Genomic DNA, 105,487 nt, shown 5'->3' with positions numbered 1-105,487 from the left:
GATGGGCTTTTTTTTTTGTATATTATTTAGATGGTTTCTTAAGTCCAAATCTAAATGTAAGAAAGAAAAAATAATTATGAAAAAAAATTAAAATATTTATAAATTATATTTTAATAAATATTTTTATGTATAACATAATTTAAGAGTAGTATATTTATAATCGAGTCGGTTTGGATTCGGTTTGACTTTTTTTAGTTAAAACCAAACCAACCCTATAATGGTCGGGTTTTTTTTCCAAACACCAAACCAAGTCAAACCAAACCACTAGTCGGATTTTTTTTCCGGTTTGATTCGGTTTGTCGGTTTGGTGCGGTTTATCGGTTTGTCTTGTACAGCCCTACTTTATATGCTATTATGGACTTCGAAATCCTTGAACACCATCAAGAGCTTGAGGAGCCTTGAGAGATCCATTGAAGAAGATTTAAAAGCCTACAAGGTGGCTATCATGGATTTAGAAACCTTCCAACATCCATCAAGAGCTTAGGGAGCCTGGAAACAAGAAAGTTTGGTTGTGGTTATTTCTTTTTGTGACTAACAATCCGGTAATTGTTGGTTTTAATTAAACCTAGCATAAGTAGCTTTGTCTGTCTTCATTTGAGGTAGATTATTTTGGATGAATATTGTTCTCTTTGAGAGATTGAAGGTGGAATTCCAGTCCATACTTCTTTTTGTTAAGCATGTTGAATATAAGAATGTTCTTGCTAGATAGCCTAAATTTGATGATCCTTGTATTGAATTATCTTGTGTTGAGAGTCACAGTAGCAATAACATCCATTGCAAGGTTATGATAAACAATAAAGGAAACTAGAAAGCGATGAGAAGAAAGAGATAGAAGGTAGACTACAACGCGATTCATAGGAGGAGATCTGTAGCAACTAAACTAATTGACATTTGTTTGAAGTTTTGAAAACCTGAGTTTCCAAACTTAGGTTTGGAGTATTTTCTTGCAAAGAAATGTTTGTCTAAATTGTTCTTCATAAGTATCAAGTGCTAAAACTAATTTTATCTATAAATAATTACGTGTTTGGACAAAAATATCAAAATTAACAATAAGCTAAAACGGGCTTATAAACTAGTTTGATTAGCTTATAAAGTTGCTGAAACACATCCTCATTAGGTAAATATATTAACTTTCATTCAATCATTTCTCAAACTCTGCTGTTTTCAGAACTTTTTTCATTTATGAACTTTCCAACAGCCTGATGAAATGTGCTTATAACATGCTAAAAAAAAAGCATTAGAACATGGCAAGAATCTTTTGATACATCCCTTCTCCCCCCTGCAACTGAAGTCAGTATAAACCCATAAAAATGTTACAAGAAGGGGAAGAAGAATTAGAAAAGAGAAAGTTGAAACAGTGAATAAAATGTAGCTGTAAATTGCTATAAAACTGCAGGGAAGAAGAAGAGAAATCTGAAATATTTTAAGTATTCTTCTTATTTTTAGATTGTTAATTACATAGGCTACACACACATATATATAGTGTGTGTATGAGGACTACAAACCACAAGACAAGCAGAAAAAAAAACTCACACAATACATATGTGGCCAACTAACCACCACTTATTGTGGACAACTGACCACCATTATTTGTGGCCAACTAACCACCACTTAGTTTTAAATAAAAGGCTTGGTTACTACATAAAAATATCTACTAAGGGAGTTTCTTAGATAAATCTTAATTTTCTAACACTCATCCTTAAGATTTTTCATTGTAACTTCCTGCAACGACCTTTGAAACTCAAACTTATTGGTGGGAAGAGCCTTGGTTAGAATATCGGCTTGTTGTTCTTCACTTCTGTAATGCACCAGCTTAACTTCCCCATTTTTCTCGGCATCTCGCAAAGCATGGAATCTGATGTTGATATGCTTCGTCCTTCCATGTTGCACTGGATTTTTAGCCATAGCAATGGCTGATTTATTGTCTACATTGATCACTGTTGGTTCTTTTGGCAAAAGATCCAATTCAAACAAGATTTTTCTCAATCAAATTCCTTGATTTGTAGCAGATGCAGCGGCCACACACTCGGCTTTTGCCGAAGATTGAGCTACGATATCTTGCTTCTTTGTGCTCCAAGAAAAAATGCCTAAACCAAATGATTAGGAGTAACCAGATGTGCTTTTGTAATCATCCACACATCCACCCCAATCACTATCTGAATAGCCAATAAAATATCCATTCTCTACATTTCTATACCAAATGCCATAATCAGTTGTCCCTCTAATATACCTCAACACCCTTTTAGCAGCTCCAAGATGCTTGGTGCTGGGACATTGTATATATCGGGACAGTAGACTAGCTGCAAACATCACATCTGGCCTGGTAGCAGTCAGATATAACACGCTTCAATAAGGCTCCTATAAAGTTTTGAATCTGCCCGTTCTTCTCCATCATCCTTCATTAACTTTTCATTCACAACAAGTGAAGTTGCTACAGGTTTGCACTTATCAAGCTTGAACCTTTTTAAGAGATTCAGGGCATACCTCTTTTGGAATAAGAAAATTTCTTCAGAAGATTGAGAAATCCATTCCTAGGAAGAACTTCATCTCCCCTAGACCAGACATTTCAAAAACTTTTAGCATCGCATTTTTAACTTCTTGAACCGCAAGAGAATCTTCACCTGTGATCATCAAATCATCAACATAAACGGATATCACAATTAGCTTTCCATCAGCTTGCCTTTTGAAGTATAAAGTAGGCTTATTTAGGCTTCGGTTGAATCCTTGAGACAGCAAATGAGTATCCAGCCTACTGTACCAAGCTCTCAGAGCTTGTTTAAGACCGTAGAGAGCCTTTCTAAGCTTATATACCTTGTCTTCTTCACCTACAACTATAAAACATTCAGGTTGTTCAACATAAATATCTTTTTCAAGAAATTCATTTAAAAATGCAAATTTGACATCTAAATGATAGATTTTCCACTTGTACTGTGCTGCAAGAGCAATTAGAAATCTTACTGTCTCATGCCTCGCAACAGGTGCAAACGTATCTCCAAAGTCCACTTCAGACTGCTGGGAATAACTTTTAACTATGATCTTGGCTTTATGTTTGAAGATGGATCCATCTGGATTGAACTTCATTTTATAGACCCATTTAACATCAATAATGTTCTTTTGTTCGGGCCTATCAACCAACTCCCACGTATCATTTTTATTAATCATGGCAAGCTCCTCCTCCATTGTGGAAATACAAGACTCATGACTTGCTTCTTCTTCAAAGGAAGATGGTTCTACAAGAGTAAAATTGCATTGCTTATAAACTTCAGCTAGTGACTTGGTCTTCAAAACTGGAGAATCAGTTGTCAATTCAACATTTGAAAGGTGTCCTGCTCCTGTAATAGGACTGGAAGAAATATCACTCGTCTGCGTATTTTGAGATGCAATTGAAGTGCTCCCATCTTGGTTCTTCACAACAATATCTCGATCCCAATCATAGTGGTTAGACTCGTCCTCCGCAAGATCTCTACTGATAAGCACATTTCTTCGTACGAACATTATACACTTTGTACCATTTTGCAGCTGTGCTATAGCCCAACAAAATGCAGAGTTCTGCCTTGTTATCCAATTTTCCCCTTTTAGCATATGGAACATATGCATAGCAGACTGAACCAAAGACTTTTAAGTGTCTAGCAGGCGGTTTTATACCCCTTCATGCTTCAAATGGTGTCATGTCTTGGAGTGCTCTAGTTGGTAACCTGTTCAGCTAATAGATTGTAGTATTGACTACCTCAGCCCAAAAATATTTAGGCATTTTTTTTCCTGCCAGCATGAATCTTGCCATCTCCATCACTGTTCTGTTCTTCCTCTCAGAAACTCCATTTTTTTATGGAGTGTAGCTTACAGTGAATTGTTGTTGAATACCTAAGTCTTTACAATACTTGCTAAACTGATGTGAAGTATATTCAGTTCCATTATCTGATCGATATACTTCAACCGGCAACTACTCTCCCTTTGTACCATAGCCTTGAATTCTTTGAAAACAGAGAACACCTGAACTTTGCTACTTAGAAAAAAGACCCATGTCATTCGAGTAAGGTCATCTATAAAGAGAATAAAATATTTATTCCTACTCAAAGAAGACGTCCTCATTGGTCCAAAAATATCTGTATAAACCAACTCTAGCTTTTTCTTCTCCCTCCAAAGACTTCTTTTAGGAAAGGATTGTCTATGCAATTTACCAAATTGACATGACTCACAAACATCTCGGCACATGTCAATTTTGGGTACATCAAGCACCATATCCTTGGATTGCATATACACCGATGAACTAAGGTTGTAATGACCGAATCTTTTGTGCCAAAGCCAAGTATCACTCATTTCAACATTGAAAGAGCAACTTTCAGCAGAATAGCATGAAATTGGAAAGGAATTGCCAATCATGCTAATTTTAGCTACTTCACAACCTTTAGGATCTTAAATGACATATTTTTTATCCTTAAAAGTAAGTGAGTAATTATTATGAAGTAACTGAGCAACACTCAACAAGTTTTGAGTTAAGCTTAGCACATAAAGAACATCATTTGTGATTTTCATATCTTCATCCGTAGGAAATTTTACGGACCCTCTACCTTGAGCTTGCACCAGTGCACCATTTCCAAGCTTCACTTTGGTCCTATTAGACCTGTCCAAGCTAACAAACATATTTTCATCAATCGCTATGTGCCTTGTGCACGCACTATCAACATACCAATTGCATCGATCAACATGTGATATGTGCGAAGTCATGAATACCTCCTCCTCTATTTTTTTAACTTGGTGATCTTCCGCAAAATTTACTCGTTGGGAAGACTGACCACTTTGAGTTTGCTTTTGCCTGTAATACTTCTCAATGTGCCCATATTTCTTGAAATATTTGCATTGAATAGGGGACCTCTTGGACTTCTGTTCTCCAAGTGGTTTGTCTTCTTACAAATTCACAAGGTGGAAATTTACCTCTCCTCGACAATTCACCTTGGTATCCACCAGATTTCACCTCTCCAGAGTAGTCTAAAGAGACTTTTTTTCTTCCTTTTGTTGCCTGAATTTATATCTTACTTGAAAGGCATCTTCTACTGTCCCTTCGCTTCTCATGGTTACCCGTTGCTTTTGGATTTGCAATTTAGAGATTAGCTCAGCTATTGAAAGAGTACTCAAGTCACAAGACTCTTCAATAGCTGAGATTTTTTATTCAAACTTGTCCGGAAGGCTGACCATGATCTTCTCTGCAACCTTTTGGTCTGAAAAGTTTTCACCAACTATCCTTATTTGGTTCACAATATCCATCAGTTTAGAAGAGTATTCTTTCACACTATTCGAATCCTTCATCTTCAAAAGCTCAAACTCCCTCTTCAAAGCTAAGACCTTAACGGACTTAACTCTGCTGCTGCCTTCAAACTCCTCCTTTAGTTTATCCCAGGCTTCTTTGGCTGTCTCACAAGCCATACTCCTTGTAAACATCACTTTCGTAAGGTTGGAATGTATGCAAGTGAGAGCTCTTGGAGATTTAGTCACCAACTCATCATACTTTTTTATATCATTGAGAGTTGGGTTGTCTCTCAATGGCTAGACAACAAGTTCTCCTCTTTCAATGACATTCCACAAGTTGAGAGCCTTCAAATAGGCCTTCGTTTTAATGGCCCAAATACGATAATTATCGCCAGAAAAAATCGAAGGACCCATCGTTGGTTGATTTTTTGGTGCCATGTCTTCTAGCAAACAAATCCAAGAAAAAAAACTTTAAAAAAAGATGAGTCAATCAACAAAAAAACAAATTCAGATCCCGTAAGAAATGGGCTCTGATACCATGTTACAAGAAGGGGAAGAAGGATTAGAAAACAGAAAGTTGAAGCAGTGAATAAAATGTAGCTGTAAATTGCTACAAAACTGCAGGGAAGAAGAAGAGAAAGCTGGAATATTTTAAGTATTCTTCTTATTTCTAGATTGTTAATTACATATACTACACACACATATTTAGTGTGTGTGTATAAGGCTACAAACCACAAAACAAGCAGAAAAAAGCTCACACAATACATATGTGGCCAACTAACCACCACTCTTTGTGGCCAACTGACCATCACTATTTGTGGTCAACTAACCACCACTTAATTTTAAATAAAAGACTTGGTTACTACATAAAAATATCTACTAAGTAGGAGTTTCTTAGATAAATCTTAATTTCCTAACAAAAAATAATACTTGATCTTCGAATTACACCTCATGCTATATTGCAGTTTATCGATAAAGAAAATAAAGAGTTCGAAAATAAATACTATAAACTTGTATTTGTGACTTTGGCTAACAATTTGGTCCGAGTTTTCCATCTACATCTCCAGAAATGCCAATTTGGTACCAGTTCTCCCAGAAGGCAGGAGGAGGATAAAAATTAATCACCTGCCCTCTAACGGATGTTATGAAGAAACCTTCTGTGCCACAATTAGTTGATGTTGGTGAATCCTGTTTGAAAGGTGATATATACAATGTCTTTTTACGTAGAACTATATTCGATAGCCTATACATTTTTATTGCCTCATTCTTCTGAAGTCCAAGGACGAACCATCTTTGAGTGTTTCCCGGGCATCTGAGTCCATTCCCAGAGTGAAAAGTGCAGCTGCCTGAAGATAGAAAGCAGTGGGCCAATTGGAAAATTGTGCTTGTGCTTGCATTGCGTCTGCAAGAGCTTCTTGTGGCTTATTACTCATTAGGTAACATAAGGAGCGCCTTGCAAGCACTGTTGGGGACTTAACATTTCCACCCTCAAGAAACTGCAGTGCAAGCAAATAAGCTATTTGAGCAGTACTCAATTTTAGATGGCTGGTAGATCACTACATGACTTGCAAAAAAATGGCGCATCTTATGGATTAGACTTAATCTTGTTTCACTTCCAATTATGGAAAAACCATATTCTTTTTCTCTTAGAACTACTGCAATCATTTTAATAGTGAAAACGATACTAACTAATTGCACCAGATGCAAAATCATGTGCAGTTTCCAAATTGATTGCTTACCTGTGTGTAACATTTGATTGCAGTTGTAAAATCTTTATCTCGAAATGCAGAATCGCCGGATTTCCTAGTATTCAGGGTCTCTTGTATTTGATTAGCCCACATCTGAAACGAAAGCTGTGAAAGCAAAAGAATTTCACATAAGTTTTGTCCCTCAAAATCCAATGGAAGTTGCTGACGCAAAAATAGTCATGACTGGTATATTGCTAAGTCTGCTATTGCATTCAAATTGATATATGCATTTTTGCTATAATTGACATCCATGTTGCTTTTGATATGAGTGAATAAAGCTAAATATATTGTAACCAGTGATACTGTAACTATAAAGCATCCTAAGCTACTTGAGGAGGAAGGTGTCACGACTGGCGCTGCAATATCCTAAAGCTACTATCTGAAGCATGCAGTATTCATCTCCACGTTTATTGGTTGAAGACAGGTGCAATTCTGAAGCCATTGATTGCATAAGGGAAGATGAAAGCCTAGAAAAAACTCTTTAAAAACTAAGTGCTATTGGTGCTGCATCAGTTATACAATGAGTAGATTCTTTATGATTTGAGCCGTGAAGTGCAGTAAGTTCACTAAAGATGTCAAGGAAAATATCCTAAATTATGAACTTCAAATAAAATGTAAAACTTTGTATTAGCTGTCTAAAGTAATATGTGAAATTGCCAGTGCCAAGATCAGCTCGTAACCATAAGTCGATTACCATGAAAGAAATGGCAGAAGCAGATGAAAAATGGGTTGCTGGAGTGAAGAATTATATTTTAGAAATATCAGCAAATTTTGAGACACCATTAATCAAGATTTTAGAAAATTTAAATGGAGTCTTCCCCTCTTAGCTGTTCCAGTTAAGGGATTCTGAGCATACTAACCTCATTAGCAATCCCCTCATCTTCCTTGTATCCAGCCTTTTCTAATATCTCATGTATGGCAGTTAAATTGCATGTTGAACAAGCCTCACCAAGAGGTGTTAAAGATGCTTGGGCAGGTGAGGTGGTTTCATGAGCAATACTCATCAGCACGTTCGATGGAACCTGCAAGGTATATAGAGTCGAATAACATGTCAATTTTAGTAAAATAACTTCTATCTTCATTCAAAAATGCAAAGGAAGAAGTAACATGCATCAATTCTATAACAAAAGGAATAATTACATCTTTTTCCTTCTGAAGAGGTGTTATGGAGGTCAGAAGAGATTTCACATTTGGTCTGTCATGAGGTTCATACTGCAAACAACGTGAAGCAAGTTGAACTAACTCCGTCCCATCGTCATTTGAGAAATGACCTTCCAAGCATGAGTCAATAAGCATCAGAAAATTCTTTCCACGTATGAGATCAAGTGCCTGCATAAGAATACATATGAATTTGAATCAGAGATGGTTCGGTTGGAACTATTTAAGATGGAAAGAATGAGTGAATAAATAGGGCTATCCAAAAACATATTGTAGTTCAAAGATTCTTCTATTGACTAAGCCCACACAGTGCTTTAGAAGTCTGTCTATGCATCTCCAACTTGTTTTATGGGAGTCTTTTAGCCCTGTTAGAGATTTATATATGAGTAGAAAATATAAATATTTTTAGTACTTTTTACACTTTCATTTTTATTTTGTATAATATCAGCATGAGATGAGTTTAAATGGAGAAACACGATTACTGAGAGTTGATATAGACGATCCCATCTTGTTTGAGATTTGGCGTAATTGTCATAGAGGTCTTAGATGAACCCCTTAAATCTCTTCAAACTTTAGTTGATACTTGGGAATTTATTGTTACCACCCCAACAATATAGAAAGCTCAAGGTGAAGTAATTGAAATCGAAGATAATGGGCAATAACATATTTTCTTCACATCATTTCAAACCTTTGAATCTTCAATCGTAAGGCCTCGTGAAAATTACAAAACCAAACAAGCTCTAAAACTGAAGAAAACTCCACAGAAGCTGCTATTACATTTAGGTGAACTAGGTGCTTTAATTGAAGTACAATAGAGGAGAAACTGTTTAATAAAAGGGAGATCATCAAGCCATAACATCTGAGTGTTTACTATCATATCCTTGTGTGCATAAAAAACTGTTATTGAACTCAATGTCTTTTTTCTTCTTCTTATAATCTGGAACAGCTTTAAAAACAAACTCAGCACTTACGTGGCTTGGAGGAATATGTTTCCCGCTAAGAAGATCAAGCAACAGGGCACCAAAACTGTACACCACACTCTCGGGGGTCACCTTACCTGCCATTACAATCATGATAAAACATTGAATAAAATAACTAATCGGAAAAAGTAGATTATCTTCAATTGCTTTGATAAACACATGTTGAGTTTAGTCACTTGTTAGTCTTAGAAGAATCGGACTTGTTCACTATTAAACTTCTTCATGCTATAGTATTAGATAACGCTGATGTTAAGTCCACGAAAATGCTAGAATTTTTTCAGCCAGGGACGACCAATCATTCTCAAAACGATGTATATAAGAACCAATATATATAAACAGAAACCAAGAGAAAAGAAAGATTACTATCATATTAGGTGAACCAATTACATTTCAATCTTCTTTACGAACACCTCATTCTGCGAGCTGTTTGTCAATGATCAGCATTTAAGTTGTTCCACAATTTTAGCGATGACTTTCAAACATTTTGGTATATTGTCTTTGAATTTGAACGAACCTAGAATTAACAGGTGAAAGTTAAAATTTTGATAGCAGCTGATGTACCTGTCTTTAAATATTCTGGAGGGGTGAAGGCCAAGTTTGTACTATAACTCTTCCCATCCCTACTGTTCTTCATTAAGCCAAAACACGATAGCCTTGGTTCGCAATCCTGTCATGTGTTGATTCATAGTAAGAACAGGGACGTACAGATAGCTTGAACATTTATAGGAGCACAAATACATGCAGGGTAAAGATTAAACGAAAACTTAATTGATCGAACAAAACTCTGTAAGAATTTGATAAATACATGCAGGGTAAAGATTAAACGAAAACTTACTAGATCGAACAAAACTCTGTAAGAATTTAGGTCATGATATAGATCTCGCCCTTTATTACTGCAATAATCTAATGCTTGTGTTAGATACAAAGCAACTCTCAACCTCATCGCCCATTCCAATGGTCGGTTATCCCCTAAATCAATTGAATCAACATAAACTACAGTTAAGGCAAATTTATTGAAAGAAAATCTTGTTACATCACGATACTGCGAGTTTTAGGCCCCATCACACAAGACAGTAAAAGGGTTGGGTTAGATAAAGACTAGTTTACATAGAGATTGCTTAAGCTTCCAATTCAAACACATTAACCACACCACAATGAGAATGAATATGAAGGATATTCAATTGCTTTCTCTCTATCATATTGGTCTCAAAATCCGGCAAAAAAGAAAATGAGAAAAACTTACAGTGGAACAAATGCTTGGATAATGTTTCATGATGCATAAATTCAGCCACTAGCAGCCTCTCATCCCCTTCACAGCAACACCCTAGCAAATTAGCCAACCGCTTACTTCTTAGCTGTCCCACTGTTTTCGCTTCATCCTTATCAACGAACACAATTTCCAAATAAATACACAACATGTTCTTGTTTGTCGAAAATATAACATAATTAAATAATTAAAAGTACACTCCTCTTAACACTTAAAAACTTTTTAGATGAGATGGCCACTATCGTAAAAAGAGAATCACACAGACTGAGAACGGAAAGACGAATTACTGGGAAAAGAAAATCATCCCCATTTCCATTGTAGTATATAATATTGAATGAAGAATCTACATCTGTTCTCCCCCATATACATGAGCTAACCTATAACTAATTGACAGCAGTGATCCACTACTTCTATCTAAAAAACTATCAAAACTGTAACAAGTTTGTTATAACAACTAACTCCTACTTAGCTTGCCATAATCAGCAATTAGTTTGACTCTTTAATCAGCTAACTCACAGCTCCTCTCTCAGCAGTCACACAATTTAACATGTTATCAGAGTAGGCAAAAGGTTTTGAGTTCATATCTCTTAGCAACTCAAAAAGCAAAACATATTTTCACATGTTAGACTCATAAAAAAAGAAAAAGGCCCACACGCAGAGGCGGAACAATATTTAAAGTTTATGAGGTTTTGAACTTGTCACCGAACTTATAGCTTGTCTTATTTAATGGATTTTCTGATGCTGTAGCTCCACCCCTGCCCACGCGTGAAGGGACGTGTTGAAGACATAATCATAATACTGCGAAAAATGCTAATTGGAGCTCAATTAAACAAGACATAAAAAATGAGTACTGACAAGAAATTGGCGAGAATCAGGCCATGCTGACGACTGGAAGCGCTTTATAGCTATCCAACGGCCATTGCCATCAAGCCGACCTTTAAACACAACATTAGGGGCTTTCTTTCCATGTTCAGAGACAATATTATCAATGGAGAAATTTGAGGTGGCAGCTTTCAACTCCTCCAAGCCGTATTCTTTAAAAGCTGGCAAATTCAACTGTTCATTCTCTGCCCATTTTTCTGAACAAGAAAATTAAATATTAGTCATTTACATACATGCAAAATTGATTCTTGAAACTCCCATTTAATTTTAAAAAAAAACGAAAAATCTTACCAATATCTGAGGAATATAAAGCGTGGGATTTGATATTTGAAGGCCATAAACAGAAACATAAATTGGAACAACGACCACCCATTATACAAATTCACACACAAAAAAAATAAAAATAAAACCTTTAGGGAGAGACAAAAGGGTCACAAATTGGTGACTACTTTTCTCCCCTAAAAGTCCTGTTTGGAGAAGAATCAACAGAATAGCTAATAGCATAAAAACAGATCCAAGTAAAGTATTCTCTCTGAAAAATAGAATATTGCTCAAAGAAGGTGATTTTAAATTTCAATATTCAAACATGTTCTCAAAATGACCAAAAATGAAAAATACCCCCTTTGGAGAAAGCCCAGAAATTCCTACAGAAAGGGAAAATGTTAATAATGGGGTTATTTCTGCCTTGCTGCTGTCATTTATTTCGCAATGATCAAGAATTAAACAGCTACATAATATCGATCCCAAAGGAAAGAGGGGGAAAAAAAGAATTACAGTCTCTGTTTCTTTCGTTTGGGGACAGAGGAGGAACATGGAAGAAAGAACAAAAAAGTTTTTGACCCAAGCTACGTTTTCTACATCCTCTATTCTTTCGGAAGAATTAATGTTGTCTCTCGTATCCTAATGTATAGAAATCATAATTGCGACTAGATAATTTGACAGCAACATGCACTAATATATTATTTATCCACCTTATTAAATTTAAATCAATTTTAATTAAAATAAAAATATATTTATTTAGGCATTATATATGACGCTATAGAGTATAATAAGAGTGGTAATATGAGACTTAACAATCAAAAAGTAAATATGTGCCTAAAATTAGACGACAAAAATAAATATATCAAAAAATTATGTCGAAGGGTAGCACAAGGGCAAATGTGATTTTCTTATGTTGAAAATATTTGTCCCAAGTTATTTGTTGATCTATAAAAAAAAAATTAAAATTATCTCATTTTGCCCTTAAAATTATTCTTTTTTGAAAGTATAAATATTGTAAAGCTCAAAAAAAGTTCCCCTTATTAATTTAAAAGTTTCCCTTATTAATTTGTTTTGACTTGATGAATAAGACACGTAAATAAAGTGTACTAAAAAGAGTTAAATGACAAATTAGTAAATGTCTTTCTTATTTATAATTTTTTAAGAGATTACTTCTTTTATACTCTTTGCGATAGAGTGAAACTCTATATGATCTTCTTCTAACTCTTCGCTATGCACATTTACAACATCATGCCTCACAGTGATATCTAGCGAAAAGAAAAAATCGACAAGCAATATAAAAAAAGGAAGTATATATCTATCTTTTATCATATCTCATAAGAAATAAAAATTATTTTTTAAAACACATCTCTTATTCATTTTTTCTTCCAAATATTAAGTGTAAAGGAAATTTTCCTACAATGTGTATAGCGGGTATAGTTACTTTAATTTTTAGAAAAATGAATGAAGTTTTCTTCGTTTATTCCTTCTTTATTAACTTCTTCTTTTTCTATAAATTTTAGATTTTATTTTCATAATTTTGTAATTTTTTTAGCATTTTTAATTAAGAACTGAGTTGTGCTGCTATTATATATTTGAATAAATAATGTCCAAGAATAAGTATATATCTATCTATCTATATATATATATATATTAGATGACATTCATTCATTTGATTTCACACATTAATGTATAACATATACATTTTGTTATACATTTAAATAGTAGGATTTTTATAAGAATTGACACGTACGTGTTCGAAATGAGTTCATTTTTTAACATAAAATTAATTCATTTTGAGGGTAGATATAGATATTTGTCCACCATCAGCATTTAGGGTACATGGCGTTTCACTGGAGTAAAAGCATAAACATTTATATGCTCCAACACACACTGCATCAATGAAATAAGGTCCATTTTTTTTTCTGGCAGTCATCCATACAAAATGGTTTTTCTTTATGACAACTAGGAATTACAGCTTCTGTCTTACAAACGTCAAACTCGGCATTTGTTGAGACAACCTGAGTCATTACGAATATTCCTGCAAAAATAATTAAAAAGTTTTAATAGAGAGAAAAGTATTGTACAATTTGAAAAGCAAATAACATTTGTATAGTGTATATAAATACCACAAATACAAGCAATGGAAAAAATGGAATAGAGGGAAATTAATGCACTAGAGTGTTCCATTGATGAAGAATTTTTATTTAGTGAATAAACTAGTCATGTCTCTCATCTTTTATTTATACTAGCTATTGTGTAATTTTTAACTTGACTAATGTACAATTAAACAAGGATTTACTTGCCAAATCAATCTGAAGAACAAGGAAAATTGGATCTACTTAATAATTATTAACTTGACCAGTATATGTGCTTTATTGACCATCAATAAAAATTGTAGAGCAGAAAATCTAATCAATATCACATAATCATTCTAGATTGAAATTTGTCTTGAAAAATAGATTGATAGCAATTAAAACTAATTAGAGCCGATGCAAACAACAGAAAAATTTGATGATGAACATGTCCTAATTCACCTTTGGATACATTATTTATACATAGTTATACACTAGTTATACATGATTATATATTAGATACTATATAATGTATAACAGTGTAGTGTATATACAATTGTTATACATTACATATTTTTAATACGTAGTTGATGTCCAAATTATTTGTTAAAAGAAAAATGAGAAGAAACTATTGCTATGTTAGAAAAGTACTGGACCAATGTGATAGGGTGCATTAGGTAGGATGAAAATAATAACAATCCAGTAAATTAATTTTGATTTTTAAAACCTTTTGTGATTGATTTGGCCGGTAATTTAATTACTTGTTCTGCTATATATCATTACTAACAAGGCTAACAAAAATTTGTTACAACTATGTAATTTAATGTAATAGAGACCAAAATCAATATATTGTTATGTTATTGTTATAACCTATATATATGACACAGACTACTTTCAATTAAATAGTCTCTATCTACAAACTAAATAAAGGTGTATACGTGCTTTCTTTTGTATAAGAATTGAAGGAGAAAAAATACACACAAAAAAATGAAGATTAATTTTTCTCTCTTAATAGTTTCATCATTTTTATTTGTACACCAAATGAATGCGCTTGAAAAAATTGTTGTTCATATAGTTGATGGTATTGAAAAAAAAAACTCATCCATTAAAATTTTATTGTGCGTCTGGCAATGACGATCTTGGATGGCATTATCCTCATCTAGGAAGTAATTTCAAATTTTCGTTCAGGTCAAGTGTTTTTACCGAGACAATATTTTTTTTTGTCATTTTTATTGGGCACTAGAAAATTTGGGTGGTAAAATGCATTTTATTTGTTTGTTATCTAATTATTATAGAATGAAATGGAACGACAATTATTATGAATAAATAAAACCTGAAGTTATGGTCCCTTTCTCTCCTCCCTTATACAATACACGGATTGATTATTGGTCAAAATCAAAATCAAATAAATCGATTTTTATATTATTAATATCAAATAAAATTAAACTAAATCAAATATAACATACATTTATTAGTTTGATTGTTATTGGTTTCGGTTCGATTTGTTTAAAATGCATGTGTCTACTTGTTCAGCTTTATAATTTATATGACTATTTATGCACATTCAAAATTAAAGACATAGATATCATGTAAAACCAATTTAAATGACATGTTTATTTATTATGCCACTAAAATTTGACACGATTTTTCCATTATATAATTAACTATTTTGTAGTTCTAGCTAGTATGCAAATAATGTTGTTCTTAGCTAGTATGCATAGTGTGCGTGAAAGGTTTTCTTTTAGAGTCCACCCCCCCCCCCCTTGTTTTTTCCACTTAATACATTGACTAACCTTAAATTGTGGATTGTTCGATTAAGTATCTGAGTATATTATAAAATGTCACGTGCTCCCAAATGTTCATTATGTAAATAATTTAATCATTTTTAAAAAATATCTTCAATGCAATCGAACGTTTCCATCTTGAGAAACAACCTCTGAATCCGTTTTAGCCATCGGGATAGGAGGGGAGGTCATTAGAATAGGATGAAAATAAGCAGCTCGACAAAGAGAATGCCCGGCCTTTCAGTTGCACCTAAAATCTCTGTTTTTGCTAATATTTCATTAAAGCTACATTGCTCCGAGTCTTCTTTTTCTACAACATTACTTGTATGATCTTGGGAGTATTGGCCGCCATGGCCCTAAAAAAAGTGTAAAAAGACTCCTATCTCATAGTTCAATTGGGGACTTTTAGGTTATATTCATCCTGATTTCTCATGCCATGTCATGGACGAGTGTAATACACACTTTATATTTTTAACGGACTATCAGAGTGAAAGACGGGGACAAGTTGGAGACCGTTTATGACTTCAGTCTTTATTAAATGTACATATAATAATAAGATCACATATTTAAATTCATGACATGTCAATTTATCAATCATGGACTGATATTCTACAAGCTTAGCTATAGTTTAAAAAAAGAACTATAGAGCCTTGGTTTGATGTTTCACCATGTTTAGTAGCAAGCTTAGACCTTTCCAACAGACAAATTTAGCAGGAAACTCCACCTGGGTTCCCTCTTGATCTTCTGGCAATATATTGCTTTTACTTGAGAAGAATATTTCAGCAATCAAGTTTTCATCTGGAAGATTTCTTGATTTCTACCATTTAGAACTGCTATACAAATGGAGAATGCCTGCAGAAGCTTCAGCGATGAACTGAATTCAACTGAAAAGATCCCATCCTTAAACCAGGACAAGCAGAAGACTGGCGTGCTGTCCTGTTCTCCCCCCTACCAAAAACAAGAACAAAAAGATCATTATGGTGTATTAAACATTGGATAAAATTTGTAAGAATGGAGTTACATATTTTGTAGTTATGTAGATCATACCTGAGATAAAAGTTCAAATCTTTCAGCAGTAAGTTCGGGTTTGAGACAACTGGATATCGTTCGATGATTGACAAGGAATCTTATTTGGCAACCCAAATCCCATCCACCACAATCACATGATCCACCTGACTTCCATCTCTCAATCAGTGAAGAAGGCTCCCCTTTGCTAGGTAGGCTATGTGCACCACCAGGAAGTATAGCTGTCATGCTAAGATCTTCAAAAGGATTTGTTAAACCTGAGGCTGAAATATTATTGCAGCCACGATCCTGATGGTTACTTCCATTAGGACAAGTAGTGCTTCTATTGGGTGATTTGACAACAATAGCTGCAAGCTCGTCATTTGGCTGATGTCTTGCATCTGTTGCAAACAAAACAAACTCCCTAGTCCTAAACTGTGAGTCAAGATTCTGTCTGTTCGATTCGGAGTATGGAACATCAGAAACCTTCATCTTGCCAACGACGTTAGGCATAATTCCACCACCTGTGTTTTTTCCGGCTTGATTTAACCAACTTCCACTCTTTTTCTTTGTCTCATGAATGGTGAAGAAAGTGTAAATCCAGCAACTATTGTCCTTCAAAGTCGAACTAAATTTCTTCATTGTGGCTGCTAAAATGTTAACTTCATTGTCAACTGCAAATGTGAACAGAGGAAGACCATTCTTCACAGCTACTTGGAGGAGAGCTTGCAATGTTGAGGGTCCATGTGTACTTTTAGAATGCGGATTATCAATATCAATAGATCTACAACCCTTCAAATCCAGTTTGACTTTCAATGAGCGTTTTGTAGGAGATTCACCGCGTTTAAAGGATGATCCAGTAACGTTATCACAGTTGCCTGTCTTTGGCTTCAGCAGTGGGTCGAGCAACCTCCTCAAAGGACTAGTCCTGGCTCGTCCAGTGGTGTCTGATTTATCGCAGCCTGTCAAAAGCGAGGACGAAGTTTGAGCGTTATCTGAACCAGATTGTTCTGCAGGATGTTTGACCCCGTGAGATACAGTCATCATATCTCTTATACCAGAAATCTGGCCAATCCTTCCTATTGCCATGCTTAACCGACGCGTTGGAGAGGGATTTCTGACTTTTGTAGTTTCTGAAGAATTAGGGACAATTGGATTCTTAAACATGGCAGTTGACTTCTTCTCTAGATTGCAATTGACTCTGGGTGGACTGGGAACCTTTTTTCCAGAATATTCTGAAGCCTGAATTGTCTTAGATGAAGAGCTAGTATCCTTTGCATCTATTGAACTCGCTTGTCCCATCTTCGACTCACCAGCTACATGAGCGAGTGGGCAGGAATTAGGGGTATCAGGAGAGAACTGTCCATGGTAGAATGCAGAAATAAATCCACAAGAAAAGCTCTGTCTGCTCGGTTTCACTGCTTCCTGATTTCTCGCTACTGAATCAGGTGGGAAATAAGTAGAGCAGCTGTTAGTTTCTTGGCCAGGTTCTGATACTTGAAGGGCATCTGATTTATGTTTCTCTATGAAATCAAAATCATCAACCCTATGACATAATTCTACTAACCCATTCTCTCCTTTTGGAAAACATCCTCTATCTTGGATCTTCATATTCCCCTCAGAACCTGATATTCTCTTGTGTGTCTCTACATCAAGTGATCTCCTAACACGTGAAGTCCTCCGTGGGTGTTGATCTTTGTTGAGATCTAGAAGATTTATTTGTTGATTCTCGTGAAGAAATTTACCTGCTCCAGGTTTTACATTCTTCAAGTGTCCACAACTTCCTGATTTGACATCAGGATGAGTGCCTTTAGGCGGAGATGCATAATGTGAGTGTGACGTAGGACGATGAATCCTCCGACGAGCAGGGGAGCAGCTTCGGGCTCTACTAGAATTGGACGAAGATCCCTCCATTGAGGAAACTGACAAAGTATTGCTGCTTGATGGTGAACACACACTACTTCTACAAGGTACATTTACATGTTCGTGTCGCCATTTTTCAAGAAAACGCCAATCTAGGACGCCGAGACTGAAAGCTTTGTCCTGTAGATTTTCCCCCTTTTCCAGATAACTAGGCAACCTTGACATGTATTTGACAAGCTCCTCATTCTCGATTCTCTTTCTTTCACCATTCTGCCTAGCCTGTCTTTCCATTTGCTACACCTCGCATGAATTCTCGAACCCCTGGAAGAGGTTAAAAAAAAAGCAAACACGAGAGATCAGTCACATGTGTAGCCCCTTTTGATGAAAGTTGCAGTAGATTATAGTGTAATCAGAAACATTAAGTAAAAAAGGCAGAAACAATTACACATGATGAGTTTTAAAGATGCAGTGTTCCCCTTCATGGAATTGTTTCAGTAATAAGAATTATATAATTAGATTTATACAATGAACATAGGACTGATGGTTCCACTCATTACAAAGATAAAAAGCTGAAAGCGATAGGCATAAAGGTTATTTTATGAACTACAACAACTCAAAAAGTTTGTTGTTTGTATCTCTCAACATGGGTTGTCTCTTATATCTGCAGACAAGGAAATTTTAGATTCCTTGCTTACATCATTTTTTGCCTTCTTTTTTTTTCTTTCTTTAAAATAACGGTAGTATCTGTGTCAGAATGTGCACACCTCGACTATTATCTTCTACCTACCACCAACACAAATACCCGATAACTCCCCTGGGTACTTACCGCTCTCCTCAACACAAATACCGGATAACTCTACCTGACAAAGAGACAAGAATTAGGCAGATAAATGATCACTTGGCCACACCCTTGCTGCCTTCATGTCCCTATTCTCACTTGGCTAATTATGAATACATGACCCTGACAACCAAGCATTATAAGAAAGCTCAACACAGTATTCCTTAAAAACAGGACTTGATTTACTTTATACCTATAACATTTACTCCACCCATTTCCCTCAAAAGTTATGACACACTTTTGGAAATTGAAAATTCTTTATTTCAGTGCTATCAAGTCGGCTTGATTCAATAATGTGTGTGCTTCATTGATCCTATTCCTTACTTTTTTCTGATGGATTTGTTTCAACAAATATTTTTTAATTAATCTGTAGATTACAATTATAGTTTCCTATATTTAAAAAAAAAATCCCAATCCACACACATAATAAATTTAATTCAAATTATCTTCAAGGCTGGAAGTATTGTTAATGAGAGAAACATGACTAACCCCACATCGCCCAACACTCCATTTTTTAAAGCATAAACATTGATCAATTTTAGTTGATTCTGAAAAAGTAAAATTGGGAAAAAGATGGAACAAAGAAGAGCACTGTCGGTGGAGTTTGTTTTGCCATAAACTACTCACCTTTACAGTTGCTCCAAGCTCCCCTGCACTAGTTCTTCTTATGAAATCGCATATAAATTGTCATCATGCATCTATAAATGAGAGATTGCAGAAGTTATGGTATAAAAAGTGAACAATAATTTATAAAACATGACAAGAATTAACAAATGAAAAGGACAGGAAACCAAACAGTCATATCCAACAGAGAAACATTAAAAGAAGAGATGAGAGTACATACCTAACTCAACAACCGCTCGAAAATTAGGAGCAGATCAAACAAGTCATAACAAAATGAAGAAGCAGTAAATAACTTCTGTCGATCGATGGCCAGTATAAGAGAGCAGAGAATTAGCCAGAGAAAGAAAGAAATGACAAAATCATCTTATAATTCAGACCCAAATTGATGAATTAGACAGAGAAAAAGAGGCAAATAAGGTGAAAAGATAGTAGCGAGAGTTGCACTTTTTTCCTTTATGGAGCTATGCCAGGCGGAGGAAGAAAGAATGCGTGGGTCACGGGCTCGTAGGGGCGCTCTCTGGACTCAACATAGTTAATGACTGACTGCTTATTTATTGGGATGCCTTTTTTTCTTTTTATAATAAAAAATATTTTCGTCATTCAGAATTCATTCACCCAATTAACCCCGATGAGTTATTTTTTTCATTTTAAAATAAATAATATTTTAATTTTATTTTTAAAAAAAAATTAATTTTATTGTTTTAAAATTATTTTTATTTACTTAACCAATAACCATTAAATATTTTTTTTGATAGAATAAATTAGTAAAAATATTGTTTATTTTCTACGAATGATTAATTTTATAGGAGATGTGCTCACGCTAAAAAATAATTTATTTTGAAATAAAGAAAATATTAGTTAACTTAATCCTTTTAAAAAACATGATATTATAATTAAATTTGTCCCAATTCATGATTCACCTAATGTTAAGTACGTATCTTTCTCTCATATATTATTGATTCTTGATATTCAGTCTTAAATATTTGATGTATTGAGTTTTACATTCGTAGAAACGTCAAATTATTTCTCTCTTGGTACTATCTTGCACAATCCTCATCATGACTAATTTTTAAAATAAGGGAGAAGTATTTTTTTTTTTAACTTAAAATTTGTCTATTTTCAGAATTAAATATGAAATTTCTAATTATAAATTTATTTCTCCACGCTCTTTCGTGGTGTTTTTATTGGGATAATGATGTAGGACAGGCAGATTGCAAATCTTTTAGTGAAATCAAGGGAATTTATTGTTTTCTATTTGGATTATATATGTGTATATTTATATAAAAAATAATCTAAATGTATACACTACAAGAATACACCATGAAGATCACAAAAATATTCTTTCAAATCTATTTCTTAGTCCTTGCAGAATACTGGGAACAGAAACTGTAACCCCACCTCAACCACTCCCCACCCCTTCATAAAGGCCAAATGCCAACTCTGCGGTGGAGCCTACTTAATTTGCCATGAAAATGAATTTAAGGAAAACAGAAAACGTAAAAGTGGGAATTAATATACAATTAAACAATGGTAAACTGATCTTTAAGCATAAGTTGATGTTCTGATTAAATTGTTTGAGTGAAGTAACAGCCCGTTTGGATTGGCTTAAAGTTGGTCAAAACCAACTTAAAGCCCCTTTTTAGCTTTTGGACGTGTTTGTCTAATGTTGACTTTAAGCCATAAAGTTCTTAAAGTCAGTCAAAAATGAAAAGTTAGGATTTCTAACTTTTTTTCCAAAGTGCTTAAAGTCATTTTCTTTGACCATGGAAATTACTTTTATATCCTTTATATTTTAATTAAATTCTCAAACTACCTTTTTTTATTCTTTTAACCTTAAAATTCACATCATAAGCACTTTTATCCAAACACTCAACTGCTTATTTATAAAAATAACTTTCAGCATTTCAAAGTTCTAAAAACACTTTATACATAAAAGTTACTTTTTTTAAGCCCATCCAAACGGGCTCTAAAACAGCAACACTCCATTTGCTTTTAATGTCAGATTTGTCTCTTAATAAGTTATGGTCTTTAAACGTAAGATGATATTCAAAAAATGTCTTAAAGTTGTTTTCAATTTTAAAAGCACCGAAGGAAATTCTTATTTATATATATATAAAAAAAATGAATTAAGCTTAACTGGAGCTCAAGAAATCATAATCCATCAATGTGGGACTTAAGCACCTTTGCACGCCTAGGCCTAGACATCTAAGAGCGTGAACAATCAAGGACAAATTTACATGTTAAAAATGGGACACATGAATTCATAGTTTTTCTGTAAAACTAGATATTTTATGAATATATTGGTACTTTAATATTATATGATGACTCCTATGCTATAAAAAGACTAAATGATGCAATATTAAGTATATATAATCAAAGGATTAGAGATCAATTTCCACTCAATGCATTTTTTTTCCTTCTAAAGGGCATCATGTTCTAAAAATTCTAAATTCTACTCTGTTAACAATATAAGAACACTCCTCCGCTAGTAAGAGATGGCACACCTCCGGATCAACTAATACCATGATAAAAATTAAATAAACTTTAGATCTAATTTAACCCAAAACTAATGGGACTCAACATTTCATGTTTTAGTAGTAAAAATTTATAAACACTATTTAAACAAACATTATGCTAAAAGCAAACTTGCAATATCACGTGGCGTTCACAGTGGAACAGTTCAGTATTGGTGCTGCAATTATCTTGTTTCTGTAATCTTTGATCTTATGATGAACAAATCTAAGTTAAAAAAGGCTCATCACGAAGAATATTGAAGGAATGAGCACCTGGTCAACGGGTACATGATTGAAACTATAATGGTATATTGAAAAGCAGAATAGTAAAAGGTGTTGCACAATGAATTGTTGGGGTGACTTAATTTCACTGAATCTCACAAGATTTGCTTAAATCTGCTTCTTAAATATTACCTAGGGATGGCAATGAGGTGGGTTGCTCAACCCGCAAATTTTTTAAATTGTTCCGCCCTGCGTAACATTTTTTCCATTTTCAATCCGCCCTACCTCATATTGACCTGCCCCGCATAAATTTTCATATTTTTTTTAAATTAAGTTTAATATGAAAAATAAAATTCATAATTTTTTATTTATTTTTCGCTAATTAACATCTCAACAACTAATTAATTGTTTCTAATTAACATTTCAATAATTGTTTCTTAATCGCTAATTAACTTTAATTAATATTTGTCTAGTTTAAATTTTTTTTAAAAGAAAAAGTTAAAATTTAATATAAAAAATTTATATCTTTGATTTTTACTAATTACAAAGATTTAATTTTCTTCGAATTTCTATTAAATACCTTAAACTCGCAATCCGCCCCGCATTAATTTTGATAATAATTACTTCAACCAGCCTCTAATAATTACTTCAATCAGCCCCGCATAACTCTAAACCCGTTCCGCCCCGCCCGTTTACCATCCCTAATATTACCTCCTCCATTATACTTCACAACCTCTAATTCAATGTTCATTTGTTGTACTTTTAGGCAATGCTTGATGACTAGTTTGATTATTTACTTCCCCTATAATGATTGCCTTTGCTTTTTTTTGGGTGCTCTCATTATATTGTCGTCCTCAATAATGAGTCCATAACTCATTCGATCATATATAGAGTTGTCGACTTACAGCGCCAGTTTGTTTTCTTATAATATGCATGTTTGATTACCTTATAAAATTTATTTCTATTTATAATGACGATATATAACATATACAATTTTTAGTCAAAATCGATATCTTTTAAATGAATCAAATTGAACGAATCAGAATAGATTGAGTTATAATTGAACGGATTAGACTAATCATGTTTATGTGTACCTATTTTAGTTGTGTGTACAAAGAAAAAAAAAATAGAGCATAAGTTCATGCTTAAGAATGCCCTTGTTGTTATTAGAAGTGTGTTTCTAATAATTAGCTTGCGCTATAGCTAATGAAGAATAGCTCATTTAGAGGTAGATTTTGTTGGTTGATATGAATACTCACTTTAATAGTGATGCTCTTGAAGAGTTAGGATTAGGACAATTGTTGCTTGACAATTCTCACATTTATATTATGAGACAAACTTAAAGTACTAAAAGTGAAAAAAAAAAAAATTATTTATGTCAAAAATTATAATATTCGCATTTGTACATTATATGGATGAATCCGTAGCTAATATTAAGGCCAAATTCATCGGTGACCCTCTAAAGTTGGCACCAACTTTCACTTAGACACCTAAACTAGGAGATGTTCATTTTAGACACCTCAAGTAAGGTTCTGATGTGTCATTTTGACACTTTGTGCTGACTTGGTATATTGCGTGTGTTGCACCCATTTTGAGCGCGTGAAGAGCTTTTTTTTTAAAAAAAAATTAAATTTTTTTTTCTTGTTCTTCTTCTTCTCCATTTTCTAAACGTTTTCCTCCATAGCTTTGGACCTTGATTTTGTAATCTCATTGTCATTGCCTAGATTTAATTTTTATTTTTCTTCCATTGTTAATTAGTAATTGATTTTTTAAAAGTAACAATTCACATCCAATATTTACTCTCAACATTCTCAAATTTCATTTGCAATAATTAAATTTTCTGAAAATGGACATGATTTTCGATAAGATTTGTGTTGAAACACCCAAATATGAATTGATTCAATCTACAGCTGATTACGAAATCCAAAAATACCCAACAACTGTTATAGCTCAAATCACATACGATCCAATCCAGTTCAAAGGCAACAAAGACGTCAAATTCGAAATACTAGTCAATTACATCGGCCTTCTAGGTACTCCCCAAAACGCTAAACTTGAAAAAATCGCCATAACAACCCTTGTAATCACCAAATAGTCGGAGAAAATCGCGATGACTATACCGGTGGTGACTAAGAGTGGTGACAGAGAAAACAAAAATGCAATCTCCAACACTTAATTTCAACATTTAAATCTGAAAATTGGCAACATAAACTAACATAACAGTTAGTACTAACTAAGAATTGAATGAAAATCAAGAAAAAATGAACTTTCATATTCTTACCTAGGATTTTGATCGGTGAAATGAAAAAGAGAAAATGAGGTTTTGAGCTGAAGAAGAGAAAATAGAGTTGAAGATCAACTTTTGATCCTTTAAATCTTAAAGTTATATGATGTGTAAAGAAGACAGTGCTGGCATAATATAATTGGTGTTGGCATAATATAATTGATCAACTAATCCATGTGGACGAAAGTGTAATACACGCTTTTGACTCCAATTTTAGATTATTTAAAAAGTGTCAAAATGACACATCAGGACCTTACTTAAAATGTCTAAAATGAACATCTCCTAATTTACGTGTCTAAATAAAAATCGATGCCAACTTTAGAGCCACCGATGGATTTGGCCTAATATTAAAGCTCCGCCCAAAAGTCACCATGTGAACTTTGATGGGTATGTATAATAGTTCCTTTTTAAGCTAAGCAAAGCTGGTCCGTGCATCTGCTTGTGTTTAGGAGCACTACAGCCACGCAATAAATGGGGATCTCTCATAACAAATATTTGGATTATTTGGCATGGGGTAGATAGAAATCACGTGAAGTGAACAAAGTAGTACAAGATAGATGACCATTTCATTCATATGATGATGGTGCTCATCAGTTTCCAGACCCAACGGATGTGGAATTTTTCAACCCACTCTGCCCTTCCAAAGATGTACAAACTACACTAATGAAGCACCAATTCAAGTGATAAGGACACCAAGACCCTTGTGATAAATGATTCATTCAGGGAGTCGAGAAAAATTAAGGACAAAGAACACATGGAAGATTTGAACAGAATAAAAGGATAATACAACACCACTATTACATTGTCAACATGGAATTTTGAAGGAAGTACATCAATCAACTACAAAATTAGGCAAGAAACAGAGTCGACTCAAAACTTGGATAGAAAAACAGAGCAACTTCAAACAAGTAAACGACGGATTCAATTTATTTTTTCCTATTACATCATATAGTACTAGTTAATCCACAAGTGATTTTTTTTTCCAGATACAGCGCCTAACCAGAGATCTCAATGGACTTGACCTCGGGCTTCTTCACTTGTTCCTTGGGAACAGTAACAGTAAGCACTCCATTCTCCATAGAAGCCTTAACGTGATCCATCTTTGCATTCTCCGGAAGTCTAAATCTTCTCATGAATTTCCCGCTGCTTCGCTCCACACGATGCCAAGTATCATTCTTATCTTCTTTCTCCACATTCTTCTCTCCGCTGATTTGAAGAACCCTGTCTTCTTCGATCTCCACTTTCACTTCCTCCTTCTTAAGCCCAGGGAGATCCGCCTTGAACACATGAGCCTCCGGAGTTTCCTTCCAGTCTATTCGAGTGTTAGCAAATGCAGAGGTCTCCCCTGAATTGGTACCAGGGAAGCCTAATTCCCTGAAAGGATCAAACACGTCCACTGAGAATGGATCGAACATGCTTCTGCTTCGTCGATTGCCGAAGATTCGTGGGATCAGTGACATTTTCAGTGAGCTTTTGAGAATTTTCTGTGCTTGCTGAAGGGTGTTTGCTTTACAATTTTGATGGTTGATGGAGGAGGACCTGGTAGTTATTTATAGCTTCTTAGAGGAGTGTGTAGCAATTTCTCCATACTTCTAAGTTCTATCCACTCAGATATTTCTAGAGCCAAGTAGAATAGTAGATACTTCCGGAAGCAGATGTCGAGAACCTTCTGGACAAATCCCCGCTACTAGGCCCATTACAGATCACACATGTGAACTATAAAATTGGGCTTCATCAGGCCCGAATCTACAAGTCCTCTTAACTTTCTACGGACTTTGTTCTTTATAGCGGCCCATTACTTTTAAAATCTCAATTGATTTTCCTACATCATGAATTAAATTAAAAATATAAAAACTATCTAATAATAAAAACACTTCCTTTTATATTTAGTAATTCTCCTCATAATTTGAAATAATTACATATTACTTGACTAATTAATAATTTCATACCAAATTTTTAGTCAGTTACACCTAAATAAAGGTATTTTTGTTACTAGATATACTGAAATAAGAAGTGAGGCGAGCGAGATAAGAGAGAGATGAATGAGAGAGTTTGATATACGCAGATTAACTTGGATACAGTATATCAAAAATAAATTATACCTAATTTTGATCTCATGCATTTGAGATATATGTAGTTGGACGTGCCACATACATGAATCCAAAGTCCAAATTATGGTAAGGTTTGTAATATTGAAAACTAATGTGAAAGAAAGTAATTTGCTCCTAAATTAATGAAATTTGTATTGTTTCCCATTAAAAATCAAAAAGACTATACATTACTAATAAATTCATTACTAATTATATCATACCAATTATGAACTAAAATTTAAGAAACATATACATTAAAAAATATAGATATATTGAATCTTATGTAAGAATTCTATAATTATAAGTTATTTCATAAATTTTAGTCTCTTCATAAGAATATATCACTTTTTATTGTCGAAGAATTTTGTCTAAACTTTTAGCAAAAAAATGTATTTGTTGACCAATGTAACAAAATAATCAAAACTTATAATTTATTTAATTTAATAATGATTATCATAAATATATTTATATTTTATTTTATAAATAATGTATTTCTTATAAAATATTATTATTATAGAAGGATAATTGTAACAAAATTGTGCTATTGGAATAAATGTTATTGTTGTCACGAGTAGAAAAATGTTACGAAGAGTAAAATATAACATCAAAAGTTATGAAATGTCGTTACAAGAGAGGATTAGAAGCCATACGTGGAAGAGATAATCCTACTTAGTACAACTAAAGCATTTGCCTAACTGATATTTGGATTATCTATTGTGGTAAAATTTAAGACGATAATAACTTTTTTATCCCAACTAAGTTAGAAGATCACGAAGAACAAACTCCATTCAAATCGAAAATTTTCTTGATTAACCACTCTGTTGTTTTTAGTGTTGTTTTTTTGAACATATTCTGTTGTCAAACTTAAGATGTCTTTAATTAGTTTCTTTTATATTTGAGTATCAATTTTTCAAATTACGGATCATTTGATTCGCGAACTAAATTATTTTGAGTTTAATCTTGATAATTGAAGTTGACATAATGTTACATTCATGTATATATGCTTAATGTAATTGTAAACAACAAATTTTCGAGCCGAGAAAAATAAATAATCAAGACCGGAAAATTGGAGTAACAAAGTGTAATATTTGATTTTAAAATGTAGTGCGGTTACAATCTCTATAATAATCCTTTGATTCTTCAAATAATATGAAACACGTTGAACTTGAATTTGAATTTGATTTAGAGTCAAGGGCTTGAATAGTTTGATCTTGAATCTTCGTCTTCGAATTTGGATTTGAATTATTCGTCACGAACACTTGTATGGTTATGACGAACGATAAATATGAACAAGCAACTTGATCTCGAACTTTTTGATAGTTGTCTTCGTTCTTGATCTTGAACTTGAGCTTGAATTTGATTGCTTGAACTTTGTAACTTAGTAGAGAATTTGCGGCCTTTGATCCACGAGCTCTCTTCTTGCTTCTTTTTCTTCAAAAAACCTCACTCTCGGAATAATGAGGACCCCTATTTATAGTTGTAGGGAGTGGTATGAGGGTGTGATTTGATTGGTTGGTTTGAACTGACCAATCAGATTTCTTTGTTGAAGAGTTTTAATTTGATTGGTTAGAACATGTCACATAGACACGTGACATTATTCTAGTGGCTCATTTAATTTGACTTAGATTGCCACATAACTTTGACATGTGGCATGATTTTAGTGGCTTATTTAATTTGACCTGGATTGCCACCTAACTTTGACATGTGGCATGATTTTAGTGGCTTATTTAATTTGACTTTGATTGCCACCTAATTTTGACCATGTGACATGATTTTAGTGGCTTATTTAATTTGACTTGGATTGCCACCTAACTTTGACATGTGGCATGAAAATGAGTCTCTAGGATGAGATGATATTGGGCTTAACAAAGTGGAGTCATCTTTATAGCCCAAATCAATGGATTTATGTTCTTAATTAAATCCACATTTATTGGGCTTAAATAATTGACCCAATTATTGGCATGATTTTAGTGGCTTATTTAATTTGACTTGGATTGCCACCTAACTTTGACATGTGGCATGAAAATGAGCCTCTAGGATGAGATGATATTGGGCTTAACAAAGCGGAGTCATCTTTATAGCCCAAATCAATGGATTTATGTTCTTAATTAAATCCACATTTATTGGGCTTAAATAATTGACCCAATTTTATTAATCCAAAATATTTATTTGGACTAATATATCTTGAATTTAATATAAATTGAACCATTCTACAGATTTATATTTAATAAATTGTAAATGATTACAGTAATTTTGAAGCATTCAAATAATATTCAATAGCTTAACATTTCTTCAGATTTGAGGAAATTAAAAAGGCAGGAACTGGATGAAAAACTTAAAGCTCTTTAGACGTAGGGGATGCATTCAAGGAGTCGAGAAGAATAAGAAGAAAGACGATAAATCAACCTATGATAAAAATTAATTAATTTAGGGAAATTTTTGCATATAACCACTTAAATATATCTTAATTATGCTCCATAACTATAGCTTGCTAATTACAATTCGTAGCTATAGTTACAGCAGTATTCGTATAATTCGTACAACATTTGTATACGATTGTATAATTTTCTATATAATTCGCAGTTTTTGTATAACATTTGTATATTTCACTATACAATTCATGCACAACGTTTGTATAATTCGCTATACAATTTGTACTGTTTGTATATTTCGCTATACAATTCGATTTTTTGTATAAATTGCGCGAATTATACAAAACTCAAACTATAATTATAGTTAGATGTTTGCAGCGAGCCATAATTAATTCAAATTATAGCTATGCTAGCTAATTAACTAGTATATGTTTGTTTATACGTGTAATTTTCCCATTAATTTATAATTCAAAATCTAAAAAACACCATGAGATGCCTTTTTGGATAGAAAAGGATACATGCTTCCAGAAAATATACAATACGTACTTGACCTATAAATATTTATATAAATATTACTTCTTCCATCAAAACATGAGGCAATTCAATTTTAGTTTGATAGAATTTTCTGCACTTAAAGAATAAAAAATATAAATATTCAAATATAAAATTTGTATGATCTGAACGTATATACTAGTTGGAGTAATATTTTAGCTCTCCCATACAAAACTCTACTCGCAATAAATTTATTAATAATCTTTAACTTAAAATATTATATGTAACTGAAAAATGATATTTAAAAATTAATATATTTAATAGCAAGATGTGTAGTTTACAAGAAAATAATTAAAAAATACTGTCAAAGAAAGATGGTGCCGACAGAGCATTGTAAGTAGAATATTTCAACTCTGAAGTTATATACTTCAAATATTTTCGTCTTAGTATATTCCATATAATGTCAAGAAAAGGCCATTATAATTTTTCATTAAAGCAAATTTGGTTACAAATAGTTCAAAATAAAGGAGGTGAGTATCTATACTATATTAAAAGCACGAAAACTCTTAAAATGTTAATTGAATTTTTTACTATTTATTAAAAGACTCTGTTTTAGACAAAATTATTTTTTCATCAATTTCTTTCCATTATTATATTATTACTTTAATAATATTATATATTGAATATAATTTAAATTCCTTCACTAAGAATTTTTTTCCAACTAAAATAGACTTGATTAAAAAAAATCAAAAAACTTTTAAAATAATCTATAATTTATATCTATACTATATTAAAAGCATAAAGACTCTTAAAATGTTGATTGAATTTTTTATCCTTCATTAAAAGACTTTTTTTAGACAATATCGTCTTTTCACCCTTTTTTTCAAATTACTATTTAATTATTTTTATAATATTAATTATAATATTAATTCCTAAAATATTTGTGGAGTCTTTTTTAGTTTATATATCATATATGTCCTAACAAATTTGTGGAAAAAAAGAAAAACTCACGTAGGAATTTTTCTTTTTTCTTTTTATCATATAGAAGTATTCTAGGAGTTGTCGGTGTCCTTTAAGGTGAAGGAGTTCAATTTTTTCTTTATTGCAGTAACTCTATATTACATAGGACTTGTTATGAAGGTGGAAGGAGAAAGGTGGATTGTCCACCTTATAAGTGGATTGCCCACTAAACAAGTTGCCAATAACTTACCATTTCACTTGGTATTTGTTCTACTTTCCATGCCTATATAAAGGCAAGATACAAGGAAGGAAATAGACACACAGATACAAAAACAATACTACACGGTAACAAAAGTGAAAATACGGAAATGCCTCAAATTTTATTTGGATCAATGACCAATCACGAGGATATTTGTGTAATTGATAGTGGAACAACCCATGCTATATTTAAAGACGAGAAATATTTTTCTTATTTGCTAAGAAGAAAAGCAAATATTACTACAATTTCTGGTAATTCAAAAATGATAGAAGGCTCTGGAAGAGCTACTATAATTCTGCCTAAGGGGACAAAAATTGTTATAGAAGATGCACTATTTTCTTCTAAATCCCTAAGAAACTTGTTAAGTTTTAAAGATATCCGCAGAAATGGATATCATGTTGAGACACTAAATGAAATGAATATTGAATATCTTGGTATAACCAAGAGTGTCTCAGGCCAGAAATATATTTTGGAAAAATTACCAAATTTATTTTCTGGCCTATATTATGCAAAAATTAGTGCAATTGAAGCACATATGATCGTAAACCAGAAGTTTATCGATCCAAATACATTTGTGTTATGGCATGATCGAATAGGTCATCCTGAATCAATAATGATGAGACGAATTTTTAAAAATTCAACTGGACATCCGTTAAAGAACCAGAAGATTCTTACAAATGATGAATTTTCATGTGTTGCTTGTTATCAAGGCAAATTAATTACCAGGCCATCGACCCTGAAGGTTGGCATCGAATCTTCTGACTTTTTAAAGCGTATTCATGGAGATATATGTGTACCTATTCATCCACCTAGTAGATTGTTTAGATATTTTATGGTCCTAATAGATGCATCATCTAGATGGTCTCATGTGTATCTGCTTTCATCTTGCAACTTGGCGTTTGCAAAGTTGTTAGCACAAATAATAAGATTGAGAGCGCAATTCTCAGATTATCCAATTAAGACCATTCGCTTGGATAATGCTGGAGAATTTACATTCCAAGCATTTAATGATTATTGCTTATCAATTGGAATAAAAATTGAACATACTATTGCTCATGTTCATACTCAAAATGGCCTTGCGGAGTTATTTATAAAATGCCTAGAATTGATAGCAAGACCTCTACTAATGAAAACAAAATTGTCAATTACTGTTTGGGGTCATGCTGTCATACATGCAGCAGCACTTGTACGTCTCATACCGACGCATTATAATAAATACTCTCCATCACAATTAGTATTTGGTCATGAACCAAATATAGCCCATTTAAGAATTTTTGATTGTGCGGTATACGTGTCTGTCGCACCACCAAAACGTACAAAAATGGGCCCTCAACGAAGCTTGGGCATATATGTTGGGTTTGACTCACCCTCCATAATTCGATACCTTGAACCGTTGACTAGAAACTTATTTACTGCTCGATTTGCAGATTGTCGGTTTGATGAAACACTTTTTCCGCCATTAGGGGGAGAGAAAAAGGAACCCGAAAAAGAAAAAAAATTGCGTGAAAAATTTCATCACTATCACATTTTGATCCACGTACCTCTATATTACATAGGACTTATAAGTGGATTGCCCATTTCACATGGTATTTGTTCTACTTTTCATGCCTATATAAAGGCAAGATACAAGGAAGAAAATAGACACATAGATACAGAAACAATACTACACGGCAATTTCTTTCTGCCTTTCTTCTGTCTCTCTTTTCTTCTTTCAATATAAGTCCTTTTAATTATTTTGCTATTTGCTAAGTTAAGTTATTTCATAACAGGACTTTAAATATACTAATAATATTTTCTTTATTTTTGGGTTTCTTATTTTTTCATTTTCTTTTTTTTATAGTATAATAATTTATTAGAGTTCTATATAAACACACTCATTAATTAGTCCAAACCCTAAATTGGACTATGTAAGTTTTTTTTTCTCTTTCAATTTTGTTTCTTCTTTTAGCTTGGAACGCGTTTTCGTAGTGTGATTGTAAATTGATGATATATGGAAAGCTAACTACTCTATTTTATGTTATAGTAATTATAGTTTGCTTTGCATATTAATCATACATAATCAACGATTGATATTGAATTGATAATTTTTCGTGTTTCTTTTTCAGTCATGTTTGCTGAAAAAGAACGCAATAACTATAATTGCTTTCAGAGCACTGTGGCAACAAACACACCAATAAATGCAACAAACCACAACTACTGATATTCAAGGTAACTCGCAAACTTAATTTATTACTTTTAATATTCATTCAGAGAGATATGAATACCTACTGGTGAGATTCATAATGAAATATTTTAACATTAAATTGATATAATAATATTATTTTATTATTATTATTATTATTATTATTATGAAAAACGGCCAAAACTATCTTTCAACTATTTGAAATAAAGCACATATACCCTTAAACTATATTCTAGCTCAAAAATACCCTTCATGTCATACTATTGGCTCACTTCTACCCCTCCGTTTTGACGGAATGAAATGTGACATCTCATTTGTATTAATTTACGCCACATAGGATCTCCACATACGCACCCCACCACACTCCATCAATTAAAAGACTCAAACTCATCCTTGACTTCCGTAGTTATGGTTTCCTTGACTCATGTAGTTATGGCTGCCACAATTAATTTGCAGCAGTTTTTAAACAACTTCTGCAATATTTTGCGGCAGTCAGACACCCTTGCTTGTTAGCCTAACTTTAGGAAGAACACTTCAGCTACTTCTCAAGCATCTATTGATCACGTTGAATGTACAATTATGTTGTTCTACAGCTCACTCCAGTCCCGACTGCACCCATCTTCTTCCTAGAAAAGCACTTGCTTGATCAGATAAAACATCTGCTTAATTGCAATTTTGGATAATTAAACCTATCACCCTTTGTTAGCTATGTCTAATGGATGAAAACTATAATTTAGCAAACTAAATAGTCAATTAATAGTTTGCTTAAAAACTGTTGCAAATTAATTGTGACAGTCATAATTACGGGAGTCAAGAAAACCATAACTGTCAAGAATGAATTTGGGTCTTTTAATTGATGGGGTGGGGTGGGATGCTTATGTGGAGATCTTATATGGCGTAAATTAATACACATGAAATGTCACATTTAATTCCGTCAAACAGAAGGGTAGAAGTGAGCCAATAGTATGATGTGAAGGATATTTTTAAGGCATTAGTATGAAGAGAATGTATTTTTAAGCCAGAATATAGTTTAAATGTATGTATTCTATTTCAAATATTTGAAGGATAATTTTGTCCCTTTTTCGTTGTTGTTGTTGTTGTTGTTATTATTATTATTGTTGTTATTATTATTATTATTGTTATTAAGCCTTACCGTTAGAGAACAGGTTCATATATACCATTATTTTTTAATTTCGATTTTGCAAAACCACTCAAACAACTTTTAACACTTTTTAATTGAATTTTTGAATCAAATATTTTCTATTTGCTCCTTCTTCTTCAACAACATCAAGAACACATGAAGAACACCAACACCTCCAAATTTTTAATTTCTTTATTTTTTTACAAAATCACCTCAAATTTCAATAGTAGCATCCCTCCGAACTAGATATCAAAACTCAATATCTTTTAAGCACGAATTCAACATAACCTAGCACGACACACTTAAAATTTCTTCAAAGTTTCAATAATGATAGAATTTTCTTCAAAACTCCAAATTGCTTGAAATTTTGAACATAGACATAATAAACTTTAACATAATATTTTTGAGTCTATTTTCAAAATTTCAAGTAATTTGGAGTTATGACGAAAATTCTATCATTAAAAATGGATAAAATTTGAAACTTTAAAGAAATTTTAAGTGTGTCTTGTTGGGTTAGATTGAATTCAAACTCAAAAGATATTAAATTTTGATATCTAGCTCGGATGAATATTACTATTGAAATTTAAAGTAATTTCGTAAAAAATTGAAGAACTTGAAAATTTGAAATTTTTGATGTTCTTCATGCATTCTTGATATTCTTGAAAATGAAAAAGCAAAAAGAGTACATTTAATTCAAAAATTCAATTGAAAAGTGTTAAAAGTTGATAATAGCATAGATGCTACTTCTTATTGCACTTGAAGGAGGAATAAGACCAAAAAGAAGGAGAACTAACGACGGAAAAAGAAGATAGTTAGTTTCTAAAGGCTGGACCAATCAAACCATATCGTATCGAATCATAGCTGGAGCGAGGAGGACATATATTTTTTATTACTGACTTTTCGTGGTTGACTACCTTTCACATCCAAACTGACGCCCCTCCTTCCGCATCATTGGAAAAAAATAATAACATAGATGAACTTTTTCTCAAAGAATAATGACATAGATGAGCCAAACTTTTAACCGATGACATAAATGAGTCTTTTTTTAAAATTCGATGACATATTTGAACCTTTTTTTCTATTTAAAATCATAAAAAAGAGTATTATAAAAAAAAGTGAGTGTTATAAAATTAAATTTGAGGAAAGATTTCTGAAATTATCTCTAACAAATAACAAAAATAAATATGTAGTTTATATAAAATATAGTCAGTTCGACTTCAGTTGTGCAATCTTTGCAATCTTTTATAATGATTCTAAAATTACAGTCGATCATAAATATTGATATCATTTCTAAGTTGGAAAGACTATAATAATTGGTAATTTGTTTATATATAGAAGAGGAATGAGAAAGTTTATTATCAAAAATAACATACAACAATTTGAGACAGAATCAAAAGACTACATGGAATTTCAAAGAAAGTACAACTATGCCATTAGGCGAGAAACAAAGCCGACTCAAGACTTTAATACAGAAACACAGCAACTACAAATCTTCAACAGACACAACAGATTCACTTCTTTATTTTGCCATACATCATGTATATAATACTACTTAATTCACAAATGTATGTATTTTTAATTAAAGCGTCTAACCAGAAATCTTAATGGACTTGACATCAGGCTTCTTCACTTATTCCTTGGGAACACTAACAGTAAGCACCCCATTCTCCATAGAAGCCTTAACTTGATCCATTTTTGCATTCTCCGGAAGTCTAAATCTTCTCATGAATTTCCCGCTGCTTCGCTCCACGCGATGCCACTTATCATTCTTATCTTCTTTCTCCACGTTCCTCTCTCCGCTGATTTGAAGGACTCTATCTTCTTCGATCTCCACTTTCACTTCCTCCTTCTTAAGCCCAGGGAGATCGGCCTTGAACACATGAGCTTCTGGAGTTTCCTTCCAATCGACCTGAGTGTGGGCAAATGCAGAGGTTTCCCCTAAATTGGAACCCGGAAAGCCTAATTCCCTGAAGGAATCGAACACGTCCATTGAGAATGGATCAAACTTGCTGCTGCTTCGTCGATCGCCGAAGATTCTTGGAATTAGTGACATTTTTTTCAGTAAAGCTTTTTTAACTCTTGCACTCACAATGTTCTTTCAAGTTTCAACTACATTGGTTTTGGGAAGAGTCTATATGTATTTATAAGGTGTCAAGTACTTTCTCGATATTTCGTCTTTCTATTCTTCCGAAACTTTCCCGATATTTCTTGATCATCAAGGTATATATGCAGAATGTCGAGATGTTTCCGGAGAAATCTCGTTGTCCCATTACAAAATTTTACGATGAGCCATGGACTTGATACATGGGCTTTCATTTAGCGACCCAACTCTATTATTGGTCCAAATTATGAGGGAGGATTCACACTGGCCAAGCACTATGTAGCATTGGTCCAATAAACAACCGAAAAAAAGGTCAAAAATATCACTGAATTATAGGAAAATATTTTAAAATATCCCCCATTCACTTTTTGATTTAAAAATACACTTCTATATCTTGGTCTAAAAATATCTTTTCATTCACTTTTTTGATTCACTATAATTCTTGAAACTAACAACACTTTTTTTACTTTTTATTTTTAAAAAATATTTATCATGTGTCATTTTCTTATTGGATAAAATAAAAATCTCACCTCCACTAAATTTTTTTCATAATTTATCTAAGCAAAAAACAACATACCTCTTCAAGACCTCAATTTTTTTAAAAAAATCTTAAAGTTTTTTGTTGATGTAGCTTTTTATTCTTATTTTTTTAAAAGTTTGTTTTGGGATCATGAAGAAGTATATTGTTTGGATTTATCTCGTACATATTCCGACGATTGGCTGAGCGAATAAATCAACTTCAAAGTGAATTTGTTTTGTTTGGGGATCATGAAGAAGTATATTGTTTTGATTTTGATAAATTATGGGGAAAATATATTTAAAAAGTTTTTTATTTGTTGTAGTTTTTTTTAAAATTTAGTTTTTTATGGTCATCAAACATGTATATTTTTTTGGTTTGGATAAATTATGAGAAAAAAATTTAAAAACTTTTTAAAAATATCTTTTAGTTATATGTATTATTACAAGATAGTTTTACGGTAACTATCTAAAAACTATTTTATAATAATTAAAAAAATTATTTTTTATTTTTAACTATCTTGTAATAACTAATTTAGTTTAAAATAATTTTAACTATCTTGTAATAACTAAAAAATAATTTAGTTATAAGTAAAACAAAATTTTTTTAGTTATTTTATTATACGTATTGTAAAAAAAATCAATATTATTAAGAAAAGAAAAAATCAAGCCAAGAACTAAAAAAATCTAGTCTTTTTTTTTCTAGTTAACCGGATAAAAAAAATTCTAATCTTGTTCATCAATGTAGCTTTTTTAAATTAAAAAAAAATTGGAAGGAGGGCACAGAGGTGGGGGGTCTTGAAGAGGTATATTATTTTTGGTTTAGATAAATTATGAAAAAAACTTAGTGGGGGTGAAATTTTTATTTCATTCAATAAGAAAATGACACATGCTAAATATTTTTAAAAAATAAAAAATAAAGAGAGAGTTGTTAGTTTCAAGAGTTATAGTGAGCCAAAAAGTGAATGAAAGGGTAATTTTAGACCAAAAGATGAGTAAAGAGGTATTTTTAGACAAAAAGGTGGATAGAGGATATTTTTAAAAAAAAATTCTATAGTTCAAAGATATTTTTGGCCCTTTTCCGAATAAACAAAAGAGAAAATAAACTATGTCTTGATTGGATAAGCTTATAAAAAATAACTTATAAATCAAAAGTTAAAAGTCAGGAAAACTTATATAAATATATTATATTAAGAAAACATTTATCATTTATAGCAATAATATTTAAAAGTCAGGAAAACTTACATAAATATATTATATTAATGAAATATTTATCATTTATAGCAATAATATTTTTTTTCACTGGACACTTATAATACAGTTTAAATACATATTATAGAAAAATTTAAAAAACACCTATAATACAAATTTTATTTATCTATAATATATTTATCACACACTTTAATATACTTATAATATATTATGTCAATTTCTTATCAATCAAGCTTAATATATTTTAAAACACTTATAATACATTTATATTAATTGCATAATTCACTTTTAATTTAGCAGATTTATCATAATATTATTATATATTACTATAAATGATAATAAATAAAAAACATCGCTAAAATTAATAATTATTTATTAAAAAGTACTCCCGCTCTAATTTCTCCTATCAATCATAAGTAAGGGAGTCATAAGTAATTTTACCTAAAAGTCAAGGGTTCCAAACCCTTCTTGTCGTTTCAACCTTTCCTCATATCTAATTTGCTTACTTACTCAAAAGCTTTGAATATTCTACTAGAAATCTTGGTAGCTAAGCGAGAGTGCTTGCGGTGATGAAGAATCTTTTTATTTTGGCTTATTTTTAAACTTTTTTGTTATAAAGATAAATGCTTAAAATCACTTTGAACTTTTTCAAACATCTCCAAAATCAAAAAAATGTTTAAAAACCAAAAGCACCTAAAAATCAAGCTAATCCAAACACCCCAAATATCTAGTAATAAAGCAGTAATTAAGCCATTTTTTGTTATAACAGTGACCGAAGGGTCATTTTGTGTAATTGGCCCGGCGCCACAATATTAATTATTATCATTAAGAGCTAGCAATAATGCTATTAAATTAGAAGAAGAGGCTTGAACTTGAGAGAAACAAGGATGATTTGATGGATTTGGAAAGTTGAATTGGGTGTGAGCAATTGTGATAGAAGAGCCCTGTGAGTAAAGAAGTCAGGATAATTCAAGCATTAGATTTACATGACCTTGGAACTAGTTGTTGGATATCTCACGAAATTATATGAATTTTATTTGTCCACGACCTAAATATTATCCTCGACAAGAGTTTTTTTTTTTTAAAGCCTTAATTGTCATATTATGGTGAGAAAACGTTTATTTTCCAACACCTATAGTGACTAGGAGGTGAATAAACTAATGGATTAATGGAACTATTTATGAGTGGATCGACCCAATAGCTATTTGCAACACTTTTAAATAAAAATATATGACAAGATTCGCAGAAACTAGTGAACTAAGAAAACTAGTACTCCTAGATAATTAAACATCAAGATCCAAATCCTCAACGATTAAAAATACTTACTATGTTTTACTACTACTTTAGCTGAACCTTAATTATAAATGTTAACAGTGTTAAGGTTACTTATCATGTCCAAATTTGTCCTTGTGATTTGCAAAAAGGGCTTATCTTTTTGCATTTCGTCTAAAGTTGATATCAACTGGCAACTATAGTGCTATCATCGTTTACCTTTACTTTTTCACCTCCATCTTTTAAAATGTTGTCCATGATATGCCTGTGTGATAGTGCTACTTGTGTAATATCTAACTCTCCTTGTAAAGCAAACAAAAGTAATGGGCCGTTGTAAAGAACCAAGTCCATAGAAAGTTAAGACCATTAGTAGAATTGGGCTGAAAATGAAGGCTATTGCCCAATTTCAAATAGTTCACTTGTGTGATCTGTAATGGGCCTAGAGGGATTTGTCCAGAAAGTTCTGGACATCTGCTTACTTGGCTCTAGAAATGTCCCAGTGGATAGAACTTAGAAGTATGGAGAAAGTGCTAAACACTCCTCTAAGAATCTATAAGTAACTAGCAAGCCCTCCTCCATCAACCATCAAAATTGAAAGCAAGTAAACACGAGCAGACACAGAAAATTCTCAAAAAAGCTCACTGAAAATGTCACTGATCCCAAGAATCTTCTGCGATCGACGAAGCAGCAGCATGTTCGATCCATTTTCAATAGACGTGTTTGATCCCTTGAAGGAATTAGGCCTCCCTGGTGCCCATTCAGCTGCATTTGCTAACACACGAGTCGACTGGAAGGAAACTCCAGAAGCTCATGTGTTCAAGGCCGATCTTCCAGGGCTTAAGAAGGAGGAAGTGAAAGTAGAGATCGAAGAGGATAGGGTTCTTCAAATCAGCGGAGAGAGGAATGTGGATAAGGAAGATAAGAATGATAAATGGCATCGCGTGGAGCGAAGCAGCGGGAAATTCATGAGAAGATTCAGACTTCCAGAGAATGCAAAGATGGATCAAGTTAGGGCTTCTATGGACAATGGAGTGCTTACTGTTACGGTTCCAAAGGAACAAGTGAAGAAGCCTGATGTTAAGTCCATTGAGATCTCTGGTTAAAATGTTTTGGCTGGAAAAAGTATATATGCAGTATCAAGTATGGTGTTTATTGTTGAAGATTTGGAGTTTTTTTTTTTTCCTTTTCTGCATGTGTCTTTTGCTGAGTCGTCTTCCTAGTTGGCTGTTACCTATTTGATGTATTTCTCTTGAGAACTCTATATGTGGGAAAAAATGTAGTAATAATAGTATTTCTGGTGCCATTCTGCTATCTGTTCAAGTATGTTATGCTATTTTTTCCTCCTTTTTCAAGATGAGTACTCTGTTAGTCTTTTTCATACCAAAAAATAAAAAAGAAACGATGCAAAACGAGGGCCTAGCTTCCAATCAATATGAACCTTCAGTTTCTGAGATCAGGTATTTTTATGGTACCTTATGAAGTGACCGTAAGACAGAAATTTAAAGCTGCATAAGCCCCGAAAAACAAATACAGATGAAAGAGTGAAGATGCAATATAGCATATTACACCAATGAATTAATCAAGTCCTTAAAATTAAACACCAACCAATCAGCTTTAGCTGCAACTGATTCTCGTAGTTGAACTCCGCCATAGCAAATAAACAAGTCCGCACCACCTGGCATACGAGCCTGCAACAAAAAATGGAGAGCAAAGAGTTTGTAACAACAAAGAAGAAACTGAAAAACTGATTTGCAGACTTCGCGTTTGCGAATTTCAAACAAAGACTAGAGTTATCGTCCTTTTTTCATTCATTTGGGCGATCAGAGTTGGTGGTTAAACAGGAGACGAGGATGTTGGTTACTTACCTCAAGATCAGTAGCACCATCACCAATCATCACTAGTGACTTGTATCCATGAACCTGGAACATTGCTTAGCTTTGTGAGCATCTTTAAAAAGTAAACAACTATATCGGCAACAGTTCCAACCCCAACCTTTCTTATTTGTTGAACTACAGTAGCTTTCCCGCCTCTTCTTGAAGTTGGCTCATTTTTATCAAACCCAGCATATTCTCCGTTGCTCCCAAAGAGTACTTGATTGGCAAAGATATTTTCAAGCGGTATACCAAGTATTGATGCAACAGGCTTTAAGAAAGAATCATAGTTAGGATATATATATAGAGAGAGAAAACGCGCCAAGTTGCAGGATAAGCACAATTAAAAGGTTACACATACGAAATGAAGGTATGATGATGACTAACACTAGCCAAGAATAGAAGAATTTTCAGCACTACCCAAGAATAGAAGAATCTTCAGAATGAAGCTCCAAGTTCACCTGGAATAGTTCGGAATTATTCCTCTCCTTCCACTTGTTTGTTTGTTTTGATTTTTCATGAAGTTTAAGTAAGTAAAAAAGATATTTGAATCATGTGGTCTTAAATTAAACATATATAGAATGTATCAAAATGTTTTTATGTCATATGGAAAATTAGAATTAAAAAGTTGTCAGAAAGGAAAGAGATGTTTTTTTTTAAATAGGTTAAAAAGGAAAGTAAGTCAAATAAATTAAAACGGAAGGAGTAATATTTTAGGAGAATTAAAGAGTTGTCAGAAAGGAAAGAGATATTCTTTTTTAAATAGGCTAAAAAGGAAAGTAAGTTAAATAAATTGAAAAGGAAGGAGTAAAATTTTAGGAGAGGTGTAAATGTCTAAGCACCTTATCCTTGACATGTTGATATGGATGCAAGATAGACAAATAAAACTAACCGTAAACTAAACAGTTCAACAAGGGAAGTACATTGATCATTTGACGAAATCCTCCAGACACCAGATAAACGTCTTTATTTTTATCCTTCAGCTTCTTGACCAATAGATCAATGCCAGGAGAGAGTCTGCACCAGAAAAGATTTCAACAACTTAAGCTGGCTAAAATAAACAATCAGCTAGCCTCAAAGGAACACCAGATGAAAGTTGATTTGTTTGGAAATTTCAAGGATATAGACGGATATAGGCAAGATACCTTTGAATCCTTTAGCTATCTAAAAGAAATTGTCTTTTCAGTAGAAAATTTATAAATTCTCAGGAATTTCCATTAGCATTTTCTATATTACGAGATCATAGGATAACAAGTAGAGGCACGGGCTTGCTAAGTGAACATGCTGAAAGTTAATTACACAAAACTGTATGTCTTTGTTATTTTCGCAAACTATCAGATGGTTCAAGGAATACAAGTAATGAAGTTTGGAGGAACCAATTAACTGTAAAATTTATTTGCTTTCGACTTTGACATACACTCGGGACTTCTGAGCTGATGAGCTCCTTCATCTGTTGACTAACATGGGCAAACTTTTATAACAAAAGCCTAGTCCAGGCTCGAGCTTATGTGGCTTCCAATAAAAACTGCCTATGACACTTTCTTCAACAATCAACAGTTTTAAACTGATCAAAAGTTAAGTGGCTCTTTTATTCAAGCCACCTCTTTCCCTTTGTAATGTACAGGGGCAGAGGAAGAGTGTCGTCCTGACTATGAGTTCAGCCAAACCTAGTAAATTTGGTTCAAACTCTGAATTTGTCTTTAAAATCTATTGAATATTTACAGATTATTAATTTAGAATCCAGTAACTTAAGAATATCAGAATTCATAACCTATAAACTTTAAATTTTGGCTCAGCCTCGGGTTCCAAAGGTTATGAAAGAATCACTGGCATTTTAAATTTTGTCTAACTGCTTCCAAATGTATTGGTTGCTTCGAAGAAATTATTAACTGCTAGTTTTGGTACCAATTATGACATGACTTCTCAAGTACATGAATCATGATTCATTCAACCAGAGAGCTATGACATCTGAACATCAGTGCAGAAAGGTTTTTAAGAATTCAAATGGGAGAAAGAAATTGATATCCGTGACCATATAGCCTGACTAATCAAAAGTTTTAAATCAAATAGATTGGCAAGTTATGATCACGGCCCCTAAATGAAAGGCCAATAGCAGATAATAGTCTATACCTATAAAGTATATAACCCTCAAATGTAACTGTAAGACAAGCAGATTCATCTTTATAACTAACCTCAATTAGCCATAAAAGGTTCAAATTTGAGTGACATCATACTTCTTTGTCTTTAGTAAACTTGTAATAATAATTCACAGAAATGGAAACTCTATATGCGTAGATGATCAACGGCACATTGTTACCGTGGAGGTCTCTTTAGAAAATCCTGGAGTTGGGATACTGAAGGGTTAATAAGAGACAGACGAGCTGCCAATGCTTCTTCAAACGGAACAGAGCCAGTCATTGCCCTGTCAAAGACAAGATAAATAGGACATGACATCCAAAGGCATTTAACATTACATTTGAACCATTATTCAGAAAAGCAGCTAACCTAGCAGTCCATTCCGCTACAGCCTTTCCAGCACCACAAAACTCTGCAAATTCATCAATGCCCTCGTCTATGCACACAGTGCTATCCACATCAAAGCATACAGCATTCGCATTTTGCCAAACATCAAGAACCTCTAATATAATTCAAAAAAACATCAGCCAGACACAGAATTACAATCAATTCCATCTATATTTCAGCCTATTCCGTGTAACATTTTACAAGAATCAATCGATCAACATCGTCAAAATCCCAAATTAGTTGGGGTCAGCTACATGAATCCTCTATATAAGTTCAGCTCTACTCAGGTTCATTTCATTTTACAAGCATGATTAGAGATATTCACAAAATACCCAATCCATTACAAAACACGACAGATCAGCCATCTAGTTTTGAAAACAAGATTCACACATACAGATTGGCACTACCCAAGAATAATCTCAGATCCTGATCTTTACCTTTAGATGGCAATGTGTTGTCAAAAGGGGTTACAGAAGAGGCTTCAAGAGGCTGAACTGAAGTAACAAAGGAATTAAACAATTTGGAAATCCTCACCATTCCAATTGATTGAACAGAAACTCTTGTATTAGTATTTTTTGGAGAAAATATAGGAACTAGTACCGAGCTTTGCTGTCTAGATACAGCATGAACAGAATTCGCCTGAAAACTCATTAGCCCCTCCATTGAAACCTTAAAATTCTTGAATTTCAGAAAACTAGGAGATGGGTGTCGTTCAAAATCAAATCTTTCTACGTAAAAGTTAAGGTTGTCTTTGCTATAAATGCTTTTGTGCGATCGAGCAGTTGGTAGGAATATCAGAGTACAGCTCTTAGAACAGTGGGCCGGATCCGAAATTATTTAGGCCTGGCCTTTTTAAGAAGAAAGGGCCTGTTTAATTTGATGTGGACACTTATGGGCTAAGCCCATGGGACTTTCTAAAGCAGGTCCATGTGATGTAGTATTTGGTACTTTGGGTTTCTTGTTCAAGTAATTGTGCAAAAATAGGTTGACGGGTATAACTTGTTTAAAATTATGCTAAACGGTAGGGCTGTACAAGGCAAATCGATAAACCGCACCAAATCGACAAATTGAACCAAACCGGAAAAAAAACCCGACTAGTGGTTTGATTTGACTTGATTTGGTGTTTGGAAAAAAAAAACCATTATAAGGTTGGTTTGGTTTTAACTAAGAAAAGTCAAACCGAACCCAAACCGACCCGATTATAGATATACTACTTTTAAATTATGTTATACATAAAAATATTTATTAAAATGTAATTTATAAATATTTTTTAAATTTTTTTCATAATTTTTGTTTTCTTTCTTACATTTAGATTTGGACTTGAGAAGTCCATCTAAATAATATATAAAAAAAGCCCATCTTATAAAGTTATATTATAAAGTTAAAACTTCAAATAATGTTTTGCCTCCATCTTATATGTTGATATTTTGTACTAGAACTCTTTTTAAGAAGCACTGCTCTGTGCTTTTCATTAGATACTATGAAAAAACTAAGAAACCCGAAAAAACCCGAAAAACCCGAGAAATCCGAAAAACCCAAAAAAACCCGAAAAATCCGAGAAAAAATGATATCGAAAAACCCGACTTTTATTGGTTTGGTTTGGTTTATAGATTTAATAACCCGACACAAATGGTTTGGTTTGGTTTGTAAAAAATCCGAACCAACCCGGTCCATATACACCCAAATTAAACGGGATCATGGGGGGAGATAAGGTATATTCATTGTTGAGAAATTACATGTCTATACAAGGCTAAACTTATTAATTACGTCTATAAGCTAGCAGTTCTTCATATATTTGCATTTTTATATTTTGAATTTTCTTTATGAAAAAAAGTGATTTCGTCACTAAGCAGGATGACATAACTTCGAACAATTTAAGTCTGCCCCCGTGAAGAAGTTATGACAGTGCCTTCTCTTTTTCTTTTTTTCCCATAATGGTGATATATCGGACAAACTTATACGCACCCTCAACTAATTTTGTGGAGTATTTGCTATCTAAGGTAGCTCGTTATAAGCTAAAGTTTTATGACTTTTAAAACGTTTCTGGCTGCTAAATTTATGTGTTTGGTTTGAAGATAAACATTTTGCATAATAAAGTCATTTTTATTAGTTGGTTATCCAAAAACACTTTCTACTTTCTATCGATAAGAACTAAAAAACTTCTTTATCACTTATGTATAGACAACATTTTCCTTTGCAGATATTTCTAAATCTTACCCCATATTATCAATTTTTAACAAACAATAAAAAATCATCCAGTTTGCAATGCAAAATATCATCCATATGTTGTTGACAGTACTATCAATTCTTAATGCTTCAGAAAAAATAATTCATTTGTTCTCTTTTGGAAAAGTTCTTTAAAAATTATTTTTTTATGCCTAACTCAAATTAATGATCAGCTTAATTAATTATAACTGAGTTGATTGATTGTTACATGCACGGTGTACAAATAGCACATCATGTAGTTTACCCAATTTGTCAGGCATCTAATTATAGTAGTAATTGTTGGCCTTTAATTGTCAATTACCACATGCAAGATTATAATTCAATTATATGTTTGTAGAAACTAAACTTATTATTAGTTCGGAGCGGCATACCGGAAAAAGAAGCTAACTCGAATGAAGAATCTTTTCATTCGCGCTTTTTTATTTTTGGCTCAAGCAGTAGCATGTTACACGAAAGCGATCCAACTAAAGATTTTGATTTCAGTGGGGATTTTTTGGTTACATATGTGATGTCAAATTCAGTGCATCCAAAAATTCGAGAAGAGTACTGCTCGGCCTATATTCTAGTAGGTGTTGAATCTTTTATCTTCTTCGTATATTTACCTTTTTATATTTTTAATTCTCTTAATGAAAATTACGGGTTTGCCATTGACAATGTTGTAGCCACATGTAGTAATGTGTGGTTAGTCGAATATTCTTGATCGAATAATGATACTATGTGTATAAAAAATTATACGAAGTATATAAATTAAAAAATATTTTTCATCTATATATATTAAATTTTGAACTCCTTTAACTAAATTTCTAACTCCGTCATTATCCGGGCAGGATAACATAACTTTGAACAAGTAATGCTTGGACCCGGGAAGAAGTTATGCCACTTTGCCTTAATTAATTTTGTGAAGTATCTGCCATCTAAAGTAGCTTATTGTAACCTTAAAGTTTTATGACTTTTAAAACGTTTTTGGCTGCAAAAAATTATGTGTTTGGTTTAAAAAACATTTTGCATAATAAAGTCATTTTTTTTGTCGTTGGTTATCCAAAAACACTTTGTAGTTTCCATCAATAAGAACAAATCACTTATGTGTGGATAACATTAGCCATATGATATCCTTTCCAGTTTGCAATGTAAAACATCATCCATATGTTGTTGATAGTACTATCAATTCTTAATGCTTCAGAAAAATAATTCATTTGTTCTCTTTTGGAAAAGTTCTTTAAAAAATATTTTATTTATGCCTAACACAAATTAATGATCAGTTTAATTAATTAATTAGCTGAGTTGATTGATTGTTACATGCATGGTCTACAAGTAACACATCATTTAGTTTACCCATTTTCTCAGGCTTCTAATTATAGTAGTAATTGTTGGCCTTTAATTGTCAATTACCACATGCAAGATTATAATTTAATTCTTAGGGTGGTTAAGTTAAGCTTGTAACAATAGTATTTAAACAGACTGTATTAATAATGTTCATATTATTTATGTGATTAATTTTACTAAGATTATATTTGATGTTTACTGAGTAGATCTAGAACAACAATAACAATAGCATGTATCTAGTGAAATTTCATTTAGTGGGGTTTGGAATAATATTTGTGTATTAAAATAGAAATAGTAACTCATATTATTAACATCATGATTTACTATGAATAAAAATAATAACAATGAATAGGGCGTTAATATCATAGGTTAAAAACACTACCAAATACGAAATTTAATAATACCGAAATTGATAGTAATACCTACCAAACGAACCTTAAAATTGGTCAAAAATGAAATTAGATAGTACTACGTAGTTTACAGCAAAAGAACTATTCCCGCAGGTGTATTGTGCTGTTTTTTTTGTAATTATTATTGTTAGTTTATTTTTGTGGTGTAGTTTTCTTCATATGCCAGGAATAATGCAGAAAGTCCAAATTAAAAGAGAATAAATAAATTAGGGAATATCGACGCTTATCATTGACCACAACCATCATGTGATGAAATCTAATGGCGAGTGAAAACTTTAATTAATTTTATACACTTTGTATACAAAATAATAAAGCAAAAAGAGAAACTGCCGACAATTTTTCGACACGTCATTTAAATTAGCCAACCTCTAGAGTCTAGATAAGATTGAATTAACTCATATTTTAATATTTATTCATTTTAAACTGGCACATTTCGCTTTATAAGTGTTAAAAATACATTTGAGCTATTTTTTTATTTTGAGTTTTATAGTTAAATTATTGAGAGTGTGAATTTCATACATAAACTATCATTTATTAGTTTGAGAAGTACACATCTTTTTTTTATTCCACTCTCATCATAATATATGTAATACATTCTTTCTTTCATTTAAAATTTTTTGTCACACATAGACAAAATATTTCATCTTAATAAAAATTATATATATTATTAAAATTAGTTAAAATTAAAAATTAAAATATTATTATCTTTCAGCCAAAAAAATTATAAAATAAAATATAAAATATTTCTTTTACTTCACTTCACCACTTTCTCTCACCATACCCCCTCCCAATTCTTTAGTTTTATTTTTATTTATTAAATTTTTTTTATAAAAATTTTAATAGAAATTCTTACTTCATCCCCTCCTCCCCGCTTTCAAATAATAATTAAGATATATTTATTTCTCTAAAAAAAAATTCTATCCCGCTTCATCTAACTCTCCGCTTTTAATTTTTTTTATTTTGTGTTAAATATATATATATAATTTTAGGAAAGTATTTTTATTTGCCGCAAGACTTTTCTTAAAATAAAAATTGTATTTCAGTTATATTCGGTATGCAAGTAAGAACAAATATTTTCCTAAAAATATATGTACATATATAACACAAAATGAAAAAAATAAAATAAATAATATATATATATATATATATATATATATATATAAATTAAGAGCGGAGGATTAGATGGGGCGGGTATAATTTTAGAAAGAAGCAGGGGAGGGGATGAAGTATGATTTTTTAAAAAATATTTTATAAAAGAAATTGAATTTTTTTTAGAAAAATAAAAGGATGAGGATTGGGGGGTTAGGGGGGGGGGGGGGAGTTGGTGGTGGAGTGCGTGAGGAAAAAATATTTTAAATTTTATTTTTTAAAAAATAATTTCTTTTTAAAAAGTAATTTCTTTTATAAAAAAATAGTTTCTTTTTTGGGATATAAATATTTTAATCTTTAACTTTTAACTAATATTAATATTTTATTTAATTTTTGTTAAAGTGGAATATTTTATTCATGTGGAATGACATGTGACAAGATTTTTTCAAAAAATAGAAATAGTAGAGATAGTGTATTACACACACCACTGATGCGTGTTTCTTAAGTAATAGTTTAGGTATGAAACTCACACTTCCAATAGTTTATGTATGAAATTCAAAAAAAAATGATAGTTTAGATATGTTTCTTGATAATTATCTCAAAATAATTGATATGAGAAAATTTGTGACTTATAATATTAATCCTTAAAACATATTTTTTCATTATATTAATATGAGAAAAAATGTGATTTATAATATTTTTCATATAATTTTTGAATATTTTAAATATATTTAAATTTAAAATTTAAAATATTATTATTTTATAATTTGATTTAGTTCTAATTTTTAGTCAAATTAACTATCATGAAGCAAAACTTGAGTTTAATTTAGACGTCACCCTTGTTAATCACACTTCCAATTGAAAAATTACAGGGATAATTACGATTTTATGTTTCAGAAAATCTAATTTAAAAAATACCCAGTATATGTTGACTCTCTAAGAATTCACATCCTATGAATCTTATAATGGTGTCTATTCCATTTTGGACTGATTTTTCAAATCCTTCAATGACACTAATTTTAAAGATTTTCTGAAATTCCTTTGATAAACCTTTAAATCAGTTATTTACTTTTCTTGAAAAAGTGTCTATAACAATCATATATTTTTCTTCATGGTTAAAATTATGTATATTTCAATTATATATTAATAAATAAATTTGACCAAACGTACATAATATTGGTAAGATTTCCAAAATTATAGTATTTAGTTTTCGTAAAATCGGACCGTCTATAGGAGTAAATTTGCGAAAGAGAAAAACTACAGCACGTTTATATTATTAAATTTAGTTTGTTAAAATGGGTATTGGTTTATATGTGATTGAACACATTTTTTAATATTTCTAATTAATTTTTATTTTGGTTTCATATTCGATATTCGGTATTTATATTAAAGCTCAACTAAATTTGATTTGCACCGAAAAATTTCACATTAGAAGCTAAAACGCTCCCTAACAAAAGTGACAATTCAGTATTCAAGAAAATTCAAATTTGAAATATCTGATTAAGAATGAAGAAATACTTATCACTCTGCTATAATTGTTATTGTTTGTATTGATGGACAATATTAGCTTGAGAGTTTGAGCAGACCACTTGATGGGTTGCAACTTGCAAGTTGTCTAGGATTCCATCAATAGAAACGTATCAATCATAGTTTGCTACAAATATATAGTAAAAGTGTTTGCGAAGTAAATATTCAAAGAAGGAAAGACTTGGTTGTTAAATGATAACTAATATTATCATGTAAAATGAAAAAAAATATTACGTAAAAAATTATTTCATGTAAATTTATATAGGAAACTTGAGATTTGGATCCACAAAAGGTCTTGAAAATCAAGATTTGTCCCAAATTTTAACTCTGTACAATAGCTACAAATTAGATCTCATCAGATTTGTCCAGAGAAAGGAGCTGACATTCGTCAATTACCCTGTCGGCAGTTCTAATAGGACTATGTGTTCGAGTCCAAGTCGGTGGAAATAGGGTTGATTGTTTCGATTTCGAGTACTTCTATAAGTTAGTTTTAAGGGAAAGTCTTTTTTTGATATACTTATTTTAAATGTTTCCGCTTTTAAATTTTTTGCATATATACCTACTTCGAAAATGTCTGGAGTTACTTATGCGTAAAGTTCATGCATTTTTTAGTAGGACTTCAGTTATTTTTGTCTGAACGTCAGTTTATATAATTGAAAACTTCAATCATTTTTGTTCGAGGGTTAAGGACATGTATATGATCAATGAAGTTCAAGCAAAAATAATTAAACATCAGTCATCTATAATTGAAGTTCAAACAAAAATGACTGAATTGTCAAAGTTTAAACAAAAATGGTTGAACTTCAGATAATGTCTCAAGTTAAACTTTGTCAGGATTATCTGAAATGGCATACACGAGTAATTTTTTTTATAAATTATGACAACATCAAAATCAAATATCCATGCACTTTTATCAGTTTTAGATTTAACAAATTAAGCCGATATCTATTTATTAATCAAGATTATCTCAATTCTTTTGTTTACTGGATGTTAGACCCATCTTCTATTGTAAAATTCTATAAAATGTTGAGTCTCACATTTATAGGAATAGGATTGTATCTCTTTATATGAGAATTGTGTAGAACTAGTTTCTTGTCCTTGGTTTCTTAGGGCCAAAACTCAATGCACACACTTATACACCAATAATAAGAACAAGTTTTATTTGCACTTGGCTTTTTACATTCTTGAATTGGATACATCACACCTCCAATCAATTTTTATTACTACAAGGCATCATAAATAAGACATTTACCCCTCCCTTATATCATCCTAAGTAACAAGCCCATTTTGTATGATACAAGTACTGTACCTACAACTTGTTATTTGTCATCTATCTTGACCACTTCCACAGTGAAATTGAAAGCCACATCACTTTCAACATCATTACGTAATATTACTAATATCTACACCAAGATTCCATTATTATTTGATATTAGAATATTCTTCACATGCACCTTTGTCCTTATTAGTTGCTTCCCAATAATAAATATGACAATTATTGGTACCCATCAATCAATAATATAATCAATATGTTCAATAAGTCCATTCTTGAGGTAGTTGCACCTCTTGGTCATTTACCACAATTGTTTGGTCTTCTGAATGTTGATTTTCTTTGTAAACCAATTCCTCTGCTTCATTCTCTGCGTCTGCAAAACAAATCAATTACCATAAATGATTTATTTTAAATTAAGATTTAAAATCTTGAGTGCATCAATATTTTAATTAACCAAATCTAAGAGATCATGTACAATCATGCATCAATATTTTTGTTTACTATGTTGTAATTTTCACTCAAAATCCTGAATACAGCAACAATTTAATGATTCAAACCAAACAGATCAGCTAACCTTTTATAATTCTGTCATCAAATCTCGAAAATATCAATATTAATGATCCAAACGTGCACAACACTTAAGTTCTAATCCACAGATCATTCAATATCTTCAATTCTATTTACTGGAAAACGTAGCCAAAGATGCTACGAAAAATTGAATTTCGTGTAATGAATTCTTACATTATTGTCCGCTTTAAGGAAACTATTCCCTCGTTCATATTTTACCATCAGTGTTAATTACATGTTCTTCAAATCAATTCCTAACATCTAAGATATCATTCTTTCTTAAGGAACGTGCAAAGTCTAACGTGGACTAGTAAAAGTGAACGAAGAGAGTATTTTCACTTTTTTACGAATAATTACACGTACTTTATCTTTTAAGTGATTTAATAGTATAAAAATTCTTTTAGCCAGGAGTGCATAAAGATATCAAGCCTGTTTTTTGGTTACCATTTTTGGGAAAGTGAGAAGGAGAGACAGCACATGTGTTTGATTGAGACAAAGCATCCATATGGTTGAAGTGTTGTTGCAGAGCTTGTAGTACTCTTGCTGGTATTAGAACCGTTGAACTTCCTGTCCATTTGTCATCAATAAAGTATTTTTCCCATGTTAGCTCTTGGATTGTTAAACTAAACTAGTAATAAGTAATTCTTTTGCATATTCTGCAAACAATAAACCTAACTATCATCTACTTTTTAATTAATTAAAAAGTACATGTTTGATATTTTGCTTGTTATCATTATTATTATCTGTTCCACCACTTAATTATTTATATATTAAGTAATGACGACATATTCAATTTGATCCTACAAATGAGATATGAGAAGAGTAGAATCTACGTAGACCTTATCCTTATTGTGTAAGACAGAGAAACTATTTCTGATAGATCCTAGTCTCAAAAAAACATTTCAAAATAAGTTAGAAAAACATAGTAGTAGGATAACCAAAAAAAAAATCAATAATTTGAAGGTTTATAACAACAACAAACCCAGTATAATCCCATAATGTGGGATCTGGGGAGGGTAGAGTGTACGCAGACCTAACCCCCACTTTGAAAGGTAGGACAATTTGAAGGTTTATAAATAAGTTTTAAATCAAATATCATTGGGACCAAAACTTACAATTTACGAATACTTAAAAGGATTAAAAGTAATATTGTCCCAATTGTTTTCGAAAAGCTTCCTTAGAGAACGGACTAGAAGCCATATTTACAAATAAAACGTACGACAAATATTTAATGATACCTTTTTCTTCCTACTATATGGACCTCCAACTACCACCCACTCATATTGATAGCTTACCCAAAACTAGAGAAGGCAATTTTATTTGGACAAAATGAAAAGGTGCTAAACCAAGAAGAGGCTAAGAGTATGAATAAAAATCCCTTGAAAAGAACAACATACTAATCTCACGCACCAAGTGGATATGGAGAAGTCGGTCCAACATACATAAATCTTATCTCTATTTTTATTAAATAAATAATATTATTTTTGATAAATTCCTAATTAAAAAAATAACCAAAATAGTATGTAAGAAAAATATGACAATCAAATAATATCTTGAAAAGGAAACAGTAAAAAGATATCTCAAATCATTATTTAGTCATGATAAGCGTTAGGAGCACTATGTGGTATGAAATACTCAAAAACAAATCAGATAAGAGTTATCATGTTCTGACGTACTTATTATAAAATGTCTCTATCATAATACTTATTCATAAAAAAAGAAAACATAAATTGACAATAGTGGTGGGGTAGTAATGTTGATAACATATTATACGACTTAATATAAGGTAAGTTGTTGTCTAGCGTGGATGCCTTAAACTAGCAACTAATTCAGATTCAAATACAGATTCCATGGACAATAAAATTAATCATTTCATTTAATAGAATCAATTAGAATCTATAAATGGGGTTACTTACAGAGTGTGTCATTTTCACTTATCCATTTAATGTGAATTATATGTAACTTATAAAGTAACTCCCTTATATTTCATTTTATATGACATCGACTTGACACGATATTTAAAATAAAAAGAATAATTTTTGAAATTCATAATCCAAAATAATTTTTAATTATATAATTTTATAGTTATAAATTATTTTATTAAAGTAAAAAAAAAAATTACTTAATTATTGCTAGTTATAGTAAAATAACAAACTAAAAAGAAAATAACTTATAATTATGCAATGCTATATTCGCAGTATCTGTCACAAAAGAACAGCGAATGTAATAGTACCTCGCATCAATCATCATTGACTTATATTCTAAATTCACTTTTGGTGTCCAATTTAATGATGATTCCGACACTCATGACGTAGTTAAATAAATTTATAAATTTAATTTTTAGTATTTTGAAAATAATGAATTTATATTTATTATGTTGTTGGGTTACTTAAATTCAGTATTTTTAATATACAACATAATTTTATGTATAAGGATTAATCAAAATTGTAACAAATATTAACTAATCGAAAAAAAAAGGATACAGTAAACTTTTTATTTCACTCTTGACGACTTTTTATAGTCACAGTGCTCTAGTTTTAATATATTCAAGATCATAAGATTTTAAAAAAAAATTCCTCTTAAATTTTGTATTCAATCAAATACTACCACATAAATTAAAATGGGAGGAATACTCATTACTTAAGGTTAATTTGATCATTTCATATCTAAACCAGGCATAAACTTGATTTGTTTCTTAAAATAAAAATTGTTTTTTACAGACTACAAGTTTCGTTACAAGTTATGCATTTTATATAGAGTTTATTTAAATTCTAAGATAAACAAAATGTTATGCTTTACTGTTAAAATAGTTATAGATTAAAAAAAATTGTTTAACTATACTAATAAGAATATCTCTATGTTAGCAATATGAAAAGGTGAAATAATATTGAACGAACGTTATAAAATCCTGCCAAAGCTTTCTAATTATGTGCATAGCGAGAGCTTTAGTGCACCGAGTTGCCATATATATATATATATAAAATTTATGTATAAAATGAAATAACTAAATCCAGTATACCTCTTACCAAAAAAAAATAAAAAATCCTCCATACCTAATAGCTAAATAAAATAAATTCTCTTATAACTAACTTCTACATTTTAAAACCTGCATAATTCTAACTTGCTATAAAACAACCCAAAAGGTGTGATGGAATAGTAAGTTACCTTTCATTTTTAATATGAATTTTAGGTTCGAATTCTAAAATCGCATTTAATAAAAAGCGTTTTATAAGTTTTACTTTCAAGTAATTTTACATGAATTTGAGTTAGCTTCAACAATATATACTGGAATCTAACCAGCAAATGGAGGCAATCCATGTGGGCAACCTGAAAAATTCATTTCTGAAAGTGACAGGTTACTTGATCCCAGTAAATATTGTAGGCGGACAAAGTCTTAACGCAACTCAACTGATTGAACCAAAAATGGGGTCCTTTTTAGCCCCATTTTGGTGAACTGTTTAATCACAATTTTTTTTAATTGAATTTAACAATTAAACAAAAGAAAAAGATTGAAAAAGTTTCAGATAATTGATTCATTGGAGTAACAGTAAACATACCAGATTTCTTCTTCTTTTTTGATTCTGTTGTTGCAGTAGGAGGAGGATTGGGATTATTAATTGTGCGAGGCAAGAAAACCCCAGTTCCAGATGACCCCTTTTTCAAACCGGATCCTCCGAGAAATATGGCCCTCATGGCTGCTCCACTACCCTGTACTGGATGTTGAGGATGAAGTTGATGAATTTTATCTCCACTTTGGCCATGCCTACCAACTGTTTGTTTTTTTGTCAAACTACTCTCTGTGTTGTTTTTTTCAGTTTTGAGTTTCCGAACTGAAGCTGTCCCCTTCATTCTTTTTTTCAGTTTTGCTGTTGTTGGTTGGTCTTTCAAGTGGTACACCTACACATAATTAAGTCAGTTAGATGGTATAGACTTATCAAGAAACAACCCACAAAAGCTTGTTTAGTTTTTGAATTCTTACTTGAATTGGTCTCTTCAAATCATCACTAGAGTAAAATACACTATTAGAATTCTTTATTTGATGATTCACAGAGTCTTCTACAGGCTTAACATATGTGCCTAAAGATTCTTGATTATAGCAACATATCTCCTTGGAATTTAAATTTGACCAATTCCCAGCCAACCCATATGTGTTTGGTGTCTGAAAAAGAAAACCAAATTCAGTAAAAATTAAAGAAAAGGTAAAACGTTGCAATCTTTGAGAAGATAAATTAACCTGGAGATTATTAAGAGTAGAACTTGGGGCTCTGTTTTCATCAGCATCATTTTCATCAACAGAGACATCTTCTTCTTCGTCGTCATCATCTTTAAGCATATAATCAGCCATTTGTCGAGTCAATTGAGCAATGAAATCTTCATCCTCTTCGCTTTCAGTTTCATCAGTTTCTGTTGAGCCAAGTTCAGACCCAAAAGGGCTACTTAAACCAGAGGAGGATGAGTGTTCTGATAACCCATATGTACCAAAAATCGAATCATTCCCCCAATTAGCTTTCACTTTTCTCAACCCATCAGTGCTCTGTTCCTCATAGCCAGATGCCCCAGTGCCTTTCAAGTTAAAATCTTGAACTTTCTTCTTCTGTTTCTGTTCTTCCATGGCAAAACCATGACTTGGAAACAACTTGTGAGGAGGAGGGAAACCTTTCTCTTCTTTCCCACGTAATACAGAAGAATAAGATGCCATCATTAAAACCTTAGTTGCACACTATGTGAAGTTCTTGAATTTTGCCGTTACAGAGGAAAGACAGCAAAAAAGATGCAATTTTTAGGAAAGGACGAGTTTGGGGGCTGTCAGGTTGAAGTTGGTCTTAATATAAGGGCTAAAAGAAGAGGCGCGAGTGTTAGGGTTTAGCGGTTGGACAGAACATTTGTCTGCCCCCGTCATTCAACTGCCACTTGTTGGGCACTAGTAACATCAAAGATTGATTTTTAAATTAAGAGTGGAACTAAAGTTCTAATTAAGAATTCTGCGATAAGTTAGACTTAATTAAGTGGGTGAGCACTCGACGGGTTGAGGGTTATAAGCTAAAATACTATTGATGCACATGAAAAAAATTGTTAATTTATACTTCAATTAATATATAAATAATTTATTTAAAACTCAATGAATGATTTTTCTAAAATTTAAAAATTATAAATTTGAAAAATTTGAAATACTGAATCCATCGACATTTAGAATGGTCGATGCTCTTGTGAGGCTTTCGTAAAAGGGCTTCATCTTATGGTTGTATTATTGTTGTAGTTTGTTATCCTAACACAAATATGGCTACTATAGAATTACAGATGGTTATGGTTGGAGTGGTTTGTAGTGTCATACCTGTATGGTTGACTAATTGAGTTGGTAACCAATTCCCACTCTCCTAATGTTTTAAACCCAAAGGTCAAGAAAAGAGGAAAAGACAGAGAAACAAATGTTTATTCATCTTTTTTGTTTGGTTTTGTTTGGCATGAGGGCTAACTTTTGACTTAGACCATGTGTAATGAGAGGAAAAACTATGAAACACATGTTTCAACAATGAGTTCATGTTCCATGCATGTACTTGGTAGAAATCAAAAAAAAAAAAGGAAGGTAACGTAATATCATAAATGATATGAAAAATCATTATTACAAAAATAAAATTTGATGGGAGCTCCATCAAACTATTCCTTAATAATATAGATTAGTAATCTAAAAAATGACGAGTGACCTTAAACCCTTAAATTTTTAAGGATTCCTGTTCAATGATTCTTGGAATCTTAGTGGTCCAATACAATCCCTAAGTTCTAACTATCTTTTCTAAATTAGCGCAACATACGGCACTTCATGAATTCGGTAATTTTGCTCAAACCTTCTTTAAAAAGTTTTAAATATTTAAATGTGAATTAAATTATTATAAAATATTAATTTAAATTATTATAAAAATTTATAAATTTCAAATCTTAAATATGCGAAGGCTTCTAAGTGATATATCTTTTGAATGTCGCGTTAACAAAAGTTAATGGTGGGAATCACAAACTTTAAAAGCTAAAATCCACTATCATTTGGTGCCCTGGCTAATCAACAGCTGTTGTACTGTCAACAAAGGATTAGTTCAAGCTTTGTTTTATGAATTAAAAGGATTAGCTCAATAATCAAAACTAACCCCCAAAACTAGTCATGCGTTTTAAAAAATCTAATTCTTGTACGCACCCACAAGGGTCACAACATAAGTTAAAAGAGAATTAATGGAAGTTAGTGAAAGCCAAATTATTTAAACATATTTTAGTAATAACATGATCATAGATATAAAAAGGAAGCAGAGTAAACAACTTGTCTCGTGGAGAAACAAAACAGAGAACCAACCGACAAAAAAAAATGTCTCCATTAGATGGAAAATGAAACACTTGCCGACGTTGGCCCAATGATTATAAGACTGAATCAAGATTTTAAGTTTATATGTTCTGAAGGATAAGAAGGTCGAAAATTAGGATAAATAACTCATAAATAATCAAATATTGCTTAATTTTTCTTTTCAGTAATTTTATCATATACTTCCCTAATATCTTATTCTTTGATTGGTATAATTATTTGTCGTTCAATTTTTTTATTATTGTATTACTTATAATTGTTATTTATTTCTGTATTATAGTATTTTCTTTTCAAATTTATTTTAAAATATTTTATTTGAGTAAGTCTACCTTTACATAGTAAAAATAAGATTTTGTATACCCATTCTACCTTCATCGAATTCCACATATGAAATTATATTAAAAATATTATTATTGTATTAGATTTTGAATAAACTATATATATCTATATAAAATAAATTTTTAAATATAATAAATTTAGTGAGTCCTGCGGATCCATAACTCAAATGGTGGCTCTGCCTCTATAATTACTATAACAATACTATGAGGCTTCAATCAATCTAGATAAAAAGTTATGGGGTCAACGTCAAGTCTTTAAGTCAATAAATACAAAATACAAGTTTGTACATACTTTTTTTTAGTATTTAACTATGATTACTTAACATATATTCTCACTTCATAAAATACTTAATAATAGAAAATTTACATGTTTTGATGTAAATTCTTTATTAGAATTAAAACACATATTTTAAGATCAATTCAGCGATTTCAATTAAATTCCTTGCTTCTTCGATATACATACATATTTGGTGAGAAAATTAAAACAATATCTATAAAATAAGGTCATATTTATTAATATACAAAGAATTTTATCTATTTAGTATAGACTTACGTGTTAAAATCATTAAGCTTTTAACCTAAAGTAGGGTTACTTCATATTTTTTTTAAAAAATCATATAAATTTCTCATGTTATGGTTCTTGTAATTTATTGTTCTTTTTAGCAAATTATCAGGCTTGTCCTTTTCCAATTTATGTTCGTGCATTTATCTAATATCTTGATTCCTGGGTGTAGTAAACAAATTTTAAACCTTTCTTAACGTCAGCTTACTTTTACATGTCAATTCATGTTTATTAATGATTTTGGATAAAGTAGTACTACAACTTGTGACAACAGCTTTTAATTTCCTGTTATTGCAAAGAGATTACATCTCAACCTGTAGTTCTCCTAATATTTCATGCCAACATTATAATATATAGTTTTACACCCCCAATTAGGAGCTGACCAGGATTGAACGGTTCCTTCAAATATTTTTTGATGAAAAATTATATTATTTATATATGATTAAAATTATTTTAAATATATATAGTTGATATTGTATCCTTTGAATTCTTCGTGTTTAATTTATTTTTTCATATTTTAAACACAGTGAAAATTCTGAGTTTGGCATTGTCCCAAACTATATACTCATGATATACTCCTACTTCTTATTTAATTGCAATATCTGACTGGGTATTCAAGGTATTAGTTTAACTTATACATATTTTATATGTGTCTTGGACTCTTATAGCGATAGAAAAAAAAATAGTTAAGTCATTGTAATTGATCAAAAAGAATAGTATATATTGGTAAAATAAACTATTACTATTTTCATTCACTTAATTCAGTTTTTGCTCTAAATTTGTTTGTTCTATCAAAGCTAGAATAACGTGCAAGGAAACATCGTAATATATATATATATATATACACACTACACAGAAAAGTATTTTCACAATATATATGATACACACATAGATGTACTTATCAACTCTGTCATTGCATTTGTCGTGATGACATGACCAAATTAATTATAGAGTTTTATCTGTTTAAAAAACAAGTTGCTATCATAACATGCATTAATGTGTTGCGTAAATAATTGGCAAGAGCAGCTTCTAGGCTGAGATTTTCTTGCCCTATTCATTCCGAAAAGGGGAACCAGGGGCGGAGCTAGAAGGATGAAAATGATTTATTTAAAAAAAATTATTGAAAGATTATTTTATATATTGTATATATATAAAATTAAAATTATTTTATGGTATTGAAACAAATGTTGAATACTTTGGTGAAATCTTTGCCTCTAACACTAAGTGGACCGCCTGTTTGCCAAGAATATAAATATAGAATCCATTAAATTTAAATCGATCATAAATTAATCTCTCGTGTGACATAAATATATATATATATATATATATATATATATATATATATTACTAATTGCCTTTTTTTTAAAAGGAAAAAAATTTAAATATGTCATCAAACTATGAAAAAAATACTTATTTATGTTATTTGTTAAAAATTTGACTCATTTATGCCATTGTTATTTGAGAAAAGTCTCATTCATGCTATTATTTGTTAACTGAAATGACATAGATGAACCAAACTTTTAACGGATGGCATAGCTGAGCCTTTTCTCAAAGTTCGATGCATATTTGAACCTTTTTTATTTTAAAAAATAATTTAGTTAATAACGTGGCCGAATTATAATTGACCACGTGTATAAAATAGTTTTGCAAAACGAAAAATATTTTAATTTATAAATAATGACATAGATGAGTCTTTTCTCAAATAAAACTGACATAAATGAGCCAAACTTTTAACGGATGACATAAATAAGTTTTTTCTCAAAATTTAATGGCATATTTGAGCCTTTTCCTTTTTTTTTTTTTTTTTTAAAAATGAATTTTTCTCTAATGCAATACAAGACGAAAGTAGTAAAGATGAAGCAACAGTATACCTGATATATGCTGCAAAATAGCGACGTGTTAGATGATAACCTGAACATTTTATTTAGTCATAAATGTACATTTTAATTAAGAGTAATGATTATATTTTTGCTAGCTCCTGTAAATTAATGAAGATGAGATTAAGTTCTTGAAACAACACTTAGCTATTCACAGTAAGCATAATTTGGTAATTTAGAAGAAAAAACTAATTATTAATTAAAGTACACTGATAAGTTAATTTGAGCAAACTTTACTCCTACCTTGTTGAGTCAGAATTATTATTTCTACAAGGCCGTCAGTTCCCAAAAATAATATTTTAAAAATAAAATTAAGTATGTATAATATAAACCAATTCAGATACGGGGAACTTTCTAAATAACATATCCAACTAATACGTGGAAACATTTTGCTTTTGAAAACAAAAATATTGGATCGTTTTGTTTTGTTTAAATTAGAAAGGATAGCCACGTGCACAAAACATTCTATATTAATAGGGTCAGAAACGGTCAGTGCTTAAGAGATGTGATATAGACAACTTATCCTAATAAAACAGACATATTTTCACAATTTTGTATATCATACAATGTATAATTGTATACGTATTATAATCTTCACTAATAAAGAAATAAGTCGTTGTAGTATAGTGTTAAGAACTCCCCGCCTGTCACCAGGGCGACCCGGGTTCGGTCCGTAGCAACGGCGTAAACTTTTTCCCGAACTTTCTCTATTCTCCTTTTTTTTTTTTTTTTGAAGATTATCACAAACAAAATGCCCTAGAAAAAACTGACTCATCAAGAAATGGCAATTCTCAGCTTCTGCTTGTGTTGTTCCAAACTCCCCCCAAATCCTAAAATTCAGAATGTCCATCTCTCCCCACAAATCCATCAATCTACTTCACAAGTTTCTATAAAATCAGCTGAATCTTCGAGAAATGGTTTCATCTCATTAGGTGAAACAATTTCAAGAGCAAGCTTTGTAGCACTTCTCTCTGCTTCACTCTTCTTTGTTTCCGATCCTGCTTTAGCCTTTAAAGGCGGAGGCCCTTACGGAGCTGGAGTAACAAGGGGCCAAGATCTAACAGGGAAGGATTTTAGTGGGAAAACTTTAATCAGACAAGATTTTAAAACTTCAATACTCAGACAAGCTAATTTTAAAGGTGCGAAGTTACTCGGTGCTAGCTTTTTCGATGCCGATTTAACTGGGGCTGATCTATCTGATGCGGATCTTAGAGGTGCTGATTTCTCCTTAGCTAATGTGACTAAGGCCAATTTAAGCAATGCTAACTTGGAAGGAGCACTTGCAACGGGGAATACATCTTTCAAGGGTTCCGTTATACAAGGGGCAGACTTCACGGATGTTCCTCTAAGAGAAGATCAACGGGTATACCTTTGCAAAATTGCTGATGGAGTGAATCCAGTAACTGGTAATGCAACACGAGAGACATTGCTTTGCGAATAGCTTTATGTAGTGTAAGCTGTTAATCATTGCTGGCCTCATCAATTTGTACCTATTTTTTCCTGTATATGATTTGAACCTGTACCACATCACGAGGTTCCATGTAAACATCAACAGTTGGAGCTCGTATTAGGTTCGATTATATTTGATCAAATTGCCACATAGCTTGTATTTGCATTAATATGGTTCACTTGCAAGGCAGAAAGATCGATTTGGATGACTTGTCACGGTAGCTTGATGTCTCTTTCGTCTTTGATAGTAAAAGATTTGTTAAAATGATGATTTGGAGTGCTTTAGCATTGCGGCACTTACCCCAATGTAATGCAATCTCTAATGATTCATTTAAGTTACTTTGCTGCTCAAACTAATGCTTCAATTCCTGACATTATAGTTAAGCTTTGGAATCTTGTACCTTTGGTGATAAGTAAGTTTCAGAGGTGATGCTCAACTTAACCATCTTCAAAAGAGAAGTAGGTAATATCACTTCTCCACTTAAGCCTTATCACAAAAGGTTCAAGATTCCAAAGCTTAGCTATAAAGGAGGGAATTGAACTAGCATTAGTTCAAGCAGCAAAATACCTTGTATGATCTAGAGATTGTATTTCACCGGGGAAAGTATCCAAATCCAACAATTTAACAAGTTTGAACCTGTCAAAGATGAAGGAGATATCACACTGCCATAACTAGCTATCCTGATCGATCTCATTGAATAGTAAAGACCACACTTCGAGTGAGATGGCCGCCACACATCAATCTGATCCTGGTAAGAATGAAACAAAATAGAATTTGTTGATTGTTTTTGAATTATGCTCGTCTGATTCTCTTATCGTTTAGTGATCCAAAAAGTATTCCATGATCACGGTTTGATGTTGAGATACAATCAATCCTCAACATTTCCTATTCAGAAGAATATTGGAGATTCCCACATGCCTCCATTAGCATGCTTCCCAGGTCCTTATTCAATCACCGAGCAATTAAACTGGTCAAAGTGTTGTTAACTTCTCCCTGTCCTTCATTTTGCTAAGTCACAAGTTTTCAGTAAACTACTTCTGAAATGCTAATGGGGTCTTCAGTTTTCGGTTTTTCACTTTTTACATGATTAAAAACTAGAAGAAAGATGATAACTAGTCTTGGCCTTCATTCACTGCTAGAGACTGGTGGGAGAAGTGCAAAATTGAGCTCAACCAGCATCTGCATACTAGCTTTAGATGATATAGTAATATGAACTCACTCTTTACCATGGCACTCTATCTCGGTCTGCCCTTAAATCCCACCAACCCAAGTGCTGCAACAAAGCTCTGCAGTGATGGTCCAACAGTATCTATGGATCTTGTGACCTTCAACACGTCATCTGTCAGCATTCTTCTTTTCCTGTGTACTTGAGTTACCCCAGAAACAGGATATTAGGCGTAAAGGATAAAAGCAGCAGTGGTAGTGAATAAAAGAGCTGTGTTTTGTCTGCCATATAATCACAGAGATCCTGCAACCCGGGATTTCACTAATTTGCAGTCGGATCAGCCTTGTGTTGCATATTCTTGTTTCTGGAATTTGTGACCTTTTTTCAGCTGAAGTTTGGGACTTTGAATTGTCCTAAATGGTGCAAGTCAGGAGTCATTATACCAGTTGATATTAGCTGCTGGATCTCTAGCTTTATATACATCTATAGTTCTTCTGCATGCCTTTATTTGGTTGAATATTTATCACTCAATGGATTTTCTTTCCTCTTTGGAGAAGGTATTATGTCTTCAGAAAAGAAAGTTTATTACTTCATTGCCAATTGTGTTGTTTTTATATTTTGTAGCTCGATCATTGCCAAATTCTTATTACCTGGCCTTGAATGCAGAAGTCCAATAAAGCATCCTATTTCGTATAGGATCAAGGCAGTTTGTAAGCTTCCAAATTTGACCACCGTCTTTTGAACTAGTGCTTGGTTTTGGGTTCTTGAGAAAAGATTTCAGGTGATTGAGCTCCAAAATTTTTAAGACAGACTCGTGTGAAAGCTTGGCAGGACGGAAGGAAAATTATGTAGCAGAAAGATCTGCTAATGCTTGTTTGAAAATATCCCTTTTGTTATTTTACTTATTTCTCTGTGTTGACACCAAAAGCTGGAAACATGTGTTTTTTTTTTTTTTTTGGAAAAGGCTCAAATATGCCTTCGAACTTTGAGAAAAGACTCAAAGCGATTCCCTCAATATAGCTTAACTCCGTCAAGCCTGTACGAGTAGTGAAGAAGTCTAGATTTAGTTGGTTGTTGACCAACAGAAAGAGTGGGAGAAAAAAAGGCAATTTATGTGATCCGTTAAAAATTTGGCTCATTTATGCCATTGCCGTTTGAGAAAAGGTTCATTTATGCCCTTATTTTTTAACTCCGATTTTGCAAAATTACCTAAATAACTTTTAATATTTTTCTATTGGAGTTTTGAATCAAATGTACTTTTTTTGCTTCTTCTATTCTTGAAGAACACCAAATGAGGTTAAATGTCTTCATAGTTCCTATGTGGTCGTGTACAACAACATTAACCTTAAATAAAAGCTTTACCAATCTACTACTATACTTCGACTGCAGCAGCTTGTCTGTTTCTCTAGCAAATTACAGTTATTCTTTGCTGCTTTGGGTTGTGGGACTTTCCTAGTTCCAGTGGTAGTAGTAACGCATAATAAATAAATACATAGAATTCCAAGCCATCAGAAGCATACATAATGTTCTGTCAGGCATCAATCTTATTCAGAAAGGGCAATGCAAGTTCATTTCACAGTAGATTTCCAAAGAACTAGTTCCATGCAAGTCTTGACAAGAACTTATTCAAAGATTTACATCGTTTAATTGCATACGAAGAGTAGAAAGGAGTATAGAGATGCAGTTCCTAAATCCCTGCTTTGTAAGGCACGGAGCCAAAAAGATTAAAAAGGCCCATGTCACATAAGGTTCAAATAACCATCAAGAGAACCCAGAATAAAAACTTTTTGAGTCTGTCAACACATGGCCGTACTAGTAGTCTTCACCAAATCTATAGCAACCTGATTCCAAGACTTCCGGAACTCCTGCAAATTAATCAAGAAGTTACTAAACGAAAAATCATTTGTAGCACAACAAACTAACATCACGGTGTTACAGGAAGTAGTAAAAATAAGAATATATTTTAGGAGAAGACATGTCTCTTTCTTTACGGAAATGCCCCCACCCCTTTAAGAAAGAGCAAGTTTTAGCGTGGATCTGTTACAGTTCTGTGGGTAAAAGAGTAAGCAATAAGGAAGTAGACAACCATCATCAAAAATTTCTATGGCTATAATACTGTTCAATATAAGTTCACAAGATCAAAAACTATGACAAGAAGTTCAGAATTTGCATTATCATTAAATTTGAACATTTAAAGATAAAAGGTACCAACATCAGAGACACATATTTGATCCACGGAATAGTTTTTGATGTCCCTCAATAACTTACCTCTACTAAATAAATGGGAATTCATGTCTTGGGGGCTCGGAGACCATGTTTCTAGTAATAAAGTGACCCTGAAGAATACAAGAATTTGCAAATACTTAGCTTCCACTCATGAGCACTTGCAACCATTGCAATATAATTAACAACATGCATACCTTGCCACCAATTTCCTCTAGATGCAGTGTGTTGGTTGTTTCCGCTAGGATCATATTCTCCTCCTTCCTTCTTGTACTTAATTATTTGTAAGTACATCAAAAGGAGTTAGTAACATCACATTGCTTTTTTTAAAATTATGAAGATGATTTTAAGAAAACGAACTCACAGAAGGATATGATAAAGATTTCTGAGCATCGGATGACTTGATGTACATGTCCTCTTGACCACCATAGAAGAGAGAAGAACTAAGTGGACATGGTTCCCCTCTATCTTGAAAAAGATATTCATGTGGCTTACTGGATCTGCAATGCCCTGCACCTTGTTTATTTTTCGTTATGTCAGCTGCTAAAGGATGTATGTTTTAGACACTACTTTATCATATATCTCACAATAAAAGTATTGCTATCTCAGTATGAATGCAGAATATACAAGCAAAAACATCAAGTTACCACAAGTTATAACCTAGGATTGAAAGAAATTATTCATGATTATGGAACTGGTAAAAAGAAACAGATTGTAGTGGTAAACCACCACAGTGATTTTCCATTGTATAAAAGCTTATCATAATTACACGGAGGCATATGTCTTTCATTTATTGCCTATTTATCAATCGTAGTACAAGTTACAGAGTTAAGGCTTTGTTTGGATTTATACCACGAGAAATACAGATCAAGTGTGACCAATTGATTGGAAGGAGAATGGAAAGAGGTGCACAAGAATCTCTTGTATGTTATAGGTTATCTTATGTTTGTAGAATCAAGTACATGAAGTACCGCAATGATTCTCCAAGTCGAAGAGTCAGGTGTTAAGACAGATTGGAGAATAACACAGATTAAATGTGGTGAAACAAAGAGAGACGAATTAGAATGAGGAAAATAGAGAGATCACAAGTGACAAGACACCTGGAGCTGATTTGTTCCATGCCCTACAACCAGAGGACTGCTTCTCCAGAGATTGTATGAGTTCAGCTGCCGAAGCTTTCCTTCCCATAACCTACAGGAATATGGAAGATGAGATAGTACAATAGTTTTTTACTTTATTTTCACGGAAAGAAAGAGAACACAAGAAGATCAATCCAATGCTATTTCAAAATTTGATTGTAGATTTGCAATTATGGAAGTCACAATCCCTTATGTACGTGCTATGTCAAAACACAAACAATATATTTCAGAAGAGAATGTAATGGCAAAAAACAGAAGTAGAAAACATAGGATGTCATAAACCACCACTAATGTGCTATCTTGAGAGTAAAGAAAAAGGATGTCATACACCTCTTTAAATGTTACCTTTATCCAAACAACCAAATTCGCTAGTTGACCACCAAAATTAATTTTTTCGGCTAAAACTTCGATATTGTTACAACTACCACAATTCTTTAAGGAGAGTTGTTATGACAGAATCATAGAAATTAAGAAGCAGAGTTGCTGGGGTTGACATGAGTAACTGAATTGTCTGATTTAGGTCAGGAAATCAAGATAAAGTCTGTTTTGCTTACCACAACCTCCCAACAAAGAAAAAGTAAGAAACTTTTTACCTCTCTTACATGGGAAGAGATCAAAGCAATGATATTTCAATTTTTATTTTTTTTGTAGATTTGAAATGATTCAAAGATAAATATGAACAGAGAAACAGATCAATGCAATGCTATTTCAAAATTTGATTGTAAATCTGCAATGATTGAAATCACAATCCCTTAACTACAACTTTAATGGAAAGGGTCATCCACATGAAAGAAAAAAATGAATCCTTTCTTATCTTCACTTGGGAAAGAGAAAAATTTGATAGTAAACTTGCAATGATCAAAATAGCAATCCCTTAACTACAAGTTGTATCAAACACAAAGGTTACACGTTAACAAGGTCCATGCTATCTTCCACCATCACAAGTACCAATTAACTCTGCTCACCAAGACTTAACCAGATGAGAAGCAATTGCCTAATGTTTTTGAGGAGAAAGTAATGGCACTAGAAAACATAAGATGCCATAAACCACCACTAACATGCTATTTTTTAGAGACTTGAGAGTAAAGAAAGAGGATGCCATACAACACTCGAACTGTTACTGATACCCACACAACCAAATTCCTATTCGTTGAGTTTCGTCTGAATTCACAGAACAGAAATTGATGGATTTAACATATTCTTATTAGTAAATTCAAACTAGTTAAAGTCAGATTCTTTTTTTGCTTGTCAAAACCTCTTATATAATAAAGAAAAAGGTAAGAAATTTTCTATTTCTCCAAAAACCCATATGGCAAATTGCATCTTATTTCCACTTGTATTTTCAGTTTGACACATAACAAAAACTTGCAATCATATCAAACCCTTGTCCCACTTTAGGGATTAATCCATTAAATTTTAAGTTAAATCAGATAAACTACTCTCTAATTTCGGTGGAAATGAATAAATAAATAAATACCTTAGATGGTGGTGGGAAAATTGAAGAGAAAATACCGGTGGAAGATTGTTTGGTGGAAGCACGACCCACTTGCTTCTTTTCACTACTTTCCATTGGAATATTGCCACGAGACAAAGCTAATTGGAAATGCAGTTTTTTGATACACAAGAATTTTGGGGAAAAAAGATGACTACTGAATTGTGAAATCTTGAAAGCTCTATATAAAGCATAATAAATGTCTTACCATATATATTGAGAAATTACTCGCGCTTGCAATAGAAAAAACTAACATATGACTAAATAGCTAGACTATTAAGGCCACCTTCCAAGGACCTATCAGATTGTTGATTTTACTTAAGCACTTCACCTTATAAATAATTTTTGCTTCGTCTGATCATTGGTTATTGAAAGGTTAAAAGTATATTTGTTTTAATTTTAATAAATAAAAATCAATTACTTATCGCATGGGATGACTTTATTTTATCCATCCCTGTACCAAATAATATTTTAGTATTAAATAATCACATAAAATAGTGATGATTAATTTAAAATTATAAAACATTATTAATAAAATTATTTAGTAACGTGATACTAGTAGCTTTGTTGGGAAATTTCTCTACTTTTAATTAAAGTTTTTTTAAAAGAAATGTGTTGGTCAATACGATTAAGTAATAGAAAACGGAGGCAATTTTTAACTTTGACTTCAAACTTAAATATTCATTTTTTTTACTACCAACTAAATATTGTCCAAATAGGCAAATATTTTTTTCTTATTTTGTTAATTTAAATTTCTCTTTCATGCCTTCTTTTTCATATTCTAAAATATCCAAATCTTGAATTATTTTTGGTATCATGTAACTTTATTTTATTATGTCAATTTGCGGAGTGTCACGCATTTTGCGAAAAAATCTTTATCGATCTAATAAATAGCAATATGACTCATTTATCTCTTTTAGAATATAACAATTTAATAATGTTATATAACTCAAATAATCTTTGAATTAGTTGAAGAATTCAAAGCTCCAAAAAAAAATACCTTCTTTCAATATAAAATCTCTCTTTTGTATGACAAATAAGTTGGAGACTTAAAAGATTTTTTTTATCTCAAATTCTCTCTTTCACAATTTCAACATCACTGCACACTAAAATATTTTCTCATAATTTTTATATACTAACACAAAGATAGAAACGCCACTATTTATAGGTATAAAATTCTTTCACAAATTAAATAACAAAAATAGTTGGATAGTAATATTGTAGAACATAAAATTGGTAGAAAATTAGTAGTAGATTACAGCATTGGTTGTCACGTGAGTTACACCAAAAAATAATGACTATCTTTATATCAATTTATATCCACTAACTAAAAAGATAATACACTTTAATATTATAGTTCACATGCTCCATCAACCATTTTAAGGAGATTCATTTTTTTACCGTTTGAAAAATTGCAATGGAGCATTACCTTATCTGAACATAGATGCATGAGAAGAAATAGATTTTCCTATGCTTCCAAAATTTGATTCCCATACTTTTCTCATCCCTCTCACACACATAGATACAGTAATATCTATACATAATAATATACATGTATATCTACCGACATGAATTATGGTGCAATAGTGACACTACTTTATCCTTAATCATAGGTCTCGGATTTAAATTCTTGATATGGAGAAAATTCTGTTGAAAGCGTTACTTCCGAATGGACTATGTAGTATGCGAATCAGAGTTAATTATGACTTCAATACGGACTCTCGATATCGAATGGAATATTTAAAAAAATACATGCATATATCTGACAGTTTGCATATTCTATTAGCAGTGGCTGTGGCTGGCTCTCGTGTCTTGCTAGAGTCAGTTTTCATTAAAAATAAAAAAATAAAAACTTGTTCACAAAAGAGCACATATAAGATAAATCATAAGTAGTATTAAAAGCGACATTATTATAATTGTTGGGCAGTTGCTATAATATTGGAGTTTTTTTTTTATGATTATTATTTTTAAATCACTTAACTAAAATATTAATTCAGTGATTTTTTCTTATCTGTCTTAATTTTGAGGAACAGACTCACCTGATAAATGGTATATATTTATTGCTGATAAAAAAGTATTGAACAGACTGACCTGATAAGTGGTACGTACTTATTGCTGATAAAAACATTATGAAGAAAAGAATCATAGATCAGAGGTTAATTATATTCTAGTATGTTAGACTAAAGTTTGATTTTCTTTTTATAGATTTTAATGGGTGATCATAGCAAGAAGATGTGATGTTTAATGGATTAGTATTTTTAATTTATATAGTAATATTCCCTTTAGTCCAACGAGAGTTAAAAAGATAAGGTTGATAACTGGCTTTTGGTTTTCTCCACTCGATAACTACTTTATTCGTATATATATATATAGTCCTTTTCCTCTTTCTTTCTCTAGTGCTGAGTGCTGACCCCATTTTCTCTTTCATGTTTTCAATTTATATACAATATCTGTTTTTTGAAAAATATGTCATTTTTTCAAAATTGGATCCACAGTGCTACACATTTGTCAAGTTGGATTCAGAATCTTCTCCAAAAATGGCACTATCCGTCATCGAATCAACACAAACTAACAAAAAGTCCTCCTCCACCCCACCCACACCATCAAAGATATCTCGAAAAATCTACTCGAAGATATAATTAAACAGATGTAGAATTTAAATTTTATGAATTTGAATTCATAATTGTATCATAATTTATTTAAACTGAATTCAAAATTAAATATTTGATCAATTTTTAATAAATAAACATCAGATCATCAATATTATACCTCCTGTAGCAGATTTCATGGAAAAATGATTATATCCGATCTTGATTTGCTTTTCAATTCTAGCCACAATTAGTGATCTTGATTGGCTTTTCGATTCTAGCCACAATTAGTCTTCCCCGTATTTTGTCACATACATGGATTCGATCCTTCAAGGCGAACATATTAGAGCTCTGTTCAACCTGCTTTGGCTGAATTGAGATAAATCACAACATACACTAATTTGTTCCTGTCCAACAAGCTAGCTAGCTACTCTTCAAAATTATGTGAAAAGACAAAATGAGCTCCGGCAGTCTATATTAACAGAGAAGAAGAAGAAAAAGTTGAAGAATACAATTAACAACTACGTCTCATGCCAAGTTGAAGAATACAATTAACAACTACGTCTCATGCCCTGACAAATTGAGATTAATTAGCCATGTGATTTTGTAATGACAAATAACCCTGATATACTTATTTAAATAAGATTGAAATGATAATTATGCATTTTATCTACTCGCGAAATGTATGTATTGTTCACAAAAACTATTAATTATTACTTCCCAAACTATTGCTATCTTTTCACAAAAGATAAATATGGAATTTGTATGCTTTAACTGTGATGCCTTACTTGTAAGGCAGGAGAATCTGATAAAGTGCAAATTCTATCATTTCCGAATTCCGACTAGTAATTTTCTAACCTTTTTATCCTTATTGTACCTGATGCAACAATTATAAAATAGTATTGAAACAAAGTATAAAAATCTAAGTAAATTAAAATAGAAAACGTGGACGGCAGGATTCGAACCTGCGCGGGCAGAGCCCACATGATTTCTAGTCATGCCCGATAACCACTCCGGCACGTCCACTTTTTGCATTTTGTTGCCACAATTAAATTTACATTATACTTTTTCAGTAAAGCCTAACCTTATAGTTTATGATTTTTAATTTATTTTTGTTATTATAACTTTAAAATAAGTATTTAAAATATTTTTTTACTTAGTCAATCACTATAAAAGTGTTTAAAAGTCGTTTTAACTTAAAAAAAACACCTACAATTCAAACAGACAACAAAAGAAAAAAAAAATGTAAAATGTAAGGGGTGTGACCTAGCAGTGAATGAAGCAGTTGAGATTCATAAGATCTCATATTCTAGCTAAGATAAAATCATTAGCTGATTTCTTTTCATTTGCCAAGCCTTGATGGGCTTGATACCTGTTCAAGTAGAAGATAACAATTATCTCATAAAATTAACCAAGATATGCGTAAGTTGACTTGGACATCACATTTGTTCAAAAACAAAAACTTATAAGACTTGTTGATATGTTTTATTTCGAGGAGCACCAATCCGTAAATTTACAGTTCTTGTGGGTTTTGTGTGTGTGTGTGTTGGGGGGAGGGGGGCACAAAGGACGTCCTCTACATATATCAAACAAAAGAAAAGGAGAAAATCTTAAAACTTGTAGATGTGTTTTATTTTGAGAATCATAATCCTCACATCAGGTTCGCTTGAAGACAACTATCTTAAATAAGGTAAAATTGTTTCCATATGTTACTTCAAGATTATGGATTTGAACCATGAAAACGGCCATTGATGTTTGTGGCCCTTTCACTTCTTTTTTCGCATTAGAGTAAGAAATGGAAGTTTTGAGATTGAGAGAGTATAAGTGTCATAAACATCTAGTTGTATAAGAAAGGTTTAAAAGAGGATCTCAAGAAACCCTTCAAGCATATAAACACATCGAGTATTAGGTACCTTAAAAATTCAAGTACCACATGATACATGAACATCCATCCACATGGGGATAAATTCAACAGCTAAAATGGGTTAAGCATGGATCAGATAGAACTGAGGCCCCAAAATGTCTTAATACTATTACATTCTCCAGCAGGAGACAGACAACATATGTACCAAAAGTTACAGTACCAACTTCAGAAACAACTAAAAATATCCACATCCTACCCGCTCCAATGGCAATTCGATGCTAGAAACAGCATTTTTTCCAAACTTCTATACCTTAGGGCCTCAAAATACTATTGTTCCTGGAAAAAGTTCACTCAGTTAGGAACAAACTAAATGAAACACAAAGCAGTTATAAATGACAACAGAAAAGATTCAATTGCACATAAGAAAATAAAGATGATAAGTCAGATATCTGAATATTTGGCTCGTAATGTATTACCAAGAAAGAATAAGGAAACACAGTACAATCAGGAATTTCGCCGAGGACAAGAAGTAATACCTCAGGTGTGCAAATAATTGGCAGCCATCATCAATTCCAAAGTGATCTCAGGCTCAATATGGAATTCCGTTTCCTTGCCACTGCAGAAGAAATAAAAATCCATATAAGTTCAACCAAACAAAATCAACAGCATATAAGAAGGGGAAGGAGTTGCTTCATAAGATCAAAAGGATAGGAATATCAAGACCCAATAATAGCTCATGTTTGAGGCTTCTAGTTTGTGATCGACAACAAAAAGGGGAACACTAAGATTTATTAGCAGCTATCTCACTAACTAACTCATAGAGATGTTGCATCAGAGACAAAAAAGCAGCAAGTTACTGAAAAAACCTATATGTGTTACTAGAGCATAAAGCACTATCTCTGCGAAAATCTCTATTTGACAACAAATTATCATACCATGTCGACCAAACAAATGCTTTCACCCCAACATTGTAGATGAAGCAAAATTCGATTCAGTGAAGCATCATCTTAGATTAAATTTTGAAGCGATAACCGCCTTTTATGAAAAATCCAATGCCCTTCCCATCAATGCTACAAGGAATCAGGTAGTTGTACCACAATAGATTCTAACACCACAAAGTCCCAAAAACTGTAAATTTTCAGTAAGAAAAACATCATAATAAGAAGTTGAAGAGGACATACATCTCATAATTCACACTGTTCTTTTAATTGCAAGCTGTAGGGCTATTTGTTTATTTCGAGCCTACTTGGAAAAAAAGGAAGTCGTAGTGGTTGACAGTCTCTTGATTTTGCATTGTTGTTTTGATCATACACTGCAACCCTAATCATTCATTTCTTTGAGTTTGTTTGTCGAATGCTACCCTACTTATTCATTTCTTTGAGACTACTTGCTGAAAAATGAAGTGAAGAGGTGAAAGGCCTGTTGAGTTTGCATTGTTCCATTGGTTCTAGACTGCAACCCTACTCATTCATTTCTTTCAGCCTACTGAATAAAATCTGAGCCTCTTATTGATGAAGTTGCATAATCCTGCATACTTCCCAAATTAACATGATAAATAAACCTAGAAATGGCTTATGCCGTCATTTCACCCAGTAAGTAAATTCAAGACTACACTTCAGCAACTTAGAATTTCTAACCCCAACTGTGTAAAGCCAAATGCAAGCAAAACTTAGGACCACCATTAAGGACCAAAAAAGAAACAACAATCTAGTTAACCGCATGTTGGAACCTAGCGAAGACAAAAATATATATCATGGTCTATATGAGGGCAACCTAATCTAAATGAAGACCTCCTTAAAGGTGCTTTAAGGAAACCTGATATAATTATAAATCGAGCGATATATGACAATAATACATATTCAGTGCAATAATCAAAGTGATCGGATATTAAGACTTTATTTACCAAGAAAAGCTTGGTATTTACATAGATCAATATAGTCATGAGCAATGCCTAGTTTATAGTTGGGTCATATAACTGTGGGGAGTTCTCAGAATTAAAACTATGTACTGTGAGGAGTTCTCAGAATTAAAACTATGTATGCTAGGTAAATATTGAACACAATAATGCAAATGATCCTCTTAGGGCTCACAAACTACTAAACCAGAAACACCTGAAAAGCCTAAAACAAGGATGCAACATACAAATATCATGGTACGTTTTCTTTTGGATAACTGAGGTGTCCAATTGGCTTGCGCGCACCTCGACTAATTCCATGGGACACTTCTCGCTCCCACCAGCAATAGGTACCAGGTAACTTTGTCCACCAAGGTTAAGACAGAACAAATGGAAAGAAATCACCTTATCTTTTTATCACCTGACCTCGTGGTTTTCAACCTACTTCATTGACCACTTGGCCACACCCTTACGTGCCCATGGCTTCTCCACTATTTTCAGTTAGGCTCCTTGCTCATACATCATATTACAACAACATATCCAGTGTAGTCCTATAAAGTGACTTTGGAGAGGATAGAGTGTACTCAGATACCTCAAAGGTAGAGAGGGATTTCCAATAGACCCTCCGCTCAAGAAAAAACAGTCCAATCATACATATGAAAATGAAGCCCAATGTAGTCATAAGTCCTTCAGAATTAAAGGGGTAAACCTGAATTCTAATAACTACGAAATCAACACAGGAAAAACATAGTAGTAATTTATGGTGTTTGAAATAAATGTAAGATACGACCTTGCATATTGAAGGGACCAGTAGAAGTACTGGCAGATCTTCTCAAGAATGACGGTGCTAATCTCTGGAAAAGTCACTTCCCCATGCTCTGTCTCAGCAAAACTCCCTGTAATAAACAAATTACCCAATTGCCATCAAACAACAAATAGAAATTGACAATCGCTCCAATCAAATAAATCACATTTCTGCTCCAACTACAGCGATTATTGAATTAAATCGAAATGAGCCCCAAAAAATCCCTAATCGAAATTGAAAAAAAGGAGATTGACCTGGAGAAGTGAGCATGTTACGAATGGTCTGTGAAACCATTGCAGCCTTCTTATCAATGACGAATTCGAAACCTTCGGCGCTGATTAGCTTCACGGTTTCCTCCTTCTTCATCTTCGCCGATGGGGTTAATGCCGGCAATTCAATTGATCAGTTTGCTTGTAAAAATGATAAACGAAAAAGATACACTCGTGTGTAGATGATAAAGGAAAAAGGGAAAAGCTTGTTGGAAACGTTTCGGTCAATGATAGATCCGAACCAATGGACCGGTTTGGAAGTTGGTGAGGAGTTACTGGGCCATTTGTACTTGGGCCGCATGTCCATATCATTAGTGGTTTTTGATGGAGGAGTTTTCATAAGATGATAGTTAAGACTTGTGCCATTTGGCCCAAATAGCTCCCCAAAATTAGTGTTTGGTGACATAATTTATTATTACTTGATAAATATATTTGAAAAATATCCCAAGTTTTAGAAAAATTGGAACTTGGAAACGTGGAAAGTTTTAAAAATTTAAAAATTATCTCAAAATTTTATATTTAATAAAATCACCCATCATTTATTAATTCCAACTAATATTTATCTACCAACTTACTCCATTAACGTGATCAACCAACACCGTTAAATAACATATTTATCTATTAATAAAAGAATAGTTTGTTACTACTTCCTCCGAAAAAGAATCGTTTGAATGGCAAGATTGTAAAAAAAAAAATTATTTTTAATGCGATTAATGTATTGCTCTTGTCCATATTGTTATTTTGTTGTTGTTGATTGTTATCAATTATGTTATAAGTTTTTTTTAACGGAACATGTTCATAATAAATGATAATACAAACTTATAGGTATTTTTAAAACTTACGGGGACAAAATAATATTTTTCGACATAGTCAAATATTCTTGGGAAAATTTGTGGTCAAACACATGATGAAATTTCACCAAAACTTCACCCAAAAATAACTTAGCCAGAATATTTAGAAATTTGAGGTCAAGCGCTAGCTGAAAACACTGTAGTTTAAAATTGGTCATCTACTTAATTATACGCATCAATCTCAAGTAGAAAATGCCTGTAGTTTTACGATTTATAGATGCAAATGCATATAATTTTAAAAAATTGTCATAATTCTTGTGGTTAACTTAAATGTCTAATAAATGAATGAGAACACGTGCAAAAAAAAAAGGAAGAATAAAGAAAGAACGAAAAAACTCAATTTGAATAAAAAATGACTAATGGTAAAAATCTATTAGGAGTTGAAGTGTTCAAATGGAACGGTGTTTAGTTCAAGTATACAAATAAAATATCCTGACAATTTTAAGGAAGTAATTGTATATTAAGTTTAAATGAAATATAATAGGTTGGATATTGATATGTACATACAACGTCTACACAAACTTGATATGTTTTTAATCAAATATTTTTATTTAATAAATTAAGCCTAAAAAACATTTAGTAGCTATTTCTTTAAATTTATCTATATTTCTATCAAAATATGCGTCATATTTCTGTTAGTAAATGTTTATTGTATCATGTTTTATTATTTAATTATAGTTATATGAATACACATTTTAATTTATAACTTTCATGAGTAAGTTGAAATTTTCGACGTAAACACTAAATGAAGTAAAATATTTTTCATTTTATCACATTATATTTCAAAGTAAGAGTAGACTTGAAGAAATTGAAAATAGTTTAACGAACAACAAAAATAATTCAAGGCTAGAAAAGTTGAAGTTCAAATTTATACTCCTAGAACAATAGAACCAAAACGTTATAAGCTAATAATAGCCCATAAATAGGAGTAATCGAGTTTAATTCTTTGTGAAGTAATAATATATTTTCTGTCATTTCATGATGAGATCATATATAATGTTTACGTTTTGTCATTTCATGATGAGACAATAATAATGTTTGTAGTTGACACACACAAAGAGAAAGTAAACGTATGCTTTATTTATTATTTTAATTTAAGTATCCTTATTTCACTCTTATTGACATGACTTGTGTTTGTCTTACAAGGAAAGAAATAATGAAAAGAGTTGAATAACTTTCGTATTACTCATTTAAAAGAAGAGTTTGGATACTTTTACATCCATTTAGCTTACATACCAAAAGATTTTTTTTCTCTTTCTAATTTCGAATTTAATCAAATATCTTCATAAAATATGGTTATAGCTAGGGGTGTTCATCGGTTATTAGTTAAAATTAAAATCAAACCAATTTAATCGATTTTCAAATTTCTAAAACTAAACCAAACCAAAAAAATAACCGTCGGTTTGGTTCAATTTTTTTATTTATTTTTTCGGTTTGAAAATAGTAAATTTGTTGAAGGTATTCATATCTCGATGGACACGAACACCTAATACATGAACAATCCACAAGAAAACTACTGTGGATTCAATTAAATAATTAAGCAATATTAGGGTTATTATTACACAAAAAAAGTAATTTAGTTAATCAATACTAAAGTCATTATATACCAAAGATCAAATTTTTATAGCAAAAAATAACCCCAAGCTCAACAATTGAGAAACTATCCGCTGGAGCGGTACAAGAAAATTATATACTAAAATTTAAGTGTTGAGCTTGCGAAAATGGTAAAGTTAAAAGACATAAGTTAATTAAAATTTTCATAAAATATTTATATTTTATTTATGAATAATATATAAATAATTATGAAATTTATATATATAATTTTCAGTTCGGTTTGGTTATTTTTGCAGTTTATTTTTAGTAAAATCAAAACAAAACCAAATAGTATCGATTTTCAAAATTTAAAACCAAATCTAACCAAATCAAATCAAATATCAATTTTTTTTAATCAATTTGATTCGAATTGCCGTTTGATTTGATTTTTTAACTATAACGATGAAAGAACCTTCTTATAGCATATGAATAGGTCTAATCCATGAATTCCAATTAGTAATCTTAGCAGATGATTAAAAAAGTGTTAAAAAATCATAGAGATTATGAGTATACAACAACCTTTCCTCGAAATGAAAAAGGTGTGAAATTGGGGGATTTAGTCGGGCTTTAATACAGATATTGGATTTTGGATGGGAAATTAAAAAAATAAATGAAAAAGGTATGATTGCTATTAAAATTTGTGGTGGAGTAGTTAATCGTAAGTATTGATTTCTTTTAGGGTCTGTTTGAAAAGTTATTTGGTAATTGAAATTAGTGTTAGTGTAATTACTCGGGTGTAATTATGAGTCTAATAATTACACAACATAGTAATTATAATGATCTTTTTGTTAGTCACGGTGTAATTAAAATATAACTATAAGTATATTACTATTTGATTGCACAATTGCAAACATAAGGTTATATTAAACTTCAAAAATATAAGTTAATTATCTAAAATAAAATTTTATATTGGACGACAAATAAAGATCTTTATAATGACACTAAATTAAATATTTAAGATATATATTGTCCTTTGAAATATATTAATTAATAAATATATGTTCTTAATTAATATTATAAAAATAATTCATTTATATTTTTCAAATTAGTATATTTGAATTAAATTAATCATAAAAACTAAAGTGTAAAATATATAGGAATATAATGAAAGGCATGTTTGACAAAAATGTTAATATTATAAATATAACGTCGTAATATTTTTTAATCAGTCATAAAATTATTAAAATATTTGAAAAATAGATAATCTATCAAGTCTAACTAAAAAAATAAGAATGACTTGCAATATGAAATATCAAGTCAATACTACTAAAATAAATTAAATCAAAAATATATAATAAGTTCTATATTATAAACAAAAAAAATTAACATAATACTTTTATGTCAATTTTTAACATAACGTACATAAATATGATTTAAAAGAAAAAGAAAAAGTGAGTTTATAACATCATTCAATAACGAATTCTACCTTAATTTAAAAATTAGAATACTAACAAAATTATGCTTATGAAAAAAATTGAATAAATAAATAAATAGATAATATGAAAAATTGAATGAAATCACATTAAAAAGCAAAGGTTGAGAATGAAAAGGAAATGAAATATAAAAAATAAAAATAAAATACATATTTTTATAAAATATTAGAATAACGAAAATAATAAATAATGAAACTTTTAAAAATTCTTTTCTTCCTTTTATTTGTTTTTGTATTTTTTTTGTTTTAATTTTTTTATTTTATTAAATGGTGTAATTACATCAATTTCTAACCCTTTCTTGGAAATTGGGGAGTGTAATTACTCCCCTTTAATTACACCAATTTCTCTCTCGTCAAGTAATTATTTGATATACCAAATATGTTAAAGAGTGTAAATTGTATTCGATTACTTCAAATTGTAATTATATTATGGCTTTTCAAATAGGCTCTTAATATTTTAATTAAAGAAATTAAAATTCGAGTTTTGTAAATAAAATCACTCTTAATAAAAAATGTTTTACTCAAAATGATCTTTTTTTATATTAATTTAAGCAAAGCAAATATTAGAATGACATGGTGAATTATTAATTCATTAAATTTTGAAGGAATACTTGAACATTAATGATTTGGTCCCACCAAAACGTCACCGTTTTCATTAAAGCCTGAAAAAAACTGTTTGATTCTTTCTTTTTTCAATAAATAAATAATTAATTAATATACTATAGTAGTTACAATACAACTTTTCTTTTTTAGACCCGAGTATATATACAAAAAATATGAATGATAAAATGAGCAAAAATAGTTGTGCGCACATTGGCCGTTTCAAAACTACAACATTTCTCTTTTTCTCCAATCATCCATTTTCTTCCTCAATCCTCTCCAATTTCTCCTCCGTCCGACGCCGACGCCGTTCCGATCTCTCCTTCCGGTAAGCTTTACATCGGCATACATACATATAATTACATTTATCTCTATTTGAATATCAGCATACCTACTTGTGCGAAAATATCCTCTGTTTGTGTTTATGTTGCAGTTAGGTTTTAGTCTGGATCCGATTAGATCGGGAATTTGCCGATCTGAAGAAAGTTTGTTCGTTTGTGTAGGTTTTGGGAGAGAAGAGAGAAGAGATCAAAGTGATCATGGCAAATAAATTGGATCATGAGTACGATTATCTGTTTAAGATCGTCGTGATTGGGGATTCTGGAGTGGGAAAATCAAACATTTTATCCAGGTTCACGAGAAATGAGTTCTGTTTGGAGTCAAAGTCCACTATTGGCGTTGAGTTTGCCACCAGAACTCTTCAGGTCTGTATCAATCTCATGAATCATGATGTAATGTTACTTGCGGTGATTTTCTGGTTTCTATTTGTTCAACCTTCAAGTTTTTATTTCTGTAATTGCTTATGAAATAAATTGTTAAATGATTAATTTTAAGCTATTGGAATTACGCGTTTGTGTGGTTTTGTAATGTGAATGTCATAGAGAGAGTTTTTGGCTAAAATCATTCCTAAACTATGGCCTAAACATAAGGTATATCCTTGTATTATCACACTGAACAAAAAACATCCCTGTACTATTTCAAAAGTTGCGAGATTCATCCTTCCATCCATTTCTGTCAAAAATCTCACGGCACAAAAACAAAAATTCCAAAGCACGTGGCTTTACCCTAAACAAGGCTTCAAAAACTTACAGTATCTTTTGATCTGAACATCAAAGAATACCAAATTCACCCTAACACCAAAGAATAATAAGTGTTATTAGTCCTAGGTTTACGGCACCACTCCCAGAAAATATAAAAGAGTTAATTAATACTTCGACTTTCTCTTAACTTCAAATAGAAAATTATTACTCATCATAATTAGTCCTTTTTTCTCTTTTTCCATTGTAAACAAAAAACAAACACCTTAGTCATGGTCATCGTCTACTGAATGAACGCCAACGAAGTTTGATTCTTTGATAGTCTACAGAGTCAGTCACAATTCAAGGTATGCACAAGGTACAATTACATATATGAAGTTGAACGACATGCTTGTTAGGAGTAAGGAAATTTTGGTAACTGTGGTTTGCGCCTAAGTCATCTTAGTTACGGATTGATCTGTCTCTGTGAGAAAAGTAGTACAATACTCTTACTTCTTCTCTGTTAAAATGAAGATGTCTATATCTGAAGGGAATTTGAGCGTTCTAGTGGCGTTTATTGTGTCCTACAGGTCAAAAAGATTTTATACTGTGAAGTTCAAGAACTTTGTAAGCCTTGTGGACTAATGAGGCAAATTGCTTCTGCCATCCGGAAGATTCATTTCTCCTCATTATTAAGGCATGGAAATGTGGGATGATACAAAATTATTGTTCTTTTGACATCTCTCACTATTTCTACTTTATGATGCAGGTGGAGGGGAAAACAGTGAAGGCCCAGATATGGGACACTGCAGGGCAAGAAAGGTACCGAGCCATTACCAGTGCTTATTATCGAGGAGCAGTTGGTGCCCTCCTTGTCTATGACATAACAAAGAGGCAAACATTTGACAATGTTCTGAGGTGGCTACGGGAATTGAGAGACCATGCAGACTCTAATATTGTAATCATAATGGCTGGAAACAAGTCTGACCTTAGGCATCTTAGAGCAGTTTCTGAGCAGGATGGTCAAGCTTTAGCTGAGAAGGAAGGGCTGTCATTTCTTGAGACGTCAGCATTGGAAGCTTTTAACGTTGATAAGGCGTTTCAGACTATATTGACAGATATATACCAGATCATTAGCAAGAAGGCATTGGCAGCCCAGGAAGCAGATACGAGCGCTACACTTCCTGGTCAGGGTACAACCATCAACGTTAGTGATACCTCTGCAAATGTGAAGAGAGGCTGCTGTTCCACTTGAGTTGAGGTTTCAAAAAGGAAATAGAATTTGTAGCAAGGCATAAACTTTTGTATTTTCCCTTGTTTCTTTTCTTTTCTTCTATTTCCTTCATTCAGAGCAAGAGAGGCTCGTAGATTACTTTCTTGATTGATAAAGAGAAGAGCTTGTTCATGTTAATATTGCCTAGTGGTTTAGGACAATCTATACTTCATATGATACACACTTTACCCATTTACTTAAGAAAATTGCGGATACTGGTGATGTTGGCAAAACCAAATTAATCTGATCTCTAGGACTCGGTGGTACACGAGTTGTTAATTCAATTGCAGCATTTTATTTTGCAGCATATCTCCGTTTGTTTCAGTTAATAAAGTAATGTTGCTATTCTGTCAGTGTTTCTTATCAATGTGTTATTTTTTCACAAATGGTTTTGCCGAAATCTGGCTTTCAGTACAATATTCTGTGTCAGTATTTAAAGTAAGGAAAAATGAATAACATTAAAGAGATGCTTAGGTGGGGATGATGTACTGGAAAAGGAATAAGAAAGAACAATATCGCAAAGAAAAGTGTGTTTAGTTTACTACATTTACTTGCTACAAGTTTTTCACATAATGTTAGAGCTATTTTGATTCAAAGTCCTATAATTGTTCGTTGTTCCACTCTCGAACCTTTCTATCTCCTCATTATTTTGTTGGTTCGACCTATTTCAGCTACGGGGCATTTCTACATTTCTTTTAATAGATTTAACCAGTAATATTTTTTGAATTTAGAAAGGCTTTGCAAGACAGAAAGTTCAAATTAGTTATTTTAGAGAATAGTGAAAAATAGCACGCCCGTATACTTTGTAAGACATTATTGGAAAATGACAACAAGAACGTCAAAGTTGTTGAAAATGGGAAATTTGAAAATTTCTAATCACATGAGAGTTGAAATAAATTAGCCTTTGATGCAAACATATCATGTACTAATAAACAACTTTTAAATTTGATTCTTTTGGATGTCTTCATCTCTTTAGTTGTTTTGACTTGCAAGTTGCAAAGGAACAAAAATATCCCCGTATGTGGGAGTAGACGAAGTGAAATATGTACCCAAAAAAAGAGTAGACGAAGTCACATAGTAGACGGCTGACCACTTGGTTAAAAGGTGGCCGCTCAAAATTGCAAAAGGCACAAGTTGGGAAATCCAGTTGGTGATTAGTGCCTACTGCAAATAAATTTAGAAACTATTCCAGATATAATCACTATTTGACTTAACTTATTTAAAGCAGCTTATAAGTCAAAAAAATAAGTTGGATAACAGACCCAATTATTTTTTTGGGCTTATAAGTTGTTTTAGATAAACTAAGTCAAATAGACCCAAGTATTTTTTGGGGCTTATTTTAATCACAAAATGACTTTAAGTTGGCTGACCAAACACTCAAAAAAGCTGAAAACAACTTATAAGCCAATCCATACGGGCTCATCGTCCTTATAATGGAAGAGAGATGGGGAAAAAATAAGAACTTTTTATAGATGCCAATGTCAAACTTGATAAACATAGTAGAAATTTTGGGTAACAGAAAATCTAAATTCTCAAATTATGTTGGCAGTCATCTCTCTAGCCAAAGGTTAAGTAAATTAATTATGCTATCAAGGAAACAGAGACCTTAAAGTACATACACATCTATGCTATATTCAACAAAAGAGATAGAGAGAAAAGGAGATGAAGTAAGCACTATATACAATCTACAATGAACCTGGTTCGACTTGTATGGTTACATGATGAATTCTGTATGTCGTGTCACAATATTCCCTAACATTCTGAATAATTTCATATTGGTCGACTCCTGGCTCAGTTACAACGTGACAGGACAAAACAATTTTCCCTATGGTGATGGCCCAAACATGCAGGTCATGAACATCTTTTACTCCTGCTAAAGATTTTAGGCCATTCTCAAGTTGAAAAATATCAACTTCCTTTGGTGTCCTCTCCATCAATAAGGAGAAGATAGTCCTGAGCATGGGTACAGTAGTACTAAGAGCAAAGATTGAGAAAAAAATAGTACAGAGAAGATCAACCACCAACCATTCTGGTTTGTACCACATGATAGCTCCAGCAATCATCACCCCAACAGATTGTATCAAATCAGATATAACATGCAGGTAAGCCCCTTCAATATTTATGTTTGATAGTTTGCTGCAACTATGGGGTGCTGCTACCAGTTTCGAGATCTCTTCTTCATTTCTTGGATGCAATTCTTGCATTTCATGATCATGATCGTGATTGTGATCATGATCATGACCATGATCTTTGCAAGGACTAAATGAATGGCTATGGAAAGAATGATCATGGCCAAGCCACACAACTGAAATGAAGTTTATTATGAGACCAAATGCAGCAATAGCAAACATAAGCTTCCCATTCACTTTGGCGTTAGGATGAAACATTCTCTCAGTTGCTTCATAAATCAGAAAACCAGAGATGAGCCATATCAGCTGTACAGAAATAAGGGCTCCTAAAACTTCAAGTCGGTGGTATCCAAAAGAGTGTTCTTTGGTAGCATCCCAGCCGGACACCCAAACAGCAAAAAGAGAAATAGAAAACCCAACAACATCACTGAGCAAGTGAGCTGCATCAGTTAGAACCGCGAGGCTGTGGGCTTTCACCCCTCCAATGGTTTCCACTGCCATGACCATTACATAAAAGATTATGAGCCCACAAAGTTTCATACTTGACTTTGACCTTTGTCTTGAATCCAAAAGACTATGCTCTTGCTCTGAAAATGAGCATATAGGATTGCAAGAAAAATGAGTTCGATTACAGTTGCCATTGCATTTAGCTCCCAGCAACTTCTTTATTTCAGACTCGGAATCCTCCAGTTGCTCCATCTGTATCAATATGGATTATTGTTAGGCGGCTGTTCAAAGGAACTACAAATAAGTAGAATTGCAGCATTTGAGTTTAGAGTGAACTGACGGGTACACTCCCAAGGCTTCCTCAGTGACATATATTAAAGTGGTGGTGGGGAAAGATTCAGTAGACTTCAGTATACCGTTTGAGATGTCAACACCAAGAATAAGTAAACAAAGCCCTAGATGGTAATACCTAGTTAAGTTGTAAGTCAACCCGATGATCTGTAAATCTAAACAGTGAATTTTAGCTTGAAATGTACTCAAGAAAAGTTAATGCAGCATTATGGATTAGACAATTCATTGTATAGGTTCTATGCTATACATGTTTCAGCACTATTTCTGAAGTGTATAGCACATCATTATTAAGCTTATAATAGCTAAATTCACGACTTTTTTTCCATCAATATCAGATTCACATCATGCACCCAAGGATATGGCCTAGTGGTCAATGAAGTGGATTGAACATCTTGAGCTCTCGAGTTCAAATTCCAGCAGAAGACAAAATACTATAGGTAATTTCTTCCTATATGTTCTAGCATTGGTGGAGATGACAGGTATCTCGTGAGGTACGCTCAAGCTAGCCCGGACACCACGCTAATCAAGAAAGAAATATCAGATTCACATCCCTCCCAACTTGAAGTTAAATCTGCCATCCGAAAACTGACATAAAGGGAGTCAAAATGCTGTCACTCTAAAAACTAAACTTGTTTAAAAGTCTTTTAATCTGATCTTCAACTCCTATTGATATAACTAATCTTTTAATCTGACCTTCAACTCATATTGATATAACTAATCATTAGAACTCGATTTCTTCTACACTTTAATCCCAGAACACGGGGAATTAAAAAAAAAACGACTTTCGTGTTCAATTATAGATCAACACAACAAAACCCATAAAAAGCATTATTCCAATCACGGGTGAATAAAAATATGGTTGAAACTCCAAATACCCAAAACTTCGATCACAGAAAATCGAAACAACAACTAACAAAACTAACAATGGCAAGCGCAAATTTGCAACACATTTTTTTTTTACCTTGATTCAGAAGCAATATAGAGGCCGGCAGGCGAAGCTAGGGCTTCTAGCTGAAAAAGATTAAATTGAGGAAAAATTGAAGAAACATTGTTGTATATATGATTTGCAGAGGCGGCGTCAGAGGCCAATCATTATAGAATGAATGGAGGCACTAAATGGGCACGCCAGAATTGATTCTCCTGGGGTGGCCGGAAAGGCAACGTAAGAGGCCACCAACATTTGTCTTTTCATATTCTTTAAGGATTAAATTTATACTACCAATTCTCAAAATGTATGCTATCAATGATTGTTTTTTCTATTATTAGTATTTGTTTTGTATTTTATTTTTTAAAAAAATGTTTTATATGTATTATTTGGGCATAGAGTTTTTGAAAATACCATATCTATCTTCTCAAGATATTAATAAGGGCGACATACATTATATTTTTTCTCAATTTTATCTTATGAAATTACACCACATACATTATAATTTGAATATTTAGTTTTACTTCAAATTAATGAGCATAGATTTTAATGAAATTATAACTAATAATTACTATATTCATGTAATTAAAAATATTTTTTCGAATGATATTAAAAGGCAAGACGAATACATAGATTTTGGGTGAAAAAAATTTATATACTATAAGGAGAATGTTTTTGATAGATTTTTCATCACTCATATTTACCGTAAAATTAAAATTAAAGACACTATCCTCGATAGATTCTTCATTATCCACATCTACTGTAATAACTTTGTTGACTAGAAGGTATGGTTAGTCAAGCTAATGGTAGTTAAGCTAACAAGATTAGTTAGTTTGTTGTTAGAAGTTAACTAACTAGTTAACAGAATTAGTTACAAATACTGTTAGAATGTGTATGTGTACAAATATACACAATACACTATATATGCACATATACATGTATTTGGAATGAATGAATCAGAAGATATTTTCTTCTCTTTCTCTTCCTACTTCTCTCTAACCTTTGAACTCTCCTCATCCCTCTCTCTGAATCGTCTCTCATTTCTCCATTAATGGAGTTCTGAGAACCTCCATTAATGGAGTTTTAGCATGGTATCAGAGCCACACGACGATCTACGAAGTGCTACGAAGTGCGACAAAACTCCTGCTGAGATTCAAAGCTGAGAAGCACTAGAATCGCAAGTCAGCGGCAAAAACAAACAAAGGAAATGGTGGTTACAACCGGATTTGAAGCTGGATCTACAGAAACCAGCAACCAAAATACAAACGAGGCAACTCGATTCAACATTCCAGTGATAGATCATAACCATCCGCTCTATCTTCAACCGAGTGATACTCCAGGTAGCTCACTGATCTCCGTGCAGCTCACCGGTTCAGAAAACTACGCAATATGGAGTAGGTCCATGCGTATTGGACTGCTAGGTAAGAGTAAGTTAGGGTTTGTGGATGGTAGATATCCTAAGTCGAAATTTCCATCTGAATACTTTGATATTTGGGAAAAATGCAACGCAGTAGTGTTGTCCTGGATTATGAACTCTGTAAGGTCAGACCTACTTAGTAGTGTAGTATACAGTGAAGATGCTCACAAGGTATGGTGTGAGTTAAAAGAGAGATTTGATAAAATCAATGGAGTACACGTATTTCATCTTCACAAAGAGATTCACAGTCTAAATCAAGGAACAATGTCAGTGACAGATTACTACACCACACTTAAAAGTCTGTGGAATGAGTTCGATTCCATCATGCCTTGTCCTGGATGTTCATGTGATGAGTCCAGAAAGTTTAAGGAGCACTGTGAGTATCAAAGGTTACTCCAGTTCTTAATGAGGTTGAATGAATCATACTCAGCTGCACGAGGTCATATTTTACTTCAGACTCCTATCCCAAATCTAAACAAAGCTTTCTCACTCATTCTAGATCATGAGAGCCAGAGAAGCCTAACCAATTCAGAGGCTACTCTTCACAGGAGTATTGAAAGTGCAGCCATGTTCAGCCAGAAAGCACATACTCATGGGAATGGAAACTTTGGAAGTGGTGATGGTAATCCAAACAGAGGTCACTATGACTCTCAATACAAGCCACAGGTTCAGAAAACTCAGAAAGTTGTATGTGAAGTGTGTGGATACAGGGGACACACAAAAGAGCAGTGCTTCAAGGTTAAAGGGTATCCTGTGGGGTGGAGATCAAAGAAGAAAGGTGGAGGCCAGAGCTCCTATGCTAATCAAGTTGAAGTATCTCAATCCACTAACAATGGCCTGCTCTCTCTGAGTCCTTCAACTTCATCACCTGCCACTTTTTTCACACAAGATCAATATCAACAAATCATTCAGATGCTGGCAAAAGGAAGTGAGAATGCAGGGGAACATGTATCTAAAGCAGCCTCAGCAGGTAGTACCTTATCTGCCTTAGTATCCAAATATGTGCCTTTGGACTGGATAATAGATACTGGAGCTACAGATCATATGACAGCTAGTCTTGATGTGCTTGATGCAGTTCAACCTGTGCCTAACCCTGAGAGAAAAGAAGTTCACCTCCCGACTGGTAATGTAGTATCAGTCTCACACACTGGGAGCAAGACAAGGTCTGCAAACTCCTCAAGTCACTCTATGGCCTCAAGCAGGCTCCCAGACAGTGGAACCTAAAATTGACAGAAGCCTTGGTACAATTGGGCTTCACCCAGAGCCATTATGATTACTCACTTTTTACTAGAAAAGCTGAAGATGGTATTGTGATTGTCCTAGTGTATGTAGATGATCTCTTGATCACTGGCAGTGAACAACATCTGATAGACTGCACAAGGAGTGATCTGCAGAAGAAGTTCAAGATGAAGGACCTTGGAGAACTTAAATTTTTCCTTGGGATTGAAGTTGCCAGATCCAGCAAAGGCATACATCTATCTCAAAGGAAATATGCAATGGAATTGATAGCTGAAACTGGTCTAGGGGGAGCCAAGCCTGCAGCTACACCACTTGAACAAAATCTAAAACTGACCTCAGTCAAATATGATGAAGCAATTGCTCCAAAAGGAGAACATGAAGACCCTGCTCTAAAGGATCCTGACAGGTACCAAAGGCTAGTAGGAAGACTCCTATATCTTACTATGACCAGACCTGATCTTGCATTTTCAGTCCAGAAGTTGAGTCAATATATGCATTGTCCCAAGGAATCACATATGGATGCAGCACTTAGAATAGTCAGATACATCAAAGAAGCTCCAGGACTTGGGTTATTCATGCCATCAGAAGCATCAGAACAACTTCTTGCCTACTGTGACTCTGACTGGGGTGCATGCTTAGAGACCAGGAGATCAGTTACTGGATATGTAATCAAATATGGTGAAAGTCTCATATCCTGGAAGTCTAAGAAACAAGAAACAGTATCCAGAAGTTCAGCAGAAGCAGAATTCAGAAGTATGGCAAATTGTGCAGCTGAGGTAACTTGGTTAATTGGTCTATTCAAAGAACTTGGCATTCATATTGAACTTCCAGTCAGAATGATTTGTGACAGCAAATCAGCCATACAAATTGCTGCAAATCCAATATTCCATGAAAGAACCAAACACATTGACATAGATTGTCACTTTGTAAGGGAAAAAATATGTCAAGGAGTCTTGAAGACTGAATTCACACCCACTGGAAATCAACTAGCTGATCTATTCACAAAGAGTCTCGGCAAAGCCCAACATCAATTACTGCTGAATGGTCTAGGAGTACTGGACTTGTTTAAGCCATGAGCTTGAGGGGGAGTGTTGACTAGAAGGTATGGTTAGTCAAGCTAATGGTAGTTAAGCTAACAAGATTAGTTAGTTTGTTGTTAGAAGTTAACTAACTAGTTAACAGAATTAGTTACAAATACTGTTAGAATGTGTATGTGTACAAATATACACAATACACTATATATGCACATATACATGTATTTGGAATGAATGAATCAGAAGATATTTTCTTCTCTTTCTCTTCCTACTTCTCTCTAACCTCTGAACTCTCCTCATCCCTCTCTCTGAATCGTCTCTCATTTCTCCATTAATGGAGTTCTGAGAACCTCCATTAATGGAGTTTTAGCAAACTTCTCAATCATTTGCTACACAGTGCTATTCAGCTAATGTAGTCTTTATGTTTCTATCATGTGTTGAAATTAAATTCATTCTTCATATATCAATAATGTTACAATAATCTGATTTAAAGTCTCGAAATTTTTGAGAAAAATTCCATTTTAATTGTTTTCAACTTTATTTCCTCTCTCAATTGATAGTAATGTTTTTCACGAGGGGAAGGGCGAGGGGGAGGGGGAAGGGGGGAGGAATATATGAATATATTTAAGTAAAGGAAAAAAATATTACTTAACTTTTAATGGATAATATGATGATCTAATTTTTTTCATTTTAAAGTTTTCAACTTTTGATATTATACTACATATGATATAATGATGAGTATAAAACAAACTTGCTGACTAATGATTTTATCAATCATCAGTAATAGGACTACAAAATCACAAGTAAGTTATACACAACTAGTTAACCAAAGAAAACAAAGTTTACGCCCATAGAACAAGGTCTATATTTAGAACATGAGTTTCTTCAATGCTAGTCTAATTTCAAAAGGTGTGCTTACAAACATACTTACCACCTACATACTCTCCTCCACCATCTCCATCTGCATACTTACCACCGCCACCATCACCAATTTACTCGCCTCCACCACCATCGTCCCCTCCTCAACCTACATACTCACCACCACCACCAATGTCTCCTCCTCCTCCACTAACACATTCGCCTCCTCCCTATGCATACTCTCTACCACCATCACCGACTACATATTCACCTCCTTCTCCTCCTTACGGGCTTTCACTAAGCATTCCATAAATTTCACCATCCACCCCACCAACAAGTCCGCCACCTTCTACGTACCATGGCCTATCGCCATCATGTTTCTCAAATACATCATAAGAGTTGCATTTTGTTGCTAGATGTTTTTAGATTAATAAGAATGGTCTGCCATGTTTCTTAATGTTGTCTTACCAGAATGACGAGTTATATAGCTTTTAATAGTTTTTTTTTTCTTATTGTACGAACACAACTTTAAATATCAATATCCAGTTATAAACTTCAAGTTTTGTTTAATCTTGATTAAGTACTATATATTGTCCAGTGCTTTGGTCATGAATGAATAAATCATATAACCACTTAATTCCGCACAAGTATTATCATCATTATGTGTATAACAAAAAGTGGATGAAAGTGAAAATTATGATATGTTGTATAATTTTTCTTGAAACTATCAATACAAGGTATATGGAGAAAATGATGAAAATGGTAATTAATGTATGGGTAATGCTTTTCTTCTTTATATTGATCTTTAATATATTTAATTTGATTGAAATGTTATAACAAAGATGTTCATTTTGGTCCTTAATATATTTCACTTGATCGAAATGGTCCTTAATGTATAACAAAGATCATTTTGGTCCTTTATCCTAAAATTAACAAAATTATCAAAATGTTAAATTTAATTGTGAACCCCACGTGACTAATAAATTTTTTCATTATTGGCGTTTTTGTTATCTTCAAAGAAAAACTCCATGAAATTTAATACCATTATCTCAATTTTTTCTAACAAAATTTACTTTTTTTCTCTTGCTTAAAACAGAAACGGGTATTAGGTATGTATTATTGGTTAGTTCAATTTTATTTGGTAAAATACAAAACTAATTGAGACTTTTAGCAATTTTTCAGAGATAAGTAGTCAAACACATATTGATTTGATTCCATTTCCGTTTTGTTTGCATTTTCTGATTTTTCTTGAGCACTCCTATTTAAAAATTTGTGTAAGCTGGCGATTATAACAGTTGATTTACACTTTCTTTTTTTAACGTCTCGTTTAGATTTAGTGCCTATTTTTAAAAGTTGCACAAATATAACTTTTCGAAAATTATCCTCTTGAATAACATAAGATTCCAATCTAATGTTTGCACATATATTTTTCAACCTTATAACAAACATTGATGTTTCTTATAAAATTTTCAATTTAAGAAAAGTGATCTCCAGAAGGAAGTCTAACAGATTCATATATTGCAAAAAAAATAAAAGATGAAATCCTTAACCAGCACTACATAGAACCATCAATGAAAGGTGAAATCCTTAGCTTAATCTCTTGTATTTAATTTGCATCTAACAATTTTTACTAGAATAGTTGTAGACATGTAGCCTTCTATTAGCCCTCTTAGGTTTATTCTTCTTTGAAAAAATTACATAATAAGACAAACATGTAATATATATTTTAATGGATTAAAAAAATTTCAATTCATAAATATAGTTAGAATTGCTAAAAGAATTTCAATTCATAAATATAGTTAGAATTTTATAGTAATTTTTTCTCTTCTCTTTCTGTACTCTTGCTCGTCTCTCTTCTCTCTCTGCCCTCTCTTGCTCTCCTCGCTATCTCTCTCTGTATTATAAATACAAACTTTAACAGTCAATGATAGCTCAAATACAAATAGTAACAGTCAATGATACAAATATAAATGGGAATTGTCAACTACACAAATCTTTTTCAGTGATACAAAATACAAAAAATGAGATATTTCAATGATGCATACACTTGTCTATTTCAATATACCAATGTTATATGTCAATGATACAAATACAAAAGACAACTTTTTCAGGGCAACAAATGGTAACAAATACAAATATAAATAAAAACATACATGACAACAAATACAAATACAAACACGCATGGTAACACATAGATACAAATACAATTTGTTACTAAATACAATATTTGATACAGTTGTATACATTGATACAAATTGGATTTCATTGATATATTTGAACATGATACAATTGTATTCATTGATACAAATCAATTGTATCAATCGTATCCGTGATACAATTATCGATTAGATATACAAATCAATTGTATCTCTCTCTTCTCTCCTGTCTCTCCCACATCTCGTCCGTCTCTCTTCCTAGATCTTCTAATCTCGATCGCTTCTCTCTTCCTTTTAAAATATAGCTACAAATCGTAATTAAGCAAATTATAATTATAAATCTTTAATTAAGCACAAATTATAGCTAATTTAAAAATTAGTAAATTTATTGAAAGCTTCTTTTTTTCCCTTACTAAATTCTCAGTGCTACAAATCGTAATTAAGCAAACTATAATTATAAATCTTTAATTAAGCTCAAATTATAGTTATTTTTAAAAATTAGTAAATTTATTGAAAGGTTCTTTTTCCCCTTATTAAATACTCAGTGCTCCTGCATAGACCAACGTGTGTCTAACATCAATATTACAAAAAGGTTCATTATTGAGAATCATACTTGTTTAATTTATTTAGCAGAATTATTACTAAAAAAAATGTAATGCTATAAAGCTAATAAAATGTTGAGTGTATGATAACTCTTCATATGATGTACATTTATTTTGAGGAATGAAGTCATTGAATTTCTAAAATTTGTATTTGCAATGGAATTTATTAATTTAAATAACATTAATTCTCGATATACTTCCTTTAACTAGGAATATTTTTTAATGAATAAGATTCTATCATAATGAGAGATTTTGAAATTAGGAATATTTTTTAATGAATAAGATTCTATATTTTGAAAATAAAAAAAAATTCTATATAAAATAATCAGAGGAGGAAATTGGATGAGTGGCTGAATTGATAGCATCGTGTGTATATAAAGTAGAAGGTAGGCACATGTGTTTGTCTGTGCATCAAGGAGTTGGCCTTCGAGCAAATATTCGCTGACAGTCTGTCTCATCTTCGTGGAACCCGCTTTTCTCTCCCTATTGCGCCTCTTCAAACACCTCCCCTATATACTCTCTCTCCTACTTTCTACTTCCACCACCTCCCCTCTCTCTCTCTCTCTCTCTCTCTCTCTCTTTCCGGCTGGCCGGCGATTGGGTCAAACCTCATTGTTTGGCCATGGCTTCCGTGATCGAATCTGCTTGGGCGGTAAAACTTTTCTACTTCTTTCAATGTTTATTAGCCCTAAATTGGACTGTTTCTGCTTTTATTTTAACTGCATTTTGAGATTGGCGTTTTTATTTTGTGGATCTACCTGATTTGTATACCTAGAGATTAGTTCACAATCTGTATGTTTGTGCATGCAGATTTGTATTAGTTTGCTGCATGTGTGACACTACATTGATGGGGCCGATTGGCACAGCATTGTTTCTATCGTTAACTTTTTCTTTTTCTATAATTGGGGAACATATAGCTTTGACTATGATTTATAAGTTCATCTCTCCATGCATGATTTGGTTGTTAGGTTGTTAGACGGAAGCTCCTCTGTATTTTCCTTTTGTTTTTTGAGAAATATATATTTTAAATTAAGGGTTTTGATTCTACTGAAGTTGATTGTTGAAGGTATAACTGAGAAGGTGGTTGAGATTTTGTGACTTTCAGGCATTTCTGGAATTTACTGATATTTTATGCGGCAGTAGTCATTCATTTATTTCCTATCCTCTCTCTGTCTGTCAGATAGCTATGTGTCTTTCCTTACAAGTATTAATAAAAAAATTAGGCACTATAAATTTAGGGGAGAAAGCTAGTAAAGGTTAATTTGGATTAGGAAGCCAAAAGGACACATGCTGGATTAGTAACAGGCATAATAAATAACTGAACAGTGTGCAGCACCATCAGAAAGCGAGTGCTCTAAAGCACACAGAAGATATGTATCAGTAGCTAATTTGGAGATCAAACTGTGGCCATTTGTTGTTTCATAGTTGTAATAGGTTCGTAAACGTGCTGAAGTGGGATCAAAGATAGCTGGAGTGTTGTAGTTCTGTTTGTTTAGAAATTGTGGAAATGGGAGCTAGATCGGGCGTAACAGCATGAAATAGTAGCTTGATGATCCCCCTGGATGAGGTTGGGTCAGTTAGAATATAGCTTGTGAAACATACGTAGAAAGTTAATGATAAGCCATCTCATGGGGTTTAAGTTTATGGAACTTAGTAATTTACCATGAAGGCTTTGGTGGGAAATAACTAAGCATGATAGTTTTGAAGGTTGGAGACGGATAATCAAATTTTGGTCTGACCATTGACCAGGACATATCCCACTTATTGAAGAATTCCCAAACTTCTTGTTTGCATTAAGGAGGCTGTGAAATGATTGAAAGCTCGACAAGGCTCAAGCTTGGAACTAGAACTTAGGAGGCTGTGTAATGATTGTGAGATTAACAACACAAATTGAATCCTAGAAGGTTAAATGGCTTCCAGTTCTGATGTTCGAAAGCTGATTCTCTATCTTGAAAGTGTACGAAGTATGGAACATGGCATCCATGTCTTACTGTCAAACTCTTACAACCAATAAAGAATTGAAAAGAAGATCCCCTGGATTTCTGGAAGGCCATTTATAGAACTATACTCTTTTCCAAATGAACTGGGAGAGCACTATATGAAGCAATTATGATCAATACAACATTGGAGGAAGACCTTGGTTAACAAATATTTCATGCATGGAAAGTTATGAAGATTCAGTTACCCACCTGCTGATGCATTCACTGAAACAAAAGAAAATGGATCATGCTCCAGGTTCTGTATGGAACAATTTGGATTGTACGTTGCATAGTGGTTGAGCGCTCAGCTTCTTAAATAGGCCCCATAGTCTGGGAAGTCTGCTCGAAATTTCGGGGGAACTGCTCTGTTATGGTCTGTTTAGCTGTCTTATCAAATAATATTTTTTTGTGGGATAACTGAGAATTTGCTGGGTATTTGGCCACGTTCAAAACTCATGGTAGTATGGGTCCACCCTTGAACATGCGCCCACTTATATACCAGGCTCTAGTCAGTGGCAGAGTTCAGTGACATGCACATACGTCGCATCCCATGTTGTACTTCATTATCACTTAACAAAAGCCTTGGGTTGGGTTGGGGATTTGGGTGAAGATGTTGTGGAATTTGATAGATTTATGGATTCTTTTTTGAGATCTATGGAGCTGATAATCATTTTACAGATTTGTTGCATTCACTTGGTGCTCTTTCACGAATAAAATACCCCTATTTATAAAGAGAGCTAATAGTAATCTAGAATGACATGTACTGTTATGGCATGGTATGACTTGTCTGTTTTCCATGCTATTTGCACTCCATGTGAGTGCACACCAGTCTCTACGCAGAAATCTGGACTAGTTCTTAGTTCTATTAGTCATTGTGGTGTTTGAAGCTCGTCATGAGCTGCCTTGAGGTCAGGAGAGACAGAGAGATAATTATTTTTGTGACTAGAAACACTGGCTTGAAGTTTGAGACACGAAAAATCAGGGTGAAGCAATGGGGTGTTAAAGCTACAACTATCTAAGCCTTGTGAGGTGTTTTCCTTTACTCGTTCCATTTCAAGGACTACTTCTCGCAGTAATGTTTGATTCTAACACAGCCTAATGCCCTAACATGAAAACACCTCTTGAAAGTTAAAATTTGTTTTTTCTTGGTTGTCAAATCACTGTTAATTTTACTTGCAGCTGTCTGCTTCCATATTTGCTTGTTATGTAGTGCTGAATTCGACAACAAATGCCATAGTCAATTTTGGCAGTTTGATATTGTTCTTTTCCAATTAAATGAAATTCATGTGTCCATATTGCATCATTATGAGTAGTTACAAAGTATGAAATACCTGAGCCTCTTGTTTTTCTTTGTGATGTTTCAGTATCTGATTACAAATTTCAACGACTTTCAATTGGCGTGTCTTGGAAGTTTCTTTCTTCATGAAAGCGTCTTCTTCTTGTCTGGACTTCCTTTCATTCTTCTTGAAAGGGCAGGATGGTTGAGCAAATACAAAATTCAGGTATCACTTTTTTACTCTATAAAAGAAATTACTAGGATTTATCAGCTGTCTTCATTAAACATTCTCAAACTGTCTCTGTGTCGATTTTGTGCTATCTGCACATAAACATTTTTGGTTTTTCTTTTAACATCCATTAAGCTCTTTAGTTGAACTGTTTTCTTCTGTCCCCTTTTTCAGATATCTTAGTCTATTAAAATTCTTTGAGCAGGACAGATCTTAAATAAGAAGGAATCTTCTCTTAAAATTGATTCATTTTTAAAGTGAAACATATCTTGCATGTTCATGCATCGTAATGTGTCTGCATAAAGAGATTGTCCTTTTTCTTTGCCAAAGGCCAAGTGGATAGCGGCAAAGCACTTCAGAAAGGAGATTATTGATTTTACCTAGAAATTTCCTACTTCCTATATGTTGTATGACAAGGATTTTTTCATCTGTTTTTTGCTATTCTTTCTGCTTAAAAATTTATCAAGCACTTCATATTTTGCATCAACTATTAAATTTAGAGTATTCAATGAATCACTTATAAGTCTAACTTCATTTTGAAAGCAAATAATTCTGACAAAAATCCAAATTCTTCCTACACCTGATTTTTTCTAACATTTGACACTGTTTTATCTTTTCTAATCCCTTCATGTTATAACCTGTTTTTTCCCCCAAAGCTGATAGTTAATGTCCTCTTCTGATGGATTTTTGACCTTGTCTTACTGAATCTCAATAATAGAATTTCTGACCTCTCATTTGTTGCAGACAAAAAATAATAGTCCTGCAGCTCAGGAGAAGTGTATCACTCGCCTGTTGCTGTATCATTTTTGTGTTAATCTCCCAATTATGATGGCATCCTATCCAGTCTTCAAATTAATGGGGATGCGAAATACTCTCCCGTTGCCGTCCTGGTACTTTCAGGTTCTTTATATACTAAAGCTTAGCAGTGACATACCTGTGTATGATTATCTTAAATTTTGGTGATGGTGACAGATTCGCACAATTGTGTGAGCTGCAAAAAATTGTTTCTTTTGTCTTCTTATCTTTTGACTTATTCTATTTGTTTTTGTTGGGTTTGGTTTGGGGTATCAAAGGTGTTTTTTGGTTGTTAATTGATGTCTCGGGAGTGAATTGCGAATATTTTGCTTCCGCAGGAAAGTGATCTCAACGCAAGTATTATTCTACTTTGTCCTGGAGGATTTTATATTCTATTGGGGACACAGGATTTTACATACTAAATGGCTCTACAAGCATGTCCACAGTGTCCATCACGAGTCAGTGAAGAGTATTTTGTTTTCAAATCAATATTTCATTTCTGTTTTCCTCGTCCATTCATTCACATCTGATGCTTGTTATATCCACAGGTATGCAACACCTTTTGGATTGACCTCTGAATATGCTCACCCTGCTGAAATTCTTTTTCTTGGATTTGCTACAATAGTGGGTCCAGCCATCACTGGGCCCCATTTGATAACATTATGGTTGTGGATGGTACTTAGAGTCCTTGAGACAGTTGAAGCACATTGTGGTTACCATTTCCCCTGGAGCCTCTCAAACTTCTTGCCATTATATGGGGGGTCTGTACACATATTTACTCTTAGAAAACTGTTAGTTCATTTTTCTACATCAACTATATGTCTGAAACTGCTACGTTTGTTTCCCAGGGCTGATTTTCATGACTATCATCACCGACTGCTCTATACAAAGTCTGGAAACTATTCTTCAACATTTGTTTACATGGACTGGTAATTCTCTACTATAAACTAGCAATGAGAAAGCCAATTTTGTGTTTGAAATGCTACTAAATGCTGAAGATCATTTTGTGTGGTAGTGTTGATTATATAGACAAAATTCAATTTCTGTGTTTTACCAGAATCAAGAACATTTACCTCATCTTGGGAGTTGATCCTTGCTGTCTCACAACCCCTGCGGAAAAAGAAATAATGAAGAAAAGAATATATTAAAAAATGGAAGAATAGCAAAATATGGTGAAGGTCTGAATTTTCTGAGGTTTGATTCTCCTTTCTTACAAGTTCTACTTGATGCTGCTCCATATGGAACAAGCCCTTTAAGAAAAGCCATGATTGTTTCTGTACAATCATACAGCCTCTGAGAGCATGGTAATGCCTCAAATTTGATTGGCCCTTCAATATTCATTTTTCTAAAGTTCTAAAATCAGATTTTTTAAAGTGGAATTGGTATGCAAATATTACTTGGGTTCATAACTTGAATTATGCAAAACCAAAAAATCAGAGAGGCAGTTTACCATCAAAACAAGTCAGGAGCCTTTGCATTTATTATTAACACAGTTGATTAAATTGTGTAGAAACATAGATCTGTGAAAATGTAAATCTTGTGCGCCCATAAGCAAAGATAATGTAACTGTAAATAAAATGGCCGAGTTGGGTCCTCGAAATGTAGTAGTCAGGCTTGGCAGTTGTGAAGCAGCACTTGATTACCTTGTGTATTTGCAGAAAAATGAAAACTTGTTATGCAGTTTCAGTTTCTTGATACTAAAAGAGAGCATAGTGTTGACAGAAATGTGTCTCACCAGGCTAACAGAAGAGTATCGTAGAGCCACTAAATTCTATTAGGAGTTGGCATGAATATGTTAACACTATTCTGATGTACCAAATGTTGACTGCTAATCTCAATCTCAGTAATGTATCTGATAAATTTTTGGAAGTTCTCATTTTCTATTTCACTGGCGGATTGAATAAAAAGTATTTGAGGTTTCATGCTGTGTGTGAATGATTTGATGGATCTTTCTTTTGTTAGGTTATTTGGTACTGACAAGGGTTACAGAAGATTGAAGGTGCTGAAGAGCGATGCATGTGAAGCTGAGAGGAAAGAAATGTAGAGATGTGAAAGGGTATGTTTTGGCTGGTCTGGCATCACAAGACGGGCTTCTGTACAAGAGCTTATTGGTGAAGGTTTCTGTTATATGCGCTTGTGTTCAATTGTTTGTTTTGACATGAACATCGTGTATTTTGTAGTGTCATCTTAGAAATTAGAAGCATGTCTTAGAGAATTTTCTCCTTGCAAATATGTCTGCCATTGTTTTGGCCCTTTTACATTATTTATGTTTCATTCTTTACCATGTTTGAGTTGCTTCTTCTCATTGATTGGGAGGGTGTGGGGCGGGGGGGGGGGGGGGGGGGGAGGGGAAGGCATTTCATTGAAACCAACTTAATCTGAATTTTTGATCTCTAATTCAATGGCCACAATTGGTTAATTGACTGGTCTTTGGAGATCTCCAAAAAGTTGCTAGCTAGTCATTGTTATATGCTTCTCTGAAGTATGAAATTGGCAGGTAGCTGAGGAAAAATTGTATGTACTTCCTGCTTTCCTAGTTAATATGGAAACTTCGAGCTCCAATTTCCATAATTATGGTTTGGTTTGCTTGTTCTAAAAATTCAGAGGCGCATTTAGGATTTTGAATTTTTGAGTGTCACATTATGTTGAGCTTGCATATAGAATTTAGACTTGTTCTGTTGGTTTAGTTAATATTTTACTTGCAAAAAGTTTAGGGTTCTAATCTACTTATTCACAATTTTTTGTATAATAAATTCGCTAACGATATCTTGCATGGTAAAAAAAGTTTTAAGAAAATATACCCCATACAATAAGACTTGAATTTGCATTTCTTATCTTGCATAGTAAAAAAAGTTTTAAGGAAATATACCCCACACAATAAGACTTGAATTTACATTTCTACGGTGGTAAACCTGAGCTTTAACTAATAGAACCACAAGGTTCATTATTTTTAAGGGTGTCACGTTTAATATTTATGTTTTTATATATATATATATATGTATATACAGATTTTTAACCAAGATCACAGGGTGGCGTGGCACTCCCTCCGATGCACATAGATCTGCCCCTGCCAGCAATCATGTTATTACATTACTTCGAAGTAGTTTACGTTTCTCTTAGACTGTGTACTGGTTAATGGAACTTCTGGCTAGTTGTTGAAACCTTTTAATGTTAATGCGTTAACTATTTCAGTAAAATATGCATTTTATCTGTGTGTGTATGAAATTATGGTTCTTCAGAAAAAGGCTGTAGAAGTTTTCAAATGAACAAAGTAGATTATAGGGATTGGCAAATATGGGAAATTTGGTTTTATAGCAATTTACAAATTTATTTTTTAATTTTATGTTTTTTACAAGTTATTTATTTTTACACATCTGAATAAATTATTTTCTTCTACGAAACCAAATAACCCATGGTACGTACTAAATGATTGTTGCTACATTATTAGAGTTTACACGCATCCAACTTTTGTTACTTCCCAACTCAAAAATATGTTGTATTTGGTCATAAGATTGAAAAGGAAAGTGCCAAACAAAAAAAAAAGAGTTGTGTGAGTGAGAGTTGTAACAATCCAATTAAGCTACGTGTAATGCATGAGTGAGGGCGTGTAGCCCAAAAATAACATCACTATCCTGGGGACCTAAACAAAGGAGAATTTTTAATATTCTTGATATATCATAAAGAGCTTGTAAGCTGCTGCCAAATGGTGGAGACCAAAGTTGGCGAGAGAGACTTGTACTGGAAAGTTGTTCTTTTGGGACACCAAATTTGAAACTTTATTTCGGCGTTAACTTGAGGCTAACCATAAAATTGACAAAACACACTTAAATTATAAATTTTTTTCCATGGATTTTACCTCTTAATTATCACCAATTCAGTTTTTGAAAAAAGAACAGGTAAGTAAGGTATGTCTAAATACATAAATGATAATCAGATTAAAAAAATTGATAATTGATGTAAAATTCGCGAAAGTAAACAAATTGAAAAAAACTAATAATTGATATAAAACTCACGAAAGAGCAATGGTTCAGGATTTTGACTATCAACTCAATTCATAATCATCAGCTGTAATGTTGATTAAGCATCTGTATCTTTCACTTTTTAGACCACTCAATTCGAGTTACGTAGTTGATTTTAACTCTATCCAAGTGCTGAACAAAGCTATCAAAACCAAAAGCTCTCATTTAAGGAAATCCCTTTTTTCCCCAATCCCCTTCATTTTCTTCCAATTTCAACCATAACAACTAATCAAAAACTGAAAACCACCTTAACACCCCCACCCCCACAAAATAAACACACACAAATGTTAAAAACATAAAAGAAAAAAGAGAGACTTGGATGCTCTACGTGTAGTTCTTCAGATCAACTACGACAACGCTGACGTTGTCATAGCTCCGCCTCGCAAGGGCTAGTTTAGTCAAAAGCATCGATGCATCAGAACAACCCTGGTCGGAATCCACCTCGCCGTTGGCTTCATTTTCCGGCGCTTCATTCCCTTTCAAACACATCCCGGCAACGCCACATGCAGTGTCGTTTGAGACTACGTCCCACAATCCGTCACTTGCCAGAATCAAACAGTCATCTTCCGCCGTTCGATCGGTTATCGTCACCTCTGGCTCGCATATCACATACGGCTTCAAATAATTATCACCTGCACATCATACACAACTTCGTAAACATTCTAACGTCCAATTCAGTTGTCAAAGCGAAACATAGACAGATCTGTGTATATATACACACTGTTACTGTTACTATATAGCTATATATTGGAACAGATCTGTATAAATTGAACGGAATAAAATTTAAAACAAGGTAAGATTTTTTTTTTTTAATCACGAAGATAGCTCAAATTTGGAGATTTGACTTTAAAAAAATGGGGTAGGGAAAGAGGAAATGGAATATGGGAATATAAGTTGGGAATCGAAATAATAGTCAACCAACTAAGCGGTGTAATTTTTGGAGATTTGAATTTGAGGTGTATGGCACTCTGCATTATTAGCATTATTATTCTCAAAAATCCTGAATCTGTCCAGGAACAAGTTCAAGATAATTTTACTAACCAATGGCTCTTGACATGGCCAAAACGCCTGAAACACGAGGGCCATCCCAGTAGATTACTCTGCCACCAGCTTCCTGGATCCGGTTAAGTTCATCGGGACGATCTGGCTGCAACATAAGCATATTGAGCTGTCAAAGCGCTTTTGATTTATGACAACAATTATTTTTGTTTGTTTATACAGTGGGAAAGTAAAATTAGACGAGGGACTTACTTTTTGATCGTTAGAAAGAGGAATAACTTTCCCATTTCGGCAAAGAATAGCTCTGGAATCACCACAATTCGCGACAATAATCTTGTCCGGCGTTACAATTGCTACTACCGCCGTTGAACCGACGGCGTCGCATTCCGGTGTATGAAGTTCGCACCGGCATGTGGCTCCGGTTACATTCTTGTTCCATTCAATCACTTCATTGTCCATACGATTGAAGCTTCGATTCATTGAATGTTTCCATCCTTCATGATTTCCTTCTTTGTTCTCCAGCTCTTCCTTCACCAGCTCGTGTAATCTCTCTTTACACTTGGTCGCCACCTACAAAAATCACACATAAATATGATCTGCCCATAACTGATTAAATTAATAATTAAGCTGAAAACGTAAAATTGTCGGCAGGGATTAGGCAGCAGCATAAATTCAACAAGTTGAACTAAATCCAAACAATGTGTGAAAAATCGTTGAGATTTATACTACCATTGGATTCTGAATATTTAATTGTGAAATATAATGAATTTAGTGATAAAAATATAAACATTGGATCGTGAAATGCAAAACCTGAATCTGCCCAGTAATATGCATGAGTTAGATTCATACACCGGAAACTTTATAGTAGTACAGAGAGTTGAAATTTTTTGGCTATTAACGTACATGAGAGCAGCCATGACCATCGTAAACGGCAAAGTAATGCAATTCTCCACTATTTTCTTTTTCTATTTGGCAAAAGGAAGGATGAATTGCGACTGCATCTTCCATATCTCTCCTCCTTCCACAAACAGAGGCGAAACCAAACTTTGGGCAAGCCACTGATTGAACAAGGGGAGTAGAATTCAAAGGACCCAAAATTGGAGTCAAAATAACAGTCGGTGGTAATCCTTTTGTCTCTACTAATCTCAGTTTTCCTTCATCATTGGTGCTAGAACTTTCCACAGCGTTATCACACATCCTTGAAACAGAACCGGAAATAAGCTTTAATTTTGGACGTTTCATTCCTTTCTCTGTAGGTTCCTGTGGATTTACTCCGGCGATGACTTTTATCTTTCGAAACTCCATTCTCCTCCTCCTCACCTCCCGTGAACTTGACTCACACGGCGGCGATGAATCAGTTTCAGTCACAACTCCACCAAAACAGACCTCTGCCATTCACTCTTGTCTAACAAGCAAGACAACTTTCAGAAACTGAAGAAAGCCTTTAATTTTTTAGTCCCCACTCAGAAAAATACCCAGTTTACAGTTACAGAACCATTGCCCGGAAAAATTAAGTGCAGTAAACAGAGAGAGAAGAGAAACGTAGAAATCAATGCCAGATACAATGAGGACCCCGATATAAAGGAAGTCATTTTCGGGGTTCATTTTGTGTCATTTTTCTATAGGATGACAATTTATTTTTTAAAAAGTAAAACCTCATATTTCTGTGCAATAATTTTACACATCTTTCAATTTGTTTAGTTTGATTAGAAGCAACTAAATTAGAACTAAGTAAATTAATAAGAAAGAAAGATATGAAAAGAAATAGAAAGTTGAAAAAATATGAGTGCATTAAATTGCACAATACTAATGGCTATTTATAGCCCCTATAAAATAGGAAAAAGTGAGTAAATTAGTGGGTTAGGTAATGGATATGGATAGCGATATATTGTGTTCTAACGCTCCTCCTTGAATGTCCACGTATAATGTGTCTCATTAAAAGATTTACAAGAAATAATATATATAATTATTCTAAACACCCATAGATGTTGTGTCTCATTAAAATCTTACTAGAAAAAATCAGTTGAAAAAATCCTAGTGAAGGAAAAAGAGTACACACAGCTGGTACTACACCTTGAGTGCTACCTCATTAAAAACCTTATCAGGA

The 105,487-nt window shown here is 32.6% G+C and overlaps 14 protein-coding genes and 1 non-coding gene across 25 annotated transcripts; 4 read left to right on the top strand and 11 right to left on the bottom strand.

Moving 5' to 3' along the window:
* Positions 1–5,891: 5,891 nt before the first annotated feature.
* Positions 5,892–12,138, bottom strand: LOC129899075 (serine/threonine-protein kinase BSK5-like). The gene is made up of 10 exons (XM_055973870.1): positions 11,571–12,138; positions 11,253–11,476; positions 10,374–10,509; positions 9,966–10,099; positions 9,692–9,797; positions 9,122–9,207; positions 8,133–8,321; positions 7,853–8,014; positions 6,984–7,097; positions 5,892–6,740 (listed from the first exon to the last, which is right to left on the bottom strand). Exons 1-10 carry the CDS (start codon positions 11,650–11,652, stop codon positions 6,498–6,500), a joined length of 1,476 nt encoding a protein of 491 aa, XP_055829845.1. The 5' UTR covers positions 11,653–12,138; the 3' UTR covers positions 5,892–6,497.
* Positions 12,139–15,943: 3,805 nt separating this feature from the next.
* On the bottom strand, positions 15,944–20,248 carry LOC129899074 (uncharacterized). Of its 4 annotated transcripts, XM_055973867.1 has the most exons (5): positions 19,947–20,248; positions 19,730–19,800; positions 19,125–19,225; positions 16,444–18,585; positions 15,944–16,344 (listed from the first exon to the last, which is right to left on the bottom strand). In XM_055973867.1, exons 4-5 carry the CDS (start codon positions 18,553–18,555, stop codon positions 16,183–16,185), a joined length of 2,274 nt encoding a protein of 757 aa, XP_055829842.1. In that variant the 5' UTR covers positions 18,556–18,585; positions 19,125–19,225; positions 19,730–19,800; positions 19,947–20,248; the 3' UTR covers positions 15,944–16,182. The 4 variants fall into 4 exon arrangements, with proteins under 4 accessions (XP_055829842.1, XP_055829841.1, XP_055829843.1 ...); XM_055973866.1 differs by lacking the exon at positions 19,125–19,225; XM_055973868.1 differs by lacking the exons at positions 19,125–19,225; positions 19,730–19,800.
* Positions 20,249–25,507: 5,259 nt separating this feature from the next.
* On the bottom strand, positions 25,508–26,343 carry LOC129900974 (17.8 kDa class I heat shock protein). Its single transcript, XM_055976079.1, has one exon. The coding sequence runs from the start codon at positions 26,203–26,205 to the stop codon at positions 25,741–25,743; it is 465 nt and encodes a 154-aa protein (XP_055832054.1). The 5' UTR covers positions 26,206–26,343; the 3' UTR covers positions 25,508–25,740.
* Positions 26,344–35,573: 9,230 nt separating this feature from the next.
* On the bottom strand, positions 35,574–36,439 carry LOC129900324 (17.7 kDa class I heat shock protein-like). Its single transcript, XM_055975277.1, has one exon. The coding sequence runs from the start codon at positions 36,292–36,294 to the stop codon at positions 35,872–35,874; it is 423 nt and encodes a 140-aa protein (XP_055831252.1). The 5' UTR covers positions 36,295–36,439; the 3' UTR covers positions 35,574–35,871.
* Positions 36,440–39,835: 3,396 nt separating this feature from the next.
* LOC129899638 (17.7 kDa class I heat shock protein-like) lies at positions 39,836–40,645 on the top strand. Its single transcript, XM_055974651.1, has one exon. It carries the CDS (start codon positions 39,990–39,992, stop codon positions 40,443–40,445), a length of 456 nt encoding a protein of 151 aa, XP_055830626.1. The 5' UTR covers positions 39,836–39,989; the 3' UTR covers positions 40,446–40,645.
* Positions 40,646–40,761: 116 nt separating this feature from the next.
* LOC129899637 (phosphoserine phosphatase, chloroplastic) lies at positions 40,762–44,508 on the bottom strand. The gene is made up of 7 exons (XM_055974650.1): positions 44,174–44,508; positions 43,719–43,851; positions 43,531–43,635; positions 42,137–42,230; positions 41,335–41,484; positions 41,208–41,261; positions 40,762–41,030 (listed from the first exon to the last, which is right to left on the bottom strand). The coding sequence occupies exons 1-7, from the start codon at positions 44,397–44,399 to the stop codon at positions 40,905–40,907; spliced, it is 888 nt and encodes a 295-aa protein (XP_055830625.1). The 5' UTR covers positions 44,400–44,508; the 3' UTR covers positions 40,762–40,904.
* Positions 44,509–51,443: 6,935 nt separating this feature from the next.
* Positions 51,444–57,097, bottom strand: LOC129900732 (uncharacterized). 2 transcript variants are annotated; one of them, XM_055975752.1, is made up of 5 exons: positions 56,386–57,089; positions 56,131–56,310; positions 55,709–56,048; positions 52,596–52,718; positions 51,444–51,957 (listed from the first exon to the last, which is right to left on the bottom strand). In XM_055975752.1, exons 1-5 carry the CDS (start codon positions 56,851–56,853, stop codon positions 51,845–51,847), a joined length of 1,224 nt encoding a protein of 407 aa, XP_055831727.1. In that variant the 5' UTR covers positions 56,854–57,089; the 3' UTR covers positions 51,444–51,844. The 2 variants fall into 2 exon arrangements, with proteins under 2 accessions (XP_055831727.1, XP_055831728.1); XM_055975753.1 differs by lacking the exon at positions 52,596–52,718 and having other exon boundaries at positions 56,386–57,097.
* A 4,852-nt stretch (positions 57,098–61,949) lies between these two features.
* Positions 61,950–62,873, top strand: LOC129901448 (thylakoid lumenal 15 kDa protein 1, chloroplastic). Its single transcript, XM_055976631.1, has one exon. The coding sequence runs from the start codon at positions 62,053–62,055 to the stop codon at positions 62,710–62,712; it is 660 nt and encodes a 219-aa protein (XP_055832606.1). The 5' UTR covers positions 61,950–62,052; the 3' UTR covers positions 62,713–62,873.
* Positions 62,874–65,373: 2,500 nt separating this feature from the next.
* On the bottom strand, positions 65,374–69,037 carry LOC129901447 (uncharacterized). 5 transcript variants are annotated; one of them, XM_055976628.1, is made up of 6 exons: positions 68,949–69,037; positions 67,210–67,300; positions 66,474–66,649; positions 66,307–66,382; positions 66,155–66,222; positions 65,374–65,751 (listed from the first exon to the last, which is right to left on the bottom strand). In XM_055976628.1, exons 1-5 carry the CDS (start codon positions 68,994–68,996, stop codon positions 66,206–66,208), a joined length of 408 nt encoding a protein of 135 aa, XP_055832603.1. In that variant the 5' UTR covers positions 68,997–69,037; the 3' UTR covers positions 65,374–65,751; positions 66,155–66,205. The 5 variants fall into 5 exon arrangements, with proteins under 5 accessions (XP_055832603.1, XP_055832604.1, XP_055832600.1 ...); XM_055976629.1 differs by having other exon boundaries at positions 66,474–66,625; XM_055976625.1 differs by lacking the exon at positions 68,949–69,037 and adding an exon at positions 68,726–68,942.
* A 3,235-nt stretch (positions 69,038–72,272) lies between these two features.
* Positions 72,273–72,354, bottom strand: TRNAS-AGA (transfer RNA serine (anticodon AGA)). Its single transcript has one exon. It is a non-coding gene; the product is annotated as a tRNA-Ser (tRNA).
* An 843-nt stretch (positions 72,355–73,197) lies between these two features.
* LOC129901446 (uncharacterized) lies at positions 73,198–76,398 on the bottom strand. The gene is made up of 4 exons (XM_055976624.1): positions 76,146–76,398; positions 75,877–75,982; positions 73,729–73,808; positions 73,198–73,528 (listed from the first exon to the last, which is right to left on the bottom strand). The coding sequence occupies exons 1-3, from the start codon at positions 76,255–76,257 to the stop codon at positions 73,730–73,732; spliced, it is 297 nt and encodes a 98-aa protein (XP_055832599.1). The 5' UTR covers positions 76,258–76,398; the 3' UTR covers positions 73,198–73,528; position 73,729.
* Positions 76,399–80,823: 4,425 nt separating this feature from the next.
* On the top strand, positions 80,824–83,209 carry LOC129901217 (ras-related protein Rab11A). Its single transcript, XM_055976344.1, has 3 exons — positions 80,824–80,964; positions 81,140–81,340; positions 82,422–83,209. The coding sequence occupies exons 2-3, from the start codon at positions 81,176–81,178 to the stop codon at positions 82,905–82,907; spliced, it is 651 nt and encodes a 216-aa protein (XP_055832319.1). The 5' UTR covers positions 80,824–80,964; positions 81,140–81,175; the 3' UTR covers positions 82,908–83,209.
* Positions 83,210–84,588: 1,379 nt separating this feature from the next.
* On the bottom strand, positions 84,589–87,042 carry LOC129901431 (metal tolerance protein B). The gene is made up of 2 exons (XM_055976601.1): positions 86,814–87,042; positions 84,589–85,753 (listed from the first exon to the last, which is right to left on the bottom strand). The coding sequence occupies exon 2, from the start codon at positions 85,751–85,753 to the stop codon at positions 84,611–84,613; it is 1,143 nt and encodes a 380-aa protein (XP_055832576.1). The 5' UTR covers positions 86,814–87,042; the 3' UTR covers positions 84,589–84,610.
* A 7,434-nt stretch (positions 87,043–94,476) lies between these two features.
* Positions 94,477–100,625, top strand: LOC129900827 (methylsterol monooxygenase 2-2). Of its 3 annotated transcripts, none has more exons than XM_055975900.1 (7): positions 94,477–94,735; positions 97,427–97,564; positions 98,312–98,457; positions 98,701–98,820; positions 98,911–99,123; positions 99,211–99,291; positions 100,325–100,625. In XM_055975900.1, exons 1-7 carry the CDS (start codon positions 94,706–94,708, stop codon positions 100,404–100,406), a joined length of 810 nt encoding a protein of 269 aa, XP_055831875.1. In that variant the 5' UTR covers positions 94,477–94,705; the 3' UTR covers positions 100,407–100,625. The 3 variants fall into 3 exon arrangements, with proteins under 3 accessions (XP_055831875.1, XP_055831876.1, XP_055831874.1); XM_055975901.1 differs by lacking the exon at positions 100,325–100,625 and adding an exon at positions 99,420–100,314; XM_055975899.1 differs by having other exon boundaries at positions 98,911–99,291.
* Positions 100,626–102,376: 1,751 nt separating this feature from the next.
* On the bottom strand, positions 102,377–105,055 carry LOC129901246 (probable protein phosphatase 2C 24). Its single transcript, XM_055976376.1, has 4 exons — positions 104,284–105,055; positions 103,633–103,950; positions 103,423–103,528; positions 102,377–103,013 (listed from the first exon to the last, which is right to left on the bottom strand). The coding sequence occupies exons 1-4, from the start codon at positions 104,773–104,775 to the stop codon at positions 102,706–102,708; spliced, it is 1,224 nt and encodes a 407-aa protein (XP_055832351.1). The 5' UTR covers positions 104,776–105,055; the 3' UTR covers positions 102,377–102,705.
* Positions 105,056–105,487: the final 432 nt, after the last annotated feature.

Source organism: Solanum dulcamara, chromosome 8 (assembly GCF_947179165.1).
Source record: "Solanum dulcamara chromosome 8, daSolDulc1.2, whole genome shotgun sequence".
In the NCBI taxonomy this organism is placed as follows: Eukaryota; Viridiplantae; Streptophyta; class Magnoliopsida; order Solanales; family Solanaceae; genus Solanum; species Solanum dulcamara.
The sequence above is the reverse complement of the archived record's forward strand: the minus strand, read 5'-3'. Positions and strand labels throughout refer to the sequence as shown.

What these genes read in the sequence shown, in the direction of transcription:
- LOC129899075 (XM_055973870.1), bottom strand. Translation starts at nt 11,652, where the DNA reads ATGGGTGGTCGTTGTTCCAATTTATGTTTCTGTTTATGGCCTTCAAAT. An exon ending in CTGATTCTCGCCAATTTCTT is followed by an intron (nt 10,510 to 11,252) that starts GTCAGTACTCAT and finishes TTCGTTGATAAG; the next exon opens with GATGAAGCGAAAACAGTGGG. An exon ending in ATCCAAGCATTTGTTCCACT is followed by an intron (nt 10,100 to 10,373) that starts GTAAGTTTTTCT and finishes CAATTGATTTAG; the next exon opens with GGGATAACCGACCATTGGAA.
- LOC129900827 (XM_055975899.1), top strand. Translation starts at nt 94,706, where the DNA reads ATGGCTTCCGTGATCGAATCTGCTTGGGCG. An exon ending in TGAGCAAATACAAAATTCAG is followed by an intron (nt 97,565 to 98,311) that starts GTATCACTTTTT and finishes CATTTGTTGCAG; the next exon opens with ACAAAAAATAATAGTCCTGC. An exon ending in ACTCTCCCGTTGCCGTCCTG is followed by an intron (nt 98,458 to 98,700) that starts GTACTTTCAGGT and finishes TTGCTTCCGCAG; the next exon opens with GAAAGTGATCTCAACGCAAG.
- LOC129899638 (XM_055974651.1), top strand. Translation starts at nt 39,990, where the DNA reads ATGTCACTGATCCCAAGAATCTTCTGCGATCGACGAAGCAGCAGCATG.
- LOC129901431 (XM_055976601.1), bottom strand. Translation starts at nt 85,753, where the DNA reads ATGGAGCAACTGGAGGATTCCGAGTCTGAAATAAAGAAGTTGCTGGGA.
- LOC129901446 (XM_055976624.1), bottom strand. Translation starts at nt 76,257, where the DNA reads ATGAAGAAGGAGGAAACCGTGAAGCTAATCAGCGCCGAAGGTTTCGAA. An exon ending in TAACATGCTCACTTCTCCAG is followed by an intron (nt 75,983 to 76,145) that starts GTCAATCTCCTT and finishes TGTTTATTACAG; the next exon opens with GGAGTTTTGCTGAGACAGAG. An exon ending in TGGTCCCTTCAATATGCAAG is followed by an intron (nt 73,809 to 75,876) that starts GTCGTATCTTAC and finishes TTTCTTCTGCAG; the next exon opens with TGGCAAGGAAACGGAATTCC.
- LOC129901448 (XM_055976631.1), top strand. Translation starts at nt 62,053, where the DNA reads ATGGCAATTCTCAGCTTCTGCTTGTGTTGTTCCAAACTCCCCCCAAAT.
- LOC129901447 (XM_055976625.1), bottom strand. Translation starts at nt 68,818, where the DNA reads ATGGAAAGTAGTGAAAAGAAGCAAGTGGGTCGTGCTTCCACCAAACAA. An exon ending in ATGGAACAAATCAGCTCCAG is followed by an intron (nt 66,650 to 67,209) that starts GTGTCTTGTCAC and finishes ATCCTTTAGCAG; the next exon opens with CTGACATAACGAAAAATAAA. An exon ending in AATCTTTATCATATCCTTCT is followed by an intron (nt 66,383 to 66,473) that starts GTGAGTTCGTTT and finishes CAAATAATTAAG; the next exon opens with TACAAGAAGGAAGGAGGAGA.
- LOC129899074 (XM_055973867.1), bottom strand. Translation starts at nt 18,555, where the DNA reads ATGGAAAGACAGGCTAGGCAGAATGGTGAAAGAAAGAGAATCGAGAAT. An exon ending in GATTTGAACTTTTATCTCAG is followed by an intron (nt 16,345 to 16,443) that starts GTATGATCTACA and finishes TGTTTTTGGTAG; the next exon opens with GGGGGAGAACAGGACAGCAC.
- LOC129900974 (XM_055976079.1), bottom strand. Translation starts at nt 26,205, where the DNA reads ATGTCACTGATCCCACGAATCTTCGGCAATCGACGAAGCAGAAGCATG.
- LOC129900732 (XM_055975752.1), bottom strand. Translation starts at nt 56,853, where the DNA reads ATGATGGCATCTTATTCTTCTGTATTACGTGGGAAAGAAGAGAAAGGT. An exon ending in CTACTCTTAATAATCTCCAG is followed by an intron (nt 56,311 to 56,385) that starts GTTAATTTATCT and finishes TTTCTTTTTCAG; the next exon opens with ACACCAAACACATATGGGTT. An exon ending in TTCTCACTTTCCCAAAAATG is followed by an intron (nt 51,958 to 52,595) that starts GTAACCAAAAAA and finishes TTTGTTTTGCAG; the next exon opens with ACGCAGAGAATGAAGCAGAG.
- LOC129901246 (XM_055976376.1), bottom strand. Translation starts at nt 104,775, where the DNA reads ATGGCAGAGGTCTGTTTTGGTGGAGTTGTGACTGAAACTGATTCATCG. An exon ending in ATGGTCATGGCTGCTCTCAT is followed by an intron (nt 103,951 to 104,283) that starts GTACGTTAATAG and finishes TGATTTTTGTAG; the next exon opens with GTGGCGACCAAGTGTAAAGA. An exon ending in GGCCATGTCAAGAGCCATTG is followed by an intron (nt 103,014 to 103,422) that starts GTTAGTAAAATT and finishes TATGATGTGCAG; the next exon opens with GTGATAATTATTTGAAGCCG.
- LOC129901217 (XM_055976344.1), top strand. Translation starts at nt 81,176, where the DNA reads ATGGCAAATAAATTGGATCATGAGTACGATTATCTGTTTAAGATCGTC. An exon ending in TTGCCACCAGAACTCTTCAG is followed by an intron (nt 81,341 to 82,421) that starts GTCTGTATCAAT and finishes TTTATGATGCAG; the next exon opens with GTGGAGGGGAAAACAGTGAA.
- LOC129900324 (XM_055975277.1), bottom strand. Translation starts at nt 36,294, where the DNA reads ATGTCACTAATTCCAAGAATCTTCGGCGATCGACGAAGCAGCAGCAAG.
- LOC129899637 (XM_055974650.1), bottom strand. Translation starts at nt 44,399, where the DNA reads ATGGAGGGGCTAATGAGTTTTCAGGCGAATTCTGTTCATGCTGTATCT. An exon ending in GTAGCGGAATGGACTGCTAG is followed by an intron (nt 43,636 to 43,718) that starts GTTAGCTGCTTT and finishes TGTCTTTGACAG; the next exon opens with GGCAATGACTGGCTCTGTTC. An exon ending in TTTCTAAAGAGACCTCCACG is followed by an intron (nt 42,231 to 43,530) that starts GTAACAATGTGC and finishes TTTCTGGTGCAG; the next exon opens with ACTCTCTCCTGGCATTGATC.